A 142,326-nucleotide genomic window follows, 5' to 3' on the forward strand; every position below is an offset into this window, starting at 1 on the left:
CATCAAGATAGGACAGTCTTTGAGTTTCTTTCTCACTCCTTCCTCCCTTCCAGGGTTAGGCTGATGTTCTCCAACAGCTATTGAATATCTTCGTTAAGCCTTTATAGAACTCTCCACCAGGCTTCATTGGGAGCTGATATTTTTCACGTGAGATAAGTCCAAACAGAAGGAGAAGAAAATAGGGGGGAGAGTTTGTCTCATATTTCCTTGTGAGACCCAGGAGGCAGAAAACAAAAGAAGACCAGGCTAGAACAAGATCACCTCCTTAGGGAAAAGTCCAGTGATGGTCAAAAAGTGTAGACATCAGGTGACAAATGTTGACATATGTCACCTGAACAAGTTGAACTAATAGGAAGTCTTTTACCTTACAATCTACCCAAGGACTTCCCATTAGCCACCCAAGGGACCTGTTCTGAGCGCAGAGTAGGCTGCTCCGAGACCATCACTGGATGAAGTTCTCCAGGCTTGAACATACCTCAAGACAGCTTTGATCTGATTCTCCTCTAGGTACGATTTCTTCATTGTGAGTCAGTCCGTGAAAAGCGGCACAGTTGCACCCACCCATTACAACGTCATCTACGACAGCAGTGCGCTGAAGCCGGACTACATGCAGAGGCTAACGTATAAGCTGTGTCACATGTACTACAATTGGCCGGTAAGTAGTAAGTTGCCCTTTGGTGGACCTTCCACGACTACTTAGCACTGACACCAGTTGAGCTGTAGGCTTTTGACTACTTCCTATTTCTTATCCCAGTCCTACCTCGTTCCCCAAAAGCTGAATATCCTGGACAGGGAGCAGGTTTTCTCTACAAGTTAAGATGGAAAGTGGGGGAAAATAAGTCCAGTGGTGGTTTTAGCCTCCTAGAAAATTCCCTAAAAGTTGGACTAAGTCAATAAAGTAATACAAAAACGTTAACAACAAAGTGGTTCCGTTTAGATATTGTCATGTTCTGCAGCTTGGGAATGTACATACCAAGGTCCCTTCCAAATTTACTATTATTATTACTTCTGCCGTTGTGGTAGGTGAACACACCTCCCATCAAGTTCAAAAGTTGTTTCTGATGATCCCCAACCCATTGACAGATTTCTTATTTTTTTTATTGTCTGTAGCCTCACCAGCTTTTCTGGGTTTGAATGAGATGAGTCACAGAATATCTCTTTGGAAAATCTTAAGTTATCTCCTGATCCTCTAGATAAAGTTATATTTTTAAAACTTCCATTTATTTATGACCGTTTGAACAATTAACCAGTGGAACTACCTGCCTCTAGAAGCCGTGAATGCTCCAACACTGGAGGTTTTTAAAAATCAGCCATTTGTCTGAAATGGTACTGTAGGGTTTCCTGCCTGAGCAGGGGGTTGGACCAGATGACCTCCAAGGTCCCTTCCAACTGGATTATTATTATTACTGTATCTAGATTGTCTCTTCTTGATGGATCTCTTCCCCTGTTGAATTCCTGTTCCGTTTTTTTCTCCTGCTTAAAAAGTTAAAAGAGGCGAAATTCCTTTGATTCCTAAAGTCAGGGACCTCTTCAGCCACTCTAGAAAGCATATCCTTAAAAAACGAATCCCTTCCTGATCCAGAGACTCCAAGTTGAGGTTTGCTGTATCCCAGAATACGGCCGTTCCCTTCACAGTGAGGCTGATGGGCTGTTCTGTGTCTCTTCCTTCCTTTGCAGGGAGTTATTCGGGTGCCTGCGCCCTGCCAGTATGCCCATAAGTTGGCTTTCCTCGTCGGGCAGAGTATCCACAGAGAGCCCAACTTAGCCCTTTCGGAGAAACTTTATTATCTGTGAGTCTTACTGGAGGAGACGGTATAATGGAATGGAAAGAGCATTTGGACCAGAGAGAGTTCTTTTGTTAGGGGGGGGGGGGAAATAAAGAAATGCCTTAAAACTCAACGGAGTAGATATTTGATGCTGTTGTATTGCACACATCAGTGATAACTATATCAGGATTATTATTATTATTATTATTATTATTATTATTATTATTATTATTATTATTATTACCATCATTGGTGCCTGTATGACTTAAGTTCAGTTTCTCGTCCAGATCAATTTTCACTGGAGCCTGTTCCCGTTTTGTTGCCCAAAGAGTGGTTTCCTCAGCAGCGTTAAGAATAAAGTTAATTTAATCTCAGTCAAGACTGTGTGTGGGAATCCGTTTTTTCCAAGGGTTGGCGCCCCGTAAGGTGTTTTGCTCAGGGAATAAGGAGGTAGTGAAGTAGACAAGCTGCCTTCTCAACAGCTGGGTCTCCTTTCCTTGCAAACACAACCCGGGGGAGTTTAGAGGCATCAGAATACACACCTTTTGATTCAGCCTTTCCCCCCAAAGATGCCGAAGTATAAGCAGCCATTCTCTTTGGGCTTATACAGGTCGCTCGGTGCAGTGGTGGCGAACCTATGGCACGGGTGCCAGAGGCGGCACTCGGAGCCCTCTCTGTGGGCACACGGGCCGTTGCCCCAGCCCCGCCTCCCCTGCAGCCCCTCCACACCAGCCTCCCCCCCCGGAGGAGAGTCACCCCCGGGCACGGCCCGCCTGGAGCAGCGCAGCCAAGGACATGGCAGTGAGGACAAGACTCCGCCCTTGTGCCCCCATCACAAACAGACGCTGCGGGGCACAGGCGGAGGGCATGGCCACCATGGCGCTATTGGACTATCTGTGGCAGGCCGTGGAGGTGGTGGGTGGCCCTGTGGGTGGTGGAGGCGGGCAGGGGTGGGGCAGTGTGTGGGGTGTCTAAAAGGTTCGCCAACACTGGCTTAGTAGCTGTTCGAAATGACAGCGGCACTGAAAAAAGTGACTTACGACAATTTTTCCACACTTACGACCACTGCAGCCTCTCCCAGAGTCACGTGATTTACATTCGGACGCTTGGCAACTGACACATTTATGACCGTGTCCCGGGGTCACGTGATCCTCTTTTGCAATCTTCCAACAAGCAAAGTCGATGAAGTCAGATTCACTTAACAACCGGGTTACTAATTTAACAACTGCAGGGATTCGCTTAAGAACGGTGGCAAGGAAGGTCGTTAAAATGGAGCCAGACCCCTGTAACAAATTTTCCACTTGGCGACCTTAATTTGGGGCTCATAAGTTGAGGACTCTCCCTGCATTTGCTGTTTGCGAAACGTTTGTTCCTTTTAGCTCAATTGTATTAAGAAGAAGATTCAAAGACAAACTTAACCAGGTGTTTTAAAGTCTTCACTATAACAATTGGATTCATGTATAAGTAGTAGGCTAAGATTAAACCTAGTTTCATAGACCGTAAACCGAGATTTTGGCCATGGCAAATCAATCACACTTCTGTGTTCTCTGCTACTGGTTAAACCACATTTAGCCAACATGTCTGAATTTCTCATATGTGGCTAATTGGTTCATTCAGGAGCCAGACCCTTCTACAAAATATCAAATTTATTTATATAAAATAATTTACACATTAACAACTGTACACATGCACACGCCCACACAATACTTTTACCACGAGTTTAGGCCATTTTTTTCCCCTTTACATAAATCTAGCACACTATGTATTATTTTACAAGAATTTACATGTTTCTTTGAAGACACAATGGGGAGAAGCTTTGATCATTTATATTACAAACCTTCCATCAATTATAAAACAAAGGCAGTCTGAAAAGTATGTATAAACAGTAAAAAGAATATACAAATGGTTACAAAAGTCTTCCAACAGCCAAATAATCTCTTTGTCCCCCGCCCCAGCAAGTACGCAGTGGTTGTGCAACTCCTATCTTTTGTCTCCAGTCACAACAAGGGGTCATCCGTGACAAAATTCAACCTTTCTGATTTGAGAGATTTTTTGCTGGCAGTGGCCCAGGAATTAATACAATGTTTTTGTGTTGTTATTTCCTTCTGCGTATTTGACTCAAACACCCTTCGGAGCTGAACAATATGGAAACCCCAAGCAACGCCCACCTTAAATCTGCTTTTTTTGTTTTTTGCTTTTTTTGCAACGCTTGTTTCTTTGCCGTAATCGGTTTTGCTTTAATTTTTATTTCTTTTTATTTTTGTAGCGTACTTGAGAAGCCGAACAGCAGAACTTACGCAGACGGTTGGGAAAAATAATAATAATAATAACCTTTTGCACGACATTTTCACACTTCCTAGGAATTAATACCGGACACAAATCGGACTCCATCGTGGCTTTTAAAAAGTATGGGCGTCTCGGTGAGAATGGAACCGTAATAGGTCAACACAAAGTACACAGCTGCAGAGTTCAGACAGTACAAATAATTGTGCATTTATAAGGCAAACATCAAGGCTTCTGGAAAACTAGGGAGTTTCAAGACCATGTACGCGTCACATGGAGAATAAACACGGGGGATCAAAGAACAAGGAGCGTTTTTTTAAAAAATTGTTTTTAGGTTTGTTTGCTTTTTTTTTTCCACTTTCAAGGGAAGGGTTTCACCAAAGTGGAAATGGGAACTTAGGAATAGGGAAAAAAAAAATGGAAATAGGAAACAAAGTCCCTTAGGATCGGTGCAGGTTTAAGTTCCTTAATCCCATCTTCTCCTCTCTTTAATTTTTTTGTTTTGTTTGAGAAAACAGGGTAGCGCAAAAAAACAAATAATGCCTTTTTTTTTTTTTTAGCAGCACTGCCACGCCTTGAAGCCAGACCAATCCAAACAGAGACGTTTCTGGAGACAACAGAATGCGCTTAATAATAATAATAATAATAATAAAATTTTTAAAAGGGGGGGGGAGGGGCTGCGTGGCTTGCAAGCGCTGTGTCTAGAAAATCCGCTCGAAATAGTCCTGAAATCCCTAGTTTTTTGGGGGCGTTTTCTAGATCGGTCTGCGTGTGGGTGTTTTTTTTAAAAAAAGTCTGATGATTTTAGAGGATGTCCAGATGGTTGTAATTCTCATTTCACGGCACCCAGTCTTTTGAGAAGTTTCTTCCCTTTGGAAATGAGACCCTTCGCCTTTGTCGAAGAGACCTCCCTGCCTCGCCCGGGGCTACCAGAAGCCATAGTTGGCAGAGGTGACCCCGATGGGAGATGGGCTGTGGGGCTTGGCGCTCTCCTTGGTGGCGTACCTGTGTTCTCAGGAGGAACCTGATAGGTATATTGTTAAGTTTACTGAAGGGCTGTGGTCATGGACAACAAGAAAGCAGTGTGTTGGCTTTTTCATTCGTTTCTCAATCCTTGGCCTGTTGAAGACGGGGCAGGGGAGGGGGGAGACTTCAACTCCCAGAGTTCTCCAGCCAACACCGATCTAGAACAGAGGTCCCCAACCTTCGGTTCCGTGGAGAGAGGTTTTTCCACAGACCGGAGGGTGCGTGGTTTTGTGTGCTGCCTGCATCTCGCGGATGGGGCTTTGTTTGTGCGCCCCGGTTGCTGGCATGCCGCGGCCCGGTACCCGTCCACGGGCCGGGGCTTGGGGACCCCCAGCTCTATACCAGAGGTTCCCAACCTTTTGGGCACCAGGGACCGGTTCCATGGAGAGGTTTTTCCGTAGACCGGACGGCACGTGGTTTTGCGTGCTGCCTGCATCCCACAGATGGGTCTTTGCTTGTTTGTGCGGACCAGTTGCTGGTGTGCCGCGGCTCGGTACCAGTCTACGGACCGGGGGTTGGGGACCCCTGATCTAGAGCACTCAGTCTTGATCACGGCTGGCCGGAGAATTCTGGGAGTTGAAGTCCACCCATCTTAAAGTGGCCAAAGTTGACAAACGCTGCATTAAACACACACACACACACACACACAAACACACACACACCTTTTAGGGGCAGGAATTCTTTTTCTTCTTCCTCTTTTTTTTTTTAACGTATGCCACGTGACAGACCCATCCGTTTCCCGGAGTACATTAAAAGACGTGTGTAAATGGATTTATGGACTTGATTTATGTTAAAATCACGGCATAGATAGCTGAAGCCTTCCGCTTCTTTTAGTAGACCAGTCTCTGAAAAAATGACTTGTTTTAAAGAGGGATCTGGATTTTGCCTGGATCCCCTTTCTTCTCAGGAGGGATCCTGAGGAAGAGGGAGCTGGGGACTCGCACGTGGCATATGTCTACCTGGACTCACCCATTTCTGGGAAGAATCTGTGTCAGACTAGCTCAATTCTTGCTTTCCTCCAGGCTTCTTAATCCACCCCCCACCCCACCCCCTCGCCAATTTTTAGCATTCTGTCAGGACATATTTTGAGAAGATGGCACACTGGTGGAAAGGAGAGAAAACAACACCAAACCAAATTAAAATGAACCTTAATCACAAATCAAAGAAAGCTCTGAGACCTTTGGTTGAACGTATCTGGGTTGGGTGGCACGTGCCACACAACGCTCAATGGCGTGGAAGAGGATGACACCCCTAGGAAAAACAGGTTCTCCAAATGGAAAAATCCAAAATGGAGCTCCGAACAAGACCCAACCTCCCTCCTGTTAACATCTGCCTGGCTGTTTGGATATCTCAGTGGGTTTGTTAAGTCAAGGAGGTCCCAAGCTTGCTTTGATCTTCGATCAAGGTCTTGTCTAATGGGGGGAGGGGGGGGAGAAGCCAAAAGGGATCCTTTTCTCAGTGCAATTTCAACATACACCTGAAGATACCATCTCTGGAGCACTAATGCATTGGCCCACCGATCTGAGCGGCGCGCTTTCCTTTCAGCTTATTGCATTGGTCAACCCATGAGCTGCTGGGCAGAGGAGCACACGTCCATAAGGGACGCAAGAACTCGGCCATGGACAACCGCGCACCAGGAGAGGTGCTTTTAAGGCAAGCTGACAACCAGATACTGCAGCTTAGCATGCTTTCAAAAGAAGTCCTCTCTCTCAAAGGCCAGCCGGGTTGTTGAGCACAACCGGCTTTGCTCAGCAGCAATTTTGTGTTTCTTTTTCTTTTTTTTTCTTTTTTGTTCTCCCAAATTATCTAACAATGCAATATGCAGCTTTTCTTGGGAACCAGACCACTGGGAACGCTATGCAAACAAGCATTAAGGCCGGTAAGAAATATGTTCCAAATATTAAAAGGTTTTCTCCCTCTGTGGGTTTAAGCGAGCCTAAGCCCTTGAACGCAAGGCGCGTTCCGCGTTTCCTTTTTTTAAATCAGAAATTCTCCTTTCCTAACTCAGCGCCTTCTATGGCCGCCGGACTAGCAGTCCGATGGCTGGTCACCTGGGGGTGATAGGACTTGTAGTCCACCATAGCTGGAAGGCATCCGATTGGGAAAGGGCAGTCCTCAAAAAGAAGATCTGGAACCCAGGGCTAAGGAATTTTGGAGACATATTTCTCTTTTTTTTTTCTTCTGCACACGTCATGGGCCCAAGATGGCTCGCGTTACAGAAGGCCAACTTAGAGGAACAGGTGTATCTATTGGTATCTCCAGTTGCTCACTTACGTGAAGGCAACGTTGCCCATTTTTAAGGTGTGAAATGAACACTCTTCTTCTGTTTCCCAAGCAGATGAGCAAAAAAAAAAAAAAAATTAAAAAAAAACACGTATACATAAAATATAACAGAGAAAAAATTGCAAGGATGAGAGAAGACCCATGAACCCCTAAGCTCAGCAGCTTAAAACATCACTTTGAAATTTCAAAGTTTTGGGGCGATGTTCCAAAAAGAAAGAAAGTGTCTGAAGTTTTTACATCCATCCCCAAGTTTACTGTCTTAGCTAATTTCTATAGCAGGTCTATAATTTACAGATATAAACTGTTCAAGGTGGGGAACGGATATATATATATATATATATAAAATCTGTGGCTCCTAAATTAGCATGAGAGTGATCATTGATGGAAGGAACAAGTTGGTTTAAAGCGAGGAGCTGTTTTTTTTTTTTTTTTCTCTCCCAGCTTCAGAGCGATCTAAAAACTTGGTTTCAAAAATGTGTTTCTTAATATATATATATCTATATATACATATACATATGTACACAAACACATCAAGCCAAATGGAATCTGAAATGGTTGGCAAGGGGAACAAAGCGAAAACAACACTTGGTTTTATTATTATTATTATTGTTTCTCAATACTTGCTTACCCTTTTCGCTTTTGTACGTATAGGTGCGTCTTGAGGGTATCGCGAGGGAGCGTCGGATAAATAAACTTCTACGTCATCAGGCACTTCTTCAAGAAAATTTGAAGGAACAAGACCCGTCTGGTTGTTAAGTTCCCCCTGAAATGTGGAAATAGAAAGGGAAATTAATGAACAAACAAGGAGCCTTTAGAACGTTTCTCGACCATGGTGACCTCAAAATAGGTGGACTTCCAGAATGGTGGATTTCAACTCCTGGCTGGCTGGGGACTTCTGGGAGTTGAGGTCCACCTATCTTCAGGTTCTCAAATGCTGCTTTAGAAGTCTCCCCAATGCATTGATTCAAGTTATGGCAAAGTAGACATTGGAAGACGTTGAAAGCTAAAGCAGATTCTTATCCCCATGACCAAGAGTTGAAGGACACTAGATTAAGGGAGTCAACAAACAAGGAGCCTTTAGAACAACATTTCTCAACTGTGGTGACTTCAAAATAGGTGGACTTCCAGAATGGTGGATTTCAACTCCTGGCTGGCTGGGGACCTCTGGGAGTTGAGGTCCACCTATCTTCAGATTCTCAAACGCTGCTTCAGAAGTCCCCCCAATGCATTGATTCAAGTTATGGCAAGGTAGACATTGGAAGACGTTGAAAGCTCAAGCAGATTCTTATCCCCATAACCAAGAGTTGAAGGACACTAGCTTAAGGGAGTCAAGAAAAAAACCCTAAAGATCATTCTTGACTCACCATCCTTTGTGAGTGACACCCTTCCTTCAGATTCCTGGTTGTCACCCAAAAGGTTTTGCACCCCGTTAATACAGATCAGGGGAGGAGCACAGATAAAGCACTTACATAATAAAAACCATCTTCGTCAATTTCTCCAAAGACAGTGATAATGTCTCCAGTACAAAATGTGAGCTCAGCCTGCAGAAATGATACAAAAAAAAAAAAAAAAAAACCAAAAAACCATTGCTTTCTCAGGATCCCTTTTCCAAATGCCCTTATTCCAGGGTTTCTTAACTTTTTTGGCACGGAGGACTCCCTCCCACATTTCAAAATTTGGGCCGGACAACCTTTTGACTGGGATGTCTATGGAGATTCTCAATCATCCAGGTCATGGTCATCCTGAAGATGCTTTTTCTATTTTTATTTATTTTTTTTTTAAATTTTTATTAAGTACAAAGAAAAAAAAAGGATTAAAAACATTGAACATGGTAAATCGTCTTTGACTGACATCTCAGTCCATATTGTACATTGATTACATATAATATACCTATACATTTCTAGTCTCTTATCTAAGTTTATCTCTATACTGTGACCTCCATCTATAAAATTTATTCCATATTCGATAAAATTCTGTTTCTTCCTGATTTTTTAATCTTTTAATTATCCTATCTAGTTCTGCACAAATACATAATTTTCTTTATTAGTGCTTCCCCACTCGGTACTTCCATTGCTTTCCACTTTTGAGTAAATAGTATCCTTGATGCTGTGACCACATGGATAATTAAATATGTGTCCTCTTTATTTACATTTTTCTCTAGTATTCCTAATAGTAATGTCTCCGGTTTGTATTGAATGTTTTGCCTAGTCATTTCTATTGCCCAATCCCAGACACCTGTGCTTCTCTACATGTCCACCACACATGAAAAAAGGTGCCCTTTTCTTTTTTACATTTCCAACACATAGATGAATATCCGTTATACATTTTGGCTAATTTGGCCAGAGGGAGATGCCATCTGTAAACCGTTTTATACAGGTTTGCTTTATATGATGTCGCCAATGTGATTTTGTTATTTCGCTCCCATACCTGCTGCCATTGATCCATATTTATATTATACTAAAGATGCTTTTTCAAGAGGCAACTGGACTTTTTTGTTTTTGGTTTTTCACCTTCAAAGAAAAATAAAGAAAAAGCACCTTTGGGACAACCGTGACCTGGATGACTGAGAACCTCCATGGACATTTAGCTATGGACTTTGGGATGAACGCCCTTCGGACGGTGCTGGAGCATGAATGGATTTCCAGAAAAATAAAATTGCAGACCACAGGAATCATATGCATGTCAGTTTGAGATGCAGACAACACAGACTCATCCCCAACAGCCTGTGCCTGTCTTCAACAATGAAGCGACACGGGGCAGGCAACATCCTGCAGAAATGATAGCTTCCACAACACCGTCCTTTCAGCAGTTCCAAAAAAGCTCCATGCCCATTTGCACCACTCAGATGACCCTGAAGACACAGGTAAACCTCCAAGTGGCCTCAAGGACTCTCCAAAAGAAGGCAAATGTCTGGCTGTCTGCAAGGAGTATAAATCCTTCCATTCCCCACCATCCAGTCAGAGCTGAAGAAGCTTCTTGGATGAGAAGCGAAACGTCTTCAAAGAAAAACAAGAAAGTCCAGTTGCCTCCTGAAAAAGCATCTTTGGGACATTGGACTGGGATGGCAAATGGTCTCCTACCTTGAGCGGGGAGTTGGACTAGAAGACCTTTGAGATCCCTTCCAGCTGCATGCTTCTATGTTCTAAGTGGACAGTGGTCCAGGGAAAGTTTCTGGACAGACAGAAACTCCTGCCATACTTTTTGACCGACCCATTTTGTCCCCTAATGGGATGCTGTGGCCACATTTCCCACGGTTTTTACTACAAAACAAAATGTTTCGGATTTGTGTCCGTGACCACAATACCTCCACATCAACATTAGGAGAGCTTTCCCTTGGATCGTAGTCATATAACGCAACCATTCTTCTTGTGGCTGACCCAGGCGGACGGCTGCTTCTTCTGTTTCTTTCTGTTCCAACCCAAAGAGAGAAAGCAATTGCAACTGTCTTTAAGCGTACAACAAGCCATTAATTGTAGAGCCCTTGGTGGTTTGGGTTTGGTTGTTTTCTTCATGACCCAAATAGGGAACATCATCAGTGCTAGAAGGGAGTGGGATTTGTGGAATGGAGGAGGAAGAAGTGGAGGAGGGAAGGAAGGAAGGGAATGAGAAGGAAAGAAAGAATGAAGAAAGAAAGGAAGGAAAAGGGAAGGAAGAAAGGAAGGAGGGAGGGAAGGATGGAAGGAGAAAAGAAGGGAAGGAAGGGAATGAAGGAGGGAAGGAAGGAAAGGAAGGGAAGGAGGAATGGGAATGAGAAGGAAAAAAAGGAGAAAGAAAGGGAGGAAAGAAAAGGGAAGGAAGAAAGGAAGGAGGGAGGGAAGGAAGGAAGGAGAAAAGAAGGGAAGGAAGGGAATGAGAAGGAAGGAGCGAAGAAAAGAAGGAATGAAAGGAGGGAAAGAAGGAAGGGAAGGAGGGATAGGAATGAGAAGGAAGAAAGGAAGGAAAGGAAAGGAAAGGAGGAGGAGGATTGTGGGGTCCTTGGTGCTCTCTGAGCTTGGTGGTTTCCTTGCAGACATTTCATGACCCAACTAGGCAACGTCATCAATGCTAGGAGGGAGAGGGCTCTGCTCTCCATTTATATGCAAGTGGTTCACTCTGTCAGTGTCGGTGGGAGTGTTGCTTCCTTCTAAGTAGTCCCTCAGTATGGATACTGTTTATTGCTTTATTGTTGACCTGACATTACCGAGCAAGCCGCTGGTCTAGGTTCTAACTGCATTCAAAACGAACTCTCCTAGTTAAACACGTTGTGGGAACGCAACTTAGAGGAGGCCAGATCCAAAAACATGGAGAGCCTTCCAAAAGCTTCCAAAATGAACGCAATCCAGCCACCAGTCCCGTACATGTCCACAGGTGGCGGTCCACACTTACCAAGTTTCTCGATAGGGGTGTTCAGAGGGAGAAAGCCTTGCTTCAGAAGATGGTCCATCATTTCTGGGTCGTCCGCTTGGATTTCGGAAACCATGTTGCAAGGGATAAGGCCCAGCCTCGCACACGTTTCCCCCCGATAAAACCCATCACCATCTTTGTCTCCGTAAACCTGGAGATGGAGGAAAGAGACGATAACGGAAAAGAACCCAAGATCAACGGTTAGAACTTGCAAAGGATAATCGTGATTTAGCTCCCATCCATCGGGCAAAGGTAACCCTCAACTTAACCACCACAACGGCGCCCAAAATTTCCGTGGCTAAGCAGGACGGTCCTGCTTAGTGAGTTTTGCCTCATTTTACGACTTTTCTCGCGGCGGTTGTTTTAAGTCAGTGGTTCTCAACCTTTCTAATGCCGTGACCCCATAATACAGTTCCCCATGTTGTGGTGACCCCCAAGTGGGTGTGGCCACCAATAAGAGGGAGTAGGACAGCTAGGGAAAAGGGAACAAAATGGTGGACAGCATGGTTTGGCGACCCCCGTGAAATGGTCGTTCGACCCCAAATGGGGTCCCGACCCACAGGTTGAGAACCACTGTTTTAAGTGAATCGCTCCAGTTGTTAAACGACTGACGCGGTTGTGAAGTGAATCCGGCTTCCGCGTTGCCAGAAGTTCGCAAAAGGTGAGACCACGTGACCCCTGGGACGTTGCGACCATCATAAATAGGAGGCAGTTGCCGAAGGATCTGAATTTGGATCACGTGACCGTGAGGATGCCGCAACCGTCATAAAGTGTGAAAAGAGACCACTGTTTTCAGTGCCGTTGCAAGTTCAAACGTCGCTAAACGAACGTTGGTCAGTCAAACGGACTACCTTTATATTTCGTCAACCCTACCTTGATAATCTGTCCTTCTTTAAACGGCAGTTCTTCTGTCGCATCGGGGTTTGGAGACATGGTCAGTGGATCGTAATCAAAGAGGGCGACAAAGATGCGCGGGGCCATCTCTTCTGCTCCGGGGTCAGTTTCCGATTCTTCGTAAATCTCTGGCGACAGACGGTCGTGAGTACCGTACCCATCTGGAAAAGCAGAAATGTTGGATCGGAAAATTGGTTATAGGGAAGTCAGAGTCATTCTGAGTGGTCCTCAACTTAACAACCGTATGTTTAGTGATTTGGAGTTAGGTCCTCAGACTTACTGTTGTGCTAACATCTGCACATCCGTGCAATCAAAATTTAGGCCCTTGCCAACTGGTGTGCATTGATGAACCGACGTTTAGAACCATGTTGCTCCACCCTAAAGATGTGTGGACTTCAACTCTCAGACAGCAGCCATGCTGGTTGGGGAATTCGGGAGTTGAAGACCAAGCTTCTTAAGGTTGTCATGGTTGAAAAAAACATGGATTTTAGAACATTGGATAAACCAATCCACTGAGTGCCGGCAACCATAGAGTCTATTCTCTAGAGAAGTTGGGGAATCCCTGGGGAATTCTGGGATTTGAAGTCCAAACATCTTAGTAAAGTTGACGAACACTGGTTTAGAGGCCAGGTATTCGATCCTCTCCAGAAAGGGCTTTGATTGTTCTTCCACTTTCTAGATACTGTATATCTACACACACACACACACACACACACACACACACACACACAAACACATATATCACAAAATCTCCTGCCACCTGGTCTACAATGCCCAAAAGCCTCATTATGAGACTTACACCCAAGGAAAGTCACCTAGGGATGCAGGCTTAGGGTTTGAAGTGAAAAACAGCCCTCTTTCTGCAGTTGGTTGCTTATCTTACAAGGCAAACTCTGGTTTAAAGAGAGGTTGTGCTTTCTTCCCCCTTAAACTAGTGTCACAATAAATGCTGGGGTCTGCCACTAGATGACACTGTAGACTTGCATGTGGATTTTGATCCTAGTTTGTTCCTTGGTTGAAGTTGAAACAAAACACCATCACCCAGCCTGCTAATATGTCAGCCTCCAAGTGATCGGATGTCCTGGCCACACTACAAGGAAGGGAGGGAGGAGGGAGGGAGGAGGGAGGAGTTGGGAATGGATGGATGGAGAGGAAGGAGGAAAGAAGGGAAATGAGAAGGAAGGAAGGAAGGAAGGAAGGAAGGAAGGAAGGAAGGAAGGAAGGAAGGAAGGAAGGAAGGAAGGAAGGAAGGAAGGAAGGAAGGAAGGACAATGAAAAGGAAGGAAGGGAAGGAGGGATTGTTTAAATTTATGATGGCACTGAAAAAAGGAACTTAAGACCGTCACAGCGGTTCCCATTGTCACATGATCACAATCCAGGCACTGGCAACCAGCTCATATTTACAATGGTTGCAGTCTCCTGGGGTCACGTGATCACCATTTGAGACCTCCCCAGTTGCTTCCAACAAGCAGAGTCAATGGGAAAGCCTGCAAGAAAGGAAGCAAATTGCAATCACGTGCTGCCTTGCTTAACAACCAAGGTGATCCCCTTAATGGCGGTGGCCAAAAAGGTCATAAAATCAGGGGTAGTCCTATGAAGCCTACTTAACCTCCACACTGCTTAATGACCAATTTTTCAATCCTAATTGTCATTAAGTCAAGGACCATCTATATGTCTCTTGTTTTTCTTTAAACATCAATTCATCCTGTATTCAGACCTATTTGGTCATTTCTTTTAACGAGAAGTGAATAAAATTGTCCCTCATCGGCACCAGCCATAATTCCATGTTGGACTCTCCTTCCACGGAACTGTTAAAAATGAGGCGGCTATTTAAATCACCCGCAAAAAAAAGGTGTGAATTTTGAACTATTTAAAGTCATTTCTAATTATGAGACTTTGCACAAAGGAGAAGTGTCAGCTGACCCTTGACGTAAGCAAGAGTGAACAAACTCGATGTACTTGCTCATATTGTGCGTGCTAACCATTTGCCAAGTCCCGTGTTAATAAAACTATGACAATTGGTCACAGCATTTTTTTTTTCAGCTTGGCTTCCTTCCTTGCAATCATCACTTACTAAAATTTGGGTTGACCAGATTCTTGTTGACAGGCTTCAACTTCAACTATGCTGCAACTTAACTGGTGGTCCTGATTTTTTGTGACTGACATTAATAAGGTCAACTAACCTTCGAGACTAAATTGGCGCCAGGTAAGGGTCAACGGAATTTCGAAAGGGTTGGGCTTGGAGAATTTGACTGAGGAATTCTGGGAGTTGAAGTCCACAAATCATAAAAGGGCTAAGTTTGAAGACCCCTGTCTTAAATCTAATAAACAAAATGGAGGCTCGCTGAGGAATTCTGGGAGTTGAAGTCCACAAATCATAAAAGGGCCAAGTTTGAAGACCCCTGGGCTAGTCGACTATCTTTTCGGCATAGTCTATAGATGTTGTCAATGTCTATATGTCTATGGCTTATTTGTTCCTTTTGAATGTTCGCCTCCATTGCCTCAAAGCAGGTGTTCAGAATGAACCTTCTCTTCTGAAATTGGTAACCCCCCTAACCAACCAGGCCAATGGATCTTCACCAACTCACCCGTGGAAGGGACCAGACTGGGACGTGATCGTGATCGTTGACGACCTGAAGTGTCACGAGATAACCTTTGACCCGGATGCTCTCCTCGATCCAGCCGCCTGGACGACATCGGGTTACTTAAGAGCTGAAGGTCCAAACCAACAGGAAATAAAAGAGGAGGGAAGGGGGGGAGGGGAGCAGAGAAAGATTGTTTAAAAGCTACACCACTGCCCCGTAGAAGGTGCGAGAGGCAACAAGGGAGAGTACACAATTGCATGGAAGAATATCAAATAAACCGTTCACCGAAAACGTGCGTTCTAAAGGCAACTAAACTTTTCTTTTTTAACTGAAAGGTTAGCTGAAAAAGAAAAAGGAAGGGAAAAAAAGGGGGGGGAGACAGATGCCATTAAACCTGAGAAAAAAAATCACAGAGAGAGAGAGAGAGAGAGAGAGAGAGAGAGAGGGAGGGAGGGAGGGAGATGGACGGAGAGACGAAAAAAATTGCCATCTGGACATGGCACATATTTGGCAGACAACAGTCACACAATCAAACCCAAAAAAAAGGAGAATTAAAAGTTTTCTTTTGCCTTTGTGGTTGCGTCTTTTGGGTCTCCTCTTTGTTGAGAATGCGGCCATTCCTCGGAACTACGAAAACTGGATGAGCTGGTAGGTGTATCGGCTTTTCCGGAGTAGTTCAGCCTGTCCTATTTGCAGAATATTTGCCATCCTTTGCCTACAACGTCTTCCCTCTATCTGTTTACTTTCCTGCCGCCTTCCCAACTTTTTATTTTTATTTTTTTTAAATTGTTAAAGAGCTTTTTCCAAATTCTCTCGAGGGCTTTGGGGAGAAGGGCATTTGCAAGAACCAACGATCGATCGGTGGGGAAAAACGAAAAGAGCCGAGCGTCAATTTGGTCGTTGGACAATTTTGAAAAGAAGAAGAAGAAGAAGTAAGCTGAGAAGGACCTGGATTCGTAACAATGGACCGCTGGATCTCCTTATCATTGCAGAGTGGAATAATTGGAGCATCTAGTCTAAGTTTGCTACACCGGGAGCAAACCACGATCTGGATAAATTGGAGAGAATCAGCTTCCTTAAGCAAGACACAACGACCCTCTAGGTCTCAACGGTCCGAGTTTTTCCGCTGCCTGAAAAAAGAGGCTTAAACCTGGGCAGTGGGTGGTGGTCTTCCTGCCTGCTGAGAGAATTAAGAGTTTGCAACTTCAAAGGCAACAAGAGACGATTTCTGATTTTGTTCAAAAGAAAGAAAGAAAAAAAGAAAAGAAACAAACAGGAGTGGAAAAAATAAAGAAGCGTATGGTCCGCCACAGACGCTGGAGCAACCCCAAGGATTGGCGAGAAAGTTCATCCTTGAAAATCTGGAATGAGCTTAAAAATAAAACCAAACTAAAAATAAAAAGCTATTCAAAGCAGACATTGAAAGGGAGAAGGGAGGGGAACAGAAAATACATTCATTGTTTGGCTGTGTGTGTTTTGTTGTCGTTGCGGACGGTACGCACCAAATTATACATGGTTCTATTCTACGAAGCAAGATCAGAGCACAAATATAAAGAAGGGAAAACGAGAGAAATAAAATTAAAGAGCAATCCCAAAACGTCAGGACAATGGCAGTTCAGTTAACCCTTAATTAAAACATCATTTCAGTTGTCCTTTTAAAGAAAGAGAGGGGGGGGGGAAAGGCAGGTGTTTTAATTTTTTTTATTTATTTAGATATTTATTCGTGGCCTGTGGGGAACAATGAAATCATAACGGACCAACAAGCAATCTCATTTTTAATCTTTATTTATTTCAGCAAGGCACAAAAAAGAAAGAGGACAAAACCAAGGGGAGGTCTTAGGAAGCTGATGAAGCAACGCAGATTAAGATGGAAAGCTAATCGTTGGGAAGCGGAGAAGAAAGAATGGGAAGGGGAACAAAAAAGAGCGAGGAGTCACGTGCACATGGGAGAGAAGAACTCAAAACGGAAAGAGAGAAATGAAGATTTTTGTTTTAAAATAAAGGAAGTGATTTGGCAGGCAAGATGTTAGAAGGAAGTTTGGACTGCAACACACCGGTGGGGCTTCAGACTTTTGGTTGGGCTGCTTTGAAAACGGAAGTCTTGTTTCGTTCTCTACCAAGGGGCTACTACTCCAGTCTTCTTGAGCATCTTCGTGGGCCAAGTGTTCTGCTCTACAACATCTCTGATGTTCGGGCTTCCTCTTGTAACAAGCTGGAAAGTCCTCCCGCTTTGGAGAGTCCACAAAGAGCTGGATGGGGTCTCCAAAGTCTTCTTCAACGCTGCTCTGTCGCATCAGGGTCTTCCGACGGGCCAAGAGCGGCCGTGAGGATAAGGAAGAGCTGTCATCATCCCGACAACTGGCGGGGGACATACAGGCAGCGAGGGTGTCCTGCACGGGGAGAACATTAAAACGTGATTCTTCTTCTTCGCTGCCACAGTCCAAGCCACTGTCTGGACTTCGGGTGGAAGACCTGCTGGATCTACAACCTCGTTCTTCGGGGTCCTCAAAACTCTGTGACTTGGTGGGGTGCCAGAAGGGAGGATGATCTTGAGGGTAGGCCTTGATGGATCTACCCTCTCTAGCGAGGGTGCTTCGGGTCTGGTGGGGCCGCCGTGAGCCCTGCTTGTGGAAACGTTCAGAGGGATCGCCATCCTCTTCAGCGACTTCTGGGATACTGAACAGTTTTTTACGTTGGCGGGCAAAATTGGGAGGGTCCGGGAAAGCTGTTTCAGTGCCTTTATGCTGATAGCATTCCTTTAAGAGTCAGAAAGAAAGAAAGAAAGAAAGAAGAAAGAAAGAAAGAAAGAAAGAAAGAAAGAAGAAAGAAAGAAAGAAAGAAAGAAAGAAAGAAAGAAAGAAAGAAGAAAGAAAGAGTCAAGGAGAACAAAGTGCAATTTTTAAAAAGAGAGAGGGAAGGGAAGGGAAGGAAAGGAATGAATGGAGAAGGGAGACGAAGGGAAGGGAAGGGAAGGGAAGGAAATTAAAGGAAAGGAAAGGAAAGGAAAAATAAAGACAGAATTAGTTGTACAGCAATGGTGAGCTGAAAGCATGCAGCTCTTATTCAGGTGAAGAACTAAGTCATGCTTTGAATGGGAATCTGTGAAAATAAAACAAATGATTAGAACAGCTGTCCTAGCATGTCTATTGGGCGGGATGTCAAGTTTAGCAAGCATGTTTTACTACAGTCAAGAGAAGAACTTGGCCAGGCATACAGAACATGAGTAGTTGACCCTACATAGGAAATCTTGTCTCAAAACTCGCTACTACTTCTCTCTCGGAATGTTAGTACCCTGTAATTTGTTCAGTACAAAATCTCTTCACTATTTATTAAAAGAGCAAGAGGGTTTTTTTTTCTTTAGGGGCTGTGAGAGTGCGTGGTTTTGTGTGCTGCCTGCATCCCACGGATGGGGCTTTGCTGGTTTGTATGGACCAGTTGCTGGCATGCCGTGGCCCAGTACTGCTCCACGGACCGGGGGTTTGGGACCCCTGGACTAAAAAGCACAAAACATCTAAATTCCACAGGAAAGTTCGTAGATGTTCAAAGAAGAGGTCAACAGTCTAGGAAGCATTGGCAAAATACAAGGCTAGAGACGCAATGTGAATTTTCCCCCTCTTGAAGACTCCAAAACTCACAGACCTGAACACTGGGCGCTATCTAACAAAATGAAATTCAAGGGTGAAAAAAGTAAGGTCTACATTTAGGCAAGAAAAACTAAATGCACAGATATAGTATAGGGGGTACCTTGCTCAATAGTACTAACTGTGAGAGGGATCTCGGAGTCCTAGTGGACAATCCCTTAAATAGGAGCCAGCCGTGTGCTGCAGCTGCCAAAAAAGCCAACACAGTGCTGGGCTGCATTAACAGAGGGATAGAGTCAAGATCAGGTGAAGTGTTAATACCACTCTACAAGGCCTTGGTAAGGCCACACTTGGAGTACTGCATCCAGTTTTGGTCCCCACAATGTAAAAAAGATGTTGAGACTCTAGAAAGAGGGCAGAGAAGAGCAACAAAGATGATGAGGGGACTGGAGGCTAAAACATATAAGGAAAGGCTGCTGGAATTGGGTATGTCTAGTTTAATGAAGAGAAGGACGAGGGGGGACATGATAGCAGTGTTCCAATATCTCAGGGGCTGCCCCAAAGAAGAGGGAGTCAAGCTATTCTCCAAAGCGCCTGAAGGCAGGACAAGAAGCAACGGGTGGAAACTAATCAAGGAGAGAAGCAACCTAGAACTAAGGAGAAACTTCCCGACCGTTAGAACAATTAACCAGTGGAACAACCTGCCTCCAGAAGCGGTGAATGCTCCAACACTGGAAGTTTTTAAGAAGAAACTGGACAGCCATTTGTCTGAAATGGTGTAGGGTTCCTGCCTGAGCAGGGAGTTGGACTCGATGACCTCCAAGGTACCTTCCAACTTTATTATTATTATTATTATTATTATTATTATTATTTTGGATCATCGCACAGTCAGCCAGATGTTCAGACTGGATTTGGCATTTTGTCTACCTATCGAGTCCTTACCCAGGACCTGGGATAGGCAGATGTGGATGTTTGATGGTATTACAGGTATCGTCGCAGGATGGAAGCAGTTCCTAATAAGGCCGCCTTTTGCAATTGACTAATAGCGAATTTGTCAATGCCAATGGTGTTCAAGTGGTGCTCCAGTTGTTTTGGGATTGCACCCAAGGAGCCTATGACTATTGGTACTACCCTTGCTTGCTTTTGCCACAGTCTTTCTATTTCTATTTGTAGGTCTTTGTATTTTGTTATCTTCTCCAGTTCTTTCTCTTCTATTCTGCTGTCTCCAGGCACTGCCACGTCCACTATCCAGACTTTTTTGTCTTTCTTATCGACAATTGTTAAGTCTGGGGTGTTATGTTGCAGGTGCTTGTCTGTTTGAATTCTGAAGTCCCAGAGCAGTTTAATTTTATCATTTTCTATGACTTTCTCTATTTTATGATCCCACCAGTTTTTGCTTACAGGCAAATGATATTTTTTGCAGATCTTCCTTACTATTATTATCATTATTATTATTATCATTATTATTATTATTATTATTATTATTATTATTATTATTATTATTATTATTATTATTATCTTATCTAGATCCTTTGATAACCCCAATTTACCACTCCATTCATACAACAGTTCCTTCCTTTCTCTCTCCCAGAACTGAAGAAGCTTCTTGGATGAGAAGCGAGATGTTTTCAAGGTAAAACAAAGAAAGTCCAATGGCCTCTAAAAAGAAAAAAAGAACAACACCTTTGGGTCCTTATATCTTTTTACCTTCAGGGTGTTGTGTGAGGTTACGCTAACACGTCTCCGCCCGCCATCTTCCAGCTGCATCTCTGAATATAAGTCTTCTTCATCTTCTTCCATAATGTCAGACAAATCAGAGCCTCGGCTACTTTCCGTGTGGTATTCCTCCCCGTGGCCATACTGGGGCTGTGAGAGAGGGAGGGGAAAAGGGAACATGGAACATAGAATCAGAATCCTCTGCTCATGGCACCAGACCTTATTGTCAAAAGTCTGACTAGCGTACCCCAACAGAAGGATTCCTCAAGGCAATTTAAGTCCCAGCAGGCAAAATCTTATTGGATACAGCATTTCAGAACTAAAGAAGGAAAACCAGCTCTGAGTTTTCCTGTGCAAAAGCTCGCTTAGCTAAACAATGGATTCCCAAGCTCCCAGCCACCGAGTGGCCACATTGTCCAATAATAATACTCCGTTTTGTTAGGGGAACAGTTCACTCCTCCGTCGAGCACTTGCGGCAAAGACCTTGGCGTGGTGCAGGCTCTCACTGTTTGTGAATGGCTTCCTGGCATTCCATTTCCTCCCTTTGTTTTCTACCCCTCCCCCCTTTTCTATGGCAAGTTGATTAGCGATAGAAGCTAGCAGACATCATAAAGATTCAATCTTGACACTTATACTATCCTGGTCAAGTGCTTGTCCAGTTTTTTCTGGAGAGCCTCCAGTGATGGAGCACCCACAACTTCTGGAGGCTACGTTATTCCATTGATCAATCATTCTCGCTGTCAGGAAATTCCTCTTTATTTCCAAGTTGGAGCTTCCTCTGAGGAGTTTCCACCCATTGCTTCTTGTCCTGCTCTCTGGTGTTTTGGAGAATAAGTCAATTCCCTCTTCTCTCAAGTAATGGAAGTCAGCTATCATGTCTCTCTAGTCCTTCTCTTCGATAGCCTACACATAGGCTTTCAAAACAAAAACTGAGCCCAACAAGCCCTACGGTTGGTGAGGGAGCTCCCCACAGATTCAACCCTACCACTAGAACCACAAGCATGACCCAGTCAAAGTGTGAAAGATTGATGATCTTCTTGTTTGGTTCTTGATGACTTGGTCAAGTAGATTTCCAGACAAATGATGTATCACCCAAACAATCAGGGGGATTTATCAGATTCTAATTCCAGATCAATCTCCGGAGATTTTTGTAAGACTTTCAAGAATGGGGCTTCTAAACAGTAGTAGATAGCGAGGGATATCATCACCATTACCCACTTCCATGGAGACACTATGGATGTTGGAAGACACTCATGATCTAGATTTGTAGGCATCAGGTCGTGGGGCACACCCTCTGCTAAACTTTGTCCCTCTTTCTTGAAAAAAGATTAAAGAGGAAAAATATGGTGAACCCCCAAAACGTGAACTATGGTTTTGCTCCTGTCCCATTGCCAAGGAGATACCCATTACCTGTTTCCCAAGTTCGGAGCCCTTCAAAAATTCATCCACCGAAGCACCTCTTCGTTTGACCCTGGGTGAGTCGTACCCATCTTCTTCTTCTTCATCAGAGTTGGCGTACTGCAACGCGTTGCTTCTTTCTGGAAAGGCAGCTCTCCTCTCCATCTATGGGGTTCCAGAAGAGAAAATGAAATAAGAAAAAAGGATTCTCTCTAGGGTGCAAAGGGGATGCAGGTGGCACCTGTAGCTTCCTAAAGAGAAGATGAGGGTCAAATGAGGACGTGATGATAAAACATTTGGATACGGCAGTTTGGCAGTTCGATTCCCACTGACTCAAGGTTGATTCAGCCTTCCATCCTTCTGAGGTTGGTAAAATGAGGATCCAGATTTTGGGGGCCAAGAGGCTGACTCTGTAAACCACTTAGAAAGGACTGTAAAGCAGAGGTCCCCAACCTTTTGGGCACCAGAGACCGGTTCCATGGAGAGAGGTTTTTCCACAGACCAGAGGGAGCGTGGTTTTGTGTGCTGCCTGCTGTAAAGCACTGTGAAGTGGTATATAAGTCTAAGTGCTATTGCTATTGCCCTTCCTTCCTTCCTTCCTTCCTTCCTTCCTTCCTTCCTTCCTTCCTTCCTTCCTTCCTTCCTTCCTTCCTTCCTTCCTTCCCAGTGGTTAGAATGCAGTATTGCAAGCTAACTCTGCCGACTGCCAGCAGTTCAATTCTCAGTCTATATGTTTAAGTGCTCCTGCTATTGCCCTTCCTTCCTTCCTTCCTTCCTTCCTTCCTTCCTTCCTTCCTTCCTTCCTTCCTTCCTTCCTTCCTTCCTTCCTTCCTTCCTTCCTTCCCTTCCCTTCCCCAGTGGTTGGAATGCAGTATTGTCAGCTAATTCTGCCAACTGCCAGCAGTTCAATTCTCAGTCTATACATTTAAGTGCTATTGCTATTGCTATTGCCCTTCCTTCCTCCCTCCCTCCCTCCCTCCCTCCCTCCCTTCCTTCCTTCCTTCCCCCCAGTGGTTAGAATGCAGTATTGCAGACTAATTCTACTGACTGCCAGCAGTTCAATTCTCAGTCTGTACATCTATTGCTCTTCATGTTTTGTACCTCTGGGGTGGCCTTAAGAAGCCATGCATACGCATAAGTGATAGATGATGTAAGCATGAATATTCATAATTAGCAAGCTTTCAGTTAATTCCCTATCTTTTCACAGATACACCCTCGATGTGCGAACACACATGAGCCCCAAATCTCTGTTGCTAAGGGAAAACAGCTGTTAAATTTGCCCCACTTGACAACCGTTCTTGTCACTCTTGCTACGTGAATCACAGCAGTGGTTAAGTTAGGCACACGGTTATTAATGTATGTATGTATGTATGCATGCATGTTTGTATCGGGGTAGGCAACTTCGGCTCTTTTATGACTCATGGACTTCAACTCCCAGAATTCCAGCTATGCTGACTCAGGAATTCTGGGAGTTGAAGTCCATGAGTCATAAAAGAGCCGAGGTTGCCTACCCCTGCCATAGCAGTTTCGATAAAGCGTTTTGAGAATCGAGGACTTCAACATTGCCCCTAATTAGCACACAGTCCTTCTATGTTTCTAGCTTGCTAACACTTCCCATTCCTCCAAAATCTTTTTTCTCCCTCCGCTCAAAATCCTGGCCTGCAGTGGAGGAAAACTGACCCTGCAGTGAACGAAACCCACCCCCGGGGTTCTGAAGCCGCAACTGTGCTCACCCTGTTGCTTTCGGCTGCCACCCGCTGCGCGGCTTCTCGCGCCATGGCCTTGGCGACTGTGTTAGGGACAGGCGTCCCCTGCGGCTGTGGGAGGATCCGATTGGGAGATGGTGACCGCTGCCCGTGAAGCGGGCTGTGGAAGTTGGGAGGTTCCAGGGAGTGTCCGTGGGCGGGAGAGGCCGCGTGGGTCTGTTCCCAGGAGTCGTCCCTTTTCCCGTGCGGACACAAGTGTTCCTCTTTGGTATCTGGGATACTGGCACTTGATAATGGCTTGCTTTTGGGAGCTGGCTGAGGGTGAGGAGGCACCAGTAAGTCAGGCGGGATGGGAGTGCTCAGGGAGTCCATGGACTCCCCTTGGGCAGACAGTGTCCGCACAAGGAGCTCTCTGGCATCTAGGCTCTGGATTTTGGTTAGCGCCACTGTGGTGTTCTCTGCGGTTGGAAACATCACTTCAGCCACCTAAATGCAGAGAGAGAGGCAAATACGTTAGGAGCAATAAAGGAGAATATTTGTAGAGTCGAAATGAGGGGTCCTTGGTGCTCTCTGAGCTTGGTTGTTTTCTTGGAGATGTTTCATTACCCAAGTAGGTAACATCATCAGTGCTGGAAGGGAATGAGGTTTGCGAGGAGGGGGAGGAAGAAGAGGAGGAGGAGAATTGTGGGGTCCTTGTTGCTCTCTGAGCTTAATTGTTTTCTTGCAGATGTTTCATTATCCAACTAGGTAATATCATCAATACTAGAAGAGAGTGGGATGTGAAGAGGAGGAGTAGGAGGAGTAGGAAGAGGAGGAGGACATTTCATTACCCAACTAGGTAATATCATCAGTGCTAGAAGAGAGTGGGGTGTGGACAGGAGGAGGAGGAGAATTGTGGGGTCTTTGGTGCTCTCTGACCTTGGTTGTTTTCTTGCAGATGTTTCATTACCCAAACTAGGTAACATCATCACTGGGTAACCAAACATCTGCAAGAAAACATGAAACTCAGAGAGACCAAGGACCCCTCAATTAGGAACACTAATGAGAACCACTCTTGATATTGCCAGCTGAATAGGAGTCAGCAGAGTGATATACCAGGCAAAATAAATGTGCAATTTCAGTTCACACCATAGAAATGCAATTTCCACCCTCTTTGGCCAAGATCTGACCCCACCAAGTTCTGGATCTAATTCTGGGCGTCACGTTTTGACAAGGCCCACCCAGCTAGCCCGAAGCAAGAGAATGAGAGTTATGCAGAATTAAGAAAGGTAGCTTTATTGCCCAACAAAATAAAATTGGCACATCTAAACAAAAAATAAACAAGAGATTTCAGTTGAGGCTCTTTTAGTCCGAGAAAAGCTAGGAATCCCTAGCATAAATTTGCCAGTTAATCTCTTAATCAACAGATTGATTAACTAAAGAAATGCTTAATCAATTAATTAAACAAAAGGTTCCCTTGCTTTCCAAAACTGTCTGTTTGTGCCACAGTTGGACAATAAATTCCATTTTCTAGCTCACAGCAGAATAAATGTCTCTTTTTAAGATGATGCTCAAGCATCTGCACGTTTAGCTAATTTGGCTAGTATTCTTAGATTATTTTTAAAAATCCAACAATGTCAGGTTTCTCTAAGTACCGACCTACCCTTTGATTTTTTGCATAAATACCATAGCCAGTCACATTGGCTCCGTTGGAGGTCCCCGCTGCGGTGAGAACTGGTGGCGCCCAACAAACCAAGATAGTTCCTGGTGCTGGACCAGCCTGAATTCGAATGTCTTGAGGTGGAGCTGGTGGACCTGGAATTGAAAACAAGAAATATCTTACGGCTTCTTATTTTTCTTCTTCTTGCTAACAAATCGAATTCTTGGTGGTACAAATTAGATCTTTCCTTTGATCTAATCTCTCACTAAATCCTTGGATTCAGACAAATCCTAAAATATCTTATAGCTTCTTCTTGCTAGCAAACCAAATTCTTGGTGATCCATGTATATCTACTAGGTCTTTACCTTGACCTTCCAGTGTATCTTACTTCCTCTCCTAAATCCCTGGATTCATACAAATCTTCTAATATCTTTCCTCCTCCTCCTCCTCCTCCTCCTCCTCCTCCTCCACCACCACCTCCACCACCCCTACCACCACCACCACAAAGCAAAGTCTTGCTGGTACATCTATATCTACTAGGTCTTTACCTTGACCTTACAGTACATCTTATTTCCTCTCCTAAATCCCTGGATTCATACAAATCCTCTAATATCTTATCTCCTCCTCCTCTCCTCCTGCTCCTCCTGCTCCTGATCCCCCTCCTCACTCCCAACAAACCAAACTCTTGGTGGTAGAAATGCATCTATTAGGTCTTTATCTAGACCAGGGGTGACCAACCTTGGCTCTTTTATGACTCGTGGACTTCAACTCCCAGAATTCCTGAGCCAGCATGGCTCATCTTGGAAACCTCTCCCTTTCCCCTCAGCACGGCTGGCTCAGGAATTCTGGGAGTTGAAGTCCACAAGTCATCAAAGAGCCAAGGTTGCCTACCCCTGATCTAGACCTCACTGCTTCTTCTCTTAAATCCTTGGATTCTTCCCTGCATCCTACAAATTCCAATACCCCATTGTAAAAACTACAACCACGCTGAATCTGTAATATCTTCAACCAATCAGCTAACAACAGAGGCTGCCTTCACACAAACCATACAAACCACACAACATCTAACGAAGCCTGATATGTGGTGAGAATGCATCTGATGGTTTCTCCTTTGGCTTTGCAGGAACACAGCCAGAATTTTCCTACCCATTCACTGAACAATTATTTAAGTTAAATAATTGTGGGATAGCCTCTCCCCCCCCCCACCCACCCCAGAGAGCCCTGCATTCAAAAATACACCATCTGTTCCCAAAGCCAGGCTAGGCTTGATCTGCTGCGAAGCATCCCCGTCCTTTGGAAACTTTTTTTTTTTTTTTAAAAAAAAAAGCTTGCATTATTAGAGCGCCCTTGCTCTTTAAATAAATCCGCCGTCCGGAAATAGAAGTGTGCTAGATAGAAGACTTGCCTAAAAATAACCATGCAACTATTAAGGACATATATATTTCATGAGTTCTCTCAATGTTTGGCGAGCAAGGGGTGAGAACTTTCATAGAGAAGAATTTCCTAGCTGACTCAGCAACTCACTTCTCCATATTTTTGACACAAGACAACTGAGCCATCAAACAAACTGGCTTGATGATTGAAACTGAATTCACCTCTTAGAACAGGGTTCTCCCCCCCCCAAAAAAAAACACCCTTTAACAACTGAATAACAGAATAGAATAACAAGGTTGAAAAGACATTGGAGGTCTTCTAGTCCAACCTCTTGCTCAGGAAACCCTATACCAAATGATTGTCCAATCTATTCTTAAAAATCTCCAGTGTTGGAACACCCACAACTTCTGGAGGCAGGTTGTTCCACTGGTTAATTGTTCTAACTGTCAGGAAGTTTCACCTTAGTTCTAGGTTGCTTCTCTCCTTGATTAGTTTCCATCCGTTGCTTCTTATCCATAGCCTTCAGGTGCTTTGGAGAATAGTTTGACCCACTCTTCTTGGTGGCAGCCCCTCAAATATTGGAGCACTGCTATCATGACCCCCTAGTCCTTCTTTTCTCTAGACTGGCCATACCCAAATCCTGCAACTGTTCTTCATATGTTTTAGTCTCCAGGCCTTTCTCACTATCAGAAAATTCCTCCTAAGCTCTAGGTTGCTTCTCTACTTGATTAGTTTCCATCCATTGCCCTTCCTTCCTTCCTTCCTTCCTTCCTTCCTTCCTTCCTTCCTTCCTTCCTTCCTTCCTTCCTTCCTTCCTCCCTCCCTCCCTCCCTCCCTCCCTCCCTCCCTTCCTCCCTCCCTCCCTCCCTTAGTTCTAGGTTGCTTCTCTCCTTGGTTAGTTTCCATCCGTTCCTTCTTGCCTTGCCTTCTGGTGCTTTGGAGAATAGCTTGACTCCCTCTTCTTTGGGGCAGCCCCTGAGATATTGGAATACTGCTATCATGTCATCCACCCAACCTACCAGAGCAGGGAGACAGGGAATGTTACAGGTTCCTTCTCCTAAAGAAGTCCATCTAGTGGGATCAAGAGGAAGGGTCTCTTGTGGGTCTTACATCACTGGAGGTTTTCAAATAGACAATTGGGGTGCAAATGTCAAACTAGGGCAGAGAATGACAGCTAAGTCCTAAAAGGTTTTCGTTTTATCTTTGTGTGTTGAGCAAGCTGAAAAGATCATGTCCCCCCTCGTCCTTCTTTTCATTAAACCATTCTTCATATGTTTTAGCCCCCGGTCCCCTACTGACCACAAGTGACTTTGTGAGACTCAAGCCCTACCTGCTGGCAAGGTCAGAAATTCTACGAAAGCTTCCTTTTTTTCACGTTGCTCCAAAGGCAGCTGCCAGGGCATCTGATGGGGCTTGGCCAAAACCTTGACCTTGTAGGCCATGTTGGGTTTCAAGTTAAAAAACTGATACTTGTAAGTGGCAGCCCGGACAATGTCGAATTCCTCTTCGTTGAGGAAGATCACGTGACTGTAGTTGCTGTTCGTGGGAAGCCAGGTGATCTCCGCTGAAATCTGGGTGATGCTGTCGACCTTAAGGTGTGAAGGTGCCACAATGACATCTTTCCCAACCAACAAGGTGCACTGCAGTTCGTCGGAATTGCCCCGGCTGGTTATGCTTTGAACGGATATCCGATAAGTGCATGTAGCGATGTTCAATTTTTCGATGAGAGCTTTAGTTTTGCTCCCGAAGGGGACGTTCATTCGTACTTCCTTGTCTACCAGGACGTTGTAACTATGAATAGTTCCCCATCCAGTTGGAGCTTCCCAGCCCACAATGACACTTTTGGCTAATTGTTTGATAAGGGTAATTTTTCTAGGGTAAGGCACAATGTTTTCTCCAATTTCGTCAATGTTCACATCCAAAGTTCCTGCACCGTTATTGAGAAGGCCGGAGTCTAACTGGACCGGTAAGCTGATGTCCTGGAGGCCTTCTCCTTCCACCAGGTGACTACTGTGGTTGAGGACGTTCTGCTCGGCCTCGCCGCCCAACCCGCAGGATAAACGAGACTCATCCTGCACAAAATCCACAAAGTTGGAGGGAACCAATCCTCTTTGTCCGTCTAAAAGTTCACCTTGGGGAGAAAGAGATATGAGAAAAGGAAGCCATATACTAGCCGTGTTCCCAGGACATGAAGATCCTGTCCATCCCCTCTCCCAGCCAAGAGTCATTTATTTATGAGACTTATATACCGCTTTAAGTGCAAGCACTCTCTAAGCCAGTGGTTCTCAACCTGTGGGTCGGGACCCCATTTGGGGTCGAATGACCATTTCACGGGGGTTGCCAAACAATGCAGTCCGCCATTTTTCCCCCTTTTCTTTGGCCACGCCCCTGGCACCCAGTGATGTATAAGTGGTTGGGGGTCACCACAACATGGGGAACTGTATTATGGGGTCGTGGCATTAGAAAGGTTGAGAACCACTGCTCTAAGCGGTGTACACCAGTAAGCAATGTATATATATATTTACATTGCCCCCAACACTCTGGGTCCTCATTTTACCTACCCCGGAAGGATAGAAGACTGAGTCAACCTTGAGCCGGTGAGATTTGAACCGCTGACCTGCTAAACACAGTCAGCTAAAGTGGCTTCCAGTACTGCACTCTAACTGCTGCGCCACCTCGGCTCTCCTTCAGTCATCTACTGAAGGGATCTCCGATGTTGACAACTTTAAGATTGTGGACTTCCACTCCCAGAATTCCTAAACTAAAGCCTGGCTGGTTGACGAATTCCAGGAATTGCGCAAATCTTAAAGTTGCTAAGGTTGTCTACTGACAGCCCAAAATTGGGATCATTGGAACTGCAGCCAATCATGTTATTTAGTCCTCTGAGAATTCTTACTTCCTGCTCCTCCTCCCTTTTATTGGCCTTTTTTTCCATGCCGGCAACCCAGAAGGAGAGAAAGAAAGCCACTGCAACTCAGGGTCCCCGGAGACAAGTTTGAGGAGAGTCTCAACCACCCCCCCACCATATCTGATCCTTCTTCAGTCTGTCTAAAACCTTATCATGGAGCCTTTCTAGGGTTTGAATGAAATCTTGAGAGAGGTATTAGTTAATTAAAAGTGTTGCTGGTGATAGAAACCAGGGATGGTAGCTTCAGCATTTTATCAAAATATTGGGGTAGAACATAGAATCATAGAGCTGGAAGAGATCTTGGTGGTATTCTAATTCAACCCCTGCTCAAAGCAGGAGCCTTAAACCATCCCAGTCAAATGGTTATCCAGTCTATTTTTGAACACCTCCAGCGATGGTGCACCCGCAACTCCAGGAGACAAGCTATTCCATTGATGAATAGGTCTTAGTGTCTGAAAATTTCTCCTTACTTCTAGGTTGGTTCTCTCTTTCATGTTACTTCTTGTCCTGCCCTCTGGTGTCCTAGAGAATAAGTGAATCCCCTCTTCTCTGTGAGAAACCCCCAAGTACTGGAAGATTGCTTTCATGTCACCCCTAGCCCTTTTCTTTTTAGACTAGACCAGTGGTTCTCAACCTGTGGGTCGGGACCCCATTTGGGGTCGAACGACCATTTCATGGGGGTCGCCAAACAAGGCTGTCCGCCATTTTTCCCCCTTTTCTTTGGCCACGCCCCTGGCACCTGGTGATATATAAGTGGTTTGGGGGTCACCACAGCATGGGGAACTGTATTATGGGGTCGCGGCATTAGAAAGATTGAGAACCACTGGACTAGACAGAGCAGGAGTCTTCAAACTTGGCCCTTTTATGACTTGTGGACTTCAACTCCCAGAATTCCTCAGCCAGGCTGATAAATTCTGGGAGTTGAAGTCCACAAGTCATAAAAGGGCCAGGTTTGAAGACCCCTGAGACACAGACTCAACCATTCATCGTATAAACTAAGTGCTGTGCTTAAGAGAATGGCCGCAAAGCTTCAATGTACCTCAAGGGGGGGGAGCTATTTAAATAAAAAAATATGCCAATCAAGGGACTGCTAGGGCCCCATCTCCAACGAACCTTCAAAAAAGCCATCTTCATCCATATCTCCATACACGTAGAGATATTTTCCTGCGGTGAGTGGAAGTTCTGCCTCAGGGTTCTCATTTGGCCCATCGAACGGATTGTAGCTGAAGGAAAACACGGGTGGTGATTCTTCGTTGGAATCCTTCATAAGGAGGTCAAGTAAAGGCAAAGGTTTCTCCTGTCTAGTCAACTCTAGGGGGACATATCCCATAATCATGTGGCCAGCAAGCACCAAAGACTAAACACGGAATGCTGTTGCCTTTCCACCGAAGTGGTACCTATTTATCTACTCGCATTTGCATGCTTTTAAACTGCTAGGTGAGCAGGAGCTGAAGCAAGGAACAGGAGCTCACCCCATCACATGGTGCTCAGGTCTCAACACAGGCTATCTGCTGATAAGCTAAGTGTCTTTCATCAGCCAGCTATCGTGCCCCTACTCATAAAAAGGAGGGCACTATTAATAACTATCTGCATTCAGATCTTGGGCAGAGATATTATTTTGGGCTTGAAGTTCTGAGAAGCTAATCATTGTGGCTTAGCGTTATGACTCAACTCTTGTTCAACATAATCTGGTTGAGAAAAAACGGTTTAGCGTCATGGAGGAAGACAGGCATTGTCAATTTTTAAAAGGAGGTAGGTCAGAGAAGGTAGAATTTAAAACTAGTACAAATTTAAGGTTGAAACTGTTTATCGGAGAGGTTGCATTACCTGTATCGGGCAATGCAAAGATGGACTTTCCCCGAATATCTCGGCTTTGAGGTATTAGAATTCTGTTTCTTCTCCATCTGCAATCAGAACATGAAGAAGATAGTAAACAGGATGAATCGTCCACCTACACACGTCAACTTGTACAAAATGGGATTCCTCTTCATATCAAAGAAGGGGGGGGGAATCCCACACTGTGTCTCATGAGAGATTAAGCATGCGTGAAAGTCTGAAGACCATCTTTATCTATTTACAAAAGTGATAATTTGAGAGACAGAAAGAGAGAAGAGAGACACACATACACAGAGAGAGAAATAGAGAGAGACACACACACACAGAGAGAAATAGACAGAGAAATAGAGACACACACACACACACAGAGAGAAATAGAGAGAGACACAAACACAAAGAGAGAAATAGAGACACACAGAGAGAAATACAGAGAGAGAGAGAGAGAGAGAGAGAGAGACAGACAGGCAGACAGACAGACAGACAGACAGAGGGAGAGATTAAGCGTAGTAGCTTATGCAGAGATGCTAATAAGGAATGGAAATTGGCTAAAACCAATTGCATTGACCCTAAATTGGTGACTTTTCTTTGCAATCATTTTTCTAGCCTTTTAAGATTGATGAGATGAACAATGACAATAGGCATTCAGAGCCTGGGGGGGGGGGCGGAGAGGGAAATCCCAGCAAAGAGAATTGCTAGATTTTGCAATGCAAGAGACCTGCCTGATCCATTTAGCTTATAACTGACACAATCCTTCTCCCTAATTCCATCAACTGGATGGGGGTTTTCTGTTGCTGATTCCTAAGCCATTGCTTGAATCTTCTGCACTGATAATGTTACCTAGCTTGGTCATGAAACGTCTGCAAGAAAACCACCCAGATCAGAGAGCACCAAGGACCCCATAGTCCTTCCTTCCTCCTCCTCCCTTCTAGCATTGATGATGTTACCTAGTTGGGTCATGAAACATTTGCAAGAAAACCACCAAGCTCAGAGAGCACCAAGGACCCCACAGTCTTCTTTCTCCTCCTCTCTTCTAGCACTGATGATGCTACCTAGTTGGGTCATGAAACATCTGCAAGAAAACAACCAAACCTGGAAAAGAACTAAGGACCCCACAGTCCTTCTCCTCTTCCTCCTCCATTCCATAAAGCACTGATGATGTTAGCTATTTGGGTCATGAAATATCTGCAAGAAAACCACCAAGCTCAGAGAGCACCAAGGACCCACAGTTCAGCCCTGAGCTACAAATATTCTCTTCTATCAGTTTACTCTCTTTATCATCATTCATTTTCAGCAAAGTCACTTGCTTGCAGTTAAGGAAGGCGTTATCGTCTACATACGTCTGATTCAAATCTGCATCGTGGGCTGCCAGAACGCGAGCGGACCAGGAAAGCTGGTTTGATGGAGAGTTGTTCTGGTTTGTCACCAGACAGCTGCAGGGGACGTGTATACTCAGAGATCACAAACTGGCCTCGGGAGGGACTTTCATGACCTGCATGGAAAAAGCAACCACATCATTGAATGTCACACTGGTTGTCCTGCAGCAATTGTAACTGAATAGGCTATCAAAATAACAAAGGCAGGAATAACCTTGGATGATTCTGAAATAATAGACACCATCTTTCTCATTTTTTGCAACGTTTGCCGTTTTTTTTTTTTTTTAGAAACCAACTGGATTAATCCAGAACTGGGCAACAGCCAAATTGAATAAAACTTTGAAAAAAACAAAACAAAGTATGGCTCAAAGTCATCTCCTCCTCCCCCTCCTCCTCCTCCTCCTCCCCTACTACTACTATTTCTTCTTCTTCTTCTTCTTCTTCTTCTTCTTCTTCTTCTTCTTCTTCTTCTTCTTCTTCTTCTTCTTCTTCTTCTTCTTCTTCTTCTTCTTCTTCTTCTTCTTCTTCTTCTTCTTCTTCTTCTTCTTCTTCTTCCTCCTCCTCCTCCTCCTCCTCCTCCTCCTCCTCCTCCTCTCTTCCAGCACTCTTGATATTACTTAGTTGAGTCATGAAATGTCTGCAAGAAAACCACCAAGCTCCGAGAATCCCAGGTATCCCACAGTTGAACCCTGAGTTACAGATATTCTCTTCTATCGATAAGCCAAAATATTCCTTTTTCTTTCATTTTTTTTCCAATCCTCTTGTGAACATGACCCTAAATATAACCCAATTCTATTAAAACTAAGATTACAAATAATGAATTAACATTCCTGAGGGAACAAGGTGCGATATAAAAGCGAGAAGAAGCAATGTGGAACTCAGAAGCGGTCATGCAAAAATCTGGAAGACCACTGAGCAGAATCCAAGCCAACAGCTCAAAGAACAAACCACTCGTGGATAGAAGAAGCCTTCCTCAAACGAAAAGCCATGTGAAAAGGAAAAGCTTCCGGTGTGACAGACTTAATTTAAAGGTCTCCAAACGCAAATTAACCGCTGGCACTTAAAGAGCATTTACGCAAGCCGATTCATATCCGTATCGATCCATACCTTATGACCTCCACTAGATCCTTCCATAAATGCATCTCACTGGCCTCCGTATTTAATTGCAGTGATAGCCCAGAGCAACATAACAGGGGGAGAAAAAGGCTTAGAAGGGACCCTTCCCAATTTCTCAAGCTGTAAAGCATACGGCTATAATGGTATGTGGGAAAGACCTTGGGAGACGGGGAGAAGGGATGCTGCCTAGGGGATGAACAGATAAGAGATAGCACAGCCCACAGCTGCATAATGGGTGGAGAAAGAGACTCGGAAGGGACCCTCCCTAGTTTCTCAGGCTGTAAAGGAGGGGGCTATAATGGTATGTGGGAAAGCCTTTGAGAGACTGGGCAAAGAGATGCTCCCAAGGGAACGGTCAGATAAGGGCCTGCTTACCCCACAGCTGGACAATGGGTGGGGCAAGAAGCTTAGAAGGGACCCTCCCTAGTTTCTCAGGCTGTAAAGGAAACAGTGGTAGATTCGTACTTTCAAAATTGTAGGATTATATCAACATAGCCTTGCAATAAAAGAAAATTAGCTCTATTAGTCACGTTTCTTGTCTTCTACCTGGTAAGGCTGACTCCACTCTTCCTTCTTACCTTGACCCAGAGAGGCGGCAATTCCATTCATGAACTGGGCTAAAGATTTGCTAGGAGAGCCAGGAAGAGCCGAGGAGGCCAACAGGTTAGTGCCTAGAAGATCAAACTTCCCAGCTTGTTGCCGAAACTTTTCCAGTTCCTTGGACAGGAGGTTGAATTGCTCACTCTGCGTCCGACATTTCTCTTCGAGCTCACAGACTTTGGCCTGGGCAAACGGAGAGGAGAAAAGAACTGCAAGGCTTGTCAACGGGCAAACGTATACTGAGATAGCAAAGGAGCACTACGTTTCCTGTCTCTGCCCTGAACAAATTGTGATTTCCTATCCAAATCCTTCCCAAGAACAATCCATACAGACAAATGGAACAGACAAACATGGCAATCTCCGATTATGGCCCGGTTTGAAATGTTCAGTGGCCCTCTGTTACTATCGGTGGGAACATGCAGGTTGGAGGCCTAGCAGAGTTCTGTCAGAAGTTTAGAATGTAGAATAATAGCAGGAGACCCTCTACCATTCTGGACAAATGGCTGTCCAGTCTCTTCTTAAAAACCTCCAGTGATGGAGCGCCCACCATTGGTCGTAATTTACGTTAATTTATCCAGCTAATTATAGGACATAGAATAACAGAGTTGGAAGGGACCTTGGAGGTCTTCTAGTCCAGCCCCCTGCTGGAGCAGCAAACCCTAGACCATTTCAGACAAATGGCTGTCCAGTCTCTTCTGGGAAACCTCAAGAGATGGAGCACCCACAACTTCTGGAGGGAAGCCCTTCCACTAATTGTTCTCATTGTCAAGAAATGTCTCCTTGATTCTAGGTTGCATCTCGTTGTTAAGCTTCCAATTGTTACTTCTTGTCCTGCCCTCGGGTGCTTTGGAGACTAGTTCAACCCCATCTTTTCTGTGACAGACCCTCAAGCACTTGAAGACTGCTCTTATAGCATCCCCAATTCTTCATTAGTCTGGACATATCTAGTTCCCTCAATCGTTCATTGTATGGTTGAGGCCCTGGACCCCTTATTTTCTTTGTTGCTCTTTCTAAGACTAAATTGTTTTCTCAAGTTGTTGGTTGAACCATGCTGGCCTTGAAAAAGACCACAACAATGTCCCTAATCTCCAGGACGATCCATGAATTCCAACTATTGTTCCACAGGGTCTCAGATGGGACAAAAGTGACGTGCCAGAAAAAGGCATGGCCTGGAAGCTCAACCTGGTCACTGCCATCATCTCAGCCTTTGCTACACATGGACGGAATGTGCTAGAAATGGCTGAAGGCATCCTCCATCATTGGCGGGTGAATGGCAGTCCCCAAACCATTCTGGTACGATTGCTACACCTAAAACTAGGTTCTCCGCATCCTTCCATCACCTATCTAGATTAAGCCCTGGCAATTTCAGGAAGTCTCCTATCCATGTTCTAACCAGGTCTGGCATTCCTAAACTTCTTTCAAGGTTAGCCAAGGGCATCTTAGAGTTGCCGCCTGCTCAGAAGCCCTGTAGCCAAATTCAAGATCCTTCCAGAATCTCTTCTGGCTAGGACCAAGATCATCTACTGTAAATTCAGAATCTCTTCTGGCTAGGACCAAGATCATCTACCGTAAATTCAGACAAACTCCGCACACAGCCACGAGAAATTTTCCACTTTGCATGGAGACCAGGTTTTGCACAGTTCTGCAGAGGCCCACTCTTTGGATTAGTGGCCAACCAATGGTCTCCAGGAGTTGTTAGACACTGAGCATTTATCAGTTGAAGGATCTCCCGTTCACTTGGCCATCCAACCAAGCCATGCGCCAGTATTCACATCAAGCAATTCGGCATGCTTTTTGGGGGGGGGGGGAAACAATCATGTTTATGGTCCATGCAAAGGGAGGCCAAGGGCATCTGGGAGGGGCATTCTGGCAGTGGTTGGGTAGAAGAAGTCCCAGAGAAGGTTTTTCCCTCCTCCCTCCCTCTCCCCTCCGTCTAAAAAATACCTGCATACTGTCCAAAGTGATCTGGATGAGAAGCAAAGCAATACATAGAAGAAAAAAAAACAAAAGACACAGGATGGGGAAAAAAAAGTTGTGCGTTAAAAGAAAGATTTACAAAAAGCCAAAACAGCCAAACAACAGACATGTCCATCATGTTTGGTACTCTACAAAGCAATACACATATTGTCTGTACTACAGGTCTGAAACTGTTTCAGATCTTCTGGAATTGTTCTCTCCCTCCCTCCCTCCTTTCTTTCTTTCTTCCTTCCTTCCTTCCTTCCTTCCTTCCTTCCTTCCTTCCTTCCTTCCTTCCTTCCTTCTTTCCTTTCTCTTCCTCCCTCCCTTCCTCCTTTCCTTCAATTTAGGTGCTGCCCATCTTGCTGACAAGCTTGCAAGGCATCTTGGGCACAAGAGCTTGGACAAGATCTGGGAACATCTCAAAGGCTTAATGTTCCCATCTCCTCGCCCAAATGAAGACCATCTTGTTATTTGAAACCAAGGCTGGAGAGAGACCCAGAGGAAACGGCCATGCTTTGCAAATCTGAGTCCCTATGGATAGAAATGACAGCATCCCCTTCCATGCACCCCCTTTTGCTTAAAAAAAAAGAAGAAGAAGAAGAAGTTTCCCTATGGGTGGAAGGGGTGCCTATGCCAAGTTCCTGAAGCTGTAGACTGGTAGGCTATCGGAATACCTCAAGAAGCATGGAAGTTGCCCTTGCTGTCTTCTTCTATAAAAAAGGCCAGCAAGATGGTTGAGGAGCTATCTGAGAAAACGGCAGCCATCCCACCAATGAGTAAATCAGCCTCAAAGTGAGAGGGAAAAAAGTCCACTTTAGCAAGAACATTCATGGAGGGCAGAGGTAGTGGTTCCAAAAAAAACACAGTTGGGTGGCCTCAACTGTGAAATCAAGGCCACCACCCACTTTTTCCATGAGCGACTGGTGAGAAAAGTCGAGCCATCAATTGCATGGCATGTCCCAAAGGTGCTTTTCCCAAGATCTTTCCCTCTTGGGACTGATCTAATTTTCTTTTGCAAGCACCAAAAATGTCTGAGCCATTTGGACTTTTGATTTTTTTTTTTTTAAAAAAAATCAGTGTTAATACATTTAGCGGTAACAGTAAAACACACAGGAACGTTTTGCTGGTAAAGCTCTATTAATTTAAAACAACAACAACAACAACACATGTTTGCAGCAGTTCAGAATCACCGATGCTGGTTCTAAACATGTAGACGCAAGCAGAAATAAAATCAGAAGCGAACACTGTTCGCATCAGCTGATTCCCTTGTCTCACTAGCAATAGAAAGATCATAAAATTCAATCAGAATGGAGCTGGAAGAGAGCTTGGCGGTCTTCTAGTCCAATTCTCAGGATCTCTGCTAGAGATCCTATCCAGTCTCTTCTTAAAAGCCTCCAGTGATGGAGCACGCACAACTTCCGAAGGCCAGCTGTTTCACTGGTTAATTGTCTTCACTATCAGGAAGTTTCTCTTTAGTTCCAGGTTGCTTCTCTCCTTGATGCAGGGATGCAGGCAACACACAAAACCACGCACTTTCCACGTCCGCAGAAAAAAACCTCTCTTCACGGAACCGGTCCCTGGTGTCCAAAAAGGTTGGGGACCTCTGATCTAGCAGTTGATTAATGCACAGGTAGTCCTTGATTTACGCCCAACGTTTCGGTTGCTAAGCCAGAAATGTGTTAAGTGAGTTTTGCCCTATTTTATGACCTTTTCTGGCCACATGTGTTAAGTGAATCATTGCCAGTTTGTTAACGTAGTAGCGTGGTTGTTAAGAGAATCTGGCATCCCCCATTGGTTTTGCTTGCCAGAAAGTTACAAAAGGGGATCACGTGACCCCAGGATGAGTCAGCTGCCAATTGTCTGAATTTTGATCACGTGACCCTGAGGATGCTGCAACGGGCAAAAGTTTGAAAAACGGTCCCAAGTCCCTTTTTTCCAGTGCCGTTGTAACTTTGAACGGTCACTAAATGAACTGTTGTATGTCTAAGACTACCTGTATTTACAAAAGCACAGATTACGCGCATCTCCAAGCGGCAAAGCAAATAAAAACTGGCCTTACCTCTAGCAGCTGGATTGCTCCCTCATGTTCTTTCTTAGCCTCAACCTGAGCCTACGGGGAAAAAAGAGAGAGAGACAGAGAGAGAGGAAAAGGAAGAATGATCACTTATTTCTCTGCAATAAATTCTGTAGAAAGGAAGCTGTCCTCTGTAGCATCCCTCAAGCGATTATCAGGAATTTGGCAATCATGAGATGTCATAAATATCAAGGGCTGCGCTTCTAAAGCGTCTTGGACCAGATTTGTTTTAGCGAAGACTTCTCAGGAGATTTAACACATGAAATACAGACTAGACTAGACTAGACTAGACTAGATTAGACTAGGACTAGAATAGAATAGAATATGGAATGGAATGGAATGGAATAGAATAGAATAGAATAGAATAGAATAGAATAGAATAGAATAGAATAGAATAGAATATGGAATGGAATATGGAATGGAATTGGAATAGAATAGAATAGAATAGAATAGAATAGAATAGAATAGAATAGAATAGAATAGAATAGAATAGAATATGATAGGATAGGATAGAATAGAATAGAATAGAATAGAATAGAATAGAATAGAATAGAATAGAACAGAATAGAATAGAATAGAGCTGGAAGGGACCTTGGAGGTCTTCTAGTCCAGCCCCCCACTCAAGCAGGAGAACCTATATTGTCTCAGACAAGTGAACACCCAGTCTCTTCTTAAAAACCTCCAATGATGGAGCACCCACAACTTCTGGTGGCAAGCTGTTCCACTGGTTGATTGTCCTCACTGTCAGGAAGTTTCTCCTTAATTCCAGATTGCTTCTCTCCTTGATCAGTTTCCAACCCTTGTCCTGCCCTCTGGTGCTTTGGAGAATAGTTTGACCCCCTCCTCTTTGTTGCAGCCTAAGACAAGGGCAACCTATAAATGCACCTTAAAATGAGATTTTTTAAAAAAAAAAAAACAGAAGGTTTTTCTGAAAAAGAGCGAAACTTTCAGGAATTAGGAAGGCAGGAATTTTGTGTGGGATTTTGTTTGTTTGTTTGTTTTTTTGGGAGGGGCACAGTTTAACTTGTGTTTATGTTTTGGCATACTTCAGGAATCATAAGTGAACATAAAAATGTAATGTCCCACCTGTTAGCTCAGAAAGTCCACCCAAATTCTAGGGGAAATTGTTAACCAGTCATCACCGTCTCTGCTCTCTTTGCGGCCTCGAGACCGGATCCTGGATCTTAGATTACTTGAGCTGTATGCCAAACTATATTAAACTCAGCAATCAGATCCCCAGAAGCGAGAAATAAGCCTGAGTTCTGCAGTATGAAAGCTTCTTTGCAACATAATAAGAAACATCCATCTTATCTTGTATCACAGACTTCCATAATAATACATCTTTTCGAAATTCGAGCCTCTAATAATAAAGGAGAAAGACAGATACAGAGACAGAGAGAGAGAGAGATAGAGACAGAGAGAGAGACAGAGAGAAAGAGACACAGAGAGAGAGAGAGAGAGAGAGACAGAGAGAGAGAGAAAGAGACAGAGAGAAAGAGAGAGAGAGACAGAGAGAGAAAGAGAGAGAGAGAGACAGAGAGAGAGACAGAGAGAAAGAGACAGAGAGACAGAGAAAGAGGCAGAGAGAGAGAGAGAAAGAGAGAGACAGAGAGAAAGAGACACAGAGAGAGAGAGACAGAAAGAGAAAGAGACAGAGAGACAGAGAAAGAGGCAGAGAGAGAGAGAGAGAGAGAGACAGAGAGACAGAGAGAGAAAGAGAGAAAGAGACAGAGAGAGAGAGATGGCAATTTTAGTTTCTCAACCAACATGGTTATCCTTAGTGGATCGCCTTATCAGTATCCATTTCCTCTTGAAGGACATTATTAATGTCTTCTCCGGTTTTGGAAGCTGGCTATGAAGAACGGTCCAGGAGAGACTTTTCATATATTCTGTAATTGGATAATTGTTCCAATCACATTGTAAGGAGCAATGAGAAAAGACTGTTATTAAATTTACTGGTCTGGATGTGGAGAATTTGCTAAAGCAGAAAGAGAGGGGGGGAGGGGGAGAGAGAGGAGATAGAAGAGAGAGAGAGAGGAAAGAGAGGAGACAGAGGAGAGAGAGAGAGGAGATAGAAGAGAGAGAGAGAGGAAAGAGAGAGAGAGAGAGAGAGATTAAGCACAGTAGCTTATACAGAAATGCTAATAAGGCATGGAAATCTTACCTTTTGCAGCAGTTCAATTTCCTTCTGTTTTGAGTTGAGAATAGCCAAGGCCTGTTCATGCTCTAATTCCAGCTGTTGCCGCCGTTCAGCAGCCTCTCGCATATGCTGTGAAGAGAAAGGAAGATAACCACCGCAGGTGAAGCTAGCCAGCCCCAGGGAGTCCTCGACTTCCAAGCAGAATTTCCACGGCTGAGTATAGGCTCTCCTGCTCGAGCAGGGGGCTGGACTAAGAGACCTCCAAGGTCCCTTCCAGCTCCGCCTGGGCTGTGAGCTTCCCAGCTGACCAGCTCAGCGTCTTTAACCGTTGAGCCAGGGTGCCCCCTCATAAATACGTGTTGGTTGCCAAATGCCCGAATCACATGACTGTGAGGAGGCTGCAGTGGCTTCAAGTGCAAGGGCTGGGGGCTTTTTCCAGGGCCATTGTAACGCCGACTACCTGTACTCTTGTCTGCTTCCTTCTACGAGAGTGCCAAGTTTTAGGTTCGTAATATCCACCTTACCTTTAGGACTTGCTCTAAGTTCTCCAGTTTGGCTTGGAGCTGGCGTTTCCCCCAAAGAGCCAAATCTCGTTCTTTGGTTACAACAGCAAGGACTTCTCTGAGCAGGTCATTGTTGTTTTACACCTAGAGAGCAACCAGGAAGAGAGAGAAGAAAAAAAGGAGGGTCAAAGCTACTTTCCTTACTCCATTCTTGTCAACGGAAAGAGAAGGTGAACAATTGTTTCTGAGTGAGATGCCTTCTCTTATTGATTCCCCCCCGCCCCAACCATAGAAGACATTGGAAGATCTGAAGTTCAACCATTCTAGAAGTTGTATAGATTTTAATCTGAGAGTCGGAAAAGAGAAGGTGCCTGTCAGGCAAACAATCAAGCAGTAGACAACAGCCTAGTCAAGGAACCACCAAGAATACTCCCATCAACACTGCCAGGGCAAGCCAGTTGTATATAAACAGAGAGCAAACCACACTCCCTTCTAACCCTGGTGATGTTACCTAGTTGGGTCATGCAACGTCTGCAAGAAAACCAGCAAACTTAGAGAGCACCAAGGACTCCGGAGTCGTCGTCCTCCACCTCCTCCTCCTCCTCCTCCCCCTCTCCTCCTCCTCCTCCTCCTCCTCCTCCTCCTCCTCCTCCTCCTCCTCCTCCTCCTCCATGCCCTTCTAGCCCTGATGATGTTACCTAGTTGGGTAATGAAATGTCTATAAACCACCAAACTCAAAGAGCACCAAGGATGCCCTTCTCCTCCACTTCACAAATCCCACTCCTTTCTAGCACGTAGGATCAATCAACCAACCAAGTTCAGAGAACACCAAGGATGACTACCACCTCCTCCTCCTCCTCCTCCTCCTCCTCCTCCTCCTCCTCCTCCTCCTCCTCCTCCTCCTCATCTCCACAAATCCCACTCCTTTCTAGCACTTTGGATATTATCTAATTGGGTCATAAAACATCTGCAAGAAAACAACGAAGCTCAGAGATCACCAAAGACCCACAGTCCTCCTCCTCCACCTCCCCTTCCTGTTCCCCCTCATCTTTCTTCTCCACACCACAAGCTCCACTCTCTTCTAGCACTGATGATGTTACCTAGTTGGGTAATGAAACATCTGCAAGAAAACAACCAAGTTCAGAGAGCACCCAGGACCCCACAAATGACAAATAAAACAGATCCGCCTAGACGTTGGTCTGAGGATGCTTGATAGCCCCAGCATTTGGCTCTGACCATGACCTTCAGGGGTGACAGGTCAGCCTGGCAGCATGTGGGCATCACAGAATCAAATTCACCAGCGGGAGGAAGAAGGGAGCGATGCAATGTGGCATCCTCCTGGCAAAATTTCCCAAAAATTTTTTTTAAGCCAAGTTAAAAAACAACAACAAATGATCTGCCTCTGAATGTTAGGTGCAGCCTGTTCCTTTAACTTAAACCCTCGCCTCGCAAAGCTCCCTAGTGGTGCTACAGTACCTGGTGTGGTCTGCTGGCATATTGGAAGCTCAAAGGATCCTTTCCATCCCCGACATCTTTCAGTTCATTTTCCTGCAAGGAAAGCAAAGAGGGACTCAAGCACTGCCCTGGCGTTTTGTTCAAATGTTGCAGCTAAGTTGGATGGGGCTGGGGGGAGAAAGGAAGGATTGTATTTGTTTATTTATTTGCATTTACCCTCTCCCCCTTTATTATTTTTTTTACAAATAACTCAAGGCAGCAAACATATCCAACACACTTTCCTCCTCCTATTTGCCCCACAACCAAAACCCTGTGAGGTGGGTTGGGCTGAGAGAGAGAGGGACTGGCCCAAAGTCATCCAGCCGGCTTTCAAGGCAGGACTAGAATTCCCAGTCTCCTGGTGATTGGCCCAAAGTCACCCAGCCAGCTTTCAAGGCAGGACTAGAATTCCCAGTCTCCTGGTGATTGGCCCAAAGTCACCCAGCCAGCTTTCAAGGCAGGACTAGAATTCCCAGTCTCCTGGTGATTGGCCCAAAGTCACCCAGCCAGCTTTCAAGGCAGGACTAGAATTCCCAGTCTCCTGGTGATTGGCCCAAAGTCACCCAGCCAGCTTTCGAGGCAGGATTAGAACTCCCAGTCTCCTGGTGATTGGCCCAAAGTCACCCAGCTGGTTTGCATGGCTAAGGCAGGACTAGAACTCCCAGTCTCCTGGTGACTGGCCCAAAGTCACCCAGCTGGCTTTCATGGCTAAGGCAGGACTAGAACTCCCAGTCTCCTGGTGATTGGCCCAAAGTCACCCAGCCATCTTTCACACCTAGAACGAGACTTGAACCCACTGCCTCCTGGTTTCACGGCTAAGTGGGGCAAGACTAGGACTCATAGTATCCTGGTCACTGTACCCTTCACAAGTGCAACAATTCACTGGCAAAAGGCATGTCTCTCTTGATGGCCTTGCTTGCAGCTGTGGTCCCTAGGTTGAGGATTACCTGTACCAATAATCTGAGGCAGAATCTCCCGAGAACTGGGCCTTCTGCGAGATATCTATCTTTAATAAAAGCATCAAAAACGAAAAGTCCCCCCTCCCTCCGTCTGCCTTGCAGCATTCCTGCCTAATAAGCTAGCTAATATCCTGTGATCTCCGACACGAAGAACGGCAAAAAAGAGGGGAAAAAAGCAAAACAAAACAGGACAGAACAAATGTTTTTTTTGGGGGGGGGGGAGGGAAATTAAATAGAACAAGTTGCCTTTTAAAGCCTTTGTGCGAAAGCTCAAGCCGGCATCTCTTCCGAGACTGGAAAATAAATGCAATTTAAAACGACACAGTGAGAGTAATAAAAAAAAATCTTTCAGGGAGTACAAGGGCACTGTAAGCGAAGAAGAAGAAGAAGAAGGAGGAGGAGGAGAAGAAGAAGAAGAAGAAGAAGAAGAAGAGGAAGAGGAGGAGGAGGAGGAGGAGGAGGAGGAAGAAGAAGAAGAAGAGGAGGAGGAGGAGGAGGAGGAGAAGAAGAAGAAGAAGAAGAAGAAGAAGAAGAAGAAGAAGAAGAAGAAGAAGAAGAAGAAGAAGAAGAAGAAGAAGAAGAAGAAGAAGAAAAAGAAGAAGAAAAAGAAGAAGAAAAAGAAAAAAAAAGAAGGAAGAAATTCAAGGCAGGAAGAAAGAACCAGTCAGCAAATTTAACCCACCATTGTTTCGGAAGCAAGAATCTGTATCGCCTGGAGTTAAGCATCTCTTTTGTTTTGTTTTTATGTTTTATTTAGTTCACACGTCCTCAGTGTATTTTGTTTCCTAGTTGGAAACACAGAAAGGAACCAAAAACCTAGGCCAAGCTGGAGGGGGAAAGTTACGTAAATGCCACAGACCTTAAAAGATCTGGGTGTGTGTGTGTGTGAAGCCAGCTCAACAAAGAACGAATGCAGCGTGGATCTGAAGTCAAACCAGACCAGAATGCGCAAACATCTTGAGAGTTGAACCAAACACTGTGATGCTCTTTCCTTTCATCTTCCTCTCTGAATTAATTTGGCACTGTGGTGTCCTTGGTGCGCTCTGAGCTTTGGTGATTTTCTTGCAGATGTTTCATCGGTGCGCTGGTTATGTTATCTGGCTGGGTAATGAAACGTCTGCAAACAAATAACCAAGCTCAGAGAGCACCAAGGACACCACAATCCTCTTCCTCCTCCTCCATCATCACCACCACCACCACCACCACTATCTCACAGAAGACTTTTTTTCAAGGAACTGCCATGAAGAAAACAACACTCCCACCAAGACTAATAGGGCAAGCCACTTGTCTGTAAACAGAGAGCAAACCCGATTCCCTTCTAGCACTGATGATGTTGCCTAGCTGGGTTGTGAAATGTCTGTAAATCATCAACCTCAAAGAGCACCAAGGACCACCACCACCATCACCTCCTCCTCCTCCTCCTCCTCCTCCTCCTCCTCCTCCTCCTCCTCCTCCTCCTCCTCCTCTCCACAAATCCCACTCCTTTCTAGCACTGAGGATATTATCTAATTGGGTAATAAAATGTCTGCAAGAAAACAACCAATCTCAGAGAGCGTCAAGAATTTCACACTCCTCCTCCACCACAAACCTCACTCCCTTCTAGCACTGATCATGTTATTTAGTTGGGTGAGGAAACGTCTGCCATCAACCAAGTTCAGAGAACACCAAGGACGATGACGACCACCTCCTCCTCCTCATCTCCTTCTTCTCCTCCAAGTACTCCACAGGCAGCTTCCTCCCCTTCGCCCTTGCGCATCTCACTCCCTTCTAGCACTGATGTTACCTAGTCAGGCAATGAACTATCTGCAAGCGAACAACCAAACTCAAAGAGCACCAAGAACTTCACAGTGCAACCCTCAGCTACAAATATTCTCTCTTATTGCTAATTTGAGGGTTTGTTGACTTCCCATTCTTCTCTCTCATCTTGGAGTATCTTTATCTGCTCCATCCAGCTTCCAACGAGGCCCAAAGCACTTTACAAGGCCTCGGTAAGGCCACACTTGGAATACTGCATCCAGTTTTGGTCACCGCGATGTAAAAAAGAGGTTGAGACTCTAGAAAGAGTGCAGAGAAGAGCGACAAAGATGATTAGGGGACTGGAGGCTAAAACATATAAGGAATGGTTGCTGGAATTGGGTATGTCTAGTTTAATGAAGAGAAGGACGAGGGGGGACAGGATAGCAGTCTTCCAATATCTCAGGGGCTGCCCCAAAGAAGAGGGAGTCAAGCTATTCTCCAAGGCACCTGAAGGTAAGACAAGAAGCAACGGGTGGAAACTAAGCAAGGGGAGAAGCAACCTGGAACTAAGGAGAAACTTGCTGACAGTTAGAACAATTAACCAGTGGAACAATCTGCCTCCGGAAGCAGTGAATGCTCCAACACTGGAAGTTTTTAAGAAGAAACTGGACAGCCATTTGCCCGAAATGATATAGGTTTTCCTGCCTGAGCTGGTGATTGGACTAGATGACCTCCAAGGTCCTTTCCAACTTTACTACTACTACTACTACTACTACTACTATTATGATGATGATGATGATCTTCTGTTGAGTTGTTTCATCAACTCCAATCAGAGCTCTTAAATTTCTCTTTGAAATAGCGGTGACGACTTACCCAGACTTAGGGGGACCTGCAAAATGTGGGCCAGCCCACCAGGAGACAAAGAATCAGGGACATCCAGAAAGTATCAGCCAAGGGAGGGTTCAGCTCAACCATCCAACTGCTTTTATTTATTTCCCCCCCCCCCCCCTTATGTATAAGTGGATGAGGAAACCATCTGCATTTTAAATAGCTCCGGTTCCACAATTAGATTCTTTCTTTCCTTTTAAAGATGCAAATTAAAACGTGTCCTAATAAAAGAGGATCAACACCGCAACCGACCCGGAGTTTGTTCTTTAATGATAGTCTGAGAACAGAGCATTTGATATGCAGAGGGTAAAAATAGCCACGAAGGAAATAAACAAACTGCCTATGTAAGGCTCAGAGCCACCGGCTCTTTGAACAGCGAGAGTCTTCTTCAGCAATCGGAGTTTCTGGCAAGAGACACTGCGGTTAAAGTGTCATCAAACCGTCCAGCAAGGCTGTCCAGGATGGGCACCGAGAGACCGATCCAACTAGCCAGCATGCCATTTTGGAGAGCATGTAGCCAGATGTGTTTGGGATGCTCATAAATCCAGACAGAATAAACATCCATTTCCATTTCATCACCTGCTGCTGTGGCAACTTCTATCATTTAGCTACGCCTTCCCTCCATCAGCCTCCACCCTTGGCCATCTTCGTTAGGAAGGATGACGTCAAGACTGATTTGCCGTCACAGTTTGACAAAAAAGGGAAGCAGTTGTGGAATGGAATGCAAAGATTGGGGGGGGGTGAGGTGGTATTTAGGCAACCGAGGCGTCTTTGGAAGTGTGGCTCACTGTTTTCTCATAACAAAATGAACAAAAAGTATCAGTTGTGGGTGGCTCGGAGGGAAAATGGAAATAACTATGCTTGTGTTTGTGCGGGAAATCAGAGCTGGTTTTGCTTCTTCTATGCCAATGTAGATTTTCAGTAAAGTGTTACACCCTTGGTAAAATTATGTCCCAGGAGTTTCTTTTTCTGGAAAGAAAAATTAAAAAATTAATCTTGCAGGACCATCAAGAACCTAGTTCCCTGAGGAATTTACAAGGATCCAATCTTCCAAATCTGTGATGCTTCCTTTAGGGGTTGCCTCCAGTTGCTAAAAGACGCAACTACGCAGTTTGTCTTTCATGAAGCCGGCTGAATTTGTCACCCTGGGTTGGGGGTGAGTGGGAGAAGACTTGATAAGTTGGACCCCCCCCTCAACTTGAGAGAACATTCAACGGCCACCCTACGTGGCATTTGTGTATTGCTACGTTAATTATTGCACAGCTAGGGATTAAATCTTATAGCTTGGCCTTTACTTAATGAGCAAGCTGTGAGGATTCGGACTCATATTTTATTAATCAAAGATGTTTCAAAACATCGTGACAGAGATATATTTAACAAATGCATGCACGGCATGGTGTAGGGACCGTTGCTTTTCTTTCAATATTTTCTTTTATGAAGAACGGCTGCAGGACTTGGGTTTGGCTAGTCTAAAGAAAAGAAGAAATAGGGGGAACATGATAGCAGTATTCCAGTATTTGAGAGGCTGCCACAAAGAAGAGGGGGTCACGTTATTCTCCAAAGCACCAGAGGGAAGGACGAGAAACAACGGTCGGAAACTGACCAAAGAGAGAAGCTACCTGGAATTAAGGAGAAACTTCCCAACAGTGAGGACAATTAACCAGTGGAACAGCTTGCCTCCAGAAATGGTGGGTGCTCCATCACTGGAGGTTTTTAAGAAGAGACTGGACAGTCACTTGTCTGAGACGGTATAGGTTCTCCTGCTTGAGCAGGGGGGTGGACTAGAAGACCTCCAAGATCCCTCCCAGCTTTATTCTATTCTATTCTATTCTATTCTATTCTATTCTATTCTATTCTATTCTATTCTATTCTATTCTATTCTATTCTATTCTATTCTATTCTATTCTATTCTATTCTATTCCATTCCATTCCATTCCATTCCATTCCATTCCATTCCATTCCATTCTATTCTATTCTATTCTATTCTATTCTATTCTTGTCAGAAGAAGTTTGTTAAACTAACACAGCAACCATTCTCTCCATATTCTTGAAGTCGAATTAAATTCTTTCCCAAACTGGAGAAAACCTTTGGATTTTTCAACTGAATATGCAGGACAGCTTGATGCAAAATCAAAATTTTAGCCATTCCTCAATCCCCACATGATGCTGAGCCACCGTAAGTAAGGAAGACAACAATTAATGCATTATAGTTTATCCCCAAGTGAGATTCACAGGTATAGCAGTTTCCTCTTATTATTAATTTAATCTTCCTGCGGTTGGGGTTGACCTTTCCAATAAGGGCCTGGAAACAGCATATTTGTTGCCTGGGGGCTGAGGAGAAAGCTAGGGCATGGAGAGAGAAACACACACACATGCACCAAGACACACACACACATACACACACACACACACACACACACACACACACACACACTTGCAAAAGTCAAACGTTTTAAGCTCTGTTGCAGCCTTTGATAGGTGCAATGTTTAAAAGTTTACCTAGCCCTCCATAACATGGCTTGTGACATCTCAAGGATTCAGAGTGATGGTGGTTTGGGAATTTCCAGTTCAACTTTGCTTCTTTGCAATGCCTAAAATTCAGTCTTGTCTGGTCCAGTAGAGGACTGGACGCTAAAACATAGATTGAATGGATGCAGGAATTAGGTAAGCTAATCTAGTGAAAAGAAGGAGAAGGGGTGACATGATAGCAGCGTTCCAATATTTGAGGGGCTCTCAAAGAGAAGAGGAGGTCAACCTATTCTCCGAAGCCTTTGAAGGCAGGACAAGAAGCAACGGATGGAAACTAATCAAGGAGAGACGCAACCTAGAACTAAGGAGAAATTTCCTGGCAGTTCGAACAATTAATCAGTGGAAGGCTTTGCCTCCAGAAGTTGTGGGCGCTCCATCACTGGAGGTTTTTAAGAAGAGACTGGACAAGCACTTGTCTGAAATGGTATAGGGTCTCCTGCTTGAGTAGGGGAGACCTCCAAGGTCTTTTCCAATTCTGTTAAACCGTTACTGTAACTTATCAAAATATTGTCACATGGGCTGTGCAAAGAATCAACCCTCCCATTCTATTTTTATTCAGAGTTGCACACATTTCTTTTTAAATTTGGTCAAATATTATACAAGCTGCCTGTATCTTTATAAATTCACAAACAGCAAGGGCCTATTGAAAAGAAAGAGGCATCCCTCTAAATAAGTGGCTTTTGGTTAGACAAAACTGTTTTATTTGGAAACTGTATTTATTCGGCTGTTCTGCAAATCTGTCCAGATTCGGTGAAATGAATCAATATATCCATTAAATTCTTGCACCGAATCAACAACTCATCCTTTAATTGGACAAGTCTCTGTCTCTGTTAATAAAAACCCATTCTTTCTTTTACAACACAGATATCTGTTGTTAATCTTTGCCTGAATTGAGGAGGCAATTACTAGTCCTGGAATTTGTTCCATCTAGCCTAGGGAGAGACCATTTAGAAAAATCACCTTTTTTGCTGAACAGAGATGGTCAAGTCAGTTTCCTCCCAAAAGGATTTATTTAACGTTCCCTATCAACCGTCTCCAATTTAATTGCCCAAACTAGCACACACAGAGGATGGTTTAAAATAATACTGGAGGCAAAGGCTGTCGGGTTTTAATTATTTTAAAAATAAAATAATAGCTTTACCCTTGAAGAATTAACAGAATGGAAAATTCTTTTTCTACAGTTGGAAATTCTAATGAAGGTAAGGGGAGTGGTTGATGGTGTCACAGGCACGATGCTCCCCATGGTTTGGGGAATACCAAAAATGGTTGAACAGCATGACCAAGGCTGATGTTGGCAAATAAGGAAGAACTTCCTGACAGTGAGAACAATAGCTTGCTTCGGGAGGTTGTGGGTGCTCCATCACTGGAGGTTTTCAAGAAGAGACTCAACAGCCATTTGTCCACAATGGTATAGGTCTCCTGCTTGAGCAGGGGGTTGGACTAGAAGACCTCCATGGTCCCTCCCAACTCTATTATTCTATGTTCTATTGCAAATTGCAGAGTGGGTGGATGGGAATCTCCACTCCGGAGACTCAGCATATAACATATGTTCATTTTGAGGCATATAATCCAAAGAAAACCAACTAATTAAATTACTAAATCAGTTTTATGGGATTCTCAGAGAGAGGGAACTTGACAAGATGACTAACGCTATGTTTTCAAATACACGGGATACTTTCCTCAACATGGACAGCTCCACCAGGAAATGTGCCATTGTCTTAAGGAGCTTCAGCACCACGGAGAGCAACGTTTTTCTTCCCCTCCTTTGGTGCTGAACCAGATTCTGTCTTTCAAACAAATGTTTGAATATTGTGTTTAGGGTTTTATTTTGGGGCAGGTTTTTTTTTTTCTGAGAACCCTTGCAATAATGGATACCATTAGGATATCATTAGGATAGAGGAAATAAAGAAGAATGCAAGATTCCGAGTCTTCTTCCGAAGGGCGCTAAAAGACAAGGACTGGAAGACGAAGGAAAGATGCTTGAATGGAGCAAATGGCCAACATTTAAAACCTGGCAGAGTTTAATTTGGCAGCACATTACAAACCCAAGCGGAGCTGTGTATTTTCAGCTGTGTCTGTGCAATAAAAAGATCAGACCAAACTGGGATGAGGAACAGAAAAGAGACAATTAAAGGGAGGAAGATGAAGTAGTAACTGTGAGAGGGACCTCGTAGTCCTAGTGGACAATCATTTAAATATGAGCCAGCAGTGTGCTGCAGCTGCCAAAAAGGCCAACACAGTACTAGGCTGCATTAACAGAGGGATAGAATCAAGATCATGTAAAGTGTTAATACCAATTTACAAGGCCTTAGTAAGGCCACACTTGGAATACGGCATGCAGTTTTGGTCACCATGATGTAAAAAAGATGTCGAGACTCTAGAAAGAGTACAGAGAAGAGCAACAAAGATGATTAGGGGACTGGAGGCTAAAACATATAAGGGACGGTTGCTGGAATTGGGGATGTCTAGTTTAATGAAGAGAAGGACGAGGGGGGACATGATAGCAGCGTTCCAATATCTCAGGGGCTGCCCCAAAGAAGAGGGAGTCAAGCTATTCTCTAAAGCCCCTGAAGGCAGGACAAGAAGCAATGGATGGAAACTCATCAAGGAGAGAAGCAACCTAGAAATAAGGAGAAACTTCCTGACAGTGAGAACAATTAACCAGTGGAACAACCTGCCTCCAGAAGCGGTGAATGCTCCAACACTGGAAGTTTTTAAGAAGAGACTGAACAGCCCTTTGTCTGAAACGGTATAGGGTTTCCTGCCTGAGCAGGAGGTTGGACTAGATGACCTCCAAGGTCCCTCCCAACTTTATGATGATGATGATGATGATGATGATGATGATGAGTAATTTTAAAAAAGGAATGGCTGTTGCAAAAACAAGGTCTTTGGCATGACCGATGCTGTTGTATTTAGAAATGGATATAAAAACGTTGTCTTCTTCTCTTCAAATGCCAAACATGGGCTTCACTCGATACAACAAGTGGGGAATACATTTGGGGGATAACAAGACAATGCGTCTCTTTCCCCAGGCAGTTCATTTTCTTGGAGGAGAACACTATCCTGTTGCTTCTCAATGTCTCAAGGTACACTCCGCTTCCAAATGAGCCCCCCATTTTTCTTTCTAAGTTTCTCTCTCTTTTTTTTTTACCCTGGCAAATGTCAGCTCCTCATAAATGAATCTGAAATTGAATTGGAGAGAAAACAGCGTTAGATACCCCTTCCTCCCCTTTGCTTCTCTCTTATGTAATCGTTGAGCACTGCTCTATTTCATGGAGAAAACAATTCCTGCTCTCGTTTACCTACTCGACAAGATTTATCTCCCTTTGGAGACTTCTGGGTTTTGTTACTGAAAAGCTCTTGTTTTGTAAGACCTAGGAGACCAGCAAGAATCATGAAAGATCTAGCTGTTTGGAGGAGAACGTGGACATTAGGAGGAGAAATCTGGTCCCAGACCTGGAAGAAGGAAGAGATTTGATCAGGCTGCTGTGGACACTGTCTTGGCTTTCTTGACCCTACCCTGAAGACCATGCCACCCACAAGGATGAAGGAACAAAGATTTCTCAGCTGTTTCGGACACAAGAAGGAGAAGAAGGAGAGAACAGGAAAATTTCAGCCAGACTTGGCCACTGTTTCTCAGCATGATCTTCTTTATAAAATAGTTTTACTTTCAGATTTCCCAATTCTTTCCAGCATTATAGTGGCTATAAGGATGGCTGGCTGGATGATAGATCAATGGCTATATGGATGACTGCATGGTAGTATGTATGTATGTAGGCATATATGTATGTATGTATACATGGAAAGATAGGTAGCTAGGTAGGTAGATACATAGGTAGGTAGGTAGGTAGGTAGGTTAGATAGGTAGATAGGTAGATAGATAGATAGATAGATAGATAGATAGATAGATAGATAGATAGATAGATAGATAGATAGATAGATAGATAGATTTGGTAGGTAGGTAGATAAGGATATTTAGGTAAGTAGGTAGGTAGGTAGGTAGGTAGATAGATAGATAGATAGATAGATAGATAGATAGATAGATAGATAGATAGATAGATAGATTTGGTAGGTAGGTAGGTAGGTAAGGATGATTAGATAGATAGATAGATAGGGTGGATGGACAATAGTTGGATGATAGAAGATCGACAGACAGACAGACAGATAATATAGATCAGGCATGTCAAACTGCCAGCCCATGGGCCGGATGCCTCATACTGAAACTGCGCCCACCCCATTGCCAGCAATGGGGAAAAAGCTACGAGATGCCACGAATTTGACATGCCTGATATAGATGATAGATTTGGTAGGTAGGTAGGTAAGGATGACTAGATAGCTAGCTAGCTAGAGATAGATAGGGTGCATGGACAATAGTTGGATGATAGAAGATAGGTAGGTAGGTAGGTAGGTAGGTAGGTAGATAGATTGATAGATAGATAGATAGATAGATAGATAGATAGATAGATAGATAGATAGATAGATAGATAGATAGGAATGATCAAAGTGGATCCACAACAGTGTTCTTGAAAAGTTGGCATCTTTTCCTGTCTCCTGAACATGTTTAAGGACGTGGGCATTTTGCTATGCTGTAACCCCAGTTGGTTGTATCTAGGGTTGAGAACTGTGTCTGCAATTGGTGAAGTAAATAGAACATTCAATCAAAATGAAGTTTTGTACGTTGGTTTTCTTCAAGCCAATTACACCAAACCTTGATGGATGATGTGGCATCAAGGCGGTTTGTCAACTCTTAGACATCATTTAAATTTGAGCTTTCTTTATTGTTGCAAGCTAGATAAAGAGGCAAAGAGGCTTTTCTTTCCTGCTGTACTGCAGTATCATAAATCTTGCAGAGCCATTGCCCATAAGATCCTGAAATAGAAGGATAGAGAACAGCCAGTCAAGACAGATGAGATCACTGTCCTGTATATATATATATCCCTATTGTGGTAGATTTAGGAATTTGACCAAAATTCAGATTTGCTGGTTGGTGAAGAACAGCTGATAGAAACTGCCAGATTACTGACTGTTGGCTCCTCTGGTTAGCTTTTGCCCTCTTCTTAGATCTGTACGGATGCTGATTTATTTATCAAGTTTATTTGCTGCCCATCTCGTGATTTAGGCTGGGGTCTCCAATCTTGGCAACTTTGAGACTTGTGGACTTCAATTCCACAAGTCCACAAGTCTTAAAGTTGCCAAGATTGGACAAGCCATGGTTTAATCTTTGGCAAGCTTTAAGAACTGGCTGTCAACGCTGCTAATATTGAATATTCTTGCTTTGACAACATAGGCAGAACGGTCTGGTATTTTTAGAGTTAATTCAGATGACAGAGACAAGGGAGGGGAAATAACAAAAGCCCGGGAAAAGGAATGGAAGTGAATCTCTGCCCTCTGGGCTAATTGGAAGATGTGACTTGTGACTGCAAGATAAGGCAGGGGTTTAGCAAGAAAAGTTAGATGCTGGCCAGAGGAATTCACACTCTGGCATAAACCTCCATGATGTGCCGTCAATTTGTAACACTGGTAATAAAGGCTTTAGGATAAACATGCCTGGAAGTTCTTTGAAGTGTTTCGTTAGTCGGAACTATGACACTGGCTCAATTACGTACCGATTTCTCTCAAGGACTCTGGTTTTCGAGGCTGTCCTTCCACCAGTCTCACAAGCCCCCTCAGCCAAAATAGAGGCAAAACTCCTCTTTCTAAAGAGATAATGTTGAGGTTCTCCATCATAGAATTTCACATCTCAGCCTGCCAGACACTACCGTAGTAGCAATCTACGCCAAAACAAGACAAGAACTTCCCCAAAACAGAAGCCATTAATTTCTGTCAGAAACTGTGGAGACGGGGAGTGTTACTCACCCCGATAAAACATTACGGATGTAAGTTGTCAAACGACGACGACGACAATAACAACCAAAATCTCATAATAAATGGAACGGAGGAAACTGATGCCAGGCTCTCATTCAAAGTTTACTATTTCCGTTGAGGACCATTAGTTGACCTGACAATCCAGATGCCTTCAATTTACTAGAGAAAGGACAAGACCCCTCAACGGTGGGAAATTTGTCTTTTTTAACGACATGATCTTCTGCCTCTTCTTTTTCCCCTTGTCAGTTTCTCAGTTCAGAGAGAGGTGTGAAAATGATAGCCATGAAAACAGCGGGGAAGAGGGAGAAGAGAGAACATGAGCCTCTTGTCCACCTTCTAATTTCTTTTCTTTCTTTCTTTCTTTCTTTCTTTCTTTCTTTCTTTCTTTCTTTCTTTCTTTCTTTTTCTTTCTTTCTTCCTTCCTTCCTTCCTTCCTCCCTCCCTCCTTCTTTCTTTCTTTCTTTCTTTCTTTCTTTCTTTCTTTCTTTCTTTCTTTCATCACCTTTCTTCTTTTTATAAATAATTCAAGGCGGTGAACGTATCCAACACACCTTCCTCCTCTTTTCCCCATAACAACCGTGTGAGGTGGGTTGGGCTGAGAGAGAGACTGGCCCAAAGTCACCTAGCCGGCTTTCATGGCTAAGGCAAGACTAGAACTCACTGTCTCCTGGTGATGGGCCCAAAGTAACCTAGCCGGCTTTCATGGCTAAGGCAGGATTAGAACTCACCATCTCCTGGTGATAGGCCCAGAGTAACCTAGCCGGCTTTCATGGCTAAGGCAGGACTAGAACTCACTGTCTCCCGGTGATTAGCCCAAAGTCACCCAGCCAGCTTTCCTGGTGGTAGTCTTGACTTATCACTGTTGAACAATGGTTTGAAGTTACAAAAGCCTTGGAAAAAGGGACTTACGACACGACCTCCATGTTACAACTGTTGCAACCTTCAAGTTCACTCGATCACAATTTGGGCACTTGATGATCAGCTTCCATTTATGACGGTTGTAAAGTTTTGCCCTCGTGTGATCATCATTTGGGACCTTCCCAGCCAACGTTTGGCAAGCAGACTCAAGGGGGAGGGGGAAGCTGGATTCTCTTAATGGCCACTTGAGGCACGCAACGACCGTGATGATCTGCTTAACCAATGGCTATAGAATCAGGTCAGTCATGTGATGCTTAATGACTACATCACTTAGCGGCTGAAATTCTGGCCCCGATTGGGATGATAAGTCGAGGACCACCTGAATTACGGCCTTCATCTCCTATCTTTTCTTTCCTTCTCATTGGTTTGGGTTTTTGGTTGCTGCTAAGACACACACACACCCCCCACACACCATTCTTCTAGTACAGGGATCTTCAAATTTGGCCCTTTTATGACTTATGGACTTCAACTCCCAGAATTCCTCAGTCAACCATTTTGATGAAACTGCGGGCTTAGATCCAGACCAGGGATCTTCAAACTTGGCCCTTTCATGACTTGTGGACTTCAACTCCCAGAATTCCTCAGCCAGCGTTCCTGGCTGAGGAATTCTGGGAGTTGAAGTTCACAAGTCATAAAAGGGCCAAGTTTGAAGACCCCTGTTCTAGTACCTAAATGCAAAGATACAGTTGACGCTGACTATCTCTTGACACTATTTGAGAATCCTGTTTTCTGTCAGATAGCGTAAATTTTATTGGCACAAACAAATCTCTTGCACAATTCTTATCGGTCTCCTCTTCCCAGAAGAGAATCTTCAAGCCTGGAAAAAACTGAGATGCAAAGAGGATTCAAAATTTGCCTAGTCCAGCATCAGCAAAACAGGCTAATGATTAAAAAAAAAAATCAATGTTCTCATTTCCTGCTGTGCGGGCAACATTAACACTGCAATCTGGTTACCTGCTGTAATCACAGCCAAACTCAATTATCCTCCTTAAACAGACAACGCAGCAGAAAGGCCACAAAATGCAATTTAATTCCACCACTTCGGTCCCTCTCTGAATGTTGAACTTGCAGGTCTGGATTCAAATGGGAAGTAGCCATTTAGAATTTGCCTTTTAAAAATGAGAGTGTTCCCAGAACTACAGAACAATAAATAGGTCAGGTAAGGGCAAGCCACTTGTCTATAAACAGAGAGCAAACCCAATTCCCTTCTAGCACTGATGATGTTGGCTAGCTGGGTCATGAAATGTCTGCAAGAAAGCCACCAAGCTCAGAGAGCACCAAGGATCCCACAGTCCTTCTCTTCTTCCTCCTCCTCTCCATAAATCCCATTATCTTCTAGCACTGATGATGTTGGCTCAATCCTAATTTTAAACTCAATATTTCTTGCACGTACTATAACAATCCTACCTGCTTGCTCTTTTAATGCACATTTTGGAATTATGACAATGTTCCGGTGTGTTTTGTAAAGATCAGGTATACCAAGGAGCACGGGGATGGCAATTAATACAGCCGGAGACACATTGATGCTAATGACCTTCACATTTGGGAAAACATGCTTATCCCAAAGGAAAACCTGGTGTGCTGTGGATAATGCCCTGGTATGAACCCGGGAAATAGCTCTGCTTCATCTGAACAGGTAATCAACCATGAAAAACCATGAAGAACTGCCCCATTCCTTTCTAACAATAAAGATGTTGCCTAGCTGGGTCACGAAACGTCTGCCAAAAAAAAACTAACCAGCTCAGAGATCAGCAAGGACTCCAGAGATCACATCATAATCGTAGGAAAGAGACTGCCTGGGTTAACTGTGAGTATGGAACTGTCATTGTAGAATAATAATAAAGTTGGAAGGGGCCTTGGAGGTCATCTAGTCCAACCCCCTGCTCAGGCAGGAAACCCTATACCATTTCGGACAAATGGCTGTCCAGTCTCTTCTTGAAAACTTCCAGTGTTGGAGCGTTCACCGCTTCTGGAGGCAGGTAGTTCCACTGGTTAATTGTTCTGACTGTCAGGAAGTTTCTCCTTAGTTCCAGGTTGTTTCCCTCCTTGATGAGTTTCCATCTGCTGCTTCTTGTCCTGCCTTCAGGTGCTTTGAAGAATAGCTTGACTCCCTCTTCTTTGGGGCAGCCCCTCAGATATTGGAACACTGCTATCATGTGGGAGATAACAGAAGAAGAGAGTTGGAAGGGACCTTGGAGGTCATCTAGTCCAACCCCCTGCTCAGGCAGGAAACCCTATACCATTTCAGACAAATGGCTGTCCAGTCTCTTCTTAAAAACTTCCAGTGTTGGAGCATTCACCGCTTCTGGAGGCAGGTTGTTTAGGATGAAGTGCCTATCCAAAGAAGGCAGCAAGAGGGAGTGATGTATCCCAGTCTTCCAGCTTATTCAGCGCTCCCTTATGCATAGATGGGTAACTTAAGAAAGCTGCTCAAGATGTCATCAGGTGCAAAAATGTTTCGAGAAAGAGCTTCGGGTGCTGAGGCAATCCATCAAGAAGAAGAGTCTCAACCTGTTGGGGATTTGGCTCCAGTCCCTAAATCTGCTTGGCAGCTAAACATTTTTTGGGGGGGAAAGTACAACAGAGAGACTGTCACAGTTGGGAAGGCCAAAGCAGAGCGAGCAACACAATTGGCACAATGGCTACGTTTATCGGATCCAGGTGCCAGGGCCTATAGCTGCCCAAGTGCTCAAGAAGATTCCATAGAAAACAGGACCGTGCGTAGGAAAAGGGTCTGGCTGTATATATATGTAGAAGGAAAAGGCATCAAGTGTCTGGTCCCTTAAAGCTGTTCCTAGAGCAGTGGTTCTCAATCTGTGGGTCGGGACCCCATTTGGGATCGAACGACCATTTCACGGGGGTCGCCAAACAACGCAGTCCGCCATTTTTTCCCCCTTTTCCTTAGCTGTGCTACTCCCTTTTCTTCTATTGGCTTTTGAAAGCCAATAGAATAGACTCTCTTGAATAGAGTCTAATTCTATTGGCTTTCAAAAGCCAATAGGAATTGTCCAGGCTGTCTCTGCCCTGCTGAGCCCACCAAAAGTCCCATTCTGCAAACGGTGCTGCACCAGTTGAGTAATCCTCGACTTACGACCGGTTGGGGGTCACGGCATTAAAAAGGTTGAGAACCACTGTCCTAGAGGGATTTTTACTTTGGATTGCAAATACTATACAAAAGTGAGCCTGTCTGGTCTCTGTGATCATACCGGTTAGTCAACACAGGAGCGTAATTTGCTCAACAAGTAGCAACTGGCCTCTTGGGGCTCCATCCAAAGAACAGACTTCAGATATATAGACTTGGTGGTTGAAAATTGAAGCCCACAGACCTGCTGCGTGTCAAAATTAGCAATCGGTAGTATAGGTAGTTTAGGCACCAGATGCTGAGTTCTAGTCCTGCCTTAGGCATGAAAATCAGCTGGCTGACTCTGAGCCAGTCACCAAGAAATGGTGAGTCCTAGTCCCACTTTAGGCATGAAAGCTAGCTCAGCGACGTGATCCAATGACAAGGAGACGGTGAGTTCTAGTCCTGTCTTAGGCACAAAAGCCCTCCAAGACAACCAGCAAAGCATTCATTATGCCATCAAAACCAACCAATCAAAATCACATGGCTTTTATACTTTTTTTTTTAAATCGCCCTCAATTATGAACGGCGTCGGCAGCTTTCACAATGAAAAAGCATATCAGCGAGAGAGCAAGGCAGATAATTTTTTTAATAATACTTGGAGGTGGGGTGAACAAGCGAGGAACGTCATGCAGAGGCAGCACAGCCCCCCCCCACCTTCTCCAAGCCTCAGATCCTTCGACTGCTCAACCAACCTGGTCTCTCTCTCTCTAGTAAGGAATTGGCCCTAGTTGGAAAACTAGGCCATCAATTTTGAATTACGTGCAGAAACGTGACTTCCAGGAAACTAATTTCAGCAGTATCTTTCCATTTCAAAGTTTGTCATGGTCAACACAGCCCAAGTAGAGATGTGCATCAAGTGCAACCAACAAGAACTACCAACAGACAATGCACTTGATACACTAATTCCCTATTGTAGCCATTTACAGGGGTGTGGACTGCAACCCCCACAATTCCACAGCCAATATGGTCATGGATGAGAATTCTGGGAATTGAAGCCCACGCTCCCTGGAAGTTGCTAAGATTGAGAAATACTGTAAAAAATACGTGAGAATGACCTTGGGAGACCGGGAAAGAACGACTGCTCAGAGAACAGTCAGATACTGGGCAACATAGCTTAATGGGTGGAGCAAAGAGGAATGGGACAGACTCTCCCCAAATTATTGGTTGTAAAGATGATGGTGTGAGAATTGCATCGTCAGGCTTACAAGATTCGGTTAATGTAGCCTTACAATAAAATAGAATTAGCTCAACTGCTCTTGTTTCCTGTCTGCCGTCCCTGGAAAGATGGGCAAATGCTAACTTCGTATCTGCTCCCCTCCAGAGCTAAAGCTAGGCAAATTTGATACAAACTAAATTAATCTTGATTTCATTAAATCTCGGGTCTGCAGTGCCATTTGCTCACAGAACGCTTCCCCTCTCTGAACTAATGTCTCTTGTCAAGGCTCTTAATAACGACGATCTGCCATGGTGTATTTGACTTAAGGTTGTCAAAGGATTGCATTGGGAGGATCTCACCACTTTGCTTGGAAAGAAAACGGGGGCATCCACTCACTTTATATCGCGAGGCCATCATTCCAATATGCTTATATTGACGGGGGCCTGATGAAGAAGTTGTCTGATGGGGGAATACAGCAACTCACAGCCCTAAGGCCAGACAAGAACCCGTCAATACTAAAGCTACTTTTAGTGTAAGGTTACAGTAATAGCATCTGGAAAGCCTGGAAACACACACACATATACACGCACACACACGGCTTTTATGTTCCAGAGAATGAGGAAGGGTCAGATCTGAGGTACTTTCTCCATCTTCATTCCTGCTTTGGACTCAAATGTCTCCTGTCTGTCTGTCTATCATCTCTATCCATCTCTCTTTCTATTTCTCTAGCTCTAGCTCTTTCCTTCTCTCTCTCTCATCTATCTATCTCCATCAATCTCCATCCATATCTGTCTATCTGTCTGTCTGTCAATCTATCATTTTCTATCTCCCTCCATCTATTTATCTGTCTCTTTATCTATCTCTATCCATCTCTCTCCTCTCTCTCTCTCTCTCTCTCTATTTCTCTCTCTCTTTATCTATCTCTCTCCATCTCTCTCTCCATCAATCTCCATCTATCTATCTATCTATCCATCCATCTCTCTCTCATCTCTCCATATATTTCCATCCATTATCTATCTATCTATCTATCTATCTATCTATCTATCTATCTATCTATCTATCTATCTATCTATCTATCTATCTATCTATCTCATCTATCTATCCATCCACCTCTCTCTCATCTCTCTCCATATATCTCCATCCATATCCATCCATCCATCCATCCATCCATCCATCCATCCATCCATTTCTCTCACTCTTTATCTATCTCTATCCACCTCTCTCTCATCTCTCTCCATATATCTCCAACCACATCTATCTATCTATCTATCTATCTATCTATCTATCTATCTATCTATCTATCTATCTATCTATCTATCATCAGATTTAAGAACTGCCCATCTCCCAGACAGAGGAACTTTGGGTGGTGTACAATAAAATTATTAAAAGCAGACCTTCTCTGCCTGGGTGGGATGGGCTGAAATAACGGGACAATGTCGGATCCATAGGTAACCTGTGCTGTACCTCTTCTTCCTGTCTCTCAAGATTATCCTCAAAGCCCATCACAGAAAACCCCCTGCCTCAACCCCACAGCTATAAATCCAGGTGCCAGAAAGTGCCTCCTCCCATACAGCTGAGTAATTTTATGATGATGCGTTTTCCTGACTTCAGAAAGAGCTTTGTTCAAAAGGCACGCCTGGTTCAACATTGTGTAAACAAAAAGTTCCAACTCTGCGAAGAAAAGCATGTGTAAACATTACAAAAAATATGTTTTAGATTCCCTTAAAAACACTCAACTGAATGGACCAAATATTTACTGGAGGTGCTAAAGCAAATACACAACACATCTGCTCCTCTTCACAATTTCATGGAAGGCAACGACAGCCTTCAATAAACACGGGCCTCAAATGCACAGGGCCTCAAATGCACACGGAAACTTTGAAATGTGATGGTTTTTTGGGTTTTTTTTTTGCTTGAGCTTTCTTGTTTAAGGTTTTGGAAAATATTATTTAAAGGTCAAATGAAATGATCTATTTGTCTACTCTCTCTTTCTCTGCTATCTCGGTGGGTTCAGCGCCAACTTTCCGCTAGATCCTCTGGGAAGGAGGTCCACATTCTTATCTCCTAAGGACTGATGCAGAAAAGGACCCGCTTTGTGTGTGCAGCTGGGGGTCCCACCACAGGAAAGCCCCCCAATCCTCAATAGATATCCTTAGGGGGTCATGCAAGGCAGGAAGGCTGTAGAGCAGAGCACGGGAGATGAAGGAGAACCGAAGCAACCATAGAAAAGTGGCTTGATGATCCTTAGAGTCAGTTTGGTCTACTGGTTAAGGCACCAAGCTAGAAAGTGGAAGATTGTGAATTCTAGTCTTGCTTTAGCCATGAAAGACGGCTGGGTGTCTATGGCTCAATCACCAGGAGATGGTGAGTTCTAGTTCTGGCTTAGGCATGAAAGCTGGCTGAGTGACTTTGAGCCAATCACCAGGAGTTGGTGAGTTCTAGTCCTTCCTTAGACAATGAAAGCCAGCTGGGTGACTTTGAGCCAATCACCAGGAGACAGTGAGTTCTAGTCTTGCCTTAGGCATGAAAGCTGGCTGAGTGACTTTGGCCAATCACCAGGAGACGGTGAGTTCTAGTCTTGCCTTAGGCATGAAAGCTGGCTGAGTGACTTTGGCCAATCACCAGGAGACGGTGAGTTCTAGTTCTACTTTCAGGCATGAAAGCCAGCTGAGTGATTTTGGGCCAATCACTAGGAGATGGTGAGTTCTAGTTCCACCTTCAGGCATGAAAGCCGGCTGGGTGACTTTGGCCCAATCACCAGGAGACGGTGAGTTCTAGTCCTGCCTTAGGCATGAAAGCTAGCTGGGTGACTTTGGCCCAATCACCAGGAGATAGTGAGTTCTAGTCCTGCCTTAGGCATGAAAGCTAGCTGGATGACTTTGGCCCAATCACCAGGAGATAGTGAGTTCTAGTCCTGCCTTAGGCATGAAAGCTAGCTGGATGACTTTGGCCCAATCACCAGGAGACGGTGAGTTCTAGTCCTACTTTAGCATCAAAGCTAAAGTAACTCCGGGCCAGTCCCTGTCTTTCAGCCTAACCCATCACACAGAGCTGTTGTTGTCATGCGGAAAATAAAGAGGAAGTGTGCTGTATCCGTTCGCCACCCTCAGCTACTTGCCAAATAACCCAGGCGGGAAATAAATAAGTCAATTTTAAAAATAATTAACAAAATGACCTCCGCCCCCCCCCCTCCCCAAGGCTCGTGGGCTCCTTCCAGGCACTCCCAGCAAAGTGACCTTTTGCCTTTTGGCTTCCTAATCTTTTTATTAGTAGCGATGGCAATCCTGCCCCTCCCCTGTGCCCCCCAGGCCCCCCCCACACCACTCCTCTTCCACTTAGGCTTCCCTGCATTTAGCCAACAGCTGTCACTGAAGGTAAATTCTACAGTTGCCTAGTAACTACCAGATAAGGAAGCCAGCGAACCTGTCTTTGCAGGCTGCATGCTTAATGGCCAGGGAAAAAGGAGAGGTTTGCTGGCCGTGATGGTTTATTAGTGGTCCGTCTCCCACGGAAACGCAGCTGCCCCCTCTCAAACAGGTGTCTAAGCCGACAGCTGTGTGAAGGGGAGCCGATTGATCAGTGAGTTTTGCCCCGTTTTTACCGCCTTCCCCGCTACGGTTCTTAAGCGGATCGCCGCAATTATGAAGTCAACGGCATGGTGAATCTGCCTTTCCCACTGACTTTGCTTGCCGGAAGTTTTGCAAAAGGGGAATCGCCCTGCAGCCATCATCAATAGGAGTCAGCGGCCCAGGGTCTGAATTTTGACCGAGCGATGGTGCGAGGATGCCGAGACGGTCGTTCAGTGTGAACAACGGTCAGAAGCAACGGTCACGAAACGGATGGCTGCTAAGTCGAGGGCCACCTGTACAGACTTTGCACCTGGCCAATAATACAGGGGTGGCTCACCGCTGCATAATGGCCGAAGGAAGAAACTCTACTGCTACAGCAAAACGACAGATGGCTTCGATAATGTTATTTATTAAAACTGGAATTGGGTCTGTCTAGTTTAACGAAGAGAAGGACGAGGGGGGAGATGACAGCAGTGTTCCACTATCTTAGGGGCTGGAAGTTTTTAAGAAGAGATTGGAGAAGCGTTTGTCTGAAATGGTATAGGGTTTCCTGCCTAAGCAGGGAGTTGGACTAGATGACCTCCAACTCCCTTCCAACTCTGTTCTTCTGTTATCTCCCACATGATAGCAGTGTTCCAATATCTGAGGGGCTGCCCCAAAGAAGAGGGAGTCAAGCTATTCTCCAAAGCACCTGAAGGCAGGACAAGAAGCAACGGATGGAAACTAACCAAGGAGAGAAGCAACCTAGAACTAAGGAGAAACTTCCTGACTGTTAGAACAATTAACCACTGGAACAGCCTGCCTCCAGAAAGCGTGGGCGCTCCATCACTGGAGGTTTTTAAGAAGAGACTGGACAGCCAGTTGGGGTGAGCAGCAGGCCCGTGTGCACACCACTTGGGCAAATGGAGCTGTGTGTTTGTGTGTGCTTGCTGGCCGCTCATGTGTAACCATCCCTTCTTTCCCCTCCCTCCTGCTGCTCCACAAGTTTGGGGGAAACTGTGCCTTGAACCTGGGGTCCCCAACCTCTGATCCGTGGACCGGTACAGGGCCACGGCATGCCAGCAACTGATCTGCACCAACAAGCCAAGCCCCATCTGTGGGATGCAGGCAGCACACAAAACCACGCATCTCCGGTCTGCGGAAAAACCTCTCTCCAAGGAACCAGTCCCTGGTGCCCAAAAGGTTGGGTACCTCTGCCTTAAACCACAAACTCTGAACTGCACAAGTAGATATAGAAACAATTCGGACTCCCAGCTACGCTGAGTAGGCCTTCTCATTACTTGCCCCATGAATCCATACGGAACGCTAAACCAAAAATGCATTTCAGCGGTGTAGAGAGAGAACAGAGTTCCCATTTTGACATGTCTAAAAGCCGTACCCCAATACAAGGAATCTAAACGTGACAGATTCTCGCTGATAGGAAAGGAGGAAAGGTGTAAATGACACAGACCTCTCAAACCAACTACTGTCTTTTATCTTTTATCTCCCAGATCGTTGAGGAGGTCTGGAAACAAACCAACAAACCCAGCACCAAACGTGGATGACTTACCCAAAAGCCGCAACGGGTATTCGCTAGGTTTAGGCTGATGACATTCAACCGAAAACACCGGGATCCTCTCTTCTAAAAAAAGCATTTGCTCCAATGTTTTCGGTGTTGCTGCAGGTTGTCTGGAGGGCAACTCATTTCCAACCTGAAAAGGGACAGAAAGAGAAAGATGGGGACTTGTTCTCTTTTGGGGACAATTGTGGCAATGGTCCGCCACCTTCTTTTTAAGGACGAAAATGACAAGAACGGAGAAGAAGAAGAAGAAGAAGAAGAAGAAGAAGAAGAAGAAGAAGAAGAAGAAGAAGAAGAAGAAGAAGAAGAAGAAGAAGAAGAAGAAGAAGAAGAAGAAGAAGAAGAAGAAGAAGAAGAAGAAGAAATTCTTTTTTTTTAAATAATTTTTTATTTTTCCAAACTCTCCCCCATACATATACTGTGATATTTATCAGATGTTAACATACATTCTTTTTACATTCATATATAAAATACTTTTAATAAAATGAAATAAATACATACACATGACTTGCTCGCCCATTTCCCCTTTCACTGCATCCACACTCCTTCTTCTCTACCTTCTTTCTCCCTTTCTTCTCTTCCCTACTTCCCTCTTCTTCCTCCCCTCTTCTCTTTCCTTCACCACTCTCCTCCCCTTTCTCCTCTTCTCCTCCAGCCTTCCTACTTCCTTCTCCCCTCCTTCACTCTTTTCTCTCTCCTCTCCTTTCTTCCCTCTCATCCCTCTTCAGATACAATTCAGGGGTAATGTCCGAGCAACTCCTCTCTCCAAATGTCCCTATCTGTATTATATACAATAAGATTAATTTTCTCTTCCATTAATACTTCTATTTATCTAACCTTCTCAGTATATACGTCTATAAATATTTATACAACTTATTTACACAATTTATACAATTCTTGAATGACAATTCTCAGTTGCCTTTGCCCCTGTAGTTCAAAAGTATCTCAAGTTAAATATATTTCGGTTTGGAGAAGATGGATTGATTATATTCAAAAGAAATATGAGACTGAAAAGTATTATCTTGCTTATGAGTAAATTTTAGATTATTATTAATAGTTTAATATGGTTGAATTTATATTATTTTTAGTATTATGGTTTAATTATATTATTATTTTTGTTTTTAATTTGTTAACATTTATTTTGAAAAGGAGTTAAAGTATGTTATGGTTTGATTGATAGTATAGTTGGGTAATGTTACTTAGATTATGTTTGTTTATTTGTTACCCTGTAATCAGCTCTGGGAAGTGGGGGAGAGGTGGAGGGGTGGGAGGGATTTGGGATATATTGTATGAAATTTTTAAAACTTTTAATAAAAAAAAAGTATCTCAAATTGCTGATCTGTCTTGGGGCAAAAGATAGAAAAAGCAATTGATGAGGAGTGGAGACCCACAAAAAGTCTGTATTCTAATAGAAGATAATCTTTGTAGCTGAGAGCTGAACTGTGGTCTCTGAGCGTAGTGGTTTTCTTGCAGACGTTTCGTTACCTAACTAGTTAACACGATCAGAGCTGGAAGAAAGGATCTGCAAGGAAACAGCCAAGCTCAGAGAGTACCAAGGACCCCACAGTTAGAACGATTAATCAGTGGAACAGCTTGCCTCCAGACGTTGTGGATGCTTTTTAAGAAGAGACTGGGCAGCTATTTGTCTGGAATGGCGTAGGGCAGGGGTAGGCAACCTTGGCTCTTTTAGGACTCGTGGACTTCAACTCCCAGAATTCTGGGAGACAAGGTTGCCTATCCCTGGTGTAGGGTCTCCTGCTTCAGCAGGGGGTTGGACTAGAAGACCTCCAAGACCCCCCAACTCTGTTATTCCGTAACATTGGCAGTTTGCAATCATGTGAGGCCTTCAGGAGCAGGAGAAAAAGTTCAACAGAGTCACAATGCCAAGGCGGGGGGGGGGAGTTAGACTAGAAGACCTCCAAGGTCCCTTCCAACTCTGTTCTTCTTATTCTGTTAGTTGTTTCAGCCGTGCAAGGGAGCAACCGTGCCCGTCTTGGCATGGACTTCACAGCTTCAGGGCATCAGGGCATCATCTTGGTATCTGAGTAAGTGTCAACCTTAGAAAGGAGCTAACTTTAGCAAAGTGTTTGAGGAGTCAGTCATCCTTAACCATCCAGGCTGGGCTCCAATTGCTATTCCTGTTTCATGCTGCGTTTGGCTCCGCTCCCTGAACACTCCACTGCCAATCTTTGCACGTTTGATATTTATATTCCCTCGCCTGCCCCGCTAGAATAGCAGTCCTCCTCCACCCCAACGAAAGGGAAACATTGCACATTTGCATAACCATGGTCTCTTTTTGGCTTCCCCAAAGAGCAGTGTCTTTTTGGGAAGCAATCAATTTCCAAGACAAACTGAAGGAAATATCTCACACTGACAATCACGAAACACCTGGCCGAAGGAGGCTGCTCAAAGCCATCCAAAACACAGGGCAGGAAAACACGAGGAACCCCACCAGCATTCTCCCTTAAGCTGCCTATTCTGACACCCAACAAAGACTTGACACCTAAGAGGACCTACATTTGCAGCTCACCGGCCCTTCCTCAAAAAAGTGATTAAAAATGATAAATCAGAACTAAAAGAGAGAAAAGACAGAATCAGTTGCTAGTTGAAAACACCAGTTGCAGACCAGAAACAATTCTATTTTAGAATAGAATAGAATAGAATAGAATAGAATAGAATAGAATAGAATAGAATAGAATAGAATGGGATGGGATGGGATGGGATGGGATGGGATGGGATGGGATGGGATGGGATGGGATGGGATGGGACAGGGAGGGACAGGACGGGATGGGATGAGCTGGGATAGAATGGAATGGAATGGAATGGAATAGAATAGAATAGAATAGAATAGAATAGAATAGAATAGAATAGGAGCTGGAAGGACCTTGGAGGTCTTCTAGTCCAGCCCCCTGCTCAAGCAGGAGAACCTATACCATCTCAGACAGGTGATTGTCCAGTCTCTTCCTAAAAATCTCCAGTGATGAAGCACCCACCATTTCTGGTGGCAAGCTGTTCCACTGGTCGATTGTCCTCACTGTCAGGAAGTTTCTCCTTAGTTTCAGGTTGCTTCTCTCCTTGATTAGTTTCCAACCATTGTTTCTCATCCTTCCCTCTGGTGCTCTGGTGAATAACGTGACCCGCTCTGCCTTGTGGAAGCCCCTCAGATACTGGAACACTGCCATCATGTCTTCTCTATTTTACAAAGTCATCGTTGCACACAGAATTCATACCTTCCTTAATTCAAGAGATCTGCCAACAGCTTTGCAAGAGTCCTTCAGAGTCTCACTCTGAAGGATCTTACCAAAGGTTTACTGAGGGTCAGGATCTGGTTCTTCACCACTTCCTCCCCCCCTTCCAGCAGGATCTGGGCCACTGAAAAGGTTTTGTTTTTTTTTAATTTATTCATTGACGTATCACTGGTTGTTTCTCCTCCCCACATCGGAATAAAGGCTGAAATTCAAACCTTTGGATCTCTTTAGCCCTACTGAAACATTCAGAGGCAGACTTACACCTTCCACAACAAGGAACAGAGACCTTTGCATTTGTATCCGAAGTAAAGAAAAAGGGGCAGGTAAGCGGGTAAACAGAAAAGATCTCCAACATTTTGGGGCAACCAGGATCAGATATTGTACAATTCGGAGGAAACTTGGTTCGGTCTATGATTCTCAGCTGGATGTGTACGAAGTCAGCACACACACACACACACTCTCTCAGGGAAGGAAATATTTTGGGGGATACTAAAAAAGACAGAATATTTCCCCAAAGGACTAATAGAAAAATCTTGGGCAGAAAGCAGCCCCCAGTCTCCTTCCCCCCCCCCAGGCAGAGGCCACCTTTTTAGAAATGCAGATTTGGGACCATCTATTCATAAGCAAAATGCCTTCAGCCCCAGCCCCAGAGAAGGTTTGAGCTGATGGGATTAGAAAAACAAAGACTCCCAAGGACAGGAGCATGACCTTTAGGACACAATAGTTGAGTAGTCCTCGACTTACGACCGGTTGAGTAGTCCTTGACTTACGACCGGTTGGGGGTCGCGGCATTAAAAAGGTTGAAAACAACTGGTCTAGCAGGTCTGAAGAGAAATGACGCTGTTGGTCTTCCCATTCCCAATTATTTGCAGTAATTCCTCCAAGGGGGTTGCATTTCAGTACAATGCAGGGAGGAAGGGAGGAAGGGAGGAAGGGAGGAAGGAAGGAAGGAAGGAAGGAAGGAAGGAAGGAAGGAAGGAAGGAAGGAAGGAAGGAAGGATCATCTGAATCTCAATCCAAAAAGCATCTAAGTATCTCCCACATCTGGAGATGGAACCTTCAGGAGAACTTCCTTCTTAAATAAGACAAAGCCAATCCAGACATTCCAGAGACAATCCCATTTCACGGCCAGACCTCATCCACAACAACATAAATAACTTCCTGTTTCAGAGGAAGTCTAGACTGGTTGAACTGACATGATCCAGAGAATGAAGAGACTGTTCCAGAATTCTCCAGAACTTTCCATTTCTGGAGGCAGCATGCTGTACCCAGAATGAAAGTCTGTAGCATAAGACGTCTATAATACCATCTTCATTTTAAAAGAGGGTCTCAAACTTGAGGTAGACCAACGGAATTTGTAGGAAATAAGTAGGCCATCCTATCCCTTATTTAGAAGGTTCAGAAGCCCAAAGGCCAAATATAATGATGCTAAAAGGCAGCAGAAGCCCTCTGTGGTCTACTAATAAATGGATATTCTATGCTTAGCCGTGTTCAAATTTCTTCCAGTTTTTTGTAGGCCAACAATACCGCCCCCCCCCCCCCGCTTCAGCAAAGAAATCATTTTATTAAGGACCAAAAATAAATCATTAAAACAAGCCAATTGTTTCTATATTTCACATTGCATCCAATTATTCTTCCCATCCACTTTCCTTTTTTTTTTTTAACATCGAGAAATGGGAATCTACTAGTAATGGATTAAAGAGCTTAGAGTACCTTGAAGGGATGCAGATAAGAGAGTTTGGCAGACCAAAAAAGAAAGGAAGGGGGAAAAAAAGATAACTCATTTGAATAAACTCAGTAAGCATCTTCGTGGATGCCATAGCAACTCTGGAAAAACCCAAATATGTGGTGGTGGGGGGAATGCATTAAGCTTTTACGTGCGGGCTAGGGAATTAGGAGGCTCCTGGAGCTTTTAAGAGAGATGCAGCATTAATTTGTCAATAACCAGGAGGCAAGTGGCTGTACTTTTAATAAATGTGTCAAACGAACAGTGATGGTGGTGGAACAGTAGCCCACTTCCTTCTATCCAGGACGTGGCATATAAGCGATGCTTGAGCAAGGTCCACAGGATTGTCTGGGACGCTACGCATCCTCTCCATGAGCAGTTTTCCTTGTTACCTTCTGGGAGAGGTCCCTTCCGACTCTTCTCTTCTCTTCTCTTTTCTCTTCTCTCTTCCCTTCCCTTCCCTTCCCTTCTATTCTATTCTATTCTATTCTATTCTATTCTATTCTATTCTATTCTATTCTATTCTATTCCATTCCATTCTATGCTATTCTATTCCATTCCACTCCACTCCACTCCACTCCACTCCATTCTATATTCTATTCTATTCCACTACAGTCCACTCTATATTCTATTCTATTCTATTCTATTCTATTCTATTCTATTCTATTCTATTCTATTCTATTCCACTCCACTCCACTCCATTCTATATTCTATTCTATTCCACTACAGTCCACTCTATATTCTATTCTATTCTATTCTATTCTATTCTATTCTATTCTATTCTATTCTATTCTATTCTATTCTATTCTATTCCACTCCACTCCACTCCACTCCACTCCATTCTATATTCTATTCTATTCCACTACAGTCCACTCTATATTCTATTCTATTCTATTCTATTCTATTCTAGTCTAGTCTAGTCTAGTCTAGTCTAGTCTATATTCTATTCTATTCTATTCTATTCTATTCTATTCTATTCTATTCTATTCTATTCTATTCCACTCCACTCCACTCTATATTCTATTCTATTCTATTCTATTCTATTCTATTCTATTCTATTCTATTCTATTCTATTCTATTCTATTCTATTCTATTCTACTCCACTCCTCTATATTCTATTCCATTCCATTCCATTCCATTCTATTCTATAATTCTAATGTTCCCTATCCACTTTCCATTCAGATCATAGTCTCAAGACAACTGCATACCAGCCACCGTCTCCAGCCAAAGGATTTTAGTTGAGCAGCCTGGCCCATCAGAAGGCATGGCAACTCACCACAGGCTTCTCCTGGCTGTCCAGCAAAGCTGCAGTCCGTCACTTTAGGAACCGCAGGTGAATAAAAGGATTGTCTGGCTTGTAAGCCACCTGTTTCCAATGCCAATTCCTCTTTGTTCCCCCGCATTTAAGAAAAACAAACCAAAAGGTTTTGCCCCCACCCCAGAAAACTCAACAAAACTCTACCCAGCTGAGTAGAAATTCAGCTTCTGGAAGTCATCCAAGGCCTTTTTTTTCTTTTTCCACTTCAAGAAGTCACAAAAGAGCAGCAAATTGTTAGCTGTTTGATTCCTTAGTCCTATATTTATTTCTTCGATGCCCGTTCTACTTCGTTTTTCAGATGCCCTTTTCAGAGCTTCTAATCTGCGTTTCTGCCTTGAGACTCTTATCAAAAGATGGTCCATGGTTTTTTTTTCCTTAAAGAAAAAAAAATTAGACGGTCAAGTCCTATCTCCAGTGCTTCTTTCTGGATTAGGAGATTTAGGCGGATAAAAAAATGTTCTCGGTTTGAACAGTTCCTCTCCTTGGGAAGCCTACTACTCTTTTACACATGGATCCAAGCATTCCACGGAATTGGATCTGGAGAAAGTGGGGGCCTATTACCAAAAAGGCGTACTTTTTTGGGTGAACAAAGAAGGGCAGATTTTTTTTCTTTCTGGATTTGGTGGGAGGGGAGCAAATTTCTTTTTCGAACTGTGGTGTTGGAGAAGACTCTTAAGAGTCCCTTGGAGATCTAATCGGCCGATCCTGAAGGAAATCAACCTTGGCTGATCCTTGGAAGGACAGATCCTGAAGCTGAAGCGCCAATATTTTGGCCACCTAACGAGAAGAGAGGATTCCTTGGAGAAGATCCCGATGTTGGGAAATATGGAAGGCAAAGGGAGAAGGGAGCAGCAGAAGAGGGTTAGATAGCATCATCAACGCAATGAACATGAATTTGGGCAAACTCCAGGAGACAGTGGAGGATGGGGGGACTTGGCGTGCTATGGTCCATGAGGCCCTCAAAAGTCAGACACTGCTTAGTGACTGAACAACAACAAATTTATTTAAAAAAAAAAACTCTGTTAGGCCTATTTTAGGCTTAAGCTATCACTAAGTAAAGTCTCCTTCACATCAAGCTAACTTCATGGATGCATAGGGTTTCCTTGACAACGGGATGGAAAGAGATTCCAGCTGCTTGCTTTTAACATGTTTTTTTTTTTTTGTACTTCCTACAATGATGAGAGGGTTCCTGGTGGTCCTTCATTCCAATCCTAACTGGGTCAGGATTGGCTTAGCTCCTACGTCCAGGGTTCTGAAGACCGAGAAGACCCTAAGTCTATGCCAAAACAGGGCTGAGATGGACCTATCTCCCACTTCAATTCTCCGCTTTCCTCCAGACCTTCGCTCAGCCACCTTCCCTGATGGACAAGCAAGCAAGCAATGATTGTACATGCGTGTCTGAATACGTCCCACAGGGCTGCGGTAGAAGCGATCTTATTAAGGCAGAGGTCCCCAACCTTTTGGGCACCAGGGACGGGTTCCATGGAGAGATTTTTTTCCACGGACCGGAGAGTGCGTGGTTTTGTGTACTGCCTGCATCGCACGGATGGGGCTTTGCTTGTTTCTGTGGACCGGTTGCACAGTACCGGTCCATGGACTGGGGGTTGGGGACCCCTGTATTAAGGTGCCCACACATTTATTTACTAAGACGACCGACCGGCTCACGGTTTTTAGCTCAGGGCTGCCTTTGGGAAGAGGGAGATCTCCTCTCTGTCGCTACTTAGCTCTTGTTTTAGTCTCGCTGATAGATTCCAGCACTTTGCTTCTGTGGGCACTTTACAAAAACATTCAGATGAATGGGGTTTACAAAAACATTCAGATGAATAGAGTTTTAACAACAGCAAACCACGTGAACCTACGCAGAAAAAAAGGGGAAGGTAAGGAACACAAGATCTCAAATTGGCATCTAGCATTTGTTTGTTTATTTATTTTATTTATTTTTTTAATATCTGCCCATCTCAGGAATACAAGGTCCCAGAGGAATTGACATCTAGCATTTGGTTGTTTATTTATTTATTTTTATTTATTTCCTATACCTGCCCATCTCAGGAATACAAGGTCCCAGATTAATTGACATCTAGTATTTGCCTATTTTTAAAATTTATTTTCTATATCTGCCCATCTCAGGAACACAAGGTCCCAGATTAATTGACGTCTAGCATTTGCTTGTTTATTTATTTTATTTATTTTCTATATCTGCCCATCTCAGGATATAGATTAATTGACATCTAGCACTTGTTTGTTTGTTTATTTATTTTTATTTATTTCCTATATCAGCCCATCTCAGGAATACACGGTCCCAGATTAACTGACATCTAGCATTCATTTATTTATTTATTTTCTATGTCTGCCCATCTCTGGGTGGCTCACAATTCAAAAAAAAAAAAAAAAGTTGAAAGGAAAGAGGTCCCGTGGCCTGTTTAACCTTACAACAGTACTAAAAAAAAAAATGACTTAAAACCAGTCCTCAGACTGACATCTCCGGTCATGGGATCAAAATGACCAGGCGCTCAGCAACCAGCACATAGGTGCAATAGTTGCAGTGCCCCAGGGTCACGTGATCACCCTTTGCGGTGTTCCTGGTTGGCTTCTTATTAATGACCGCAGGATTCACTCAACTGCAGTGATTTGCTTAACAGGGCAGAAAAGTTCATACAATCGGGCATCGTTCACTTAACACCCGGGTTGGGCCAAGAGAGAGAGACTGGCCCAAAGTCACCCAGTCAACTTTCATGCCAAAGGCAGGACTAGAACTCACAGTCTCCTGGTGATTGGTCCAAAGTTACTCAGCCGGCTTTTATGGCTAAGGCCGGACTAGAACTCACAGTCTCCTGGTGATTGGTCCAAAGTTACTCAGCTGGCTTTTACGGCTAAGGCCGGACTAGAACTCACAGTCTCCTGGTGATTGGTCCAAAGTTACTCAGCCGGCTTTTACGGCTAAGGCGGGACTAGAACTCACAGTCTCCTGGTGATTGGCCCAGTTACCCAATCGGCTTTCACAGCTAAGGCAGGACTAGAATTCACAATCTCTTGGTGATTGGCCCAAAGTCACCCCGTCGGCTTTCATGCTTAAAACGGGAGTAGAACTTGTCATCTCCTGGTGACTGGTCCCAAATCATCCAGCTGACTTTCACGCCTAAGACAGGATTAGAACTCATGCACTCCTGGTTTCTGGTGCCTTAACCACTATACCTATACATGGACCCGTACACAAATATACACACACTTGCACGCTCAGAAGCTCCCTAAAGGGTAATTTCCACACCAATGAAAGCACTCCATTGCAGAACCAGCTTGCCAAACCCCGAGGATGGATAACTTTGAAATTCAAGAGGGTGTCCGATCCCGTCCTCCTCCAAGCCAAGCGTGGTGGACCCTCTTCTCCCAACCGCCCGTCACCCACTCAGAGGCAGCCAAGAGGCAAGAGGCAAAGAGATACTTGGAAACCCCATGGTGGATTTCATCCCAAACAGTTCATTTCATCAGAGACAGACAGAGACAGAAAGAGAAGGAGAGAGAAAGAGAGAGAAGAGTGGGAGAGGGGGGAGGGGGGGAAGGATATGAGCCGAGGTGGCGCAGCAGTTAAGAGTGCAGGACTGCAGGCCACTTTAGCTGACTGTGTTCAGCAGGTCAGTGGTTCAAATCTCCCCGGCTCAAGGTTGACTCCGCCTTCCATCCTTCCGGGGTAGGTAAAAGGAGGACCCAGATTGTTGGGGGCAATGTAATAAATAAATAAATAAATAAATAAATAAATATATATATATATATATATATATATATATATATATATATATATATTATATTTGTTTTCTGAGGTTTTCGCGGGTATTTGTATGTAGGTCTTTGGTTGTTCGGGTTTTCTCCCACGTAAAATTGGAAGTGTCTTGGCGACGTTTCGACGAAGTCCCATTCGTCATCTTCAGGCTGGTGCTTTCAGCTTCGAGGCACGAAGCTGAAAGCACCAGCCTGAAGATGACGAATGGGACTTCGTCGAAACGTCGCCAAGACACTTCCAATTTTACGTGGGAGAAAACCCGAAAACCAAAGACCTACATATATATATATATATATATATATATATATATATATATATATATATATATATATATGCTTACTGGTGTACACCGCTTAGAGAGTGCTTGCGCTTAAAGCGGTATATAAGTCTCATAAATAAATAAATAAAATAAATAAGAGAGGAAGGGAGTGAGCAGGGGAGATGGGGAGAGGGAAGACAAGGAGGGAGAGAAGGAGGGAGAGAGAGGGAAGGGAGAGGGAGAGAAGGGGAAGGGAAGGTAGGGAGGGGAAGAGGGAAGGAGGGGAAGAGGGAGGGAGAGAGAAAGAGAGAGATGATATAGATAGACAGATAGATAGATAGATAGATAGATAGATAGATAGATAGATAGATAGAGATAGAGAGATAGGACATGAATATAGAAAACTATCAAGATTAGATAGATGATAGACAGAAGATAGATAGATAGATAGATAGATAGATAGATAGATAGATAGGGATGGAGATATATGGAGAGAGATGAGAGAGAGGTGGATAGAGATAAAGAGAGAGAGAAATAGATAGATAGATAGATAGATAGATAGATAGATAGATAGATAGATAGATAGATAGATAGATAGATAGATAGGGGGGCATAATGGCAGCAGGCATTTCAAGGCTCAAAGCCTGCCTGGAAAAGCCACGGATCCCATGAAACCAAAGAGGAAGGAAGTGAAACTGGAGGACTGGGGGGGGGGGGGCGGAGGGAGCAGAAAGACATTGATTAGCAGGATGACAAAGTTTCCCCCTCGGTGGTGCAGACATTCAGGCCGTGGCTGCAAAGAAGCAGCTTCAAACATCAGCTTTCAGAAGAGGCCAAGATCATATCCGGGGGAGATGACACAGGGTTTTCCTTTTCCTTTCCTTAAAAAGATGCACGTACTTTCTCCTCTTAATCATGCATCACCCAAAGAGGGGATGGGGGTGGGGGGTGGGCAGGAGAGGGGGACAGAGGCAAGGAAGAGCAAAGGGCCAAACGGCAGAGAAGCTGGAGAGAAAGAAAGAAAGAAAAAGAGAGAGAGAGAGAGAATAATCTAGCAAAAGGGTTTAATCCGGTGTGCAGATCTTATGCTGCCGGCCTCAGAGACAGGCCGTTTCTTTCAACCGGCCAGCCAAGCAGACTCCCCTCCCTATCTAGGAAGCTTTTGAAGGACATCAAAGGCCCCCACCGCCCCAAAGAGCTACATTCCAGCAGAATAGGAAAGTTTGGCTGCTATCCGGATGACCTCTCCTGCAGTGGGGTGGTTGGTCAGCCCCAAAAGGGGTTAGAGGGGAGAGAAAATTAAAAAAAGAGAGGAGGGACAGAGGCAGAAAGAGAGAGAGACACACACACACAGAGAGAGAGAGAGAGAGAGAGGGGGGGGGAGGCAGGCAGGCCCAGGGTGGGTGAACCTCTTAAGCCAGTTAAGCAGATAAAGCTATTTTTAGGAAGAAGGAGCAGAATGGCAGCAGACCATCGGCCAAACGTAAAAAATGAAATAAATCGCTCCGTGCCTTACCTTCAGAATGCAGCTTTCCCCTAGAGACGGGAGGTTGCAAACCGGAGTGGAGAAGGGAGAGAGAGGCAGGAGCAGAGAAATAATCAGTTGGAAAATAAAATCAGAGGAAGGAGCTCTCGGTCTGGACTTGGGTGGCCGCTGTCCTGAAAGGAAGAAGAGGAGGAGGAGGAGGAGGAGGAAGAAGAAGCAGAAGAGCCGGCAGCCCCCGTGCGCCTGTGAGCTGTCCAAAGGCTCTTGGGACTGTGTGCGGGGAGGCAGGCAGGGTGCATCATTGGCCATGCAGCAGGCGCCACAGCCTATGGAACAGCAGCACTTTGGCACGCCTGTGCCGTGCACAGAACCCACACGCGCACACACACACGCACAGCCTGGACACACGCCAAGATGGCTTTCCTGGGCTTGGCGGAGAGCTTTTCCACCACCCGAGCATCGGCAGCCTGCCTCGGCCAGGCCCACTTGCTGGAGAGGGTGGATGGAGAGAGAGAAAGAGAGCAGCATAATGCGGGGAAATTAAGCCTGGGGCGGTGGGCCAGGAGGGTGGGGAAGTGCTAGCGGGATGAAGAGCTTCAGCTTCCCCCCCCCCCCAAGGCTGGCACAGGAGAGCTCCTCAACAGGTCTTGGGGAGAACCTACCAGGAGATGGATGGGTGGGATGGTAGGAGAAGCTGATAAGAGGTCCTGGAGACAGATGGGCCCAAGCACAAACCTACCTTTGAAAATCTCCCTCGGAAAGGTATTTCAGAGATGTTGGCTGGAGGTTTCCAACCAAGAGGTCCCCCCCCCTTTCCTGTCTTTGACAAAATAAGACTGCAATCAACTTGCATTCCCAATTTGCAACTTCTCACTGGGTGATCAAGCAGCTGCCTAGCAACTGGAGGAAGGAGGGTGAAAGAAGAGAAATGGAAACGCCACGGGACCCACGAAAGCAAGATCTGATCATGTTTGCGCTGGGCCAGGTGAGAGGAGCTGTTTTAAAAGGGGGCGGAGAGAGAGAAAATATTTCATATCTTTTCTTGCACGCCTTTGCCAAAGCTATTTCTCAAGAATCGACTATCAGTGCAAGAGCCTCTGTCCTTATTTCAAGCCAAGGGCTTTTCTGCAGCCAAGGATCTCCTGTGCCTTTTGCAAATGAACCTTCTCCAACGTCCGAGACGACAGAAGGCATTTTCCCAAGCTGACGTACCAGGCGTGTCCATAAAATGGACGCGGATGCCCCAGTAGATTGGACAGAGAGGGGGGTCTCTGCAGCCACAAGAGGTCCTTCTGGGACGGCTTCCTCAGCTGTTCCATGTTTCTTGGCTGTGTTCCACCAGACCTTCCTGTAAGGTCACCATATTCCTTCAGTAGATACTTGTCCCTGCTATTGTTAAACTACAGGTAGCGATCACAGTTCTCACGCTGTCACCTTTACAGCTAATAACATGGGAAGAATCCCCCAAGCCTCTTTCTCCACCCATTATGCAGCTCTGGGCTATGCCGTCCCTTATCTGACTGTTCCCTAAAGAGCATCTCTTCTCCCCATTTCCCGAGGTCTTTCTGACATACCATTACAGCCCCCTCCTTTACAGCCTAAGAAACTAGGGAGGGTCTCTTCTGAGTGTCTTTCTTCACCCTTTATGCAGCCCTGGGCTATGCCACCTCTTATCTGACTGTTCCCTAAGCAGCATCTCATTTCCCCATTTCCCAAGGTCTTTCTCACATACTATTACAGCCCCCTCCTTTATTGCCCTAGAGACTAGGGAGGGTCTCTTCTGAGTGTCTTTCTCCACCCATTGTTCAGCTGTGGGCTGTGCCATCTCTTATCTGACTGTTCCCTAAGCAGCATCTCATCTCCCTATTTCCCAAGGTCTTTCTCACATACCATTACAGCCCCCTCCTTTACGGCCTAAGAAACTAGGGAGGGTCCCTTCTGAGTATCCTTCTCCACCTATTATGCAGCTCTGGGCTACGCTGTCTCTTATCTGACTCCTTCCTTGGCATCATCTCTTCACTCATCTCACAAGGTCTGTGTCACATTCCCGTTACAGCTGCCTCCTTTACAGGATGAGAAAACTAGGGAGAGTCCCTTCTAAGCATCTCTCTCTACCTATTATCCAGCTCTGGGCTTTGCTGTCTCTTATCTGACCTTTCTCTTGGTAGCATCTCTTCTCCTGGTCTTCCAAGGGTCTTTCCCATGTGCCATTACACTTCTCTTCCAAATCTTAAGCAAACAAAACAAAAAATTTAGGCGCTCCAGAAGCTAAACGGCAAGCTTTAGAAATCACGGGCGTATACCTCTGAAGTAGGATCCGGCAGTTGGTAAAAGGGTCTGTATGGATGCACACGCTGAAATTATTATTTTTCAAACAGTAAAATGATTTCTAAACGTTTGCAGGTTTTCCACTTAAAAGAGATGGCAATCCCCTTATGGAACATTATTTACCCCATGAACATCTAAGCCAGTGGTTCTCAACCTGTGGGTCGGGACCCCATTTGGGGTCAAAGGACCATTTCACGGGGGTCGCCAAACAACGCAGTCCGCCATTTTCCCCCCTTTTCCTTAGCTGTGCTACTCCCTTTTATTCTATTGGCTTTTGAAAGCCAGTAGGAATTGTCCAGGCTGTCTCTGCCCTGCTGAGCCCACCAAAAGTCCCATTCTGCAAACGGTGCTGCACCAGTTGAGTAGTCCTCAACTTACGACCGGTTGAGTAGTCTTCGACTTACGACCGGTTGGGGGTCGCGGCATTAAAAAGGTTGAGAACCACTGATCTAAGCTGATTACAAAGACTTGATCCCTCGATCTGAGAAAGCACAAGAAGCCTAAACACAGACATCCTGAGATTCCCCATCAACGGGTCTCGTTTTCTCTTTCTGTTGAGAGTTTTTTGTTCATCTCATGTCTGAATGTGTTCTTGTTGCTATTTTTTTTTTCAGTTTCTTAAGCATTCTGGCACATATCGAATGCATCAGATTGAAAGATGCTGGGCTAATTCAAGATTGTTCCTTACCCAAATGAAGAACCTTTGCAAAAAAGACTAGGATGTTCTGTAAATGAGGATGGAGCCAGGATTTTACATGTCACCAACTTGACCAATGATGAGAAATAATAGTGAGTCTTCAGCAACATCTGTAGAGAAAGGTTTCTATCTCGTCTTTGGACATAAGGGAATGAGAGGACCTCTTGTTTTCCAAACGTAAGACATCTTCCAATGGATCCATGGGATATTGGAGTTAGGCCAACCAGCAAGGCATGGCTTCCTCTTTGCAGACATCAAGTTAACTTGAGTGATCTTGAGATCATCAACGTCTCAGATAAAACTGGTGAATGGACTCTAAACTCTGGTCAAAATATGGCATTCCATCCAAATTAGGGGAAGGAATAGCTATAGCTAGCTTTGATCTGATTTTATTTTAAATTGGTCAAAATGAATGAAGGCCTACAGTAGACGGTAGGTCCTGGTTAAACTTTGGCTGGTCAAAAAAAAAAAAAAAAAAAAACCAAGCTAGAGTAGACTGACAATCTGTAGATGGGAGACTGCCAGAACATCCCATGGATGTCTGACAGTCTGAAAAGTTTGGGTGGATAGGTGGGAACTCTTTCTGGGCAAGATAGCTGCAAATAAGCTTCATGCTATTGTCAAGGAGACTACATGGACATGACTTTGAGGCAACGGGGGGGGGGGGGAAGAGTCCAGATGCCCTCTACTGTTCAGTTACAATCTGCGCAACCGACAAAATTCTTTCGCCGTAAAGTGGAAAGGGGGGAGGGAATGATAAAATACATTGAGAAAAGGGGTGAAGAATTTCAAGGCAAAAATCTGAACATTATTAACTGGAAAAAGACTAAAAAAAACAAACCCACACATTCTTCCAGTTTCTAACTTCTCAGTTCCTGAAATGTAGTCCAGTGTATCCAGGAGTTCTGATGCAACTGTTCAGGTGTCCTTCTGAAGACCCAAGAAAGAACAACAACAGCTGTTCAGACTCCTTGGATATGCAGATATTGAGATTAAACCCTGAAAGCATTATATAGAGGATTCTCTGGTTTCCTCCAGCCTCCTCCAGTATATGAAGAGAAGAAAGAAGATGATTAAGAGACACCTACTTCAGCAGAAGATCAGGGGCTGTCTCAGCTTATGAACTTGGCTAAGGTCTTCTTAAGATGTCATTATTTTTAGAGACGAGGAATATTAAGACATGTTCCTGAATCTCTTTCACACTGTAGAAGTCACCCATTGAGACTTTTCTAATCCCCTTTTATAAAAGGGTTTACAAGCCAGGTCTTTATTCCACTGCACACCATGGATGGATGGATGGATGGAAGGAAGGAGCAATAGCACTTAGACTTATATACTGCTTCACAGTGCATTACAGCCCTCTTTAAGCAATTTACAGAATCAGCCTGTTGTCCTCAACAATCTGGGTCCTCAGTTTACTGACCTCGGAAGGATGGAAGGCTGAGTCAATCTTGAGCCAGTCAGGACTGAACTCTAGGCTGTGGGCAGAGTTTGGGAGGGAGAGGAAGGAAGGAAGGAAGGAAGGAAGGAAGGAAGGAAGGAAGGAAGGAAGGAAGGAAGGAAGGAAGGAAGGAAGGAAGGAAGGAAGGAAGAAGCAATCGCGCTAGCAATAGCCCTTAGACTTATATACTGCTTCACAGTGCTTTACGGCCCTCTCTAAGAAGTTTACAGAGTCAGCCTCTTGCCCCCAACAATTTTGGTCCTCATTTTACTGACCTCAGAAGGATGGAAGGCTGAATCAACCTTGCGTCAATTAAAAAAAATAAATAAATTGCTTGAACATATTGCTTTTTTTTTTTTGTAGGAAGTTCTGAAATGAATTAAAAGATGATTAGAAAAGGGCTAGGATTTTGCATGCCTCCAGTGCCTAGGATATACCGTATATGCCGGCGTATAAGGCGACTTCCACGAGCGCTAAAATCGGCGCCAAAGACGGGGGTCGTCTTATACGCCGAGTTGTCTTATACGCCAGAAATACTGGTAGTTTCCGGCGTATAAGACGACGTTCTAGGAATGTGACTCGGCAATAAAGACGGGGGTCGTCTTATACGCCGGGTCGCCTTGTACGCCGGCATATACGGTAGTACTGATTTTTAAAACATTGTTTCTTGTAATGCTCATTATTTTATTGTTTTGATGTTAGGAAGCAGAGAGACTGCCAATATTGCAAAGGCCTGGGCACAGATAAAAGGGAGAGAAGTGGGTCTTCACAACCATCTTGGTTGTAATCCTGATCAATTCCAGCTAACCAAACGCCCCTCTTTTTAGCCAACACAAAACCCTCTTCGGAGCTCTCTACAGGAGTTTCTTGAAAGCTATTGCTGTAGCATCATGAAAAAAAACGAACAAACGCATGAAAAACAGAAACCAGCAAGGACTACATTTTTAGGAAGTTTGTTTATATCCAAAGGACATTTTTTTTTCTGTATTGAGGATGTCAAGCCCCCATTTTAAAAAGACCATAAAAATAAACTTAAAAGCCTTAAGGCAGAGGTGTCCAATCTTGGCAACTTTAAAACCTGTGGAATTGGGAATTCTGGGAATTGAAGTCCACAGGTCTGAAAGATAGCAAGGTTGGACACCTCTGCCCCTAGCTTAAATCGTCCGACTGTTCCCTTTTCCCAATTTATTTTCAAACCTCTCTCCGTGAAGAGAAGCTGTTTTTTTTACAGCCATAAACAAATCAATTATTCTTTCAGAGCGTATCCCCACAAGCAAAGTCAACATCGAAGGCCAAGCTGTCCCATTTTAAAACTTTTGAGACGTTCCACACCGCAGAAGAACTGATACTTCAAAATGCCCATTCCTAAAATTAGCCTCAAGGTCCTTAAAGCGCATACAAAATGCCCTCGAAATGTGCCAAATAAAATGGGGAGGAAACGGATTAGCTGCAAGGAAAAATAAAGCTGTCATTAATGCTTGAATGAAAACGCCAAAAGAAGAGCATGTCCAAGCAGGTTTTGTTAAAAAATGAATAAGGCACCTATCACCATTTATTTCATTCTCGGCATAAATATCTACATATATACTTTCACAATAAGAAAGCAAAACACAGTTACATGTGCGTATATTTACAGGAATAATACTATGCCCAAAACAAAACAGTAAAGCGAGGTTAAGACACAACTTGTTTCGGTGGCCTCTGAATTGTTTATAAAAATTCTTAACAGCTGGACATTCCAGGTTCAGACCTAGAGGGAAATATGTAACCCACCCCATTAAAGTCTGCAGGACTTCAGTGCAACTAACCACCATCAAAATGAGATTTTTGCAAACCACATCAACTCTTGGGAGTCAGCTCTTCCAACAAAATCAGGGTTTAATTTAAGACGAATGCCTTAAAAAGATGACCGCAAAGACCTTTATTCGTCATAGTTCCTCAGCGGGCTAGCAACCAGAAAAGTAAGGACTGAATGCACTTTAGACCAAGTTGTAACACAATCCCAATTTTACTCCGCTGGTAAGTAAGCCCCTTTTCCTTTCATATTCCAGCTTAGGGGAATTAAGAAATAAAATTCAACTTGAAGGCAACTTCGTTCCCCATTGTTAGACTTCTGTGTGCACAACCTAAAAGTTCATTTTCAACAGCTGCTTTGCTAACTTTATGGAGAGCTGCAGAAGCAACTTTGCAAACTCACGGTGCCCAAATTGCACATATACACCTGTTTCACACAAAACAGATCTTCTCCAGTTCTTTGACTGAAGGGGTTCAAAGATGGGGCAAAGGCCATTCTCAACAGCAGCTTAAAATCAGGTGCAAACAGCCCCCCTCCCACTTATCTTCACATGCCTTTTGAGTGTTTAGAAAGAAAAATCTGAAATTAAAACAGACACGCACAAAACAAAATAGCTTAATAAACTTCACAGTGTATTATCTTTAAGGCGAGGAAGGCTTGGTTCACACATCACACTAAAGTTGGGTTTAGTGTTAAGCTTTGCAGGGAAGCAGGAAGATGGCAGAGCTAAGAATTGGGATCCTGAATGCTCTTCGTCCTCTGAAGGATCATAGGATTCAAATCAAGGTTAATTTCATTTGATGAGACAATGGGCTAATTGTGAATTTCCGTGGGCAAGATGGTTTCAAACTAAGATTAGTCAATTTCAAGTTGTGTCAATTTCAAGCCCTGGGCTAATTTGCCACTTGATTTAACTGAGCAGAGTTTACTTTAAATTAGGACCACTGGCTCAAATGTAATGCCAAAGTACTTTCTGTATACAAAGAAATACAACATTTTTGATCAGCCAGAGGACAATTGAGTGTGAAGACTGAATCCTAGCCCTGACTTTGCCCCAGCTTTATGTGTGAACCAGATCAGTCTGGGACAACAAGTAAACTAACATTATTTAACAACAGTGCTGACATTTCCCCAAAACAGTTTGCAGTTTTGCTGCTAGAAAAGGAGGCACTTAAGATTTCCACCCTGTGGTCTTGAAGCGATTAAAACGTTGAAAACATTTTGTTTACCGATATTATGCAGCAGTTTTAAGATGATTTAAAAACGCACGACAACTGGAGAGAGGAGAAAGCCATTTTATGCCCCAATCCCAATCATTTTTGCTTAAAAATAAAACGCAATTATTCTCATGAAACATACCTCTGAAACACAGTGTTTACGGCTACAGTCAATGGCAAATATGGCTGCTTTAATTTCAAACAAGGCAAATGTCAAGATCTCTATTTCTGGGTGACGAATCTACCCATCTCCAACTGGTAACACTGATGTACTGGACGTTTGCAACCCATCATATATATTTGCATGCATTGTAAATTAAAGCAGCCTTTAAATGAGTCCACATCAGAGGCGTTCCAGCTTCCTTCACGTTTGTTTCAGGTCTGCAGATATCAAAGCATTAGAGTCCTACAAGACAAGTACTAATTTTGCCATCTTGGAAAACAGAAAATCCTTGTTATGGCAAGAAAAAGCATCTTGATGAGAACTTGGCTGCCCTGTGGAAGAGATTCAGGAGATTCCCAACCTCCGAACAAACGCTAGGAGAAGTATGCAGCTAGGATAACTCCAAGGATAACAATCAAGAGAGTGACACAAATTAGCATGAACATCAGTTTCTGCAAAGAGAGGGGAAACTAGGGTTAGCGCATCCTCAAATAGTGACACACAGATGTATAAAAACCACAGAGGCGAGATGTGAATTAACAGAATAACAGAGTTGGATGGAATCCCTGGAGGTCTTCTAGTCCAACCCCCTGCTCAGGCAGAAAACTCTATATCATTTCGGACAAATGGTTGTCCAATTTCTTCTTAAAAACCTCCAGTGTTGGAGCACTCACAACTTCTGGAGGCAAGCTGTTCCACTGATTAATTGTTCTCATTGTCAGGAAGTTTCTCCTTAGTTCTAGGTTGCTTCTCTCCTTGATTACTTTCCATCCGTTGCTTCAGGGGCTTTGGAGAATAGCTTGACTCCCTCTTCTTTGTGGCAACCCTTGAGATATTGGAAGACTGCTATCATGTCCCCCCTCATCCTTCTTTTCATTAAACTGGACATACCCAATTCTTGCAACCGTTCTTCATATATTTTGGCCTCCAGTCCCCTAATCATCTTTGTTGCTCTTCTCCGCACTCTTTCCATTTTAGGATTTTCATCATAACAATACAGAGGCAAGCAATTTCAAGCAAGGAGGAAAGAGGTAGCCAACTGATCTAAAGAGTCAACTTCTCCCCAAAAGATCTGCTGAAATCCATCTAACATGCCTAGATCAGGAGGGGATTACAGATGGCAATCTTAATCCTCAATCTCCCTTCATCCCATCCTCTTCTATAAATTGATGAAAAACTATTTGTAAAATCCCAAACTTCCATCTTCCTACTAGCCTCCCCCCCCCCCAAAAAAAACCCCGGGCCCTAGGGAAGCAGAGCAAAATCAACTGGATTTTAAGCCCAAGAAATATTGGAATGCAAACCAAAATACTTAGAGCAATTAGCCACTGGAGGTCTAAGACCCCGTGCAAATTCTGCTTTTTTGGTCTCAGAGCAAAGGCTAGGAAGAAAACAAGCGTACATGCAACATTGCAGCAAAAACACGGATTACAGGTTTAGAAAAAAAGGTTAACAGGTAAGGCCAGCTAGTCACCATTAGTACTTACTAGAGGTAGAGAGACAGTTGCTCACGGGCAGTTAGCTAAGCATCACGGCACCCCAACAGCCAAGCCAATTATTAGAGCCAGTAGAGCTAACAGCACCAGCACAATAATGAGAATAATCCATTTTTTCTGCCAAAGGAAAACAAGGCAATTCTTTCGGTTAAGGTGTTGGGTTTTTTTTTAGTTCTAAATGGAAATTGAATCAGTTGTCAACAGGCAGAGAGGAACTCGGATACAGCAGCTGGACCTCAACATTAGTAAGCATTCGTTGACTTACAACCATTTGTTTAGTGACTGTTCAACATTACAACAGCACTGGGGGAAAAAAGAGAGATTTACGACCGGTCCTTGAATTTAGGACCATTGCCGCATCTCCACATTCAGCTGATCAAAAGTTGGGCACTTGGCAACTGGCGCCTCTATTTAAGATAATTGCATCGTCCTGGGCTCCTGTGATCACTATCTGTGACTTTCCCAGCTGGCTCCCGACAAGGGAAGTCAATGGGGGAAGCTGGATTCGCTTAACGACTGCACGATTCACTTAATAATTGTAGGGATTTGCTTAATAACTGGGGCCGAAAGGGCATCAAATCAGGCATGGCTCCACTTCTTAACAACTGCCATGCTTGGCAAGGCTTAGCCATGCTGACTCCCCATTTTGGTTGTAAGTCCAGAACTCTCGGTAACCATTGGAAGGACTGTGGCACGGGAAGGACTGCGTGGTTTGCCAGACAACACACAACATTAAAAAAAAAAAAGGTCCGGAAACAACGGATCAAGGTTTGCCCACGGGAAGACTTACTCTACGCGCTTTACTTTGGTATTTGACAGCCTTCTTCGTCTCCTCCTTGGCGTGTTCTACATAGTCCACTGCGTTCATCACGTTCTTTTCGATGCTGTTGACCATTTCACCCTTTGAGGGGGAAAGCCAGACACACACAACAACAAAGAGCAGAATTTGGCAATTAATGTCACCAATGAAGGAGAATTATTTGCAGTTCAGGGTTAAAATGAGGGGTCCTTGGCGCTCTCTTGAGCTTGATTGTTTTCTTGAAGACGTTTCATCACCCTAACTAGGTCACATCATCAATGCTAACACTAATCAGCTAGGATTAACACTGATGCTGTTACTTAGTTGGGGTCATGAAACGTCTGCAAGAAAACAAGCAAATTCAGAGAGCACCCAGGACCCCTCAGTAAGGTCCCCTTCTGGAATCCTCTCAACAGCAACAGAATTGAGATGACACCCATTCAAACCAAGTCAAGGATGGGATGATTACGTGAGGATGACCAACGGTTGTGATGGCATTCCCAGAAACAAAGACGGAAATGTTATGTAGAGGTGAGAGACAGGCAAAGATCGTGTGCAGAAAACTGCCCCCCCAACGCTTGTGTCTTCTCTGCATCTATCCCCCCCCCTCACATCACCATAGTGATGTGGAAGTATGCAGGTCTGTGTGACCTTGGCCAGTCTCGCAAACAACAAGATGTGATTGCCAACTATTCCCTGTTTATGGCCTCTGGCTTTTTTACTCTCGAGGATTGGTAAAGGATTTTAGCCAATGAAATGCTATTGTCATGCAGTAACTTTTGCTCTTTGTAAAACTCTATAAAAACAATAAAATGCTGTGTGTTAGCAGCCATTTCTTTGCACCCTTCAATGACTGAGCACTGATTACTACAGTGTTAGGCTGGCTTTATTTTTTTCATTTGAAGGTGGGACGTTTAACTGGGGAACGCCAGGAAATCCCACCAACAAGCAAAAGGAGAGTAAACACAGAAAGCTGGATTACAAAGATGAGATTTATTTTATTTTGTAGAGCCTGTTCAGGACAGACCTTCTAATAGGGAATGGGAGGCCACACGTCTTCAAAAGTTGCCAAGGTTGGAGAAAAAATTAAAAACGGTCTACATAGATCCCCACCTGCAGGAACTAAAATGAAGCCCATTCCAGCCAACAGTACTGAAATCTACCTCTATTAAAATGCCGGTCTATGCCATTAATGTGGGTTTGATGAAGCAATTTGGTGAATGGCGTGGGAAAAGATGGACATATTACAGAAGAGAGTTTTACCTGGCTCGTTCTATCCATCAGCAGACATAATCAGCAGCAATAAACAGCAAAATGTTTAAAAAGTTTGTTACAACATTCCCTTCTAGGCCTTTTTCAAGAAAGGAACTTAAAAGTGTCAGCTCATGAAAATTCAGAGAGCAGGGTGACTTAGTTACGAAAACTAATTTCATCCTGTGGTAAGGATGAAAAACATTCATAAGCACATGGGATAATTTAGATAATGTTTGAAGGAAAGCCTTCTGAGAAAAGAGAATTTGAAACTAATCTTAACACTCCCATAATGGTTCCCCAAGAAATAGTCATAGCCACGAGCACCCAAGAAATGTTTTCAAACCAGAAAATACTATTTAGAATTTTTATTTGATTTACTGCCCCCTAATGCATATGAAACGGGGGAAAAACATCAAAAGAAGAAAGGTGACACTCATTTTCCTGATGGGCTGGATTTTCATGGAAACTCCTCTCCAATAATTGCATAATTATTAACATTATACAAAGACCTACCTGCCGCAGGAAACACCATTCAGTTACTTGGCTCTTGGCAGTTTATATTGAAAACATGAAATGGGCATTACCAAATAAACAGAACCAAAATAAAAATTAAACACACCCAATAATTAACAAGAACAGGGTTTTGTTTTTTTTTAAATGATGCTTTAGCAAAACCAGGCAATGAAACAAACAAATCACACTCACTGTCTTTGATTTCTAGATACCCCACCACTCTTACCCTGATAAGCCACATATAATGACTATTCTTCCCATATTCAGTTATGAGAGACAGGAGGACTCAACGGCGGGCAAATCAGATAAATGAATGGATTGATGGGTACAGACAGAGTAAGAGAGAGAGAGATAAGACAGAGAAATAAGATATAGATGTATAGATAGACAGGACTCAATTGAGGGCAAATCAGATGGATGGATGGATGGATGGATGGATGGATGGATGGATGGATGGACAGATAGATAAAGACACACAGAGAGAGATGAGACAAAGAGATCAGATATAGATATAGAGATAGATAGATAGATAGATAGATAGATAGATAGATAGATAGATAGATAGATAGACAGACAGACAGATAGGACTCAACTGTGGGCAAATCAGATAGCTAAATAGATGGATGGATGGATGGATGGATGGATGGATAGATAGATAGATAGATATGGAGATTGATTGATTGACAGAGAGAGAGACAGACAGATAAGATTATAGGTAGAATTGTTTTGCATCAATGTTTCACAATAACACATGTCATAAATGTGATAGGCACACCGTGTACATGATTCAAAGTCTTTTACTAAAATTACCAGTTATTATTGTTTCCTACTGAATGCACAACAGGGAAGAGTGCCAGACCAGTATATCCTATTTTATATGTGATCTCCATGGCTACTAAGCTGGTCGATTTGCTTAGAACTGGGATTCTACCCTCTTAGAAGGCCATTTCCTACGTGGCGAGGCCAAGCTTTTAACAACAAGAGTTATTATTCCAGCACTCTCCCGCCTACAAAGTACCATCCACGTTATACCATGGGATCTACAGACTCACCTGAACCTCCACGAGCATCGCCATGTCCATAAACATTTCATGCAACTCCTGTATGCTCGATTCCAGTTTTATAATATCTTTATGACGTGACTCAATTTCATCAAGGGCTGCTCTGGTCAGCTTGGTGTCCAAAATTATCTTTGTGGTGTCAGAGGAAGGAACAGACACGAAATAAGTACACTTATTGATTTTCGTTTGATAGAAAACAGAATTTGTAGATCTTTGGATTTTAATTCAATTTGTTTGTATTGCTCAAAGTTCCCTTAAACCAGGGGTCACCAACCCCCGGTCTGTGGACCGATACTGGGCTGCGGCCTGCCAGCAACCAGTCTGCACAAACAAGGAAAGCCCCATCCGTGGGACGCAGGCAGCACACAAAACCACGCCCCCTCTGGTCCACGGAAAAACCTCTCTCCACGGAACCGGTCCCTGGTGCCCAAAAGGTTGGGATCCTCTGCTTTAGACCCAAAAGATAAAAATCTATGTTGAAGCCAGCAAATGCAGATTTGAAATACGTACGTCTGAAGTGAAAATGGACAGATTGCCGCTTTCCAACATGTCTTCCAGTTCTTCATCTGTGGTGGTTTTTCCAGCTAGGGAAAAATGACAAGAGACCGTGTTCTTGCAAGATACGTCATCATCCCCCTTTCCCTTGCATTATATTTTTTGCTAGAACGCATTTTTAAGATGGGGCAGGTTCTTCAGAGTAGGAAAAAAATTAGCAAGGAAGGATCGCTCACTTATTTCCAACTGACGCCGTATCTGGTCTTTCGTGCGCTCCCGGAAGACGGTTTGAGTTCCGTTATACATCGTCATAACATCCACAAACTTCCGGGTCAACACTGAATGCTGGAAAGGGGGATATGCCAAGGGATTTTGCACAAGTTAGTTTGAGAATTCTCTTTTATAGTGAAGGGCTTTACAGACATTACTAAAATTGATAGATGCAGGATTGCAAATGTTTATTGAAAGGAGGCATCTAATGGGTAGAAGGAATGACCTTGAGGAATAGAATAGAGTAGAGTAGAGTAGAGTAGAGTAGAGTAGAGTAGAGTAGAGTAGAGTAGAGTAGAGTAGAATAGAATAACTTTATTGTCACTTTAAATGTGGCTTACAAACACTTATATGTGCTTAGAGCTCAAAGCATTGTTAGAGACCCCACACCACCACTTCATGGCCTGTTTCTGTTCCTCCCCTCTGGGAGGAGGTTTAGAAGTATTTATAGCAAAACTGCTATACATTTAAATGTACACTAACTGGCATACATTAAAATGAAATTTTGTTGCATACAGCTCTCAAAGGGTCACCACCCCCAATATACACTACATAAATATGACCAATTTTTTTTTGCATATACCCACATACCCACATATATTCTATGCCACAGAGAAACAACACAATCTAGTTCGGATGTATACATGAATCTGGCGAGAAAAACGAATCTTGCGAGTTTACCCGACGGATGTCATATAGGGAACAAAGCTGTTACAGAATCTAGCAGTTTTGCTATAAATACTTCTAAACCTCCTCCCAGAGGGGAGGAACAGAAACAGGCCATGAAGTGGCGGTGTGGGGTCTCTAACAATGCTTTGAGCTCTAAGCACATATAAGTGTTTGTAAGCCACATCCTGAATAACGGGAAGCAAGCTTCCTATAATCTTCTCAGCTGTCCTTACCACTCTCTATATGGACCTTCTATCTAAGGCTCTGCTACCACTGAACCAGACAGGGATGCAGTTTGTTAAAACATTCTCAATCGTGCCTCTGTTAAAAGTGGCCAGGACAGAAGAAAGGAAGAAAGGACAGAACAGAAGAAAGAGCCACTACCAAGACAACAGTTGGATGAAAAAACATTCAGTCCAGGGCAGAAACGTAATCTGAGAAAGTGTCTCACACATGACCCCTGCTTGTTCATGAAGATAAAGAGAGGGAGGGAAGAACATCTAAACCTGCAAAATCCTGTTACTATATCTTTATGTTAGGCCTCAAACCCAAGAATGACACGTGGTGATTCTTCCAAGTTGATGTTTCCAAATCTATAGAGTATTGTGCCAAACTAAAGCATTCTAACTATCTACATCAAGCACACACTATTAGGGAGTGTTTGTCTTCACCCTCTTTCTCTAACACATAATATCCAGGATGAGTTACCGCTAATTCTTCCTGGGAATCCAGGCTACATGCCATCAGTGTTTTTATTTTGTGTCTGTCTATCTGTCTGCCTGCCTACCTATCTCATTTATATAAGTGCCTTTCATCACCCACTCTAGTTTTTAATCTTCCCCGTAACAATAGGTCACACTAAGAATGAGGGCCTACAGCCAACAAGGCTTCTTGTTTAGACAATTCAGCAAGTCAGCTGATTGCTTTTTAACAAGAGCCTAGACACCCTTTTCAACTGGACACTGTGGAAAAGGAAGAAACAAAAATGTCTCACAATGCCCTTCCTCACGGGAAGATAAGCAAATTCACAGCTTGCGATTGTTTTCTGCATCCTTCTCTTTGAAACCAAGCCAAAAAAAAGGCAAGTCACGAGTTTTCCTTTCTTCTCCCAAGGAATTTATAAACGATGCCCTTTCCCCCACCTAGGTCTCCCTCAGCTTGGCCAAGGTTTGCCAAGACTGACCTTCATCTGCTACATTTACCTGTGATTTTCGTATCCGGACATCTGCTGAAGTTCGGTTAATGTTCTCCTCTCGAGCTAAATTTTGTTCCATGGCTGTAAAACAGACAAAACCATTTCAGAGATGATAGTCATTACCATATATACATACATACATGCATACATACATAATATGAGCCAGCTGTGTGCATAGCAGCCAAAAAAAGCTAACACAATCCTGGGTTGTATAAACAGAGGCATAGAATCAAGATCACACAAAGTATTAGTACCGCTTTATAAAACCCTAGTAAGGCCACACCTGGAATACTGCAGCCAATTTTGGTCACCATGTCACAAAAAAGATGTGGAGAGTTTGGAAAAAATTCAGAGAAGAGCAACTAAGATGATCCAAGGCCTGGAGGCTAAAACATACGAAGAACGGCTGCGGGACTTGGGTTTGGCTAGTCTAAAGAAAAGAAGAAATAGGGGAGACATGATAGCAGCGTTCCAGTATTTGAGGGGCTGCCACAAGGCAGAGGGGGGCAGGTTGTTCACCAGAGCACCAGAGGGCAAGACGAGAAACGATGGTTGGAAACTGATCCAAGGACAGAAGCAACCAGGAATTAAGGAGAAGCTTCCTGACAGTGAGGACAATTAACCAGTGGAACAGCTTGCCTCCAGAAATGGTGGGCGCTCCATCACTGGAGATTTTCAAAAAGAGGCTGTATAGTTACTTGTCGGAGACTGTATAGGTTCTCCTGCTTGAGCAGGGGGCTGGACTAGAAGACCTCCAAGGTCCCTTCCAGCTCTATTCTATTCTATTCTATTCTATTCTATTCTATTCTATTCTATTCTATTCTATTCCATTCTATTCTATATTCTTCATTCCTCTGTTCTATTCTATTCTATTCTATTCTATTCTTTCATATTCCCTATTCTATTTTATTCTATTCTATTCCATATTCTTCATTCCTCTGCTCTATTCTATTCTATTCTATTCTATTCTATTCTATTCTATTCTATTCTATTCTATTCTATTCTCTCATCTTAAAGTTGCCAAGACTGAGAAACACTGCATTAGATTAAATATAAAAGCAAATACATTTTAGGGGTCAGAGCCTAAATAACTTGCCTGAGCTTAGAAGATAAGCAGGTCTGGTCCTGGTTAATAATGGAATGGGAGAGTGCTAGCCAATAGCACAGCTAGACTATCTTTTTTTTTTTTAAAAAAAATCCAGAATACAACAACTATGCTGTTGGCAAAAAGGATGTCTATATGAAGTCACCAGGACCCCAGACATACTTGAAAATTTATATTTTGGTAAACGGTGAACTTATCCTCCCAATTAGTCGCTCAATTACACACAAATTAACAGATAGTCTTGCATTAATAAGGACAATTAAGATTTTTCCAACTTTCACACGGTACAAATGCATACAATGCCCTCCACGGAACAATTATACACAACTGTAGCAAAGATCTTTTTTTCTGGCACCTTCATAAAAATTTCTATACAGTGTATGTTTCACTGCTTCAGAGTTTTTAATTTTACTCACAGTTAGGGTATACTTACACTTCAATTTAGCACGGACTATATTTGCTGTTTTTCTGATTTCTTTGTTCAGTTCTTCGAGTTCTTCCTTGGTTTCTTTAATAAAAGGAGAAATGGGAACTCAGCACAATAGATAATGCTCCCCAAACAAACATTGCACATGTGGATGTCCATCTCCTCCTGAACATGCAATGATGTTCTCATATAGGATCCTGGAATTGGGGAATCTCAGAACTAGGATGGTCAACATCCGGAGTCAAGAGTCTACACAAGAATCTGGTCAACGTTAAATTGATGCTAGATAAGTCAATGGAATTCGAGAGGTGTTAGACCATTTGTGGGAACGTATCAACTCTAGGCTGATGGCTCTCTTGACTCCTCCCCCAGACTCTGTCTGTCCTTCCCCTATACGTGTCACCCAAGCTCTTAGCAGGCTGCTTTTCATGGGTGAAGAACAAAGGATGACCCTGCATAGTTAAAGACACCCAAATCTTGTTCCATGTCTCACGTTCAGTTCTGATCTCATTTTCCTTCTGCTGTTGAAAGACAAAGATTCCGAAGTTCTAAAGTTGCGCCCCGGTCAACAAATTAACTTTGGACGCTGCCTTTATAAACTGCTTGAACTCCTACATGGGTTTCATAATGGTCTTCTGGAACTCTCGACACCAAAACGACAAATCAAAGAAAGGATCTCCACCCACCAGCTCTTGCAACTCACAAAAAAAACCTGTTTCCTTTTTCCTGTCCAAAATAATTCAGCTCTATCTCCCAGCACTCTTCAACTAGCGTTCACAAGAAGCATCCTCTATACTCCAGCCACTGATCAGCTGACCAAAAGCAAGAATTTACAGGCAAGGCTATCTCTTAAGTATCACATATCTTGAAACAGCACTGCAATTTTTTTTGTTATTCTTTGATTAATATTAGAGAGCCAGTTCGGTCAAGTGGTTAAGGCAGGGGTAGGCAACCTTGGCTCTTTTATGACTGGTGGACTTCAACTCCCAGAATTCCTGAGCCAGCATGGCTCAGCTTGGAAACCTCTCCCTTTCCCCTCAGCATGCCTGGCTCAGGAATTCTGGGAGTTGAAGTCCACGAGTCATGAAGGGGCCACGGTTGCCTACCTCTGGATTAAGGCAACCAGGCTAGAAAACAGGAAACCATGAGTTCTAGTCTTGCCTTAGGCACAGAAACCAACTGGGAGATTTTGGACCAATCACCAGGAAACTGTGAGTTCTAGTCCCATCTTAGGCACGAAAGCTGGGTGGATGGCTTTGGGCCAATCACCACGGATGTTGTGAGTTCTAGTCCTGCCTTAGTCATGAAAGCCAGCTGGGCGACCTTGGGCCAGTCCCTCTCTCTCAGCTGAACCCAGGGTTGTTGTTAGGGGGAAAATAAGAGGAGGAAGGCACGTTGGATATGTTCACCACCTTGAGTTATTTGTGAAAAATAATAAAGGGGGGGAATACAAATAAATAGATAAATAAAATATTCCCAATATTGTAGATCCCTCTAGTGAGCCAGTAATGAATCCAGCAGCACAGATTCCCAGTGTTTTGACTTTCCCCTCTGTTCTTAGGGTGAAAATATAAAGAGGAAACATTTGAACTTGCGATCCTTACGCACTCCTTCAAAATTTGGAAGTGCTTTATCTGTGGTAATTACGATTTTAATTTATTATGCAGGAGAATGACAGCAATGCTCTTACACTTAAAAAACCCCACAAACATCCATTTTAACATTGAAACTGGGGTGTTTTTTTAAAAATAATAATAATAATAAAACTATGCTTGTCCCTTCACAACCCTCAGTCAAACAGCCGTACCAAGCACGGCTGGCGTGGCTCTGGAGACCTCTGTATACTGTATTTAGCTCATTCTATACATGAGTCTAAGAGCAGAGCGCTAAAATTAGCTCACAATTATGAATGCTAAAGAAAAGAAGTGGATTTTTAAAGGCTCGGGCTAATGGGATACAGTCTTGGTACACCGCCTTTTAATTCCTCCTAATGTGAGGAAGAATATTTTGTTGGAAGTAAGATTTAGGGATTTTAATGGAACATTCAAAGCTGAACACTTTTCACATGCGCTGTCTCCGACGTATTCTCGGCATCACCTGGCATGACAAAGTCCCAAATAGCGCAGTCCTCGAATGTGCTGGAATTTCCAGCACAGTGGTTTTCAACCTGTGGGTCGGGACCCCATTTGGGGTCGAACGACCATTTCACGGGGGTCGCCAAACAACGCAGTCCGCCATTTTCCCCCCCCTTTTCCTTAGCTGTGCTACTTCCTTTTATTCTATTGGCTTTTGAAAGCCAATAGAATAGACTCTCTTGAATAGAGTCTAATTCTATTGGCTTTCAAAAGCCAATAGGAATTGTCCAGGCTGTCTCTGCCCTGCTGAGCCCACCAAAAGTCCCATTCTGCAAACGGTGCTGCACCAGTTGAGTAGTCCTCGACTTACGACCGGTTGAGTAGTCCTCGACTTACGACCGGTTGAGGGTCGCGGCATTAAAAAGGTTGAGAACCACTGATCTAGCATGTATACATTATTGAAGCAGCGATGTCTACGCTGGCTTGGGCATGCCGTGAGAATGGCAGATGGTCAGATTCCGAAAGATCTTCTGTACGGAGAACTAGTGCAAGGAAAGCGCCCCAGAGGGAGACCTGAGCTGCGATATAAGGCAGCAAGAGGGGTCCTAAAGGCCTTGAGGATGGACATTAACAGCTGGGAATCCTTGACCTCTGATCGTTCAGCCTGGAGGCTAAAGACACAGCATGGCCTTCTCCAATTCGAAGAGACACTTGTGCGGCAGGCTGAGTCAAAGAGGCAGTCCCGGAACCAGCGAAATCTGGGGGCTGGACAGGGGACAGATTGTATCTGCCCTCAGTGTGGAAGGGACTGCCATTCTCAAATTGGCCTTTTCAGCCACACCAGATGCTGCCTTAGGACCTCTTTCCAGAGCACGATACCATAGTCCAGTGGTGGCGAACCTATGTCATAGGTGCCAGAGGTGGCACTCAGAGCCCTCTCTGTGGGCACACACGCCGTCGCCCCAGTCCTAGGCCTTCAGCTGGGTTTTATAAAGCCTTTTTGCTTTAGGCCACCACCGTGTGCAAAAAAAAAAGGTTCAATCAGTCAATTTCAACTTCTCGCGGGAAAAAAAAATCTTGCAAAGTTGGAATTGATTGATTGAACTTTTTAGTCCCACCTAGTCTGCCGTTACCACTGCAGCCACGCCCACCCAATAGGCCACACCCACCCAATGGGCCACACCCACCCGGCACTCGACGATACATAAGTGGGTTTGGGGTTGCAGTTTGGACACTCAGTCTCTAAAACGTTCGCCATCACTGGTATAGTCTCTCGAGATTGAAGGATGCCAATGATGAATGGAACATTATTCTTCCATTCCATACCTGAGGTCTTTGAGTGGAATAGTGTAGAAATAGTTCACAACAATAGTTGATTGGGGGGGAGGGATTGAGTCTTTGGCCGTATACTCATCAGAGAGCCCCCGAAATATATAGGAAAGCCTCAATTTAATAGCCCAATTAAGAGAGTGGGTGTTGCTTACTCCCAATCGTCTGTTGAACGCACAGTATGTTACCCATGGTCATTTTATGTCACCGGTAGTGATTTTATGTCAAGGCAACAGAAGTTTCATCTGTTGCCTTGGATGCCTGTTGCATCGTGATCTGCTAAATTGTGATTTTGCTGCTTTTCCAAACATCCTTTGCTGATTTTTTTTTTTTTTTTTGACAATGGGATACCCTCTGGATGCTTTGCACCACCATATGAATATGGTATGAACAGTCAGGTAGCAGGAGTAGGAACTGCCAAGAAATAAACAGGACTACAAAGCCAACAGAATTGAGCCCCAGCAGCAAAATAAACATACAGTCTACAGTAAAATTATGGCATTAAAAATTATGAATTCTTTTTTTTTTTAGATGCTAGCTCTAATAGATGCTATAAGCCACTCGCTGTGACTTTCCATGCAACCTGGAGGTTTTTAAGATGTGGGTTTTTTTAAAAAAAAAAATACATAAGCCTAAGACTTAAAATCAGGCTTGTCAGATGCTATATTTTTTCTTTCCTGCTCTATGGAGTAGAGAGCTGGTCTCTGAGAGAAGGCTACCTGAAGAGACTAGAAGCATTTGAAATGTGGATTTACAGGCGGCTGTTACGCATAAGCTGGGTTGACAAAATCAGAAATGAGGAGGGGATAAGCCGCCTGGGAAAGCCAAGGGAAATCATCAAAACAATTAAAAAAATGTAAGCTAGAATATTTCGGACACGTGATGCGACACCCAGAAAAATACGGCATGCTCCATTTAATCCTCCAGGGAAAGATGGAAGGCCAACGAGGTCCAGGCAGAAGAAGAACATCGTGGCTTCAAAATGTAAGGGACTAGTTTGGACAAAACTCGGCAGCACTTTTTCGTGCAGCTGCTGATAAAAACGGGATCGCCAACGTGATCGCCAACGTCCGATAAGGGATATGACACAAGAAGAACAAAATAAATGGAAGTTTTTAAGAGGAGATTGGACAGCCATTTGTCTGGAATGGTTTACGGTCTCCTGCTTGAGCAGGGGGTTGGACTAGAAGACCTCTGAGGTCCCTACCAACTCTGTCATTCTGTAGTTCTGTACCCTGAATGGCCACACTTAAAAAGGCGCAGAGATGGAAAAACTTACTGTCTTTTGGGTGCGTGGCCGAGAGGATAACGCTGTGTTTCTTCCTCACTTCTTCTACAACATCTGAGATTTTGGAGATATACTTCCTAACTTCCTCGACCTTGGGAAGAGCAGGAAAAGGCATCAACAGGAAGCAGGTTTAAATCACTGACTCTTAGCGCTCTAGAGAGTAGGTGGCATCCAAGCAGACTCAATTCATCAATCAATAATAAATACAGATAGTCTCTCGACTTGCAACAGTTCATTTTGTGACTGTTCAAAGTTACAACGGCAAGTTGTACTAAGTGACTTAGGACCATTTTTCACACTTACGACCATCCCAGCATCCCCACAGGCCACGTGATCAAAATCCAGATGCCTGGCAACTGGCTCTTATTTATGACGGTTTGCAGCATCCCGGGGGTCACGCGATCCCCTTTCGTTAAGCAAAGTCGCCCGATTCACTTCCCATCAACGGGACTAACTTAACTACTGCAGTGATTCACTTCACAACAGCTGCAAGGAAGGGGCAAAGCTCATTTGACAAATGTCTCGTTTAACAACAGAAATTTTGGGGGTTCGAGGACTACCCGTAATGAACAAGATCCTGCATTAAGGTGGAGAAATGTTTGATGGCAACCCGGACGTGTCACAGACCGGAGCCGTTTCTTTGAGTAGATAAACATTGGGGACCATCCCTAAAGCATGGGAAGCCATGTGTGACCCTTCTTTGGCACCCACAAAGGGATTACAAAACTCAGGGGAGTCCTGCAGAACACCACTGAGTTTAGTTTCTGCTGCTTGAAAGTCTGTAGTTCTCTGGGCAAATCCACTATTTTTTCTGTTTTCTTGCGAAAAGTTACATGCTCTGAAACAACCAAATATTTTGGAGGCCAACTAAGACCTGGGGTCCCCCACTCCCGGTCTGTGGACCGGTACGGGCTTTGGCATGCCAGCAACCGGTTTGCACAAACAAGCAAAGCCTCATCCGTGGGATGCAGGCAGCATACAAAACCACGCATCCTCCGGTCCACGGAAAAACTTCTCTCCACGGAGCCGGTCCCTGGTGCCCAAAAGGAGTAGACATGAAATTGCAGGTAGTCCTGCAACTTCCATTTAGTGACCGTTCAGAGATACAATGGCCCTGGAAAAAGCAACTTAGGACTGGTTTTTTTTTTCACACTTACAGCCATCGCCGCATCCCTATGGTCACATGATCAAAATTCAGAGGCTTGTCAACTGACTCAAATTTATGATGGTTGCGTCCCGGGGTCATGTGATCCTCTTTTGTGAGCTTTTGACAAGCGAAGTCCATGGGGAAGCCAGATTGACTTGGCAACTGTGTCACTAACTTAACATCACTTTACAACAGGCAGGTGTAAAATGGGGGTAAAACCCACTTAACAACTGTCTTGCTTAGCAACAAAAATCAGGGGCTCAGTTGTGGTCATAGGTTGAGGACTACCTGCATTAAGGAAGTTGCTTCCAGCATAAATTTTTACCTGTAGGAAAAAGTCTTCCATATAATGGTCACTTTCAACGACAACTGTTGCTTCTCCATCTTCATTTTGAGTGTGCTAAAAAAAATTAGAAATATTTCACTGTGTGAGTAAGCCTTTTCAAAAGCTACAAGTACAGATTAGATGTGAAACCTGGCTCAAGAACAGCAACTATGAGAGGGACCTTGGAGTCCTAGTGGACGATCACTTGACTATGAGCCAGCCGTGTGCAGCGGCAGCCAAAAAAGCTAATACAATCCTGGGTTGTATAAATAGAGGCATAGAGTCAAGATCACGCAAAATATTAGTACCGCTTTATAAAAACCCTAGTGAGACCACACCTGGAATCCTGCAGCCAATTTTGGTCACCATATCACAAAAAAGATGTTGAGAGTTTAGAAAAAGTGCAGAGAAAAGCAATTAAGATGATTAAAGGCCTGGAGACTAAAACATATGAAGAACGGTTGCAGAATTTGAGTTTGGCTAGTCTAGAGAAAAAAAGGTCTAGGGGTGACATGATAGCAGTGTTCCAGTGCTGCCACAAAGAAGAGGGGGGTTCAACTTAATTCCCAAAGCACCTGAAGGCAGGACAAGAAACAATGGATGGAAACTGATCAAGGAGAGAAGCAATCTGGAATTAAGGAGAAGCTTCTTAATAGTGGGGACAATTGACCAGTGGAACAGCTTGCCTTATAGGTATTTAATCACTGGAAGTTTTTAAGAAGAGATTGGACCATCATTTGTCTGAAATGGTAGGGTCTCCTGCTTGAGCGGGGGGGGGGGTTGGACTAGAAGATCTCCAAGGTCCCTTCCAGCTCTATTCTAATTAATGATTCATAGTTATGGCTTGTAACACAAGGTAGCCTAGTAAAGAACAGAAGCTCAGATCAACCCAACCTTTTTTTCCTTTGCACTGATAGCTTGTTTGCCCAATAAAATTACCATATAATTGATGCCTTTTCCTGCTGTTCAAAGATTGGTGACAAAAATGTCATTCATGAGTTTGCTGCCCTTTGCGTCTTCTCATTCTTCTGACTCATTCATAAGACAAAGGAGCAGCTTTGCAAGCCAGGAACAGACACACAACGGAAATATTTGTGCACCAAAAACTTTCCTATGTGATCCTTGGAGAACAAATTATGCTTTTTTCCCCACCAATTATTGAAACCTTTCCTAGCTACTTAGCTAAAAGTTCAATCTGACGCAGGCCTTCTGGGAGATAAAACTCGCTAAAAGCAGCGGGATGCTTTCACAATTACACACCTTTAGGCTGCGTTCAACCTGTTCAGGATTTCACCCTGAGCTGGTCACGTTTGCTTTAGAAGAACATCAATTATAAGAAAAAGCTGCTCTAAACCCTAGCAAGTCGTCCCATCTTTCTCTATGATCCAAGAAAGTGAATATGAGATTATCTGTGGAGATAGAAGACCTCCAGGATCCCTTCCATCACTATTGTAATTCTAATTCTAATCTTACTCTACATTCTGTTTTATTCTATTCTTACTCTACATTCTATTCTATTCTAATTCTACATTCTATTCTATTCTATTCTTAGTCTACATTCTGTTCTGTTCTATTCTATCTTACTCTACATTCTGTTCTATTTTATTCTATTCTTACTCTACATTCTATTCTATTCCATTCCCCATTCTATTCTATTCTATTCTATTCTAGTCTATTCCATTCCATTCCATTCTCTATTCTATTCTATTCTCTGTTCTATCTATTCTATTCTCTGTTCTATTCTCTGTTCTATTCTATTCTATTCTATTCTATTCTATTCTATTATGTTACTCTAATTCTATTCTATTCTATGTTACTCTAATTCTATTCCATTCTATGTTACTCTAATTCTATTCTATTCTATGTTACTCTAATTCTATTCTATTCTATTCTATTCCATTCCATTCCCTATTCTATTCTATTCTATTCTATTCTATTCTATTCTATTCTATTCTATTCTATTCTATTCTATTCTATTCTATTCTATCCTATTCTATTCTATTCTATTCTGATCACTGTTATCCCGAAGGTGCTATGTCAAAAGGCAGATGGATTTCATTTTCCCTTAAACACATTTTGGTTCTCTTCCAAGAAGCTTCTTCAGTTCTTACTGAAGTCTTCAAAAAAAAACACAGTTTTCTTATTTTTCTCAGATATGTTCTTTTAAAGCAAAGGTGACCAGCTGGCCGCAAAATTCTGAACGTCGAATGAAGCCCAGGGTGTATAACTGTGGAATCAACGATAATAACCAGTTTTTCTTGTGTTTGAAGCTACTGAGGGTAAACAAAAGTCTCTTTCGTCCTAACACCTTCCCTTTCCTTTTAAAGCTTCTTTGTTGCCGCAGGAAGAGATAAGAATGAGAGGAAGGAAAAACATATCACAAGTGCACAGACACACTCAAATATCCAATTGTGACGATTACCAAAAAAAAAAAAAAAAAAGTCAGAGGAATACTGATGGTATTGTTCTTGCAAATTACCTTGGACAGCACAAAATGAAAGCAATGTAAACATTCCGACAAAACAGTTCTACTGCAAGCCGCTTATCACGCAAAAAAAAAAAAAGTTAAAATAATAATTTTAACGTTATGATTTCGGGCTATCTTTCTCGATAGCCCCACATTTCTGCAGAGGAGAATTTTTGTACTTATATAAAAGTTAAAAAGTCGAGGTTTCATGTCATTTATCTTATTTTACTACACCAAAAGGAGTTGCAAATGAGTGCTGTTTTTTTCTTTTTTCCCCTCCTACACTTTTCTCTTTTCTTTCTTTTCCTCCCGTTTTACCTTTATTTTTATTTTTATTTTTGGATAAAGAGCCGTGGTGGTGCAGTGTGAATGCAGTATGGCAAGGCTAATTCTGCCAACTCCCAGCAGTTCGATTGCCACCGGCTCAAGGTTGACTCAGCCTTCCATCCTTCCGAGGTCGGTAAAATGAGGACCCAGATTGTTGGGGGCAATAGGCTGACTCTGTAAACCACTTAGAGAGGGCTGTAAAGCACTGTGAAGCGGTATATAAGTCTAAGTGCTATTGGTAAGTGGGAAGGGAAGGGCTGTAGTGGTGCAGTGGTTAGAGTGCAGTATCGCAGGCTAACTCTGCCGACTGTCAACAGTTTGATCCTCACCGGCTCAAGGTCAACTCAGCCCTCCATCCTTCCGAGGTCGGTAAAATGAGGACCCAGGTTGTTGGGGGGCAAGAGGCTGACTGTAAAACTGCTTAGAGAGGGCTGTAAAGCACTGTGAAGTGGCATATAAGTCTAAGTGCTAGTGCTCTTTCCTTTCCTTTCCTTTCCTTTCCTTTCCTTTCCTCTCCTTTCCTTCCCTTCTCTTCCTACACAATGGCTACAATGCGGCATTGTAGGCTAACTCACTGCCCTCAGCCAGCAGTTCGATCCTGACGGGCTCAAGGTTGACTCAGCCTTCCATCCTTCCGAGGTCAGTAAAATGTTGGGGGGGGGGCAATAGGTTGACTCTGTAAACCGCTTAGAGAGGGCTGTAAATCACCGTGAAGCGGTCTATAAGTCTAAGGGCTATTGCTATTTTTCATGTTGATAAAATTTTGTTATGAGAATCTTTTTCTTCTCCTTGTTTTTTTAATGGAGAAACATTTCCTCCTTGCAAATGTTGGGAGTTATCTTTCACTCATTACTGCTTTGGAAAAGAAAAAAAAAATTATTTAATTTATATGCCCACCCAGCTCGGGGCACTTTGAAATGCACTATTGCTCAACCGCTCTGGAAATGCAGAGCTGAGCTTCCTTTCCTTTCTAGGAAAACAAACTAAGATGACAAACTGGGATCAGGTTAAAACTTTTCCCAGCCAGAAATTTATCTCAAAAAGGCACCCACTGGCAGACCAAATCCTTCAAGCAATTAGGTGGATTGCTATGGCAGCAACCTCTGAATTAATCACACGCTGCTGTTAGCATCAGTGATATCAGTAATAATAATAATAATAATAATAATAATAATAATAATAATAATAATAATATAAAGTTGAAAGGGACCTTGGAGATCATCTAGTCCAACCCCCTGCTCAGGCAGGAAACCTTATATCATTTCAGACAAATGGCTGTCCAGTCTCTTCTTAAAAACCTCCAGTGTTGGAGCATTCACCGCTTCTGGAGGCAGGTTGTTCCACTGGTTAATTGTTCTAATTGTCAGAAAATTTCTCCTTAGTTCCAGGTTGCTTCTCTTTGGTTAGTTTCCATCCGTTGCTTCTTGTCCTGCCTTCAGGCACTTTGGAGAATAGATTGACTCCCTCTTCTTTGGGGCATCCCCTGAGATATTGGAACCCCGCTCTCATGTCCCCCCTCGTCCTTCTCTTCATCAGTGAGGATGGCACTGCCTCAAAAATTGCCACACTGCTCCTAAGAAACATGGGGAATGCCTGAAAATCCTCAAAAAACCCACTACACAGAAACGTGGCTGTATCACATATAGATGCAGGCATTCAGATGTATGCACAAATGTATAACACAGACAGTCCTTGACTTACAACAATTCATTTAGTGACCGTTCAAAGTCACGTTGACACTGAATGGACTTATGACCATTTTTCACACTTATGACCCTTGCAGCATCTCAATGGTCACGTAATCAAAATTTGGACGCTCGGCAACTGATTCATATTTATGACGGTCGCAGTGTCCTGGGGTCATGTGATTCCCCCTTTTGCGACCTTCCGACAAGCATAGTCAATGGGGAAACTGGATTCACTTAACAGCCATGTTACTCAATTAACAACTGCAGTGATTCACTTAACAACGGTGGCAAGAAAGGTCGTAAAATGGGGCAAAATTGACTTAATAGTGTCTTGCTTAGCAACAGAAATTTTGGGCTCAATTGTGGTCATAGATTGAGGACTATCTGTATATACCTGCCTCTGTGTGGAAGCTGTAGCTTCAAATAAATATTCTTTCAAAGGCACAAGCTCTCCTTCTCTTTGAAGTGAACTCCAAGCAGGTAAGAAGGTTGAAATTGCAATTCAAATATTAATTAGCAATATGGACATATAAAATGCAGGGACAGACCAATATCTGCACCCCATTGATGCAAGATGCTTTCTCTAAAATAACACACAAGCATTGGTGCCCCTCTATCACATCCGAGGTTTTAAAACTGCTAATTCCCAGCAGTCTAACCCAGTTACTGAGAAGGCTTCAGGGTTTTTGGTTTTGAGTTGTTTGTTCACCCTGATTCTTTGTATCTTCCCCGCCAGTAGCAAAACAAAATGCAATGTTTTCAAAACACCCGGTTCACTTGACACAAACATTTTGCTGAAAGAATTGCCTGCAACCCTAACACAAACACTTGCATTTTATTAGGCAACTTTGTGTTTGAAAATAAAGCAAACAAAGGCTTTTCCATTACCAGCAGAAAACGAATGCTTTAAAAAAAAGAAGAAACACTTCATGTCAAAAATTTAGGCTCTTTTTAGGGAAAAGGGTTAACAAGAAGGGAAGATGATGGCCGAACTTAACCAGCATCCCTAATCTATGCCGGTAGAAAAGGCACCTCTAGCAAAATTCCTCAAAATTCCCCGGAATGTTTGCTCTGCCCAGCTGTTTTGTTTTGAACCAGAGGCTGCTCTGAGCTGGCTGCCCTGCGGATGACGAACGCCTTTGGGAGATAAATGCAAAAAGGCAGAAAGCTTCCCTGGAAGAAAAACACACCTGGGCTAGATAATGCAAAGCCACTCAGGGATGGGGATGGTCGGCATATAAATGTAACGTATAAATCAATGAGCGTAGAAAGCGGCTTTTTTTTCTAAAGGCGGGCGACTACCGTCCCCATCGTCCTGTCGTCTCCATCCTCTGGGAGCCGTCGCCCATCTCCTTTGCAGCGGGCGCCAGGTTGCAGCAGTGAGCGCCGTTCCTGGACCGGGGATGCTGCCGCGCATCCGTCAATTGGCCTCTCCCCCTCCCCTCTGGGGGGGGCTGTTCTTGCCCAGGGGTCACCCTCCCTCCGCCTCCGCCTCCTCAGCCTCTCACCGATGCCAGCTCAGCCAGACGGTCTCTCATCCTGGCGGGGCTCCTCCAGCCGGTCCTCCCCGGGCGTTTCTGCCGCTCTTTGCCCACCGCCGGCGGCTCTCGGTTCCGGGAGGCTCCAGCGGCGGCTCAACACGGCGACCGCCGCCTCCTCACTCGCTGATGCCAGGGCAACCACTGCCCCGGCCGCCGCCCACTGCGCAGGCGCAGGCGTCGCCTCCCCGTTATAAAAGCGAAGAACCCAGTGGCCTGAGGACCGAGGGAGGGGCGTGGTCGCTTACAAAGGAAGGGCGGAGCTATGCAAATGTAGAGTTTGGTCCAAGGGAAGAGGGAGCGCGTATTAAGATTCTTGGTGGAATATCCCTGAGGGACCAAGAGAAGGGGTGGGGCCGCTTGCAAAGGAAGGGCGGAGCTATGCAAATGTGGAGTCTGGTCCAAGCGAAAAGGGAGGGGCGAGGGAGCTCGTATTAAGATCTTTGGTGGAATATCACTGAGGGACCAAGCGAGGGGTGTGTGGCGTTATAGAAAGGGCGGAGCTATGCAAATATATCTCGTCCAGGCCAAGAGAGAGTGGCTGGGGATCATATTAAAACCCTTATTAAATTAGAATATTAGAGATGCTTTTTTTAAAAAATGGAACATTTCAAAATTAAAAACATTTAATGCCCATTGTATTGGGGTTTTTTAGCTTTTCTATTTAATTCTAATTTTAATCATATTGCAGGACTTTATTTTTTATCAGGTTGTAAGACATCCAGAGTGGCTGCATTAATGAGATTAATTGATACAGAGTGGCTGTATCAATTAATAAATAAAAAATACTCATGTTATGACCTAGGTGTGTGATTTTTTTTTAGCACCTCCCCACCATTTGCATTTTTTAAACTTCCTCTTTAATTCAACGTATATTGGGATTGGTTTATTCATTTAGCAAAACCAAACGGAGGGTTCCTGCTGCTGTCAGTCAAAGGACCTTTCAATCAGTGTTTCTCTTCTCATTTCTAGTAAAGAAATAAAAAGACCCAGTGAGGAAATAATAATAATAAAAAATACATTTGAAAGTTGCTCTTTTTGGAACTACATCCTTTTTGCAGAAAGAACAAAAAAAGAATCAAGTGCAGGTTGTCCCCAGACTTACAAGCACAACGGAGCTCAAAATTTCCATTGCTAAGTGAGACGTTTGCTGAGTTTTGCCCCATTTTACGACCTTGCTTGCCACAGTGGTTAAGTGAATCACTGCAGTTGTTTAAATTAGTAACATGGTTGTTAAGCAAATCTGGCTTTCCCCATTGACTTTTGCTTGTCATTTAGTGACTTTGGTTGTAAGTCGAGGACTGATGCCTTGCCAAAGCAGAAAATACTCCAAGAGGCTTTCAGAGGGGATGGAATTAAAGGCAATGCGGATTTCCTTTCTGGCCTTTAGAGGCAAACCCAGACATTCCCAGAAACAAACATTTAGTGTTTCTCAACCTTGGCCATTTTAAGGCATGTGGACTTCAACTCCCAGAATTCCACAGCCAGCATTGCTGGCTGTGGAATTCTGGGAGTTGAAGTCCACATACCTTAAAATGGTCAAGGTTGAGAAACACTGAAATTTTAGCTGTCTTCGGCCAATCCCTCGGGATCCATTCACCATCGCCTCACGAATGGGAAAAAGCACCCCCCAGGTTCATCAGACTTCTATTCCCCATCTTTTGCAATGCTAAACTACATAGCCCATCTTCCCCACCGTTGGCCAAGCAAGGAAGCATCATCATTTTTGCCATCAGACGACCCTTGCTGGTGCCCAGGGGGGTCTTTTGCATCGCCAGTGGCATTGCTTCTTCTTTTTAATTATTATTATTATTTCTTCCTACTCCTTTTTTTTTGGGGGGGGGGGGTAAATATTTTAAATCTAAAATAGCAGCGCGCGCCAAGGAAGGGGGGAAAAAGAGCGCTCCCCTTTCGCGCCAAAACGCCCGCGCGCCACCGCGCAGGCGCACCCCAACACGGGGTGATGGTGGTGTGGAGGGGGCGGAGCTATCGAAGAAAGCGCGCGCATTTACTCTCTCTCTCTCTCTCTCTCTCTCTCTCTCTCTCTGCTGAGAAAGGCGTCGCGAGGGTAAAAGAGAAAGAGCGAGCCCAAGTTTCGGAGGCATGCCACCGCGCAGGCGCGGTCGCCTGACGCCAGGCTCCTCCCCTCCCGCTACGCGACACACGCGCGCGCGCTGATTGGCTTTCTCCCCGCGCGGCGACGTGAGCGGCGTGCGCGCTCCCCGCCCTCTGCTGCTGCTGCTGCTGTTTCTTTCAGGGCGATTTGAACGAGCGCGCTTCCGCCATCTTCCCTCACAAGCCCGCTCGCTTCCCTGGAGTAGCAGCGGCAGCCGCGAGCGGAGAAAGAAGGAAGGCAGGCAAGCAGCGGACGAGACGCCCCGAGAAGGTAACCAACCCCGCCCGGCGTTGGAGGAGAGGAGAGATGGGAAGGCCGCGGCCTCGCTCGCTCGCTCGCCTCGCGGGAACGGCCTCCTTTCTTCCGCCCCCCTCCCCTTCTGGCCAAGAAAGGGCGGGAAAGGCCTTCCGGTTGCCCCCCCCGCGAGGAAAGAGGGGAGGGGGGGCTGAGGCGCACGCGCGGGGATGGGAAAGGCGGTTGGCGGGAGGCCGTTGGCGGCGGCGGCGGCGGGGGGGAGAGCGGCGGGCGGCGTTGTGCGCATGCGCGGGCTTGGAGGGAGGGAGGGGGGAATGGGCCCCCAAACACGCCTCTCGCCCTCTTTCCTTTCTTCGGAGGTGAGTCGAAAAAAGGGGTGGGGGGCACGGAAGGGGTATGCTGGGGGAAAAGGGGGCGCCTTTCTGGGAGGGGGGGAGTCTCTTTCTTCAGCTTTCACGGGGGTTTTCCCCCCTAAGGCCTACAAAGGTGGGGGAAGGGCGCTTTTTTAGGGGGGGGTTTCTCTCTTCTATCCCCCTCCCAGACTTTTTTTTCTCATGGTGGAAGAAGGTGCTGGGGGGGGTTTGGGGGGGGTGCTGTTATTTATGGCTTCCCCCAGACTTTTTCTTTGGGGGAGATCCCGGGGAAGGAACACTCTCTCCTCCCCTCCAGATTTTTGCCTTGGGGGGCGGGTGCCCTTTAGGAGGCTCTCTTGTGCCTCCCCCCCAGTTTTGTCTTTAGGGGGAGATGCCCCTTTAGGGGATCCCATTAAGATGGTAGGGGGGCTTTTAGGGGCTCTCTTGTGTCCCCCCCAGTTTTGTCTTTAGGGGGAGATGCCCCTTTAGGGGATCCCATTAAGATGGTAGGGGGGCTTTTAGGGGCTCTCTTGTGTCCCCCCAGTTTTGTCTTTAGGGGGAGATGCCCCTTTAGGGGATCCCATTAAGATGGTAGGGGGGCTTTTAGGGGCTCTTGTGTCCCCCCAGTTTTGTCTTTAGGGGGAGATGCTCCTTTAAGGGATCCCATTAAGGTGGTAGGGGGGCCTTTAGGGGCTCTCTTGTGTCCCCCCCAGTTTTGTCTTTAGGGGGAGATGCCCCTTTAGGGGATCCCATTAAGATGGTAGGGGGCCTTTAGGGGCTCTCTTGTGTCCCCCCAGTTTTGTCTTTAGGGGGAGATGCCCCTTTAGGGGATCCCATTAAGGTGGTAGGGGGCCTTTAGGGGCTCTCTTGTGTCCCCCCTGTTTTTTTTAGGGGCTGATGCCCCTTTAGGGGATCCCATTAAGGAGGGAGCCCCCCCTTGCCGAAGAGGTATCTCTTCTGCTGCTCCTGACTTTAAGGAAGATGCCAAGAAAGGGGAAAGGTAGACTTTCTTCTGTCCCCCCCAGACTTTTGCCTTGGGGAGTGCTAAGAAAGGTGGGAGGAGATGCTTCTTTGCCCTCCTCTCTTTTGGGGGAGATGTCAAGAAAGGGGAGGGGGGGCCTTCTTTAGGGGTACTCTCTTTTGCTCTCAGACTGGGATGCCTGGAAGAGTGGGTTAGAGGAGGCGCATAGTCCTAAAAAAAGGAAAACCGGTGATTTGACTTTGCAGCTGGGCCCTCTTCCCCCCTGCACTACCCCACCCCTTTTCCCCTTCTCTGCCTTCCTAGTCCAGTCCCTTTTCAGACTGTTTTTCACCACCTCTGACAAGCCCCTGGTTGTGCAGTTTTGTGTGGAATGTGTGTGTGTGTGTGTTGTTTTTATAAGGGCTGGAAGGTGGAGAGGGGGAAACGCACACAAAAACCCAGCCAGCCCCAGTGCTTGCCTTCCGCCATTTACTGCTTCCTCCTCCTCGACCCGGATGGAGAGCTGAACCAGTCAGCCACGCGCCTTGGAGCTGCGACGATCATCTGCAGTGCCGCCTCTCCACTCATGCATTGCTCTTTCCCACAGACACAGCATGGCCGCCCCACAAGGAGAACCACAAGTGCAGTTTAAGGTAGGGCTGAACGGTCTTTTCTAATAACTTTGTCCTGGAGGAAGCCAGCGCAGCAAGCCGGGCCTCTGAGCTTTCTTTGTTGGTTTGCAAATCCACAGGAATGCTTTTCTGGCTTGTGCCGAACTCCTTTTTGGGCTGGCTGTATTTTTTCCGCCCCTTTTTTTTTCTTCACTTCAAAGAAATGCCTGTTCTCAGTGGAACCTAAATTTATTTTCAATCTGTTGAGAGCTGACAGTGTGTGGTTAGAAATTTGATACGGGTTCTTTGAAGGCAGACATGCAAAATATGATAACTAATTCCAAAATAGCCTTGTGGCCTACACTGTTTGCCTGTTTTCTTGTATTTGTAGACTTAATGCTGGAATACACAGTTAAGTCCCAACTCATAAAGAGTCAGGTTGCTATCCAAATGTTATTTTTAATGAATGATGTCTGATTATTTATATTGAAGGAGTGTTTCTTTTGATGTGTTCCTGTTGGAGAGTTAAGGTAGAGCTTTTGGTAAATTAGTAAACTTTTTTTAATAGTTGGATTGAATTTGTAAATAGGAAATATTACATGCACTATATGTACTGCAATTTTATTAATATTGTCAAAATAGTGGCTATTCGCTATTATGTTCCAAACAGTGGATGCTTTTAATTGTAAAATTGTATAGCTTCAAATACATAGAAACAATTGGGTGTGAGTTTTCTAGTCCTGAGTAATTTCAAAGAAATGGAAATATTTTTTTAAATCAAGCAAAATTAATAGTTCTATATATAAACCATTCTTTTGCTTAGATTTTCCTTAGATTAATACACGGATTTGCCAATAAAACATCAAGGTAGAAAAAATACATAACATAAATGAATTAGTTACTTTTCGTTTCAAGAAACATTTGTCTGCTGGTTTGTTGCCACAACCTGAATAGCTTGCAGTGTGTAGATCTATGATATTTTTAAATGTGTTTTAGTTTTTGATGATCAGTGCTTTATTTAGAATTGAGCCTGTAGTTTTGGATGAGATGGCTTATGTAAATAGTTTGTAGATTCATCTGGGTTTACTAGCCTAGCCAATTTCATACCTACAAATGTTTACATCTAACTTCCCCCAGATCTTTATACTATTCTATAACAATTACAGCATACTGGCTTGGTATATATTTGTTTTGTAGGATTGATACTGGTTGAAAAAAACGTTAGCATAAAACGTAATTTTATTTATTTTTTAATTCAGCTTGTTTTGGTTGGTGACGGTGGCACTGGTAAAACAACATTTGTGAAACGCCACTTGACTGGTGAATTTGAGAAGAAGTATGTAGGTATGTCAACTCTTTTAAGTCATTTAGACACATTAAAATTATTTTGATAGGTATCTTGCCTTTTATAGGACCAGATCTAAACTGTAACTTGGGTGTAAAACTCTAGATATCTAGACATAATTTTATGGTCTGTATATTCTAAGGGTCCAGGGTGTTAAATATCATATAATTTGAGCTGAAATGACACCTGAGTTATAATTAGCTTTTTCATCTTTCCTGGTAGATCAAGGGAGTGGGGTGAATGAAAAGAGAAAAAAGAGTCAAACTGCTGGTGATTTGTTTTTTTTTTTAAAAAAAATAAAAGCAAATAATGTTTAAAGAAAAGTTGCTTTTTAAAACTCTGTAGACGAGATGCGAACAAGCCCGATATGGATAAGTAACTTACCATCGAAATAATCCTTGAAAGTTTTGTATTGTGCCTTCACATGCAGCGTAGCAACTAACATTTCATTTTGTTGTAGCTACTTTGGGAGTCGAAGTCCATCCTCTGGTGTTCCACACTAACAGAGGTCCCATTAAATTTAATGTATGGGATACAGCTGGTCAAGAAAAGTTTGGAGGTCTGCGAGATGGTTACTACATTCAAGGTCAGTTCAAGGGTGACAGGGTTGGTTGGCCATGTACATTTAGTAAATAAGTTATTTGAACAAATATTTGTAAACAGGAAGTAAGGAACTATCCTTACTTCAGTAACTTAAGTGTTCCCATTTCTGTTTTCTATCAGAACATTAGAATTGTGTTTTCATTATATTTATGTTAAAAAAATGATAGTAATTCAAGTTCCTTGAGGATTTATTACCTGCAAGCATCCTAAATTTTGAAACTTAGCGTGAAACTACATCAAAATGGATACCGTTTGATACTGTTGAAGTAACAATGCAAACACCTGGGACTGCTTTTATATAGAATTGCTTTAATACTAGAATTGCAAATTGCATGCTTCCATCCCCTTGACTAATAATGCCCATGGCTTTGCCTTCTAGCTCAGTGTGCTATCATAATGTTTGATGTAACATCAAGGGTTACATACAAGAACGTACCAAACTGGCATAGAGATCTGGTACGAGTTTGCGAGAACATCCCCATAGTTTTGTGTGGCAACAAAGTGGACATCAAGGACAGGAAAGTCAAAGCAAAGTCCATTGTCTTTCACAGGAAGAAGAATCTGCAGGTAAGGACAAGGCATCTCTCTAGTTGAAAAGAGGAAGGTCAACAGAACCAAATGTTGATGTGACCTAGTTTATTGATTTATTTAGAAAATTTAAACTGCCGCCTACTCCAGGGGTCCTCAACCTTGGTACATTCAAACTAGCCATGTAATGGGCTCTATCCTGCTCTGGGTTCCCCAGAGCCCACTGGTAGAATCTAGGGCTGGATAGTTTGGGTGAGGTAGTGTCTGCAAGAAAACAAACTCAGAAAGTACCAGGGAGCCCTCATAACCAAATGTACCTGTTTTGCAGCTTTAATTGTCTATATTTCTGAGTTTTAATCCAACAAACATATTTTTTGTGGTGGGGAACCCTCTTTTCCTTTTTATAGATTGTGCAATGTGAAGCAAAATAGTAACCATACTTCTTTACTAGATTTATGCAGACATTTCATTACACAGCTAGGTAACATCACTGCTAGCCTAGCCATTGTGTTACCTATGGTTACCTACTTCGTTAATGAAAGGTCTGCAAGAAAACAAGCTTGGAGAACATGGAAGATCCCCACAGTTCAACCCTGAGCTACAAATATTCTCTTCTATCAATGTTTGATTCAGTTGGTAGCGATTCCTGAAGTGGTTTTCTCTTTAAATCTGCTCACTCTGAATTAATAAAAGTAGGCAGCTATCTTGTGGTGACAGAAAGTTTAAAATAAGTCAAACCTTCTCACAAAGCAAACCGCAAATGCACGGTAGAAGTCAAAGGAGTTATCTGCAGAGGATAGCAGCCCCCCCCCCCCATCTCTGTTATAACTCAAGTTCCTCTCTGTAACCTTTGCATTTAGTACTACGACATTTCAGCCAAGAGCAACTACAACTTTGAGAAGCCCTTCCTTTGGCTGGCGAGAAAGCTCATTGGCGATCCCAACCTGGAATTTGTGGCCATGCCTGCTCTTGCGCCCCCAGAGGTCGTTATGGATCCAGCGTTGGCAGCACAGTACGAGCAAGATTTACAGGTAACCCTTTTGCAAAGACCCTTGGCCCACTGCCCGTTGCCTAGACTTTTTCACAGCTCTTGACCCTTTCTTTGCCCCTCTTCCAGATTGCTCAGACCACTGCACTGCCAGACGAAGATGATGACCTGTGAGGGAGGCGAAGCTGGAGCCCAGCGTCAGAAGTCTAGTTTTATAGGCAACTGTCCTGTGATGTCAGTGGTGCAGCGTGTTTGCCACTTTATTATTCTAGCTGAGCAGAACATGTGCTTTAATCTTTGGGATGCTGAAAGAGAGAATGGGGGTTTGGCGTGTGAATGTGGCAGTTGAAATAAAATTCCTTCATTTTTGGACCTGCATATTTAGCTGTTTTGGACTGCAAATTTACTCCACATTTGAGTTACAAATCTGACTGCTGCAGTCTCATCACAGTATTCAGTGGTAAATCTTGTTTGTTACTGTCATTCCCATTCCTTTTTGTTTAGAGCATAATAAAGTTGTATTTCAAATACCCAATCAAGCGGCTCTTTCGAAGGATAATTATTTGGAGCAAGATTTTGAAGTTTTTTTTTTTTTTAACAAAAACAAAAAAACCCCTTCCCTTCTAAACGATTACTCCAAGCAGGTAGTAACTGAAGCTCAAAGTTCGGCATCTAAATTTTAAATTAATTTTCTAGTCTAGCCTAAACGAATTTGCAAGCCTAAGTCTCATTTTGGTTCAGCCTAAATCAGAGGTTCCCAACCAGGGGTGCGAGACGATATTCCAGGGGGTGCGAAAACTTTTTGAAGTTTCAAAATTATAGTGTGTATGTTCACGTCATTGAAAACCAGGTATTACTTTTGTAAGGGGTGCGGGTATATATCAGAAGCGTTCTCGGGGTGCTGGTTATAGAAAAGGTTGGGAACCACTGGCCTAAATAATTGTTGCAGGTAGATCTGAAGCGTACAGTAGATGCCGCCCTCTGGGTTTCTAGAGTTGAGGCAAATCAGTGAATGCTAGATGAAATGATGGAAAGGGCTGCTTCAGTCAGATTAATTTTTGAGGAACATTCTTGGGTCTAAACCAGCTTTTCTTCTATCGTGGTGACTGCAACTAACCTAGTCCTAACTGACATGGTAATAGTTAATGTCTAGTTAAAGGGGAGGGTGAATTTTCTTGAGGTTGGTGTTTGGGATTAATCTCTAAACGCAACCCCTTCCAGTGTCTTCATTCTGGAAAGGGAGAGTAGTGAGTCAACTACCAGCCCTAGAAATATATTTAGAGATCCTGCTGTGGATCGGTGCCTCACAACATGCAAGCATCTCATCTCATTTTGAATAATGTCAAAAAGCAGGGATCCTTGTGGGCACCAACTGGGACATAATAGGAACTATTCGTGCTGTGTGTATGTGTGTGTGGGGGTAAACATGTGCAGCATTGTGAGTTTGACATTGTCTTCTGTAGAGGTTGACTGAACTGATTAGCTAGAGCCACATCTGTAGCCTCTAATGAGGAACCTTGGCCAGTGGCATGCCTAGTATTTTTGCAAGAGACGGGTTGCAAATATGGAGGTTGAGTGGGCACAGCCACAACCTAGGGGTCTTCTGCATTTCCTGCTCTGTAATGGCGTAAAAACCCTCTGGTTTATGGCCCAAGCTGTCCTTGCAGACTGGAAATACAGTTTTGAGACCAGACTTTCCTTTATTAAAGAGGGACAGGCTTTAGCTGGGCAGGTCTGCCAGTAATAGCAACCCAGTTACCTTAATTGAGCAACTGTTGGTTGGGCGGGTGAAAAAGCAGTAGCAGCCTATCTGAATTTAGCCAAGGCAGAAGGAAGCAAATTGATTTCTTAATTCATCTCAGAAAACGAGCAAATGTGTCCTGTGTTTACATACTGCACTCCAGAAACTAGAACACCTAACCCAGTTAGGGTTCTAGCCGAAGCCGTGTTCTGCACCTTGAGTTAGCTGAAATGCTGATACTGGTGAAACAGCAGGATGTAAATTATTTTGTTAGAAAACTTAAAACAGTACGCTGAGCCTAAGCTTGGGCAAAACGGTTGCCTGTGCCTCAACTAAGGGAGAATGTTCAGGAAAAAAAACATGAATGCTCTATTAGAGAAGCGGAGGAAGCATTGCACATTACTCAAATTGCTCTCCCTTTTATGGTGAATTCTGTTTTAAGGGGAGATTGAAACTATTCCCCCCCCCCATGGTTATTGTTCACTCATAAATTGGTCTTAATTCAGAAATGGGGCAGAATTTTAAGTAAACTGGATGTTTTTAAAGATGGGGACTAAAAAAAAATTTGAGTTAAAAAGGCACCCAATCTCTGTTCTTCCTAACATGGTAGGAAAGAAGAACATAGTTACGGTAATTTTGTTGTCCTGAAAACGGGACTTTTTCCCATTTCATCCACTAGAGACAGCATCCTCTAATACTTTGTGAAGTAGCCCACAGTTGTTCTGTCAGTTAAAAGTCCCAACATTACTCAGAGGTGGCAGAATAGAGTTATTTACTTGGAAGATCTAAATTACTCCTCTAGTGGCTCCAGGCAGCTTAAGAGCCAATAAAAACATACCTTCCAATAAAGTGTAAACCAGAACAGCACCATGAAAAAGCCTTGGGAAATAAATGTGTTTTGAGCCCCTTCCTAAACTTCAGTAAGATACTTGCTTCCTGTCATCTTAATTTGTTCCAAAATAGGGATCCCACCAAGGAGAAAAGTGAATTGGACATTGATATTCCAGCAATCTACATATGCATCTCTACAGAATCTATTACATATGTAGGTTTCACCTGTGTAAGGTTTTCCATCTCATCCTCCAGGTATTCTAAGGCCCACTGAGTCCACATATAATGTCTAAACCAATGTTTCTCAACCTTAAGATACTTGGAGATGGGTAGACTTCCAACTCCCATCATTTCCCAAATAGTTTGCTGGCTGGGGAATTTGCAAGTTGAGGTCCATCCGTGCTAGATGGGAAATTTTGAGTGTTGTCCACCCATCCTCAGGTTGCCATGGTTGGGAAGCACTGGTCTAAACTGTCTTCTGAAGTCAGTCCACAAAGAAACCACAATCTCAAGGTCACAAATGCCAGATTTTTACCCCCTGATAAAAACGAAACCACTTTATCCAGAAGCCTGCCAAATCCCAAAGTCTGCACTCCACCATCTAACATCAACTCATCTTCACGTTGGAGTCACCAGCTTACTCACCAGTGATTCAGCTTCATCGCTCTTGACCAGCTTCCCTTTGAATTCTGGGATTCTTATTTTTATTTTTACATCATGGTATTGGGAGTGAATCATTCTTCCTGCACATCTCCGTTCAACCATTGTATTAATTGCAGAAGCCAATCATTTTTTTACCCCGCCTACATTCCTGTGGCTGGATCAACAAACAGGAGAAGGAGTGGCTTCTGCTGCAGTCCACTTTTCACAAACATTATGAAGACCACATGGTGGTGCTCTGCTTCCATTCAAGCATTATGCTTTCTGTTGCAGCATGGATACTTTTAGCCCATCTGAGTTGTCCTACGCCACAGCTCAGGGTGGCTGTTAACGTCCAACCTTAAATATAGAATAACAGGTGGAAGGGACCTTGGAGATCTTCTTGTCCAACCCTCTGCTCAAGCAGGAGAACTTATATTATCCTGGACAAATGGCTGTCCAGTCTCTTTTTGAAAACCCAGTGATGGAGCACCCATAAATTCTGGAGGCAAACTGTTCCACTTATTAATTGTTCTCACTGTCAAGAAATTTCTCCTTAACTCTCAGTTGTTAAGCTTCTCTTCTCCTCGTTACTCTGAAAAAGAGATTTCTCTCCAAATTGGTTTGTCAAAAACATGCCCCTCCCTCTATCCCAAACCTCCCTCCCCAAGTCTAATTTATGCATCAAGGTAACATTTTCTGCATCACTCCAGTGCTTTTTATTGCTTGCATATGTTTGCATCTATGATTCTGGACAGCAATTTTATTGAGAGTTGAGCCCCACTTTTCAGCTGCAATTAACTTCCCTCGTACTCCAGGACTGGATTTACTCAGTGCATTGGTTAAACAAGCCACATCTGTCCCATCATATCAATCCTAACTTGCAGACCCATGGAAAATGTATTCACGCAGCTAGGTGGATCAGGTGCTCAACTAGGGCAAAAGAAAATTGGAATTTCTTGCTGTGTGAAACATTGTTAAAATGTGGAAAACTGGCTGGGAACATTAGATAAAAGCATCCAATTAATAGAGATTCTTCTTAATGAAGTCTGACATATAAGCAATTAGCATAGATTAATCATTAAGCACACCAACAGCAAAACCCACAGTGTTATTAAACCAGCTTACACCAGCCAATGTTCATCACACAGCAGCACACCAATAGATTTTCCCCTCATGATTAATAAAGGGATAGAATCAAGATCATGTGAAGTTCTAATACTGCTTTACAAAGCCTTGGTAAGACCACCTTTGGAATACTGCATCCAGTTCTGGTCACCACAATATAAAAAAGACTTGAGACTCTGGAAAGAGTGCAGAGAAGAGCAACAAAGGTGATTAGGGGGCTGGAGGCTAAAACATATGAAGAACGGTTGCAGGAACTGGATATGTCTAGTCTAATGAAAAGAGGAGACATGATACCAATGTTCCAATATTTGTGGGGCTGCCCCAAAGAAGAACCTATTCTCCAAAGCATCAAAAGGCAAGACAAGGAAGCTAACCAAGGAGAAACCCAACCTAGAAATAAGGAGAAATTTCCTAAAAGTGAGAGCAATCGACCAATGGAATAGATTGCCTTCAGAAATTGTGGGTGCTCCATCACTGGAGGCTTTCAAAGAGACTGGACAACCATGGACAACGTTCCTCCAGGCCTTCCTGTCCTCTACCATCTTCTGGAGTCCATTTAAGCTCACGCCTCCTGCTTCAGGGACTCCATCCAACCATCTCCTTCTCTGTCGTCCCCTTCTTCTCTTGCCCTCCATCTTTCCCAGCATTAGGCTCTTCTCCAGGGAGTCCTTCCTTCTCATTAGGTGGCCAAAGTACTTGAGTTTCAGCTTCAGGATCTAGCCTTCTAAAGAGCAGTTGGGGTTGATCTCTTCTAGGACTGACTGGTTTGAACGCCTTGCAGTCCAGGGGACTCGCAGGAGTCTTCTCCAGCACCAGAGCTCAAAGTCCTCCATTCTTTGTCACTCAGCCTTTCTTATGGTCCAACTTTCACAGCCATACATTGCAACTGGGAAAACCATGGCTTTGACTATACGTACTTTAAATCATAAATAAATTTGTCCTAAAAAGAAATAAAAAGGTGTGAAGTTAGGGGAAAGAGACCTTGTTTAGAGTTTGTAGAAGAAAAACTGTTCAGACTTGTTTTTTTTAAGAGGGAACTAAAATATATCTCTTTTTTTCTCTTTGCTCCAACAGAAATTTCATTCTATGTTGAAACCTTGGGACTTCTTTCCGGGTTGGATCACAAAAGGTGATGCTGAAATGTCATGCTAAACATTCAACTGGACTGAAATTTGAAATGTACCTTGCCTCTTCGGCGTGTTGCTGAACCGGACACTGATGTGTTTTCCAACCACTCTCATTAAACTTGTAGGTTTGTATCATCACAAAAAGGCAGGGGGCTGAATTTTACAGAGTTTTCAGTATTATTTTCATGAGTGTGTGAAGGAAAAGGGTTTTTTTCCTCTAGAACATAGAATAATAAGCATTGAAAGGGATCTTGGAGGTCTTCTAATCCAACCTTCTGTTCGAGCAGGAGACCCTATACCATTTCAGATTGAAAGCCTCCAATGATAGAGCACCCACAACCCTTTCCACTGATTAATTGTTCTTACTGTTAGGAAGTTTCTCCTTATTTCAGGTTGCTTCTTTCCTTGATTAGTTTCCATCCATTGCTTCTTGTTCTGCCTTCAGGTGCATTGGAGAATAAGTTGACCCCCCCTCTTCTTTGTGGCAGCCCTTCAAATATTGGAATACTGCTGTCACGACGCCCCTAGTCCTTCTTTTAATTAAACTAGACCTACCCAATTCTTGTAACTGTTCTTCGAATGTTTGCAGAAGGAAGGGCTGGATATCAATGGTAATAATAATAAAGTTGAAAGGGACCTTGGGGGTCATCTAGTCCAACCCCCTGCTCAGGCAGGAAACCCTGTACCATTTCAGACAAATGGCTGTCCAGTCTCTGGTAGAATGGTAGAAGAGATATCCTTAAAAAAATAAAAACACCCATCTTTGTCTAGTTCTCAGTGTCTCCATGACATCTTGTGATGTGGATGAAAAGGCTAATGGGAATGTTGTGTTCTAGAGAGTCTTGACACAGCAAACATGGTTTTGTTTCCTGGGTTTCTTTTCTTGGAAATAATCAGGAAATGCCACTCACTATGACTGTCACTTTCTCTCTGTAATTGCACAGGGTGTGGCCAAAGTCTCTAGGAGTTAGTAAGCTTCGTTGCATAAACCTTGTGTGATCCACGATTGCTCATTTCTGCTCTACGGTTCTTTGGAGGGTGGAAAAGCTCAGATTTTCTTGGAACACAAGGACCTTTCTGATGGATCATCCCAAAAAAGGTTTCTGAAACCGTAGACTGTAAAGCTTCACAGGATATTGGCAATCTTCTATCGCAGCGTTTTTCAAACTTGAAAGATGGGTGCAATTCAACTGCAAAGACACACTAGGAACCGAGGGCATTGCAAACTATTACGGCTAGTCCTTGACTTCTGATCACAGTTCAGCCCAATGTTTCTGTTGCTAAACGAAACCGTTAAGTGAATGTTGCCCCATTTTTACGACCTTTCTTGCCACAATTAGTAAGAGAATCACGGCAGTTATTAGTCACAAGGTTGTGAAGTGAATCTGGCTTCTACCCCATGGACTTTGCTTGTCAGACAATCACAAAAGGGGATCACGTGACCCCGGGCACGCTGCATCCGTCATAAATGTGAGTCAGTTGCTAAGCGTCTGGATTTTGATCCCTGTGGGGCTGCTGCCGTGATTGTAAGTGTGAAAAACGCTCCCTTTTTCCATTGCTGTTGTAGCTTTGAACAGTCACTAAATGACCTGTTGTACATTGAGGACTACTTGTACTCACTGTAGGAATTTACTCCTGAAACTGTGTTTAGTTATTTGGTGCACGGGCCCCACTTCGGCATCAAGCGTGCCGATGATGTTGCTCCGTATATTTCATATATATTTCCATCAATCCATGGAACATTGTTATGGGTTGTTCCCAGCTCTCCACTTCTTTTTTCAGTCCTTCAAATCGGTGTACTGGAACTGAATTTCTAATGCAATTTACTAGATTTTTCTTCTAAGTTTCCACCTTGTTCTTTTCACCTCGGTGGGCAGCAAGGCAAAGGGTTTTGGAAAGGCGCAGAACACAAAGCCATCAGTGTGAGCAATTTGTCATCGTAGAAAAAGTTTCCCCTAATTATAAATGTCTGAAGTTGCCGTTGTGTGATAACTACTGCAACAAAAACCTCAAGTGCTTGCTGCTGGCTTTGGCGCAAAATAAATAAATATTATAGATGTGGGGAAGAAAAGCAAGACAGTTTATTTTAACGTTGGCATGCTGGTTTGCAAGTTGCATATTCAGGATGAGCCACCAAGTCCATGCATCCTTGAATTGTACAATCAAAGAGCTGGAAGGGACCTTGGAGGTCTTCTAGTCCAACCCCCCTGACCAAAGAAGGAGTCCTTACGTCTTCCAGCTGGGCCAGATTAATGCATTGGTTTATTTTGGGGAGGTTTCAGTTCTTTCGGCTCAATGTTGATTCTTAGATTCTTACACAACTCCTAGCAGTTTCCTTCACAAGATTTTTTGGAAGTGGCTTGTCCTGGCTTCTTTCTTCCTAAGACTGAGAGAGAAGGACTGGCCCAGAACAGGACTAGAATTCACAGCCACCCAGTTTCTAGTCTGCTGCTTTAACCACTACACCAAACTGACTTTCTAATGCAGGATCCAATCTGGGTTAGTCACTGGGATCACAGATTTTTGCCTTCCAAACTTTCAGACTGGTGCTGGAGCCCATCCTTAGGGAACTTAGAATAGAATAGAGCTGGAAGGGACCTTGGAGGTCTTCTAGTCCAGCCTCCCACTCAAGTAGGAGAGCCTACACCATCTCAAACAAGTGACTGTCCAGTCTCTTCTTAAACACCTCCAGTGATGGAGCGCCCACGATTTCTGGAGGCAAAGCTGTTCCGCTTCTCTGTATCTCTAATCCACATTTGTTCACCTTAAAGTAGTCTGTGCACCTTGGATCTGTTTTCTTGCATCTGGAAGCAAGCTATCTTTTTAGAAAAATGCTGCACGTTTCTGAGCTTTGCTGTCAAACATTCCATATTTAAATATGTTGCATCGGCTTTCTTGCAACCAGGATGAAAACATTCTTTTTTGGGAAGATTCCAAGTGTTAATGGCGATTTCTATTCACCACTAATCATCCCTGCACTGTCCATCAATTTAGCAACTTCCTGTCACTGCTTGCTTCTGAATACTCCTTAGGTTTTCTGTCCGGATAATGAAAGCAAAATAATAATCTGTATTTTCATAGTTCTGCCTGAGGATGGTGAACTGGAGCAACTAATGAAGCAGACCTAGCTTGGAATATTTGCCACAGCTGGCAAAGGTTCAGATAAGAAACACCGAACTTATGTACAATATGCACGTCTGGATCATGAAACTTCAAGGACATTCTCCTAATGTAAATCAAGAAACTGGGGACAATGCTGCTTTTCAGCTAGTAGGGATTTCTGGATTATTTACAGCAGAAAACCTGCAGATTTAAGTTGCGGTTGCTCCATCACTGGAGGTTTTTAAGCAGGAGATCCTACACCATGATTGTCCAGTTTGAAAACCTTCAGTGATGGAGCACCCCCAACTTCTGGAGGCAATTCCACTGATTAATTGTTCTCACTGTCAGGAAATTTCTTCTAAGTTCTAGGTTGGATCTACCTATGAAGAATTTCCACCCATTGCTTCTTGTCATGGCTTCAAGTGCTTTTGAGAATAAATTGACCATTTCTTCTCAGTGACAGCCCCTCAAAGAATTGGAAGATGATTACCGTGTCACCCCTGGTCCTTCTCTTCATCAGATTAGACCAGGGGTAGGCAACCTTGGCTCTTTTATGACTCATGGACTTCCACTCCCAGACTTCCTGAGCCAGCATGGGAGTTGAAGTCCACGAGTCATAAAAGAGCCAAGGTTGCCTACCCCTGGACTAGACACTCCCAGTTCCCACCACTATTCATTGTTACGTTTTAGCCTCCAGCCCCCAAATCATCTTTGTTGCACTCCTCTGCGCTCTTTCTAGAGTCTCAGCATCTTTTTCGGTATCAAAAAAAAAAGGACATCACCTCACCTCTAAGCCACCAGGGTATAAACCTTAAGTCTTTCTCTTGATTCCTTCTCTCAATGCCTTTGTTTTATTTCCCTGGCTATCTTCCCATCTTCTGAATCTCGTCCTTCCTAACTGACTGGGGCTAGGACCCAGACGAGGAAGCCACTTGTTGGTAATGTGATATAAATAGAATATCCAAATGGGACAAAGTTTGAGGAGAAAGCATGACATCACTTTGGTTTTGTTCTACACTCCATCAGGACGGGGCAGAGGTGTGTATCCCTGAGACGGTCAAGTTTTTTTTCCTAAGAACGAACAGCCTCCCTCCACAAAAGCCCTCCCACTTTCTGCCCCAAAGAAGAAATGTTTAAAAATCTTTACTCTTCGAGACACTTTCTTTTCTCTCTCTCTCTCTCTCTTTTTTGTTAAAGCCAGCCAAATTCCATTTCCACCCAGTGACATCTGATCAAATGAAGACAAATCTAAATAGGGAAAGCTGTTAGCAAAAGTTGGAGAAGGAAAACTTGCCTCTGCAATCATCCCAAGTTTATTCACTTTCCCCCCCTCCCTTCATTATTCACTATTCCTCTTCCTTTTTCTTCTTCTTCTTCTTGGAATGGATTTATCAGCCACGGAAGGAGAACGCCACCTTTTGAAACTTTAATTCTTAGACCTCAGGGAAGAGCTGGATTTTCTCTCCTTTCTCCCCCCTTCCCACAAACCAGTCGACGGAATGGGCTTATTGTACGGATAATTAGAAAACACCCTTTTTAAAAAAAGAAGAAAGAAAGAAGACCAGATAGCAACGGAGAACTCGAAGTTTTATTATTCATGATATTATGACGACTGTGACCTGAGATTTTTTATCATCCTGTCGGTTTCCTGGTGTGCAACGAGATAAGGGGATCATGGCAAATTGGCTGGTGAAACTTTCTTATCTCTTTTTGTGGATTTTATTTCAGGTAATGGTCTCAAAAACCCGCAGTGTTTTATTTTTTAATTTTTAACCTTCTTTTCTTTGGAAACGTTTGCTGTTCTGAATCCTACTGACGTATCTATCTACATATTTTTTTTTTAACCCACAGGTTTACAGGACTCACACTTGGCTACAAAAACATCCTGGTAAGGAATTTTTGCTATCTCGAAACTTTGAAAACCGTTACGATGGCTGCGTTCCCCCTTGTCCTGTCCCTGCCTTCTCCATCTCCCCCCAAAGCATGCTTAGATATATTGCTGAAGAACCTCAAAGGCAAAAAGAAATGGAAGGTTGCATTGCCTGGGATGTCAACACATGTTGGGTCTCACTAAATCAGGGACTTGGTATGTACAGCTTGTGAGTCAAAGTGGCAGGATTGTGAGGGTTCTCACAACAGGTCTCAAAGAATAGGGATGTACTGTCAGTGCTAATCTACTGGGAGCTGTGAGTTCAGCTCTCTACACAAACACAGTGTATGTTGGGCAACTGAAGTTTGGACGGTTGACAGATTAAGCGGCTTGAGATCGTCCTAGCCCAAGAAAAATGAAGGAACCATTAATGCTCTCAAACAGATCCTAGAATTAATTTTAAAGCAGGAATGGCGAGCTGGTAACTTTTCAGGTGTGGCTGTAGTGTTTCTTTTCTGTCTCTCATGAGATCCACCTTTGGTGCCTGACAATTTTGTCAATCACCTTCGTGGAGTTATTTTTAAAATTTCCCTTCTGGATCCCGATGCTAAATTGCAATGGATTAATTTTTACAGGCTTTTTCTTTTAAATGCAGCTTTAAACTGACTTGTCTGAACATCTGCTTTTTTTTTTTTTTTGTTATCTCGGTTTCATTTTAAACAAAAGGGAATGTAGGTTTATAAAAATGATTTATTGGGGGCCAGCTCAACCTTCTGGCAACGTGACTTCCTTAATTTTGAGATCAGATGATGTTAGAGTTCAATAACATTGAATTTTCTCATTCAATTCCCTCATTCCCTAAACGAAGAATGACTATTTTTTTTCATGATAAGCGCTTTCAAGAAGTTGAAGTAGCTTTTACAGGCTAAAACCTATGAAGAATACTTACAGGAATTGGGTATGTCTCATTTAATGACAAGAAGGACAAGGGGGACATGATAGCAGTCTTCCAATATTTGAGGGGCTGCCCCAAAGAAGAGGGAGTCAAGCTATTCTCCAAAGCGCCTGAAGGCAGGACAAGAAGCAACCAATGGAAACTAATCAAGGAGAGAAGCAACCTAAAACTAAGGAGAAACTTCCTAACAGCGAGAACAATTAATCAGTGGAACAACCTGCCTCCAGAAGTTGTGGGTGGAGATTTTTAAGAAGAGATTGGACAGACATTTGTCTGGAAATGGTATAGGGTCTGCTGCTTGAGCAGGAGGTTGGACTAGAAGACCTCCAAGGTCCCTTCCAACTCTTGTTCTGTTATTTTACTCCCTTCCTAAGCATATAGCTAGCTTTGTTTTTAAAGCTATTTTAATTGTTTACACCTATTTTAATTGAAAGAGGATCTCAATCCTATGTAGGCACCAGCCTCCATAAATCACAGGGAGGGGTCCAATCATCAGAGGAAAAAAAAATGTGGTTCATAACAACCGGAGACTTGCATTTTTACAAGATTTCTGGAATGTTTTGGCAGCACACTTTTATTGCACCATTGTTGCTTACAAGGTCTTTTTTTAAAAAACTTTTTAATCCACAACTGTATTTTTGGCAACCTTCTCTCTCTGTCCACACTCCCTTTCTTGCCAGGAAGTGAGCAAGTAATAAAGCCCAGATTTAAGGAGAATCTATTACAAATCTGGATTGTTTCAGGAGCAGGCTTCTGAGGCTAAAAATATTCATTGCACGAAGCCTCCTGTTTTTAAGCAAAGTCAAGGAACCAGCAGTGATCTGGATGTTACTGGCCTCTGATTCCTATTAGCCCCAACCAGGATGTTCACTGGTTGGGCATAATGGATGCCACAGCCTTCCATCCTTGTTTCTTATAGCAGTGTATTCTGTCATTCTAACCACTCAGGGTTTCTCACTGAACACCTGAGAACAAATATTATTTTCTGCTTCTCTTTACCAGCTCAAGATTTCTACCACACGTGTTGATTTAACACTTGTGTGCTTGAGTGTTTATACTGCACAAGGAAGCATTAAGGCCATCCTTAGCTTTCACAGCTACTGCTTGCATGATCTCTGCTTCTTAAGGTTGCATTCTTTCTGTGCTGAAGGAGTAGTTGCTGAGTAGTAACTTGGTGGCAGAGCAGAAGGAGAGAGGGAAGATCTGAAGTTCATCAGTTTTGCCTCGTGTGGCAAAGTCCCCATGTTCAGTCCTTACCTACTTGACTCAAAAAAGCTCAATCTTCACAAGACCTTTTCATAGAAGGATACAGTCTCAGAATAACAGAGCTGGAAGGGGCCTTGGAGGTCTTCTAGTCCAACCCCTGTTCAAGCAGGCGATCCTATACCATTCCAGACAAGTGGCTGTTGAGTCTCTTCTTAAAAGCCTCCTGTGATGGAGCACCCACAACTTTTGGAGGCAAGCCATTCCACTGGTTAATTGTTCTCACTGTTAGAATGTTTCTCCTTAGTTCTCGGTTGGTTCCCTCCTTCAGTTGTTTCCATCCATTGCTTCTTGTCCTGCCTTCTGATGTTTGGGAGAATAGGTTGTTCCCCTCTTTATTGTGGCAGCCCTTCAAATACTGGAAGACTGCTATCATGTCATCTGTAGTCCTTCTTTTTGTTAAACTAGACATACGCAATTCTGGCCACCGTTCTTCATATGTTTTAGTCTCCAGTCCCCTAATCATCTCTGTTGCTCTTTTCTGCACTTTTTTCAGAGTCTCCAACTTGAATTGTCAATCCCCCCCCCCTCCCCATGATGAAATGGGTCTTTGAAAGACCAAAGAGTTTCAATAATTTGTTGGATGTGAGAGCGATCTGGCTGGGACATCTGTCATCCCATTATTGCCAGGGTTGATTCGGCTGATCTGGCTGGCCAAGCGGGTATCCCCTTCCTCACTTCTCCATGTGTGTTCCTCCTGAAGCTGCGCGCTCGGTGGAAGAGGACGACCATCCCAGATAGAAGGAGTGTACCGATCTTCGGTCAAGGGTATACGATAGCTGCTCTCCCCTGCTAGAACCTCCAAACAAGCTCAATCATTTGTTGAGTAGGGTAGGAGATGCCTAGAATCTTCTCAAAAAATATACATCAAGCGATCTTATCAGAGTTAGAAATGGAGGAATGGAGGACACGTTCTCCCATCTTCAGGTCCATGTCCCGAGCATTTTTCAATTTGAAATTTAACTCAAGAGAAGCCAAAGCAAATCGAAGCAGAAGGGAGGGGAAGATAAATAAAGAAATAGCTGGCAATTGTTTGAGTTTTTCACGAAGGGGATGACCTTGGTCCTGCTGTCCTTTCTTGACAGGCTTCCGTGTTCTCGCTCAAGCGTCGCAGTATTGGCCTCTGGAGACTGTAGAAGGAATCCACGAATTAAAGGACACCGATGGAGGTAGACTGAAGAATAGGGCCTCCGAGAATAAGATATGATACCGATAGAAAAGAATATTTGTAGCTGAAGGTTGAGCTTTGGTGTGGTTTCTGAGCTTGGTTTTCTTGCAGATGTTTCATGACCCAACTAGGTAACAAGAAAGGAGGTTTTCTAGTCCAATTCCCTGCTTATGCAGAAGACCCTATACCAGGGGTAGACAACCTTGGCTCTTTCATGACGCGTGGACTTCAACTCCCAGAATTCCTGAGCTAGCATGGCTGGCTCAGGAATTCTGGGAATTGAAGTCCACGAGTCATAAAAGAGCCAAGGTTGCCTACCCCTGCCCTATACCATTTCAGACAAGTGGCTGTCCAGTTGTCTCCTCATCCTTCTCATCCTTCTCCTCTTCCTCCACCTCCACCTCCTCCTCCTCCTCCACCTCCTCTCCACAGTTTCCACTCCCTTCAAGCTCTGGTGATGTTGCCTCATTGAGTCATAAAACTGCAAGGAAACAGTTACACTCAGAGAGCATCAAAGTCTCCACAAGTTATGATCAGAGCATCAGAAGGTGCAGGATCTGTGCTGTGGGAATGCCATTTTGCCTTGATCCAGTGAATAAATGGGATCCATCTACCTTTCCTTCCCTCCCTTTTCCAGTGGCCAAAACCCCCTCTCAGGTTAAAAGAAATTTTAGTTTGCTTCATGATAGAAAATTCTGTTGGAGTTGGCTGGCAGGGAGAGAGAAGAACAGCAGGGACTATTTCGTTTCCAGTATATGTATTATGTAGACCTATCTGTTGTATTCCATGTAATTATTTTCCTGTAGATGTATCTTTAGGTCAGATGGTTCCAAAAGTGATGCAAGCCACTCGGGTTACTTCTGAGCAGTCGTGTGATTGGACTGTATGCCTTGTTTTGGCAGTAAACCTGGACCCCGAAGATAAAGAAGATTTGGTCCAGTGTTACCAAAGATTACCCATTCCTGGTTGTGATATTGCACTCCCAACTCCACAGCTTTGGGAGAGACCATCCACTGATATTTCTTCCCATCCTTCTCGTGGCTTTCCACCAAGCATTCATGCTGTTCACTCCACCTTTGTCATTCATCAATCCTTCAAACATTGTCAACTTTGCCTGCCATGTTTATCCATTGTGTGTGTTTGTGTTTGGCACCTTCACAAAGACAATTCCAGTTCTATCTCTCTCAATGGCATGCCTTTGCAGAGATGGGCATTTTCAACTTGACTCCCGGACAAAAACCCTGTACAATACTCATGTTGTCCTTTTGCTGCAGCAAAACAATTGCAGAACAGAATATCCAGTATATATATATATTTTTTGTTAGCATAAACTCTAAAAGGCTTTAACAGGGATTGGCTGTGAAACATAAATGGGAGATTCCAAATCTGTTCAGATGGTTTAGGTGGTGAATACTAATGGTTATGTAGCCATAAGTGTTTATTTTTCCATGTGCAAACATGGAAAAATTCACACATGTTTCACCCATGTTTACTAAACCTAGTTTTAGTAACACATGTTTACTAAACCTAGTTTTCATTTATCAAGGTCCAGAGAACCTTCTTTCCAAGTCAATCTTCAGCTTCAGACACCTGTACGTGTAATTTTCTTTTTGTAAGACATATATTTCAGGAAGTGTCTTTCCTATCATATTATTACTGAAGATTGAGAGGGGGTTGAAGAAATCTTAAAAAGCTGTAGGATGAATCAAACTCTCAGTGGGTTCTTTGCAATGATGTTGATTGAGAGACATGGTCTGGTCGATTCATATCCATCTTGCATAAATTCATGGTGTTGCTTTTCCATTCCATTGTTGTTTGTTTTCTTTCTTCTCCCCATGCAGTGCTCAGATCCCACAGCTTCACTGTGCTTCATTACCATAATTCTACTTTTGTTTATACCAATGATTCTGCCTACTCTAACTTCTCCGCAACCGTAGGTGAGAAACCTAGATGATCCTTTCCTATATTTGTCAAGTTTGGCCATTCAGGCTTACGTTTGACTTTGCCGTACTCCAGGTCATTATGAAGGGGCTTTTGGTCTTGAAATCCAGTTTGGTTGAAAGATAAGCTTCCTTCCTTCCTTTAACATGGAGCTTAAAGAAAGTTTCTTAGAGAACAGAAACTAAATAACCCAAGCGAAAACTACAGATAATCTCTTGAGTCCATCGACCTGTTTGATGTTCTGGTATTGTTGTCTTAGCTGTGGCAGTTCTGGCTTGTCAAAATCCTGTAAAATGGAAAAAACAAAACCCTTATTTCTCTGTCTTCCTGATTTATGCTTTCAAGTGATGCACGAGCCAAGCCAGCATGGGTCCTTCAAGAACCTCAGCCTTGAAAGAAAATCCAACTTTGATTTGACTTGATTTGGCAAATATACCTATGTTTACTCAACATCCGAAGTCCACAGTCTGTCCTCCTCCTTTCAGGCAGCCTGTTTCTTGTGAGAGACCACGTTTCCTCGTATCTTTCTGCCAAATTTAGGGGAAACTCTGCCCCCTCCATTTGGAAACGGTTCCTCATGAATGGCTGGAAGAAGAAGGATGATTCTTGGTGTCTATGAAGATTCTCAGTCATCCGGGTCATAGTTGTCTCAAAGGTGCTTTTTTTCAAAAGGTAACTGGGCTGTTTTTTCCAAGGAGGAGGAGGAGAAGGAAGAAGAAGAAGAAGAAGAAGAAGAAGAAGAAGAAGAAGAAGAAGAAGAAGAAGAAGAAGAAGAAGAAGAAGAAGAAGAAGCAGAAGAAGAAGAAGAAGAAGAAGAAGAAGAAGAAGAAGAAGAAGAAGAAGAAGAAGAAGAAGAAGAAGAAGAAGAAGAAGAAGAAGAAGAAGAAGAAGAAGAAGACATTTTCCTTCTCACCAAGAAGGTCCATCCACTGTTTGTTTGTTTATCAGTTGTTCAACAATGGATGAAGCTTCTTCAATTCAGAATAGTGCTGGAAGGGACCTTGGAGGTCTTCTTATCAACTCCTATTCAAGCAGGAGACCTTATACCATTCAAGTGGCTATCCAAACTCCTCTTCTTCCTCCTCCTCCTTCTAAGAGGGAACCAAAGCGATGGCATTAGGTTCTTCTTCTTCTTCTTCTTCTTCTTCTTCTTCTTCTTCTTCTTCTTCTTCTTCTTCTTCTTCTTCTTCTTCTTCTTCTTCTTCTTCTTCTTCTTCGTCTTCTTCTTCTTCTTCTTCTTCTACTTCTCCTTCTTCTTCTTCTTCTTCTACTTCTTTTTCTTCTTCTTCTTCTTCTTCTTCTTCTTCTTCTTCTTCTTCTTCTTCTTCTTCTTCTTCTTCTTCTTCTCCTCCTCCTCCTCCTCCTCCTCCTCCTCCTCCTCCTCCTCCTCCTCCTCCTTCTTCTCCTTCTCCTTCTTCTTCTTCTTTTGGCTTACAGTGGCCTTGTACTCCCTGAAAGATTTTTTTATTACTCTTCTTTTTCTTCTTCTTCTCCTCCTCCTCCTCCTCCTCCTCCTTCCTCTCCCTCTCCCTCTCTCTCTCCCTATTCTTACTCCTCCTCCAGAAAAAAAAAACAGTCCAATTGCCTCTTGAAAAAAGCACCTTTGAGAGGATTCCTGGTGTTTAGTGGGGTTAAAAATAATAATAAAAAAGCTGTTCTGGTCATCCTTCCGAGTGGTAGGGCCAACTGGAATATTGTCATATTTTTTTCCTCCCTTTTCCTCCCTTAGATATCGTAGAAGGCATTGTAAACAAAGGTATCTATATCCCAAGCGTCAAGGGAGCCACCTTCCTCCTTTTCGGCAATTATCAAAACTCCTGCATTATTAACCAAGACTTCTGTGAGCCTGAAGGTTAGTAGGAGATTCTCCCCATTGCCGTGGTTTTGATATACGTTCCTATTTTATTTCATTAATTTTATTCTGGCAACACGACTGGGGGGGGGGGAGGGGAGGGGAGGGGGAGAAGGATGTTTCGCCGAGCCGCATTTTAAGGGAATCGTAAAATCTCTTCTAGGCCTTAGCGGTTATGCAAATTGTTCGTAACGGGTTTACTTCCAAATTATTTGCTTAGGAAATGGCAAAGCAGCCTGCTGGATAAATTATGCATATTTGTTTACGGCTGTAACTAACCACAGGCTTAAAATAACGGGCCCAGGATTGGGAATTCCCTAGATAGAGTCCATCCAGAGTTTGCAGCTAATGGTTTAGTTCAGCAGTTTCCTCCGTGGATTGTAATATCTTTCCCCTGGATCTGTCTTAATGTATCATCAAGGCATTTCCCCTTAGGACCATCTTATCTTGTTTATGGGCCGAGTGATAAACCTTGCTGGATAAGAACAGGGCTGGCTCTGAGCATGGAATATCTCCAAGGATCTGCATCCACTTGTTTCGATCAAGATCCGGCCTAACATCCTGTAAATTTACTTTTAAAGTTAAAACAGCCTTGTTAATCCATGGTGTCCTTCCAGAGGCGACAAGGGAATGAATTTCTCACCCATTGAAACCCTATAATACAGTGGTTCTCAACCTGTGGGTCGGGACCCCATTTGGGGTCGAATGACCATTTCACGGGGGTCACCAAACCATGCTGTCCACCATTTTTTTCCCCTTTCCCTAGCTGTCCTACTCCCTCTTATTGGTGGCCACACCCACTTGGGGGTCACCACAACATGGGGAACTGTATTATGGGGTCATGGCATTAGAAAGGTTGAGAATCACTGCTATAATAGCACTTAACACTTAGACTTATAGACCGCTTCACGGTGCTTTACAGCCCTCTCTATGTGGTTTACAGAGTCAGCCTATTGCCCCCTAACAATCTGGGTCCTCCTTTTATCAACCTTGGAAGGATGGAAGGCTGAGTCAACCTTGAGCCGGTCAGGATTGAACTGCTGGCAGTCGACAGAATTAGTCTGCAATACTGCATCCTAACCACTGCACATAATGGAAGGAAGGAAGGAAGGAAGGAAGGAAGGAAGGAAGGAAGGAAGGAAGGAAGGAAGGAAGGAAGGAAGGAGCAATAGCACTAGCAATAACTCTTAGACTTATATACCTCTTCACAGTGCTTTACAGCCCTCTCTAAGCAGTTTACAGAGTCAGCCTATTGCCCCCCAACAATCTGGGTCCTCATTTTACCGACCTCGGAAGGACGGAAGGCTGAGTTGACCTTGAGCCATTGAGAAATGAACTGCTGGCAGTTGGCAGAGTTAGCCTGCAATACTGCATTCTAACCACCACACCATCATCACTAATGGTCTTGATATCCAAAAATATGAGGGACGGTGATAACAATCCTGAGTGCTAACCGTCATTCTAGAGAATTCATATAAAGATAAGCACACCTGTCATAACAACACAGTGAGGAGAGGAGTGTTTTCCTTGCTATTTTATAGGAATGTGTCTAAATTTGCACTCGTGAATCAGCGGCAAACCAAAACTCTTTGAAGTACAGCCAGTCCCCGTCTTACAATAGACCATTCAAAGATACGACACTGGGGGGAAAAATGACTTATGACCATTTTTCACACTGATGACTATTGTGGCATCCCCGTGGTCACACGGTCAAAATTCCAATGCTTGGCAACCGACTCATATTTACAATGGTGGCCATGTCCCAGGATCATGGAATCCCTTGTGATAAGCAAAGTCAACGGGGATGCCAGATTCACTGAACAACTGTACTACTAAGTTAACAACTGCAGGGGCAATGCTCACTTAACAAATTCCTCACTTAGCAAGAGAAATTTTGAGCTCAGTAGCATTGTAAGTCACGGACTACCTAAATGTATTTCTCTCCCATTGTACGATATAGATTTTTCTCCAAGCCTAAAAGATGCAACTGGCAATCCTTCTTCTGTGTCTTTTGGTTCCATTAGGTGTGACTTTTTCCTTCTTCTGGAAGACCCAAGGGCATCAGCTGAAGCCAGTCCCGGTATACGGGGATCAGGTGCTTTCTAACAGATTTAAAGTCTTCTTCGGCGAACACAAAGGCTCCGTGGAACTCTTCAATCACCACACGTCCAAGAAATGGGCAGCCAGTTTCATTTTGCCAGGTATTTTTCCCTCCTAAGATGCATGCATTCCTTGAATCGATAGCTACGGCAGTGTTTCTGCAGTGGACTTCAGCTCTCAGAATTCCCCAGCCAGTCATGCGGGTTGTGGAATTCTGGGAGCTGAAGTCCACGCATCTTAAAGTTGCCAAGATTGGGGAACTCTGAGCTGTGGTATATGATCAAAAGCAAATGTATTTATAGGTCAGAAGGTCTTTAAATAGCAATAACACTCTTAGACTTATACTATTTCATAATGCTTTATTGCAATTACCCCCAACAATCTGGGTCTTTATTCTACCCACCTCAGAAGTCAATTTTGAGCCAGTCAGGATCAAACTCTTGGCAGTGGGCAGAGTCAGCCTGCAATACTGCATTCTAACTACTGCGCTACCACGGCTCCTGTGACGCAAAGCCTTGGCGAAGGAAAAAAAAAATAACACAAGAGCTGCAAAATTAACATTTTAGCTTAATTGGAAATGGGCGGAAATAAATGCACTGGCTCATTTGTAAACCCGACGCATTCATAATCATTTATACATAATGATCGTTATGTCTATGGAGAACTGAGCTGTGGGATTCAGGAGGCATCGGCAATATTCTTAAAAACAACAAAACGTAATTGAGTTGTCAAAACTATTCAGGTAACCAAAAATGTTAACTACGGAAGGCAAGAAATCCACCGTTGGTTTCTGCTACTTGTTGTGAGGTTACATTAGCGGGGTCTTGCAGGTCTGAAAGGACGCCTCGCCCTCTTCTCCTTTGCAGCCCAAGCAACTAGGGAGGGTCCCTAGTGTTGGACACTTGCCAGGCCCTTATTTCTTCTGCAGATTCAGCTGTCTCTGATCTTAACATTGCCTCATCTTCAGGTCTTCCTCCTGTCTGCCAAGGCCATTCTCACCTACCATTACAATGACGTCACCTGTCAGAACTGTCAAATCACCCCAATACTTTTCTGTGTTTGGTGCTCGTTTGCCATACACCTTGGAAGGGAGGGGGCAACAGAGAGTGGGAAGACTTGGGGGGTTGAATTGAGGCTGTACCATTGGAGAAATCTCTCAAGGCCATTTCTTTGGTGAGAGATTGCAGCTGCAAGACAACTTGCATTCAGAACACTCAAAGACATATTCTTTGAAACTGATTGGATGATGGGGGTGGGGGGGATGTATCCGAGAAGGGGAAGTTTAAATGTAAAGTTTTGGCACACAACCCTCCCTTCTGGCTTTGCTTTACTTGACCTTTAATAAGCTATATCTTTCTCAAGAAATGGAGTCAAGGATCACTTATTACTGAAAGGTACAAATTTATTTATTTATTTATTTATGAGACTTATATACCGCTTTAAGTGCAAGCACTCTCTAAGCGGTGTACACCAGTAAGCAATGTATATATATATTTACATTGCTCCCAACAATCTGGGTCCTCATTTTACCTACCTCGGAAAGATAGAAGGCTGAGTCAACCTTGAGCCGGTGAGATTTGAACTGCTGACCTGCTGAACACAGTCAGCTAAAGTGGCCTGCAGTACTGCACTCTAACTGCTGCGCCACCTTGGCTCTTACTTTAAATTGAGACATCATGTCAGGACTCATATTGTTTAAAGGGCTCTTTCTAATTCTATTCTTTCTATTCTTCTGGGTCCTGTCCTACTCCTGGAAGGGAGGGGGAAGATGCCGCGGGCTGCCTCTTTGTTGTTCTCTATGGCTACACCCTGCCAACAAAAGTGCGTGTAGTCAAGGCCATGGTTTTCCCAGTTGCAATGTACGGATGTGAAAGTTGGACCATAAGAAAGGCCGAGTGACGAAGAATTGAGGCCTTTGAACTATGGTACTGGAGAAGACTCCTGTGAGTCCCCTGGACTGCAAGGCATTCAAACCAGTTGGTCCTAGAAGAGATCAAACCCAACTGCTCTTTAGAAGGCCAGATCCTGAAGCTGAAACTCAAATACTTTGGCTATTTAATGAGAAGAAAAAACTCACTGGAGAAGAGCCTAATGTTGGGAAAGATTGAGGGCAATAGAAGAAGGGGATGACAGAGAATGAGGTGGCTGGATGGAGTCACTGAAGCAGTAGGCGTGAATTTAAAGGGACTCCAGAAGATGGTAGAGGACAGGAAGGCCTGGAGGAACATTGTCCATGGGGTTGCGATGGGTTGGACACGACTTCGCAATTAACAACAACAATGGCTACAGTGTAACTCTTTCACTTTCTCTGCATACACACTCTTTGAACTGTCTTTCCCCCTTGATGTCAGCTCGAAGGGGGGAGAAAGGAATGCGCCTCCGGGCATCTGGCTTATCTCCTGTTCCGGAAGGGAAGGTGCAAAGACCCAACAAACACCACTACAACCCTGAGACGGACTAGCATTATGAGCATTTTCTCACAACGGACTTAACATCTGGGGATTGGCCCATTTGAACTGACCAGATGAACTATTGGGGTGGGGTTTGCTTGGGACACTTTTAACCTATCAATCTGAGCGGGAAACCCTCAGATCCTGTCTATTATGCCTGCTGTCAGCTTCTCCTAATAAAAGTTCCTTTTGGAAGAAACCGCTTCCACGAGTTCTGCTTTCTTAGGATGAGGTGTTAAAGTGGGCCTGACACATCACCTAAATGTCCATTCTTTTTCTTTTTTTAAAAAAAAATATATTAAATTTTATAGGGTTAGGGATAAAATAGGGTCGGGGAAGGGATTGGGGTTTAGGGTGAGGTTGGGGTCGGGATTGGAATTAGGACCAGGTTGGGGTCAGCATTGGGATTATCCCCCAGAAAAATTTTCAATATTTAGCAAACAGACTATTGTCCGGGTACATATTGTTTAGGTAACAATAATTAATATAATAATAGATAACTGTAGTGAGTATGATTGATTATCATAGACAGTATTAATTAATCAGTGCATAACATTCTTCTTTCTGGTATGTATTCAAAATAACATATCACCTTCGTTTCTCACTAGTTCGTTTTCCTAACCATTGATAGAAGTTATCCCATGTTCTAAAGTAGACTGAATCTTCTTTCTCTTTTATTGCTAAAGTCAATCTATCCATTTCTGCACATTCTAATATTTTCTTAATTAATACCTCTTCAGTTGGTAAATTTTCATTTTTCCAATATTGGGCAAATACAATTCTCGCTGCTGTTAATACATGCAATATTAGGTATTCATTTTCCTTCTCATAATTAGGTCCTAATACTCCTAACAAATACAGTTCTGGTTTGAATTCTGTTTTTTAATCATCTTTTCCAACCATGTACTGTATGTATCTTAACCCAAAACTTTTTTGCTTTAAATGTCCACTGTTTTTCAGGTCCCCATTGGACTCATATCCTGTTTACCTGGAAATCTAAAGAGGGCCTGAAAGTCTACATCAACGGGACTTTGAACAACGTTGATCCCCGTGGGGAAGATTTCTACAACTATGGGGACTCTAATTCCAACTTGTTGATGGGCTCCGAAGGCCGTCAAAGGAAACGGTTCATCCATGGTGTCTTTGACGAATTCATCATATGGGAAAGAGTGCTCACCGCCAACGAGATCAAGCAGTATTTCACAGCTGCTATTGGTAAGTTTCACCCCAACAAGGGGAGTTGAATATCTTGTCTGGTTTGAACCTTGAACAGAATGCTCAATGTCCTCAGTGATATGAGGGAGGATTTCCACCGAGTCGGGAAATCTTAACTCCTAATCAGATTTTGCAAAGGCTGGATAAGATGACTGTGTTGTGACAGAGACACCCTCAAAACACCAGGAGACCATTCTCATTTTGAGGGAGAAAATCACCTCATTCAATATTTAGGGGTTAGAAGAGCTGTGTAGGCTTCTGACATAACCGGTACAAAAATCAGATTATTTGTCCATCTTTCCTAGTGTATCTAACAACATAATTTTGCCACAGAACTTCCCCCCCCCCTTCACATCCTGATCATCTACTCACAGATGTCAAGGCTAGGGATTTAATGTGGTTTTCCTGAAAGCAAATGATTTCTCCTTTTGCTAAACTGTGGCCTTCATTGGGATTATCATAATATTCAAAACACTGTCTCAAGAAGCCATTTCCCCCAACGAATTAGCTAGCCCAGATTACAATATCCAAAATACTGTCTCAAGAAGCTGTTTTCTGCAAGGAACTAGCCAGCCCAGATATTTACACGATTTTGAACTTTTCAGTGGCGTTTTTCTGGATACCGAAGTGAATTTTTCATTGTATCCATTTCTATGTCATCTCCCCTCCAGTTTATCTCTTGTATCCCCATCTTCTCTTCCGCTAAATCTAGACCACAAAATGAGAACCTAACTTAGCCAAACAAGATTTCACGTTAAAAATGAATGGTGATGCAGAGACGGAAAGGGCCACGGTGTGACCATAATTCCTAAAAGCCAAAATTGAGAAAAATTGAGTCTGCAGGAAAGTACTTCAGGGAGGTGGTGCTCCTGAAAATAATTGGTTATCGAAAATATGCTGGTGATGTCAACCATCTGTTCATTCCACAACAGGGGGAGAGTGTTAGCTAGCCTCACTTTTCAGCCGTTCAACTTTTCTTCTGGATAACACCAACTTTTACCTTGGATTATATCCCCCACCCCAGTTCTTGGTACCAAAAGGGAAAGTCCTGGTTAATGTTTCTCACTGTGGTTTCTAGGTGACCAAGCAGTGCTTGCTTCAACATCTCCGTGGGGATGGCAAACAACAGCAACCCTTCCCGTGGTAGGTGCATTCCTTACATTCTTTCCGTTGCATTGCCAGGTTGCTTATGTTAGAGGGGGAAAAAAAAGTTATATCATTCCAAGTTTCCAGCCAGTAAAAAGGAGAAAAGTAACCTAAAAGCTTTGATCTTCCTATAAGGCTTAACTCTGAGGTCAAAATCTGTGCTTCCCATTTATGTCAACTGTATTCCACTCGATTTCTGCATCCCAATGTGAACTGGGAAAAAAAAAAACGCCTCGAAACCTGCACGTACTGTGTTCAGTTTGACATACTCTTGTCATATTTGCATGCTATTTTCTCTAAAATGCATAATTTGTACATATTGTAGTGTGGTGGGATGGACTTGCTCCAGAGATGCCCAAGTTCAAGGCTGTAGATAGGAGCTGAAGGGAAAATGGAGGCAACTATTGGACATTATGAGCTGTGGAGACCTTTCACGGTTGAGATTAAAACTTTATTGCAAGCTGGGTCAGTCAGAGAAATGAGCTATTTTGGCAGTGGAATTTTCTCAAAGGAAAAGTTGTAATAGACATTTGAGTTAAGGTAATTGGATTCCACCAGCATCTGAATTGCATTTTACTCCATTTAAAGTGGAAACCACCTCTCAAGCTTTATCAATGGCTTGGAAGGCCAGATAGAATATTTATAAAATAAACTAAATAAAATGGATTACCCAGGAAGCTGAATTTTGCAGGGAGGACCTCCAGACAGAATAGATTTCCTTGCCAGCCTAGACCCTGAAAATAAAATAAATAAAATAAATTAAAAATGATTATCTAGTAAATGTATCAAAGAAGACGGTCGTTTCCTTGGTCAATATTGAGTCAGAGAAGGACCTTTCAGTGTTCTGTTATTCTGTGCTTACAGCTTTCCATAAATGCCTACCAATCCATCATAACTAATCTCACAGAGGGAAAACATATTGTCCAGGACCCATATGTCACGTTGGACTATCTGAAAAACATTTCAAACGCCATGCCTAATGAATCTCTCACAGCAAATACGGCCTACAATCTTACTGAGGTAATTTTTCTTCATCTGTTAATCTGCTTATTGAGGCCATTTCCTAATTTACAGAGGTAATTTCCCCCCATTTTTTAAAAAATCAACTTTACTAAGGTAACTTTCTTTCATCTGCTAATCAGCTTACTAAGGTAATTAATCAATTTATAGAGGGAAACATCCTTTAGTTATTAGGCAGTGCACTGTAAGCAGGTTCCCATCTTGTTTTAGTCAAATAAAACTGTTTTCATTTCTACCTTATAGAAACTGGCACTAGTGTCATTTTCCTTGTGTGCCAATCACACTTGGCCAATAAAAATATTCTATTCTATTCTATTCTATTCTATTCTATTCTATTCTATTCTATTCTATTCTATTCTATTCCATTCCATTCCATTCCATTCCTTTATTCTCTTCTCTTCTCTTCTCTTCTCTTCTCTTCTCTTCTCTTCTCTTCTCTTCTCTTCTCTTCTATTCCGGGATTCAAGAGAGATTGGGCACCTGCCAGGGGACAAGTGACATCACTTGTGTTATGAGGTCATTGATTAGTGAAATTCATGTCATTTGAGCTATGACATCATAATGTGCTCGAGGTCAACATGGCTTCTACAGATGCCTAGGAAGAGAACATGAATGAATTGCAATCCAATCTTTCAAATGTATGAAGCAGGATATCTATCACGTCTACATTCCATCCATCCACCACCCATCCACCCACCCATTCATCCCTCGTCTAACAAAAGAAATGCATAGTACAGCTGTGCAAGTCAAAAAAAGAGTGATATACGTTTATGTTCTCATCTTTGACTGATTGCTGGGATTGCAAGTGATTGCAAGCCTGAATTTCACGGATTCTTCTTTATCGAGATTTATTAAGATGAAAGCAGTATCTTATAGAAGAATTCCAGTGAGTGAATTCTTTTCAACACACACACACACAAATCATATATAAATGAATCATATATAAATGAGTCTCTTTCACACAGTTTATGATGCTATGATGAAGACACAGGCATATGTGAGCAGTGGAAGGCAGCCCCAACATCAAAATGGTTCATGAGCGACAAGTTGTTTTGGAGGTCTTCTAGTACAGCCCCCTGCTCAAGCAGAAGACCCTACACAATTTATTTATTTATTTATTTATGAGACTTATATACCGCTTATATACAATTTCAGACAAAAAGTTGTCCTATCTCTTCTTGAAGGACTCTAGTGATGGACACCAACAATTTCTCAAGAATTCTGATTAATCATCCTCACTATTAGGAAATTTCTCCTTAGTTCTAGGTTGGTTCTCTTGTTTCATTTAGAGTGTTAGGGACTCCACAGATCTCAATCCGTTTCTGAAGACTGCAGAATGGGAAAGGAACATATGAATATGTATCAGCAAGCACTGTCAATGGATTTAGGACTTTAAAAAATATTTTGATGTGAGACATTTAAAGCACAGTTCTGTTCTTGATGCTTCAAAGCCTTTAAAAGGTTTAAAAGAGCTTCAGTATTTCTGGGGGATGATACAAACTGTCTTTATGGAAATGTGGCAGTCATGTCTTGTGGGCACAGCCATGCAGAAACAGAAAGTATAAAACATTTTTTTTTTTGCATGAATGAAGAAAAAGTGAAACTCAATGCCTCCCTTGCCATACTCCTGAATTTTCTAAAAAGATTTTGGTACAAGGTCCCAAGTCCTTATGAAAAATCATTTGATTGCAGCTTATGTAGGTCTCAAAAGTGGAGCATGGGAAAGCAGGCATTGGAATCCTTATCTCTCTGTGTGTCTATCAACTATCATCTATCTATCTATCTATCTATCTATCTATCTATCTATCTATCTATCATCTACTATATCTATCTATCTATTATCTATCATCATCACACTAGGTAATGGATAATGGTGGTGGTGATCACATCATAGCAAATAACCCGTTTCTTTTTATCTGTAGGTTTTCTTCAAAGTGGTAGAAAGAGTTCTCAAGATAGCTGCTTGGATCAGCATGAACCACGTAAGGATAACATTTTCCGAGACATTCTTGGGGTTCTCCTGGAGTCGAGGCCTCCATCGCTTGCTGTATCACTCCCGCGTTGTCATTTCTGCTTTCAGACCGCATCCCTCGCCGGAGGGCTGGTGTCCACCATCGACAGTGTGACATTTCACGTCGCACGCAATCTAGGAGAAAGCCCTTCGACCATCACAGTCCAAGGCACTTCACCTGTCGCAGGTGAGATTTATGGGGCTCAGTTTCGTTCTCCGACAACAGGAGGATGAATAATTGAACAAAGCCACCTTTGTGGCTTTTCACTGACTGAAGGAGGACACGAATTTTTCCTTTCCCGTTTTCACGGGGATGGAAAACTCGTCCTTCCTTGAGGAACACCTGTGATGAATCCAGGAAAGGAAGGAGAAATGAAGAATAGAAAAGAAATGTCAGCCTCGGTTGACTTAGTTTAGATCTTTCCAAAATGGGTTTTCTTTTCTTTTTTTTTAATCAAATTTTATTTATAATACAGTTAAAAACAAACAAACATTGGATTTAACGTGACATTCCAGTATATACATTCTTATCAGATTATTCCACTTTTTACAATCAATTCTTCATCTCTACATATACATTTAAGTTTTATATACAATACTTGTTCTAAAATAACATATATTTCTACCTTAACATTCATCTTTAACCCCGACCGTCCTCTTCAAATTCCTCCAGTGGTAGAATTTATCCCAGGTTTCATAATAAACTGATCCACATTTGTCTTTTAATATCATTGTGAGCCTGTTCATTTCCGCACATGCTAATATTTTAGGTATTAATTCTTCCTCTGTGGGAATTTCCTTGCTCTTCCATTTTTGCGCGAAAGCAAGCCTAGCTGCAGTCAGGATGTGTAGCAGCAGGTAGATTGTTCCCTTGTCGTATTTTTTTGTCATTATTCCCAACGAGGAGAGTTCAGGTTTTAACTCTAAGTCCAGTGTTAATATATCCCTCAACCAGTTTCGTGTCCTGTTCCAATACTCACGAGTCTTTGGGCATTCCCACCACATCTGGTAGTATGAACCTATTGCTGTTTTACATTTCCAGCATAGGGGTGAGATGTTTGAACCAAAATGGGTTTTCTTAAGGTCTTGCCCTTCACACAAGCATTGTGTTGTCTGTAGATGAGCCTGCTGGTGGATATATCTCCA

General features: G+C 43.6%; 5 protein-coding genes across 16 annotated transcripts in view; 3 read left to right on the forward strand and 2 right to left on the reverse strand.

Moving 5' to 3' along the window:
- PIWIL1 (piwi like RNA-mediated gene silencing 1) overlaps window positions 1-2,145 on the forward strand; it is a 17,571-nt gene extending 15,426 nt beyond the window's left edge. For all 3 annotated transcript variants that reach the window (XM_039357362.1, XM_039357363.1, XM_039357361.1), the window contains exons 20-21: window positions 508-655; window positions 1,678-2,145. In XM_039357362.1, the coding sequence (XP_039213296.1) occupies window positions 508-655; window positions 1,678-1,794 (265 nt within the window). In that variant the 3' untranslated portion in view covers window positions 1,795-2,145. The remainder of the gene's footprint in view (window positions 1-507; window positions 656-1,677) is intronic.
- A 1,800-nt stretch (window positions 2,146-3,945) lies between these two features.
- On the reverse strand, window positions 3,946-77,560 carry RIMBP2 (RIMS binding protein 2). Of its 8 annotated transcripts, XM_039357348.1 has the most exons (24): window positions 76,783-77,184; window positions 64,932-65,073; window positions 42,620-42,691; window positions 41,165-41,287; window positions 40,665-40,769; window positions 38,486-38,536; window positions 36,412-36,432; window positions 34,446-34,650; window positions 32,716-32,867; window positions 31,370-31,446; window positions 30,656-30,765; window positions 27,965-28,765; window positions 25,264-25,415; window positions 23,649-24,107; window positions 21,928-22,080; window positions 20,509-20,667; window positions 15,224-15,347; window positions 12,615-12,796; window positions 11,724-11,892; window positions 10,663-10,766; window positions 8,828-8,899; window positions 7,987-8,121; window positions 7,350-7,398; window positions 4,979-5,073 (listed from the first exon to the last, which is right to left on the reverse strand). In XM_039357348.1, the coding sequence occupies exons 5-23, from the start codon at window positions 40,764-40,766 to the stop codon at window positions 7,372-7,374; spliced, it is 3,255 nt and encodes a 1,084-aa protein (XP_039213282.1). In that variant the 5' UTR covers window positions 40,767-40,769; window positions 41,165-41,287; window positions 42,620-42,691; window positions 64,932-65,073; window positions 76,783-77,184; the 3' UTR covers window positions 4,979-5,073; window positions 7,350-7,371. The 8 variants fall into 8 exon arrangements, with proteins under 8 accessions (XP_039213278.1, XP_039213280.1, XP_039213277.1 ...); XM_039357344.1 differs by lacking the exons at window positions 7,350-7,398; window positions 76,783-77,184 and adding an exon at window positions 77,492-77,560 and having other exon boundaries at window positions 3,946-5,073; XM_039357346.1 differs by lacking the exons at window positions 4,979-5,073; window positions 7,350-7,398 and adding an exon at window positions 3,946-4,656.
- A 5,175-nt stretch (window positions 77,561-82,735) lies between these two features.
- Window positions 82,736-106,091, reverse strand: STX2 (syntaxin 2). Of its 2 annotated transcripts, XM_039357338.1 has the most exons (11): window positions 105,832-106,091; window positions 99,842-99,916; window positions 98,361-98,460; window positions 93,684-93,758; window positions 92,153-92,226; window positions 90,248-90,356; window positions 90,027-90,100; window positions 89,508-89,645; window positions 86,680-86,790; window positions 85,881-86,006; window positions 82,736-84,845 (listed from the first exon to the last, which is right to left on the reverse strand). In XM_039357338.1, exons 1-10 carry the CDS (start codon window positions 105,859-105,861, stop codon window positions 85,923-85,925), a joined length of 870 nt encoding a protein of 289 aa, XP_039213272.1. In that variant the 5' UTR covers window positions 105,862-106,091; the 3' UTR covers window positions 82,736-84,845; window positions 85,881-85,922. The 2 variants fall into 2 exon arrangements, with proteins under 2 accessions (XP_039213272.1, XP_039213273.1); XM_039357339.1 differs by lacking the exon at window positions 85,881-86,006 and having other exon boundaries at window positions 105,832-106,086.
- A 1,990-nt stretch (window positions 106,092-108,081) lies between these two features.
- On the forward strand, window positions 108,082-114,156 carry RAN (RAN, member RAS oncogene family). Of its 2 annotated transcripts, none has more exons than XM_039357336.1 (7): window positions 108,082-108,247; window positions 110,154-110,199; window positions 111,417-111,501; window positions 111,963-112,088; window positions 112,485-112,672; window positions 113,494-113,664; window positions 113,751-114,156. In XM_039357336.1, exons 2-7 carry the CDS (start codon window positions 110,161-110,163, stop codon window positions 113,793-113,795), a joined length of 654 nt encoding a protein of 217 aa, XP_039213270.1. In that variant the 5' UTR covers window positions 108,082-108,247; window positions 110,154-110,160; the 3' UTR covers window positions 113,796-114,156. The 2 variants fall into 2 exon arrangements, with proteins under 2 accessions (XP_039213270.1, XP_039213271.1); XM_039357337.1 differs by lacking the exon at window positions 108,082-108,247 and adding an exon at window positions 108,568-108,591.
- Window positions 114,157-123,198: 9,042 nt separating this feature from the next.
- Window positions 123,199-142,326, forward strand: part of ADGRD1 (adhesion G protein-coupled receptor D1) — a 115,407-nt gene continuing 96,279 nt past the window's right edge. The window contains 11 exon segments of the mRNA XM_039357301.1: window positions 123,199-123,917; window positions 124,041-124,077; window positions 127,363-127,446; window positions 129,287-129,382; window positions 131,116-131,238; window positions 133,263-133,439; window positions 136,749-137,003; window positions 138,082-138,146; window positions 139,014-139,169; window positions 141,092-141,151; window positions 141,250-141,367. Of these exon segments, the coding sequence (XP_039213235.1) occupies window positions 123,864-123,917; window positions 124,041-124,077; window positions 127,363-127,446; window positions 129,287-129,382; window positions 131,116-131,238; window positions 133,263-133,439; window positions 136,749-137,003; window positions 138,082-138,146; window positions 139,014-139,169; window positions 141,092-141,151; window positions 141,250-141,367 (1,225 nt within the window). The 5' untranslated portion in view covers window positions 123,199-123,863.

The sequence above is a fragment of the Crotalus tigris genome, unplaced genomic scaffold, assembly GCF_016545835.1.
Source record: "Crotalus tigris isolate CLP2741 ecotype Arizona unplaced genomic scaffold, ASM1654583v1 scf7180000018891.247784533:1973344, whole genome shotgun sequence".
In the NCBI taxonomy this organism is placed as follows: Eukaryota; Metazoa; Chordata; class Lepidosauria; order Squamata; family Viperidae; genus Crotalus; species Crotalus tigris.

What these genes read in the sequence shown, in the direction of transcription:
- RIMBP2 (XM_039357350.1), bottom strand. Translation starts at nt 40,766, where the DNA reads ATGCGAGAGGCTGCTGAACGGCGGCAACAGCTGGAATTAGAGCATGAA. An exon ending in AAATTGAACTGCTGCAAAAG is followed by an intron (nt 38,537 to 40,664) that starts GTAAGATTTCCA and finishes TTTTCCCCGTAG; the next exon opens with GCTCAGGTTGAGGCTAAGAA. An exon ending in GATGCAGATTTGAATCAGAC is followed by an intron (nt 31,447 to 32,715) that starts GTATGTAGACGA and finishes TTCTGATTGCAG; the next exon opens with ATGGAGAAGAAACAGAATTC.
- STX2 (XM_039357338.1), bottom strand. Translation starts at nt 105,861, where the DNA reads ATGAGAGACCGTCTGGCTGAGCTGGCATCG. An exon ending in TCCGGATACGAAAATCACAG is followed by an intron (nt 90,357 to 92,152) that starts GTAAATGTAGCA and finishes CCCCCTTTCCAG; the next exon opens with CATTCAGTGTTGACCCGGAA. An exon ending in CGATGCTCGTGGAGGTTCAG is followed by an intron (nt 86,791 to 89,507) that starts GTGAGTCTGTAG and finishes TCCCCCTCAAAG; the next exon opens with GGTGAAATGGTCAACAGCAT.
- RAN (XM_039357336.1), top strand. Translation starts at nt 110,161, where the DNA reads ATGGCCGCCCCACAAGGAGAACCACAAGTGCAGTTTAAG. An exon ending in AACCACAAGTGCAGTTTAAG is followed by an intron (nt 110,200 to 111,416) that starts GTAGGGCTGAAC and finishes TTTTTAATTCAG; the next exon opens with CTTGTTTTGGTTGGTGACGG. An exon ending in ACAGGAAGAAGAATCTGCAG is followed by an intron (nt 112,673 to 113,493) that starts GTAAGGACAAGG and finishes CTTTGCATTTAG; the next exon opens with TACTACGACATTTCAGCCAA.